We start from the raw sequence: 144,179 nt of genomic DNA on the forward strand, positions 1-144,179 counted from the left end.
TATATATATATATATATATATATATATATATATATATATATATATATATATATATATCCATACTAATATAATAAAGAGAGAGCCCAAACCTTTGAGGCAGGTAATGTCAGGAGCCACAGCACCAATCACAACACCCAATACAGCGTCTGATTTAAATATGTTCCTGGCCAAAATACAGAAAAACAGTTTAAACTTGAAATTCACCAGTACTATAAGCACAGAGTCTGTCAACTTTTTAGACCTTACAGTCTACATTAAGGACAATAAATTACAGAGTAATTATATAGGAAGGAGACCTCTGGAAATACTGTGCTTCATGTCAGTAGTTTCCACCCTACTAACTTGGTGAATAGTATCCCCTATGGGGAAGGTCTAAGGGTTTTGAGAAATTGCAGTGACCCTAATGACAGAGATTGTGCATTACCTGACCTTCAAGTACGATTTAAACAGAGGGGGTACAGTGATAACTGTCTTAATATATCTTTCAGTAAAGTCAAGCATAAAACCAGAGAAGAAGTCCTCTTCAAAAACAGTAGGAAGATGAAGAATCAAGCAGAAAATGAGTGTAGGTTGATCACTAACTATAACAAACTGCATGGATCGGTGAGGAAAATCTTGACACGCCATTGGCATATTATCAAAAATGACCCAATCCTCTGTCCTTTACTCACCAATAGACCCCTTATAACTTTTCGTAAGGCAAAATCATTCAAGCAAATGTTAGTGAAAACCACGTTGACTAAAGCTAAGAAAAAGACAAAAAGTAAAAAGAACAATTGGTTGTCCAGAAAGGATGGGTTCTTAAAGTGTAATAAATGTAAAGCGTGTGAGCATGGAAAGAATGCTAGTACATACCAACCTGGCCTTTCTAACAGAACTAAAAATATCAGAGGACAATATGACTGCAAGGCAGACTTTGCGATTTATGTTTTGCGATGTAAATGCAACCTACAGTATGTAGGGAGCACGATTAAGCCCGTTCATCAACGGGTGTTACAACATCTGAGGGCGATCAAAAATGCAGATAGATCTTATCCGGTCACCCGGCATTTCGAAAAGTTTCATGAAAAAAATCCAAGCAGTTTGTCCTATTTTGTTATGGATCCGTACCCTTGAATGAAAGAGGGGGGGATAGGGTTAAAAGGCTCCGCAAGCTTGAATCGTGGTACATAGTGGAATTAAATACAAAAAGCCCATAAAGATTAAATATTGAAGAGGATCTGTACACACACCTATGAATTTTGATTAAATTGTAATAATGATGAATCTTTGGTAAATTTAGCTTCCTGGTTAGTGTAATTCATTTCTATTAGTTTAGAGTTCTTTTGTGTATTATTATTTGTTTTTAATTTTGTTTTGACACTTAAATGATTGAACTGATTGGATTTGCCCACTGGGGCTAGATTTGTAAACCTTTTGGTTTCTCGTTTCTGAGGTTAATTCGCCATTAAAACTTTGGGGCTTTGATGCAAATGCAATTTACCGAATATAAACCATTGATTACAGGTTGTTTGAAGGTGGTTAATTTAAGCCCACTTGGGCTGTATTATGTGCAATAATTGTCGAGTATATTTTTTTCTCGATTGAAATATGGGGCCATATTAATGGGCGCGAGTATTTTGCGCTTTTTGGAACAAACACGCCTTAAATACCAATTACTGCTTCTTGGTTTTTATAATAATATTTTGTATAATCATGTTTGGAAATCAACCCCGCAATGAATGTATTATTTATATATATATTTTTTGACGGAAACAAGAACTACAGAAGCCAGCGTGAATCTGTCTTTCAGTTCTATGATTTTACCTGTCACGTGATGCATCACGTGACATCTATGCACTTTAAATGTTTGTATGTGTATTGTAAACTTTAATCGTGACCAAGCCTGCTGGGTCAGGCGAAACGCGTTGATAAGCGACAAGAGAATAAAAAGAAGTTTTTCACCACGTTGTTGTCGTCTCCTCTTCAGATCGATTGTTGAGGTTTGAGCTCGTAATATATATATATATGTATGTATATATCCATACTAATAAAATAAAGAGGGAGCAAAAACCTTTGAGGCAGGTAATCTCAGGAACCACAGCACCAATCACAACACCCAATACAGCGTTGGAAAGGGCAGTTGGAGTAGAAGGACATAGGCTATGCAGACGCCCACCATATACATTTAAAAGGTAAAAGAACCGTGCCAGCAAAGTAGTCCCTTGTGGGCGTGTCTACGTTGTGCTGTGGGCGTGTGCTGTGGGGCGTGACAAACGCTGGGGTTGTGTGGTATGTTCCGCCCTTCATGCCATGTCTCATATTGTGTGTTAATCCCACCCTGCTCCCTTTAAATACCCCTGCACCCCATAATCATAACCCACCCTTACTCCTTAAAATACTCCAACACCCTTAAACACTAACCCATCTTAACCCTATAAATATACCCTGTACCCCAAAACCCAAACCTATCCCTAAACCCTAAAAATACCCCTGTACCCCAAAACCCAAATCTAGCCCTGAACCCTATAAATACCCCTGTACCTCAAAACCCAAACCTACCCCTGAACCCTAAAAAATACCCCTGTACCCCAAAACCAAAACCTACACCTGAACCCGAAAATACCCCTGTACCCCAAAACCCAAACCTAGCCCTGAACCCTTAAAATACCCCTGAACTCCAAAACACAAACCTACCCCTGAACCCTAAAATATCGCTGTACCGCAAAAACCAAACCTAGCCCTGAACCCTAAAAATACCCCTGTACCCCAAAACCCAAACCTAGCCCTGAACCCTTAAAATACCCCTGTTCCCCAAAACCCAAACCTACCCCTAAACCCTAAAAATACCCCTTTACCCCAAAACCCAAACCTAGCCCTGAACCCTAAAAATAACCCTGTACCCCAATACCCAAACCTACCCCTAAACCCTAAAAATACCCCTATACCCAAAAACCCAAACCTAGCCCTGAACTTTAAAGATACCCCTGTACCCTAAAACCCATACCTATCCCTAAACCCTAAAACTACCCCTGTACTCCATAACCCAAAACTATATCTGAACCCTTAAAATACACAAACACCCCAAAACATATACCTCAGTACCCTAAAACATATACCCCTATACCCATACTTACCTTATCCAAATATTTTTAAAAAAACATGCTTTTACCATTCATGCATTTACAACGAATTGCGTTGTAAATGTATGCGTGGTAAAAGCATATAAAATGTAATGCCATGCGTTATAATGGCATTGCGGAGACATGGTACTTTCGTAATGAAAGTATGCGGAGTGATGGTATGTGGAACAAAAGTTGTGGAATAATGGGTGTTTACCCTCCGGAAAATAAATAATATATAAAAAAATTGTCACACTATTATGAAATTTTATTATGGCTACAGCCCAATGACCTATGAACCGAGTTATGTTATAGCTTTAATGTGGTTAAATTTGCATGACATCAAGGACAAGGATACAATCCTAACATGTATAAAATGGGAATGCAAATTGTTTGTGTATAATAACTATCATACATAGCATCACAGCATTATGATATAAATGGCTAGTATGTTCATCCATGTATACTCAATTATTTTCGAGTGTATCATGTGAAAACCAGCACTAACCTATGTAACATACAGACAATGTATAGTGTTAAAATGGCGCCCACAGAAATATTTCAGCATGACCTGCATGAGAAAATGGTCCGTCATTGATGTTTACACTTTCGAAATGAATTGGCGCGTTTTGGTGTGTGGGAACCTTTGTTAAACAGCTGTTACTCAAATCACTCCCCATCAGTGAGCAAGGACGTGAAGTCCGAAACGCGTCTGATGGCTTGCACCACAATTTAATAAATATTGAAGAAAATATCTCAAAGACTGACTCGGGCTTATTTTTGAAGTCTGCGTACCTGTCGGTGTGGGGAAGCACATTTGGGACAAGTTGGATTTGCAGATATATATATATATATATTCACTGAAAAAACCATAGGTTTGACACCAGTTATAGTTAGCTGTAAAATTTACTGACATAAAACCATTGAAATTCCCACGTTATTGTTAGTTGGACTCACTATAACTTGCGCGCCTGCAATGCACTGCTGATGACGTCACATATTACATCACTCATGACATGGCCAGTGACATCACTCATGACATCACTGATGGCACCATCCAGTGAATGTGTGTCTTTCTGAAAAATAAATATCTTTTACATATGTATTTGTAAAGGTCGATGGAACAATACATTTTTAAATAAGTGTCTAAATGGATGTTTTTTTAAAAAAAGTTGATTGGTTAACTGGCTTATTAAGTGTATCTTAGTGAATACATATATTAGCGAGTAATGTTTAAATATTTTAATATATGTATCAGTGTTTCACTATGCGTATAAGTGGCTGCATGGGTTGGTGAGTAGCTACATGTGTGTGTATAAGGGTTATTAGATTTTTTTTAGTATGAGTATGAGGGTCTGTATGGTTTGGTGGGGGTATTACTTAGCACATAGATGCATCAATGACTGACTCACTGTTTGTATGTGTTTTGAAGACGGCATATGTGCAGGACTGTATGGGTGGATGAGTGTGTATATGTGTGTGTTAGTGAGTGAATGACTGAGTTTTGATGTATATAAGTGAGTATATGTGAGAGTAAGAGATTGTAAGAGTTCCTGTTTAATTAAGTATATGTTTATATAAATGATTGTTTAACCCCTTCACTGCTGGCCCGTTTCCGCCCCCGTGCGGTAAACAAACGAACAGGGGCGGGCCATGACGAACCCCAGCCGTCATCAGCACACGAGCACCGTAGTGCATGACGGCTGGGGTTCGTCACCAGCATGGAAGGGGTTAAGAGAGTAAGTATGTGTAGGTTTCCTTAGAAGTAAAGAGGTAGTGTGTGCATCGTTTTGTATGCAAATAAATGAATGTTCAATAATTTATTTGCATGTGTGAGTATGTGTGTGAGTAACTTTTGGATGACTGTCGGTGTATAACAGGATGTTTAGATGTATCACTACATATGATGAGTGAGTATATGTATGAGTGACTATATGGAACTGCTGGTAAATGAGTGGATGTGTATATAGATGGTGGAATTACTGAATTGGTTGTTGTAACTGGTATGGGTATCTCAATTTTTTTGAAAATGTTAGTTTCTATTTTTGAATATCTATTTCAAGGGTTACATTACACTAAAAGGAGGTCTGTCACTCTGTCACAAGGATGGTGTCATAAGTGATGTCATGAGTGATGTCACTGACGATGTCATGAGTGATTTAATATGTGACGTCATCAGCAGTGCATTGCAGGCGCGCTTGTTATAGTGAGTCCAACTAACTATAACGTTGGAATTTCTATGGTTTTATGTCGTAAAATTTCCAGCTAACTATAACTGGTGTGAAACCTATGTTTTTTCAGTGAATTTAACAGGTTTTTTAAATGCTAATTCCTAACTTTAACTAGTGTGAAACCTATGGTTTTTTCATTGAATATATATATATATATATATATATATATATATATATATATATATATATATATATATATATATATATATATATCCATACTAATATAATAAAGAGAGAGCCCAAACCTTTGAGGCAGGTAATCTCAGGAACCACAGCACCAATCACAACACCCAATACAGCTTTGGAAAGGGCAGTTGCAGTAGAAGGACATAGACTATGCAGACGCCCACCATATACATTTAAAAGGTAAAAGAACCGTGCCAGCAAAGTAGTCCCTTGTGGGCGTGTTTACGTTGTGCTGTGGGCGTGTGCTGTGTGCGTGACAAACGCTGGGGGCGTGTGGTACGTTCCGCCCTCCGTGCCATGCCTCATATTGTGTGCTAATCCCACCCTGCTCCCTTTAAATACCCCTGCACCCCATAATCATAACCCACCCTTACTCCTTAAAATACTCCAACACCCTTACACACTAACCCATCTTAACCCTATAAATATACCCTGTACCCCAAAACCCAAACCTATCCCTAAACCCTAAAAATACCCCTGTACCCCAAAACCCAAATCTAGCCCTGAACCCTATAAATACCCCTGTACCTCAAAACCCAAACCGACCCCTGAACCGTAAAAAATACCCCTGTACCCCAAACCCCAAACCTACCCCTGAACCCTAAAATGCCCCTGTACCCCAAAACCCAAATCTAGCCCTGAAACCTTAAAATACCCCTGAACCCCAAAACCCAAACCTACCCCTGATCCCTAAAAATACCCCTGTATCCCAAAAGCCAAACCCAGCTCTGAACTCTAAAAATAACCCTGTACCCCAAAACCCAAACCTACCCCTGAACCCTAAATCTACCTCTGTACCCCATAACCCAAAACTATATCTGAGCCCTTACTCCTTAAAATACTCCAACACCCTTACACACTAACCCATCTTAACCCTATAAATATACCCTGTACCCCAAAACCCAAACCTATCCCTAAACCCTAAAAATACCCCTGTACCCCAAAACCCAAATCTAGCCCTGAACCCTATAAATACCCCTGTACCTGAAAACCCAAACCTACCCCTGAACCCTTAAAATACCCCTGTACCCCAAAACCCAAACCTACCCCTAAACCCTAAAAATACCCCTTTACACCCTTAAACACTAACCCATCTTAACCCTATAAATATACCCTGTACCCCAAAACCCAAACCTATCCCTAAACCCTATAAATACCCCTGTACCTCAAAACCCAAACCTACCCCTGAACCCTAAAAAATACCCCTGTACCCCAAAACCAAAACCTACCCCTGAACCCTAAAATACCCCTGTACCCCAAAACCCAAACCTAGCCCTGAACCCTTAAAATACCCCTGAACTCCAAAACCCAAACCTACCCCTGAACCCTAAAATATCCCTGTACCGCAAAAACCAAACCTAGCCCTGAACCCTAAAAATACCCCTTTACCCCAAAACCCAAACCTAGCCCTGAACCCTAAAATAACCCTGTACCCCAAACCCCAAACCTACCCCTAAACCCTAAAAATACCCCTATACCCGAAAACCAAAACCTAGCCCTGAACCCTAAAGATACCCCTGTACCCCAAAACCCATACCTATCCCTAAACCCTAAATCTACCCCTGTACCCCATAACCCAAAACTATATCTGAACCCTTAAAATACACAAGCACCCCAAAACATATACCTCCGTACCCCAACATATATCCCTATACCCATACTTACCTTATCCAAACATTTTTAAAAAACATGCTTTTACCATTCATGCATTTACAACGAATTTCGTTGTAAATGTATGCGTGGTAAAAGCATATAAAATGTAATGCCATGCGTTATAATGGCATTGCGGAGACATGGTACTTTCGTAATCAAAGTATGCGGAGTGATGGTATGCGGAACGAAAGTTGCGGAATAATGGGTGTTTACCCTCTGGTAAGTACATTGGTGGCACGGCGGCCCACATCTCCAGCACCATACTCAGAGCGGTGTATATTTGCTCACTAGAGCTGCATTACAAACAGACTATATTGAAAGCCAAGACTGATATAATGTCGAAACGCATTATTTGTATGTTATGAATTTTCTTTGATTTGTTATCAACAATGTTATGATACCATCCCACGTGGGCTAGATTTATTTAAAAATCACGGCTAATGAATGGCTACAATGTATTCAAGGGCAACAAGGGAAACTAAGTATGTTTACTCTGCTTGAAACTAAAAACGGAAGTATTTTTACTATGTTTATTAAGTTTGAACCCTGCACCTTTAAATGTGTGTATTGCACTTTATTGAATCACCCTTGACAAAGCAGTGAGGTAACTGCGAAACGCGTCGGGATATATATATATATATATATATATATATATGTATATATATATTGTCACAAGAACTCCTCCCCGACAAGGAAGAGTAGAGACCCAAGGGGAACAGTTGGAGGCCCTTTAATAAAAAGAAGTGGCGGATGCATTTCTGGCCATTGTTAGCCGTCGTCAGCACCCAAAGCCTCCACAGATGAGATGCACTTTGCTGGTAAGTTCTGCCTCTTAAGAACTCGTTGTAGTGAGTTCGCACCGCCCTCTGACAATCCCGCACACCTGTGTAGCATCCCAGCATGAAGGGAAACCACAGGTCCCAGAGTCCCATGTGGTAGGTCCTTGGGAGGTGTTGCTCGGGGGAAGGAATGATGAAAGACTCCAATGTGCATGCGGCGAAGTCGTCAGCAAAAGTGTGCCCAAAACGAAAAAAAACAAAATGACATGTTTTTAATTCTCCAGCTTTGCAGTTTATCACACGACCTCCTCAGCTCCCCTGTACTGCCTCAGCCTCAGATGCTGCGGGGTCCATATGGCGGGGACTGCACTGACAATGCAGGTAGCCCAGCGCGAGGTCTGGATGGCCTCGCTACCACAAACTAATCTCCCCCTGCTCCAAGGCGGACGAGGACCATTCAAATAACTTTGAAGAAACAACAACAGAGAGCTTGCGCAGTCCGTGCCAGTGATATATATATATATATATATATATATATATATATATACATCCAATCCCGCTTTTAGAGAAAAACGGGTCTGACACATGCTGAAGTTGCATTTCGGTAACTTTATTGTCACCATGCAGCACTGCTCATGTTCACGATGTCCTCCTTCTCAGCTCCTGGCAGACCGGTTTCAGCGTGGTGCCTTTATCAATGCCGGATACATGCTGGAAAGGTGAAGTTTACTCGGGCTTTCGTGGGCGGTTCTTTAAAAGGCCAGGTGAGTCATTCCATTGTCGTCACTGAGAGAGGACTCGGAAAGCTCCAAGAGATAGTGTTCTTCCCCTCTCTTAGTCCAGGGTGACTCCAGTGCGCCGGCCACACTTAAAGGAACAGCAGACGCTAGATTCGTGAGCCAGGTGCAGTGACCCGCCCAAACATACAATTGTGCCCTGACGTAGACAGCCCTCTGCACGTCCCGTTCCTTTTATGATGTGTGAGTCATGGCGAATTCCATCGCCCAAATGCAACTCCTCAACAGCCCAACTGTTGCTCTTTCCCCAATTGCCTACACCAAGATCCAGGCTGGGAGGGCGCCGCATTTGTGCAGTTCATGCACAAAATCCACAAGGTTGTCGGCAAAATGCGGAGCACCAGACCAAGAGGCGTGTCAGTAAAGCAGGGCCGACCTGCCACCACTTAAATACATCCAATCCCGCTTTTAGAGAAAAACGGGTCTGACACATGCTGAAGTTGCATTTCAGTAATGTTATTGTCACCATGCAGCACTGCTCATGTTCACGATGTCCTCCTTCTCAGCTCCTGGCTTACCGGTTTCGGCATGGTGCCTTTATCAATGCCGGATACATGCTGGAAAGGTGAAGTTTACTCGGGCTTTCGTGGGCGGTCCTTTAAAAGGCCAGGTGAGTCATTTCATTGGACGTCAATGTCGTCACTGAGAGAGGACTCGGAAAGCTCCAAGAGATAGTGTTCTTCCCCTCTCTTAGTCCAGGGTGACTCCAGTGCGCTGACCACACTTAAAGGAACAGCAGACGCTAGATTTGTGAGCCAGGTACAGTGACCTGCCCAAACAAACAATTGTGCCCTGACGTAGTCAGCCCTCTGCACGTCCCGTTCCTTTTATGATGTGTGAGTCATGGCGAATTCCATCGCCCAAATGCAACTCCTCAACAGCCCAACTGTTGCTCTTTCCCCAATTGCCTACACCAAGATCCAGACTGGGGGGCGCCGCATTTGTGCAGTTGCATTGTTATAATTTTACTTACATAGATTCATTTTAGGTGAACAGTAAAGATTTAGTTGATATAATATATATTGTAATTTGTATTGTGTAAATCGATATTATATTTGTATTAATACGAAACAATTTTTTTTCTGATATTTTTGTTTCCTACATAGGATAAAATCAATATATTTAGTAATGATATCTGTGTTTCCAATATTTGTGATTTTACTAGTTAACTATAGGAAGTGGATGTCTTTGTTATCGATATTTAATTTCTGATATTTTTGTGTGTCGATACTATATGTCTCAATATTATATCAGTGATTCAAAAGTGACACAACCCCAACACAAAAGCTTGGTACATTTGGATCTAAATATATTTAAGTTCTTCATCTAAACAATGAACAAGCTAAAACCTCTTAGTGAAATCAGGACTAGAAAAACTGGCATAGACATTGTAGACCCAACGCAGGGCCTCCTGGTTCCAATTACAAAGCCAAGAATGTCTTTATTTGGGGGGTGTCATACTCCAAACACCGGCTTTCTGAAGTTATGCTACTGACCTTTGAACTCGCAATTCCAAATGCCTTCCCCTTAGTCCGAGTTATTATGCTTTCTTCATGTGCCAGACTTTGTAAACTCTTGCCATGCTGCTGGGAAGTCTGCTTCTTGAGAGGACAGCCACCACACAAGGCAGTGAAGAGCCTCCTGCTCTATACAAAGGAACTTGGGGACATATTTACAAGGAAGTGTCTCAGTGCAGGTTAGTTGCAAAATTGCTGACGATGCGCTTTGTCACTTTAGAAATGTAGGGATGTGCCGTATTTACTATATTATGGCTCACCCCGCGTTTCTCCCTGTGCAGGCGCTAATATCAGCTGCCTGTGTTGAGGGAATGATTGTCTATGTGCAGGAAGGTATCCCTGACTGCACATAAACAATCCAGAATGACTATTTGTAACTCCTATGTGTGCTGCATTGTGTAGCACACATAGACGTTGCAAATCATAATTTTTTTTATTATTCTTAAAGCGCAGGAAGGGACATCTTCCTGCCCATAAACTATCATTCACAGCGTTTTGCTATTTCTATGTGTGCTGCAAAATGCAGCACACAAAGAAGCAGCAAAAGTGAGGAGAAATTAAGCATTTCACCATGTTAAGACCAGGTTTTCCTTGGTCCTAATTTTGGCGCTGCCTCCTATTTACGCCACCCTTGTAAATAATTACAAAAAAGGAGGGATAGGCCCAAAAGACAGGAACCAAGTAGGGCCTTCTTATGAAGTTCAAACAATAAAAAACTTGGTATCCTAGTCACTTATATATTACTTTTTGAAGCAACCACGCTATATTCTTTCCATGACTGGGTTATTTATTCACCCTATTTTTCACTAACTCTAATTTTTTTGGAAGGACTTTAACCTTCGCACAAAAACACATACATATATTAAATATATTTACATATATCACAATTTACACTTATACTTTCAACGATATACAAGACCAACATCTGATCACAACATACACTATACTTTTTCAGGACTTTGTACAATCAAGACTACATAAAAACAAACCAATGCGTAACAAATACTTAAATATTTGCTCAATTCTAATGTCATTAATCATTTTATAGCCTTCAATTTCTTCCCTATATCAATTATATTCCTTTTTTTATCCTTTATCCCATTCAGCTAAACTAATAGCTAATTGCTGACGCGTTTCAAGCCTCACAGGTTCTCTATGGGCTCTCATCAGTGCATCTTATTTTCCACACATTGGACTCATCTACAACATAAATAAACAAACTATAACTTTTTGCACTGCACATTTATCAATAATTATTTTACCCTTTAATGGCTTTTAAGCACATACCTGCCAATGTAGTGAATTCTTCTAACCTTATCTTTTACTCATGCCAGGCAAGATTACAAAGTTTAATCTTCATAGGTATCTGTGGACAATAAAGTTCTATTTTAAATGAACCGGTCATGTTTCATTAAAATGGCGTGGCTCTGCTATGCGTGAGAAACAAACATACCTGAGGTCCTGATACACTATGTCTGTTCTTAATTGCACGTTTAGTGGCACTCTGTTAGGAGAAAATTGAGACCCCATAAGCTAATGGCCTGTATATGGCGGGCATTCGATGTGGGAAAGAAAGTGTTTACACATACCTCTAGGCGAGCACAACTCAGTTTCGCCTATTGCCTTATAATTGCCCGCAATACCGCACTCTTTTCATCTTCTCTCCTACAACGCGAGAAGCGGAACGCTTGTCTTAGTAATGCCGCCTAGCTTCTGCTACCAACGTGTCTCTATGCACAATGCACGCCGCTCACCTTGTCTGGGGGAACTCCTATGCTCACGTCTTTCCTCGCTCTACCGCGTCCGTTCACTACCGGAAATCTGCTTGAGCCGCGTAGACGCGGGGCCATATTAGTTAACGCTGGTGTTGCTGGAAGATGTAGTCTTATTGTTCGACCGGCATATTTCATTTCCCAAATCGAAATTCTTTATTGCGCTCAGCTTATTATGTATTAAAAGGTGGTTCATACTTTAGAATGGTTGAGACTGGATTAAGAGGGGAGAAGATCCTGATTTACTTACCCTGCCACAGCCTAATCGAAACCTATGCCACTACATCACCCTACACTTCTTCTAACTTGTGCCATCTAGCATATTAGTTTGTCACGAAGAGCAAAACGCCATCAGCCAATTAAATTAGTACCAGTTAATATGATCATTGTCCTCATAGCCCCCTGCATGAGTACTTTGTGTAAGAGATTTATTGGTGAAGATCTTACATAATGAATGAAAACACAACACATTGTGAATTCTAGCACTGGGCAGGTTATTTGCATGACATTATATGATATTACAAGGAACTTATGTTAGATCCTCGAAATTTCTGACATCTTGTTTAATCCTAAATGGACGCTATTGAATCGCATAATCATATATGCTTCTTTTTTCAGCAGCGGAGACTCCACATCTGCCACCTTGTTGGATATACATAATGTGGTCAGCAAAGTCCATTTAAAGTCCCTTTCTGAATGTTCAGCTTTTATAAAATGCTCGACCATTGGAGCAGTTAACACTTTTTTTTTATCCTGGACCTATGTTGTGTTATCCTCTGATTAATCTGTTGGTTTGTCTTGCCTATATACAATTTTGCACAAGAGCATACTATCACATACACGACGTTCTTGGTTTTACAATTAGTGAGCATAGTGTGCTTCCATTTGACTTCTCTGTAAACAAATTCAGTGCCCTCAATAGTGGAGTCACACGCGACACAATTACCTCACTTGTGGTGACCCTCCACTGGTTTTAGTCCCCATTGACAGCGCAAATCCTTTTTCACTTCTTTTAGGAAAATGTCAGACCTGACTATCTTTTGGCCTATGCTTCAGTTTCTTTTCATGGCAAATAAAGGTCTGGGGAAAGAAAATTCCAGATTCTCTAATAAATGCCACTATTTGTTTAAATTTATTTGTGTCTGGTCCAAATGTTGAGACACATACTAACCTCTCTAATGGTGGTTTTGTCTTTTTTTCAAGTAATGTTTCCCGTGGTGTAAACCACGCACACTTTTTTGTATGTTTTGGCATTTTTTTGGGATAGCCTCTGACTGTCATCTGATCGCAAAAATCTTTAGCATGTTGGTCAAAATCCTCTTTTACAGAATAATTCCTATGAATCCGTAGCAATTGGCCGTAAGGCAAATTATCTTTTAGGCTCTTGGGATGTGCACTATTATAGTGCAAACTTGAGTTTTTATCAGTCGCTTTTTGGTGTAGTGATACTGTTAGAATCTTCAATCTAGGGACAACTTCCACGTCCAGGAATGTTATTCTGGTTATACTTTTAGTGTAACTGAATTTGATGTCTGGATCCCTGCAGTTTAGCCATCCGAAGAAACTCTCAAGAGCCTCCACTGGGCCGGACCACAGGCACTAGACATCATCAATATAGCGGAGCCACTGCTTCACATTACTCGAGAAGGGATTATTATTGAAAATGAATTTGGCCTCATATTGGGCCATGAAGAGGACCGCCATCTCTGGTGCAAAAGGACATCCCATGGCGGTCCGCTTCGTTTGCAGGTACAAGTCATTGTCAAATTTGAAATAGTTCTTTCTATGGGCCACCTCTGCTACATTGAGGATGAATTCCATAGAGACTCTATGTGGTCTTGGTCTTTTATCTAAATACAACTCAATCACTTCAAGTGCTTCATCTTGTGGTATCTGTGTATACAGGGAGGTGACATCAAAGGTCACCATCCACTGCTCAGACTCATCAAACTCGACACCCTCCACTTTTCATATAAAATTAGTTGTGTCTCTCAAGTAAAACTCTACTTCCACAAAAATGGCTTCAGAAATACGTCTACGTACTTTGATATAGGCTCTAGGACGGAATCGCAACGGAGACAATTGGAGGTCCCGGTGGTTCCGTCAACCTCTTATGAATCTTCGGAAGGAAGTACATTACTGGAACCAAGGATATTTCTTAGCCAAAAAATCTAATTCTCGTGGGCCCAGCATCCCCTGTTATAAACCTTCCTTCAGAATTTGTGCAATTTGGCCTTGTATGGCAACAGTCGGATCGGTCTCTATCTTTCTGTAGCATTCTTGGTTCATTACTTGTGATGTACCTTCCTTCATATACATCTCTCGAGGCACGATCACAAGGGTTCTCCCTTTGTCTGCCTGTTTAAAAATTACGGAGGTGTCATTTTTTAAATTGCTGAGAGCCTTCTGTTGATTGAGCCTGATGTTTCTTTTCCAGTATTTTTTTCTTTTCTCAAGCTGTGTGAATGAAGACATTATGGCTTGTTCATAAGCATATTCTCTGGGATACCAAATGTGGAGGGAATGAATTTCGATTTATTGGCCAAGCCTGTTACTTCTGTGTTGCCCTTATATTCCTTATTAGCAAAAAATTCTTTCAGGCGTATTTTTCTGCAAAATTCAATTGCTTCCATTTTCAATTTGGTGAAATCAGTCATTCTGTTTGGAACAAACTTTAAACCCAACTCCAATACTGATTCCTCAGTTTTATATAATACTGTTTGGGACAAGTTCACTATGGAGCTCTTTCTTATGACTTGTAGTATTATCTCCTCGTTCTCATCTCCCAAGGTTGCTGTTTGAATCTTACCTTTCCCTTTTGCTCACCTTTGTCTAAAAAAGTGCTCTGTCTATTTTGTGGTCCAGGTCGTGAATCTGAATCACTTGAAGATCCAGAGGAAGAGGTTTCAGAAAAGGTAGTAAGTTTATTCCATGAGCGTCCTTGGTAATTAGTCAATGCCTGACGTGATTCAGCAGAGGAATAATTATCTTCCTTCAGATAAGGATAGGCTTGTTCCAAACTGAATGATTTGCTGTCTTTCTCAAACTTTTCTGTCTTATAACTGATTGTGTTATCTTTAAAAATCAGGATCTCCTTCTCGATTTTGTCAAGCAGTGGATTCGCCTCACTTTCAGAATGGTTATCCTTTAATTCCTGTGTGAGTTTCTCTTACTCTTCTAACTCTTTTCTGCATAGTCTCTGTGCCTTCTCAATTGTGTGGACCATTAGGTCTCTACTGCATTTCGTGCTTATGCAGCTGAAGCCTTTCTTATAATCTGGGTCATCCACAAAGATGACTGGAGGATTCTTAACTTGTAACCCCCACTGGATTGTGCCTCCTTTCAAATGTAACAGGAGAAAATGCCCATGCAATTCTGTCCTAATGTGCTCTTTGCTCAACCTTGTTAAACTGTCTACTTCACTTTGCTGTTTGGCTTGGGTACTTAAGGTGACTGTTGCAAAGGGTGACGGTGCTGAAACTAAACTCTGTATGTGTTCTTCTGTGAAAGACAAAGTGTCCTTCTCTGACATATTAACTTGTAGTGGTTCACGCACCACCTACACCAGATCTCTGTGCTTTCAAATTCTGTGTCACTCACAGTCTGTGTACCCTCGCGAGTCAAAACCCGCTCTATAACTAGTTACAAAAAAGGGGGGATAGATCCAAAAGACAGGAACCAAGTAGGCCCTTCTTATAAAGTTTAAACAAGAAAAAAAAATGGTATCCTAGTCACTTATATATTACTATTTGAAGCAACCATACTATATTCTTTCCGTGATTGTGTTATTTATTCACCCTATTTTTCACTAACTCTCATTTATTTGGAAGGACTTTAACCTTCACACAAAAACACAAAAATATCATACATATATTACATATATCACAATTTACACTTATACTTTCAACAATATGCAAGACCAACATCTGATCACAACATACACTATACTTTTTCAGGACTTTGTACAATCAGGACTACATAAAAACAAACCAATGTGTAACAAATACTCAAATATTTGCTCAATTCTAATGTCATTAAGCGTTTTATAGCCTACAAATGTTTTCCCTATATTGCAAAGCACCAATTATACTCCTTTTTTTTAATCCTTTATCCCATTCAGCTAAATAAATAGCTAATTGCAGACGCGTTTCAAGCCTCACGGGTTCACTATGGGCTCTCATCAGGGCATCTTATTTTCCGCACATTGGTCTCATCTACAACACAAATAAACAAACTATAACTTTTTGCACCGCAACTTTACCAATAATTCTTTTTTAATGGCTTTTAAGCACATACCTGCTAATGTAGTGAATTCTTCTATCCCTATCTTTTAATCATTCAAGGCAAGATTACAAAGTTTAATCTTCCTAGGTATCTGTGGACAATAAAGTTCTATTTTAAATGAACTGGTCAAGTTTCATTAAAATGGCGTGGCTCTGCTCTGCGTGAGAAACAAACATACCTGAGGTCCTGATACACAATGTCTGGTCTTATTTGCACGTTTAGTGGCACTCTGTTAGGAAAGAATTGAGACCCCCCATAATCTAATGGCCTGTATTTGGTGGGCATTCGATGTGGGAAACCCTTGTAAATAGGGCGCAATGTCAAAAGCAATGGGTAATGCGGCAAAACACCCACTGCAAGACCCATTACACACCCCTTCCAAGCTAAGGGGCTCATTAGGATGATGGGCGGACTTTGTCCGCCCGCCATCCTGTCGTATGTAGGGACCGCCCTCCATAAGGGCGGGGGTCCCGATGGGGGTATTAGGATGCACCCGCCACAGTGGCGGGCGCATCCTGTATCTTTAGCAATGCGGCAGGCGGTGCTGACAGCACCGCCCGACGCAATGCTAAAGATACATGTTGTGTATTACAAAGCACAACGTGGCAGGCACCGCGCGGTGCCTGCCATGTTGTACTTTGAAATGCCGGGGGGTTTCATAGATACCCCCCATGTGAACCCCCACCCCCCGGAGTCCCTGGGGGCCCGCAACGGGCCTCCGCCGGGTGTCTCTGCATGCTTTTCTGTGGCGGCATTGGAAAATGCACATGCTAATATAGCTGGCAGTGTCTGTAAGACACCGCCACCATATTAAACCTTTTCCGCCCCGGTCGCCGGGGCGGAAAAGCGGCGGACAGTCTTTCTGTCTGCCGTGGACCCCCGGCCATCTTAATATGGCGGGTTGTCATTCCGGAGCGGATGGCGGGCGGATTGCCCCCGCCAGGCCTGCGGTGGCTACCACCAGCCTGGGGGGGCAATCCGCCCGCCATCCTAATGAGGGCCTAAGTGTAGCGTGAAAGTGGGCGTTATTTACAAGGTGGGGTTAAGCCACGTTAAGTGGCTTAACGCTGACTTGTAAATAATGCACAGCCCCTAACGCCTCAGGAACGCCGTTAAAAGTGACGTTCCTGTGGCGATACGGTCTTGTAAATATGCCCCTTGATGTCAACCTTTCAACAATTATTTTACCTCAAATTGCAATTTGCTATTTATTTAAAGTGAAGTTATGAGTAGGTGTCAACTATTTATTGTTTATTGTGGTGATGCTGTTTCACTTGGACTTTCTGTTCCAACTGTTTTTTTGTTTTTTTATTAGTTAGATAGTTTATCCTGATTTGTTGCTTACTTTTTCTTGTTCCTACAATTATGTTGCATTTTGTAAACTAGATATTATTGCTGCGGCTTAGTTCAGTGTGAGTGGTATACTTTCTATGTCATCCATATAGTGTTCCCTGCATCATCCACATTCTGTGGTTTGAATTACACACAGTTATTAACTGACGAGTGCTGTCTAAAAGAGGTGGTGGTTTATTGCTGGATCCCGAGAATACATTGTTGGAGAAACCTACAATGGACTGTGCGCATTTACTGGCAACTTAAAAATGATACTATCTATTGAAACCCTTACCATCTGCTGATCCGATATTGTAGCAGCAGTGTCTCCTCCTCTAACACAGAGGAGCATCACCCCACAGGGAAAATAAAATGATAAAACAATGTTATTATCATTATTTTTTTCTATACTTACCCAGTTTTGTTTTAGGTGCATGGTGGGCTGGGCTGACTGCCAGCAGAGGGAAGAGTGGTGGGCACATTCTAAGTGTGCATGCTCACTTAGCATGTTCTCCACTCGGCTGTATTGCAAATGGAGAACATGCACAGTCTCCCACTCCCTGTCTGAGTGATGAACCACGGGGCTCAGACCAATCACGACGCTGCTGTCACCAGGACCTGAACCCTGATCCCTCATCAGGGTCAAGACTAATTTACATATGGCTGGGTCCAAACTGGGGTGGTGTGGTGAGCAAAGGAATTATGGATTTAACCCAGATCCTTGTGACTGGGGGTGAATGTTTGCATTGTACAGCATTCTGTCCATCAATTGTTTCTTTTGTACATGTTGCCCTAAGTGGGAGGGGTATGCCCAGACATGGGTCCCGTGCTCACTAAACCACTGGATTCAAGCTAGCCTGGCTGATGAAGGGTGACACCCTGAAACCGGTCCCAGGATGCTTGTTTCCGGCCCAGGGAGGACCTGGCTTGGCAGTTCGGGCTGGAATGTTCCTACAAGGAACATGGTCAAGACTGATTTGCATATGGCTGGGTCCAAACTGGGGTGGTGTGGTGAACAAAAGAATGATGGATTTAAACCATATCCTTGTGACTGGGGGTGAATGTTTGCATTGTGCAGCATTCCGTCCATTAATTGTTTCTTTTGCATATGTCGCCCTAAGCCAGAAGGGTATGCCCAGATGAGGGTCCCGTGCTCACTACACCACTAGATTCAAGCTTGCCTGGCTGATAAAGGGTGATGCCCTGAAACTTGTACCAGGATGCTTGTTTCCGGTCCAGGGAGGACCTGGCTTGTCAGTTTGGGCTGGACTGTTCCCACAAGGAACAAGGTCAAGAGGATTTGCACATGGCTGGGTCCAAACTGGGTTGGTGTGGTGAGCAAAAGAATAATGGATTTAACCCAGATCCCTGTGACTCGGAAAGAATGATTGCATTGTCCAGCATTCCGTTCATCAATTGTTTCTTTTGCATATGTCGTCGTAAGTGGGAATGGTATGCCCAGACGTGGGTCCAATGCTCACTACACCACTGGATTCAAGCTAGCCTGGCTGATGAAAGGTGATGCTTGTTTCCGGTCCAGACAGGACCTGGCTTGGCAGTTTGGCTGGACTGTTCCTATAAGAAGCAGGATCAAGACTGATTTGCATATGGCAGGGTCCAAACTGAGGTGGTGTGGTGAGTAAAAGAATGATGGATTTAACCCAGAACCTTGTGACTGGGGGTGAATGCCCTAAACCGGTCCCAGGATGCTTGTTTCCGGTCCAGGGAGGACCTGGCTTGGCAGTTCCGCTGGGCTGTTCCCACAAGGAACAGGGTCAAGACTGATTTGTATATGGCTGGGTCCAAACTGGGGTGGTGTGGTGAGTAAGCATGGGCGGAAAATCCGTTCCGCTCGCGGATTTTGCGGATTTTCGGTAAATTCGCGATCCGCAAATACTCGCTAATTTACCGAAAATCCGCAAATTTGCACGCAGCGGATTTTTTTTTCTTGGTGATACAATTTTGCGGCGTAAGTTCGCAATTGCGAACATGTAGGTGCGGCGGGCAGCAACAATCTCGCACTCACGAAATTACAAAATTTGCAATTCTGCACAAGAAATCCACTAGCAAGCAGGATAGACCTTCTGAAAATGATCATTTTTATCAGAATAACTCCTCAGGTTGACATTTGCCTGCCCTTTTTTGGATTTGAGGCCTTTTGACTTTCTTTGGATCACTTTTGGATTAGAAATCAACTTTAACAAGTAAGTTTGTTTAGGGCATTACATTTGCTGTTCCGCAGAAAAACGAGTTTTGCTAGACTGAAAGCCCTCAGCAGGTGCAAAAGTTCAAATTCATCATTAGTAACCATTCCCTGTAGTGCTTCCTGACTGGGGCCCCTCCAGAGTTCAGTTGCTAGTTGCAAAAATTGTATGACCCTGCTCTGACCCTCACAACGGGATCATAGAATAGCTACAAGTAGGCCACAAAGGTCCTGGAAAAAAAAATTGCACTGCAACAGAAAGCAAATTACAGATAAGGAAGCAGGTGCCAGACTGGAATTTTAAAACAGTGACACATTAATAAATCAACCCCAAATTAATTCATGTCAGTTGAAGCAGGGCAGGTGTGCTTGCTTTTTCCCCCCATAATCTACAGTGATGATGATGAACCAGAGGGTGGCATTGATGTACCAGAGGGTGGCATGGGTGAAACAGAGGGTGGCAGTGTTGAAACAGAGGGTGCTGTGAACCTGTGATGATGAACCAGACGTAGAAACAACATAGTCGCAACCGTTGCGTGCCGACAAGTAAGTTCGCAATTGCGAACTGGTACAAAATCCTCGCGAACAGGCAGAAACCCTTGCGAACACTATAAAAACAAAAAAATCCGCAAATTCGCGAGAATTCGTGGATTTTGCGGATTGCGAGTTCGCAAATACGCAAATTCGCAAACGCCAGATTCGCAAAATTCGCCCATGCTTAGTAGTGAGCAAAAGAATGATGGATTTAACCCAGACCCTTGTGACTGGGAGTGAATGTTTGCATTGTCCAGCCTTCCGTCCAACAATTATTTCTTTTGCATATGTCACCAGCATGACAGGAGCATCCTGATTGGCTAGGAGAGTCTAGGAGCCTGTGTGCTTCCTGCTTCCTTGTACCGTGTGCAGCGACAGAAGAACAGAAGAAAAACACAGGTGGTAGCTGGCAGGTAAGTATAATTTTCTTTTCTTTTACCCCCCCTCCCGCTGCACCACTACTTTCCCCTAGCACCCATCACTGTATTGTGGTTTGGTGATAATGGCAGCTTCCTGCGTGTTATGCAGGGTGCCCAATGCCTGCATGATATATTCGTGTTGGCAGCTGTGCTCCTCCACCAATACAAGGCTTCTGTAATTCCAGTGACAAGCCTGAAATAATAATTGAGGTCATGATTGAGAACAGCAAATGCTGAAACCTCTGTTTTCGGATCATTAATTCGTCAATCAGGTAACTAGGAGTGGGAGTTTCTATACCTGTAAATCCCTCCACTGTCTGATGCACACAAGTAGGCCTAAAATGAGAAAGGCAGAGCCCCGGCAGCATGTGCTCAGTCTCTTGGTACACTGGTTTCATTCAGGCTTCCCGTTTGGATGACAGAGAGAGGCCGCAGACCATTGTCTGTCAGCCGAGGTTACTCAGAGGTCATTGCCATGTTTAGATATCTGATCATCAGTGCTTTCCAGGGATGGCTCTTCAGTTTACAATCTGAACGGCTGCCTCTCCTCGTAAAACAGGACAAAAACAAAAAAAGGAAACCGCAAAAGCCAACATTTACAATAAACACAGATATGGACACCTCTGTTAATAGTCAGCATCGCACAGAGCATAAGGCCCACCAACACAAATCTGCTGGAGCCCACCAACATGCATATCAATCATTTATAACGATAATCTAAGGCTGGGTCCAAATCTCATTAAAGTATATGAATCCTTAATCTATTCTGGCAAAAAAAGGCCAATACACATTTTTTCTTTTCATCATAAATTACAGTTCTGTGGCACTGTGCAAATATTACCAAGCTGTAAGACAGCTGTGCTCCATTAAAATGTGTGATGGTCGCTGATTTCTTACAGCACATGGTCATCAGGCCGAATCTACAGCCAGTAATTAGGAAGATGAAATGTTTAATTGTGCCTTAATTTTGATAAAATTTATCTGTCACACGTCCCGTAGTCAGGCATTATGCTCACAAATCACTGTCGCCACGCAGTGGCAGGAGCTGCGGCGCCAGGCGCCTTCCTTGCAGATTCATTTCAATGTCAAACTGCTCTTCGTGAAAAAGCGGGGTAACATATCAGTGATTACTTCCTGGCGATTGCACGCATTGTTTACATATTTTTAGTCACGCACAGGATGCAACATTTAAAGCAAAATGTTTGCTCCTTGTGTATATATTTTCAATCATTTGCCATTGCACTTCACTTCATGATTAAGCGAAGTTAAAATATTGATCGAAATGGTAAATAGTGAATCCCGCTCAGTGTTTTTATTCACCAGTAATATCGTCTCAGTAAAGGAAATTGAGGATTTTGGACCAAACCACAGAAATTCTCTGGGCCTCATTTATGAAAAGTGACGCATCGCTGCGTGAAAACAGCGATGCGTCACTTTTCACTGCACACTCCTTACGACATTCCTGATGCGTCATATTTAATGTATGACGCATCATGTCGCAAGGAGTTACAGATACGTCAGTATTTCTGACGTATCTGTAAGCGCAAAAGTGACACATTGCTGGAGTGTGTCACAAAAGTGACGCAACTCCAGCAATACGTCCTTTCACATGGGGAAAGCCCCATGTGAAGTGGCTTGCGTCAGTCTTACGCCTGCTGTGAGGCAGGCGCAAGATTTTGACGCAACAGCGTCCTAAAAGTGACGCAGTGAAATCGCATAGATTTCACTGCGTCACTATTACGAGGCTTTTTGCGGGGGAACGCCCCTCTGCATACATTATACCTGACGCAGGTATAATGTGGCGCAGTGGTTTAAAAAGTGACGCATCTACCTAGATGCGTCACTTTTTAAATATGGCGTAACGAGGCGCATTTTTTACACCGCTGGTGAGTCACAAAAAGTGACGCACCGGCGGCGCAAAACTGACGCAAGGCCCTCATAAATAAGGCCCTCTGTATTTGGGCTCTTTGGACCTCACTGGACTGCAACATGTTGCATTTTAGTGTTATTCCAGCCGTCAGATTGGTCTCTTTTTCAACAAATCAGAATAAAGCCATGTTTTAGTACTTCTCACAGCCAATAAGATTAGCTTCCAACCGCCCTGACAAATTGCCTGCAACTGTCATTTGGGCAACTAATGTCACAAAGGTTGCGGAAACTTTGGGTTGAGCCTGAGGCAAATAGAAGCGGATCCTCTGAAAAAGGCACATTTTCACTAGGCTGCACAACCCTTACCATGGACTAAAAAAAAGATCCCAATCCTATTTCTAAACACCACGAAGGTAATCATAGTGATATTAGAAAATGTTACATGTCTGATCAGTATCGTTGAATATCCATACTACATAGAACATTATAAAGTTTGTAGTATTTGACCAGAGGTGCTTATGTCATTAAATAGTGTATGAAGGAAATGTAGTCATAAGGGTGGATGCAGAGAGATGTGAGGGTGAGGATGAGTGACGCCTATGACAATGCAATACTTTTAGGGCCTATTTATATGTTTGCATACGAGTGATAGGGAATTAATTTGGGAGTAAGTACGTCTTGACTGATGCCTCTAGCCATGGTGCCACCCTGCAGTTAAATACACACATGAATTGTGTCACGTGTCTCTTTAAGAGGGCCGGAGTTAGGAGCAAAAAGCCAGCTGGGCAAAAAACCTACTTCACAATATTATTGGTTCTTGAGTGCAGGCGAGGGGCGAGACTAAGGTAAATAATAAGCAAGACAATGAAAGAACCCTGGATCAGCATTCAGGAGCAGCTAATCATAATTCTTCATGAAGGCCAATCCATTCAAAAAACCTGATGGAAAAAGGGCAAAACTTAATGGTGTGCAAAAGTTGCAGAATTTGATTTGCATAATTAAGCACAATTTCAGGAAAATTATGCATAATTATGTGAAATGCAAGCCAATCATTTTGCATTACATTTAAGGACGCGTTTCCTGCTAGAAACTAGCACAAAAAAACCTGGTGTGAACAACACCTGCTCACAGTCTGGTTTGTGTTGTTCCCACACTCCAGCACTATAATTCTGCAGTGAACAGTGGCATAATTGCAGTATGTGAGATATATCTCCAAATACTGAGAAATCTACATAACCAGTGTAAAATTCCTGAAATTAAGTAAATTAGACGACCATAATTTAAATTTCGCCCTGGACTTGAACAATATCAGTAAAAAAGAAGACAGCAGCAATTGATGAATGGGAGAAAAATCAGGGTAAAGAACGCATTGGAAGGCAGCCTTCTCAGTACCAACCCTGCTTCTATATCCTTAAAACAGCAAATGATATCACAGGATGAAGGGTAAAGGCCATCTTGGATAAGCGTGGATATAATTTTAGATATGACTGATCCTCCATGAGAAACTAACCTGTGGAGGACCTGGATGTTAGTACTGTGCAGTCCCATGATTAAGATTCTTCAGTGCTCTGAAGGGAACACTTCTCTCCCAATATTTGCTGAGGGCCTTCTCGGTCTCTAGGTTGCCTGGAGAGCTGAAGGGAGTTGATGCCAAGTGGGACCGTGGCCCGAGGAGGTAATCAGGTGGTCTATAAAAACGAAAAGTGTCTAAGGGTCAGAAAAAACTCAACTGCGTAAATCATCCAAGACACAACTAATAAATAACCAGGGGGTGATAGGGAAACTAGGTGTATCACTGTGTCATAGTTACAGTGCGACTTCATGTTCATAGCGCCCTATCCATCAGGGCTGCCATCCTACAGTTCCTAAAGGAGCCTCGCAAAAGCAAGATTGAAGTTTTAAATTGAGAAATAGTCGATTTCATCTTAAGAATTCCTTTGTACACAAGCACTGCTGGCTTTTCACTGTGTGTTTTAATGGTTCTGAGTAAATTTTGACCAGTGTGCTCTTTGTCCTCAGACAATATTTTTTTTATTCTTGCCATTTTTTGAGTTCTTTAGATTTTTTCCTTATATTTTTTTTTGCAGCTGTTATGGCATGTCCTAATTACCAGCTGGGAGCTTCCTGCTGCACCCAATGTTTTGCCTTAGGCATACCTTTGACGGCTTAGGTGTTTCTTCAGCTACATTGTGTGCTGTTTCCATATGCAAGATCTATTTGAAGGTGCTTTGCTGCTCACTTTCTCCTCCTGTTTGCAAGTAACTTTAAGGGGGCACTCTCCAGCTTTGTGCTTGCTACCCACTGGCTAGAAGGTGGCTACCGGGGAAGATCTCTCCTGATTCAAGACAAATTGACTAAGTGAACAATTGTTGCGTTTCGCATGAGAAATGTCCATGTTTGACACTCCTCACGTGTCTCCATCTTACCATTATCTCCATCATTTAGCACTCCACGTAGCCTGCCTAGTTGTCCATGAGGAGGAAATTGACATTTACAATGTATATAGAAGGAAACTCTCCCACTATTCACCAAGCTTGTATGCTCTGTACCTCTACGCACCGTACCCCGATGCACCATAGACCTACGCACCGTACACCCATGCACCATTCACCCATGCACCATACCCCGATGCACCGTACCCCTACGCACAGTATGCCTACGCACTGTACCCCTATGCACCGTACCCCTCAAAATCATTGGGTGCACTCGCGTACCCAGGGGGGTCCGTGTCGCACACGGTTTGAGTCAAAATATGCTTTCACGGATGTTTTAAACTTCCGTAGGACAAGAGTTGTATGGAGTGTTGTCGTAACGAATCGTACTTGCTGGTTCGTGAAAAGCTGCATCAATCCATACGGACGTCGCATACCGCGTGTTCGGAATGCGATTTGTACGTATTTTTAAGTTGCATGGCCTTTCGTACGATTTGTACGGAGATCTTCTATGGGTTCAGATCTTACTTCATCGTACGTAAGGGGACGTTGAAGATGTACAATTCGTACAGGAACAATGCTCCGTACGGCGATTCGTAGGGGATTTTACTGAATCGGAATCGACCCCTAAATGTTTCCATGCAGTATTAGGCATCATCATGGAACATAATTCACTTTCTAGAACAGAATAATTCTGTTCAATTACTGAAAGATCTGGGATAAATAGGATTCATATTTTTGTCCATCACTTTCCTGCAATTTGGACAATGAAGCCCCAGAGCTCTATCATAATCATCATTCTCAACAGTGAAGTTCTTAAAAGTATCAAGATGGCATCACACTCAAAGACTTTTCAGCTTGAGCACTCTGATGAAAAACGTCATTCAGATTTATTTCTTCAGAACTCAAGTAATATCACTGATCAAATCTTCAAATCTGCAAAATTCTTAATTACATTTATAATAAAGGTTTGCAGGCCGCAGGAAGCATTGTGCTTTCTTAAAACTGGTTGGAGAACACCATTTCAAAATAGCTGCTACTTTGTTTGATAAATAAGATAATTTAATCTAAATCCAAAATACTCAATCGCCTCTGTTTTAATTCACATTTTATTGTTTAAAAGTCAACTAGTCGAAACCTGCACAACATTACAGATACATGCTCTTCCTGTTCAATCAAAGTATTTAAAATAATGAGAATCACATCCAAGTACATCAGTACAAAATGATTAAGACATAAAAGAATGAATCCTATGTATCCTTAAATTGTTGAAAAATAACAGGGGCATTGCATACTCTGAATGGTACTACTCCATATTCACAACGCACAAGCAATGTGCAGAAAGCCTTTTTCCACTCTTCATCATCTTTTAATCATAAAAGATGATAAGTACCTTCTAAATCACGTTTAGTGATTATTTGTGCCCTCCATACTGATTCCAAGATATCTTTAATAAGAGGGACATGTTACTGCAATTTGATTGTTATTTGATATAATCCTCTATAATTCATACAGGGCCTAAGGTCTTTTTACTTCTCCAAAATGAATAACAAAGCTGCCCTGGGTAGACAGGATGATCAAACAATCAACTCATTTTACAAATTCAGTTGTCAATAGGCCTACCTCTTACACATTCTCCAACAGGAAAAAAATCCTCCAAAACTGTACCACAGCACCATGTTAAATTATTATGGTGTAATCTTATTCTTTAAGGGAAGGGCCAGCGCAGATCTCGGTTTTACATCATGAGCACGATCCTGAAAAATGAACAGGTGAAATATTAACCGTAATTAAATTTGAAGTTGTAATAGAAACTTTGGCCTCCTCAATCAAATCAATGAAACAATCAGCAATTGTAGAGATTGGCACTGTAACCCCTCGGGGCATCTGGGCACTGGGGTCTGGAGAAAACAGCAGGACAAAGGATGAAACAAGCAGAAAAAGCAAAACAAAAGGCAGAAAAATGAGCAAGCAAAAAAAGATTGACTAGGACTTCACAAGCCAAGATTTTGTTTTGGGAGAACCAAAAGATCCATGTTTGCATGACAGAATCTCACATCGGGGTAAACTTGAACATTTTTAGCCACTGTTTTCTGCTAGTTGCCAGTCAAAGTATGTCACCTTCACCCACTCATGCTTTCTTCTGGGGGAACACTCACACTTTCTTCAGTTTGGAAGCCTCTTGCATGACAATTTTGAAATCGAAAGTCAGGAATGGCTGAAAGATGTTGGATACATGGATTCCATGGTCCCACTAAACTTTGCAGTAGAATTCTTCAAGCAAGGGAAACCAGTAAATCTGGTCAGATGAGGTGACAACTTTCAGGATTGTGAGAAATACAAAACGTCCTAAAGTACTACACTGAGAAGTAGGGGATTATTGAGAACAGAAGGATTTTTGCTTGGTCAATTGGTTAGTGGTCTAGTGTTCCAACATCTTAGTAAAAGTTTCCTGCTTCTAGTTCCTTCTTTCAGGTCAGCATTGGTAACAGCCTACAACTGTGCACTTTGCTGTGGCTTTCCCCTTCCACTCATGTTTGTCACCCAGTAATATCATCCATTAACATCCCTCACATTTCCAATGTTTTTCCTTTCTCCCTTTCTCATCCCTTTTACCATCTGAATAGGTTTGGAAGGGTTTTGCCCTTTGCTGCATTTGCTTCCTACCTCTGCATGTAGTGGCTCTCTCATACCATCCACAATATTTTGGAATTTATATTTTACTACCTCACTCATTATAAATGATGGCACTGTTAGTGTTGAGAAAGTATTTGTAGATTGGCAGCAAAAGCTTTGTTGACTTCCCCTTTCAATATCTCTGCTCAATTGACAAGGACAATCTTCAGATGCTCCTTGCTAACTGCTCTTTTCCAAACCAATCATGTACTTAGATGTGAGTTTAGTACTTACAAACTAATATATTGTATTGCAATTGCATTTATACTGGCTTACTATCCCTGAAAAGGCATTGAAGTACTTAAAGGTGAGTAGCTTGCTATTCCTGAACTCAAGGCGAGGGGTTAATTTACTGTTTTTTGAATAGTGGGTTTAGTCTTGTGTTCCCAGACAAATCTTTCCATGCACTACCTCAGTTTGCTTGTTATGGAATTAGAGGGAATTAGATGTGAATGCCAGCAGGGGTGTTGGAAGAAGGTATGCTAGTTTGTGCAAATTATTGGTGAGGATACACACGAATTAGGGTACAGATAGATTTGCAAGTGTTTACCTGTTTTTGAGAAAGAAGTTATAGGTTATTGGTGGGATGTGGACAATTCACACAAGTACAGAAAAATTGGACAGAATGCATGCAATTTTGTGTACAAGTACAGTGCTGGTTGGAGTTGGTATCTTGGTCAGGAATTAGAGAAATTACCAGCTGAGTGTTGTCCTCATAAGAAACCAATAGGGAGAATATAGGTATTAAAAAGTGTTGGTCTTAAAGAAGATCTATGTGGAACCCCGTAGGCAAGTGGGAAGCTTTTGAAATAGTGGAGATTCTCAATTTTGAATAGGAGTCAAACTAGGGGAGCAGAGCATGAAGAGGATGGGAAGTATTTGATTTTTCACAGGGTTTATGCAATATAGTGGTTTGGAAATGTATATAATTTCATGCAAAACTGTGTAGGCAGTGAAAGAAAAACAAGGGTATTTCTGTGAATCGTGCTGTTTGTGAATGAAAAATATCTTAGTACAGCTAGCCTGTGCCTACAATCAAGTTATGTGCTTTTGATAATGAGACATTATGCCAAGAATCAATTATTGTGCGTTTGCACACTGACATTTTGAGGGCATTGAGAAAAATCGCTTCCAGTTAACCCTGAGAATCATCAAGATTTTAACAGGGCTGAGTGTTTATTAATGTATCATGTGTCATCATCATAGTATATTGTTCCAAAATTGATTTACACATTTGGTGACTCAGTCTCTGAAGTTTTGCCCCCTTCATGCAGTGGCTCAGCTATTTCTGGTGCGACAGATTCACACTGATCGATGTGCTCTACCTTGCCTGCTACACATAGTTTTGCTTTTCAACTGTCAAGTCTTATCGAATCTATAGTTGTACTCTGATTTATACTAATAGGTCCTCACCTACTGAAAGCATTGGAGTGTATAGAGATGGATGTGGTAGAGTGGCCATTGACGGGAAACAACCGTTACAACGCAGCTATTACAACGGACTACTTTTACAATGCAACTACTACAACGCAGGATCCTTTACAATGAATGCCTTTACAACGCATGACATTACATAGCAGATGCTATTACAACGCATGCCATTACAACGTATATCATTTTATTAAAACTTTTATTTATTTTTAATTTTTTTTTAAATTAATTAACATTTAATAATTTAATAAATATAAACAATAAAAATAATTATTAATAAAAAAGTACTTTAAATAAATTAAATAAATTAATTTAAGTAATTTTAATATTAATTAAAAAAAAAGTTCTATAAATAAAAAAATATAAGTAATGTTTACTCCTACACTATCCTGCACTTACCCTACTATTACACCGCTCTGGAGTTAGAATAGTAATTTTTATCCCTACACTATCCAGCACTTACCCTACTATTACACCCCCCTGGAGTTAGAATAGTAATTTTTACCCCTACACTATCCAGCACTTACCCTACTATTACACCCCCCTGGAGTAAGAATAGTAATTTTACCCCAACACTATCCAGCACTTACCCTACTATTACACCCCCCTGGAGTTAGAATAATATTTTTTACCCCTACATTATCCAGCACTTACCCTACTATTACTCCCCCCTGGAGTTAGACTATTATTTTTATACACCTACACTATTTAAAAAAATATATATATATATATTTACAAATACATTAATAAAAAATTTACTTAAATAAAATAAATTAATTAAATATTTATTAATTACATTTTTATTTAAAATTATATACTTACCTATATTTACGTTGTAATGGCATGCGTTGTAACAGCAACTGCTATGTAATGTCATGCGTTGTAAAGGCATTCGTTGTAAAAGATCCCGCGTTGTAAAAATTGCGTTGTAGTGGTATGCGTTGTTAAAGTATGCGTTGTAACGTCATACATCCGTCATTGACCTATGGTTCCATGTTCATGCAGGTCAACCAAAAGAGAAGAATCTGGCGAAGATCTTAAAGCACTTTATACTTTATACCATGATTTGACAGAAGAAGAGACATATATTTCTTTTCCTCTTCCCCAGATCAACTATATGTGAAGTCAGGAGGCGTGTCCACGCCAGTATCCAAGATGGCTGACAGACTATGAAGCTTCAGTAGCTGATCTTCCCCAAAATGAAGATTTCAGCCTCCAAACTGAATCTGAGGCCATCAGGAGAGTGATGCTCACTGCCCAATAAGAGTTAGACATGGTCGGACAGTTTTGGTGATTGCGCTGTGGTTGGGGAAGGAAAGTGGCAGAAGTGACTAGGGGCCTGGACTGCGTCTTGGATACCCCGTGGTGACAGGGACCGCAGGTGAGCCTGAGACAGAGCGATACCGAGCCGATTGTGCCCCCGTTCCTATTGGGCCACCTTCGACCCATCCATAGACCTCCTGTTGCTGGCCAGGGCCATTAGCAGCAGCCCTGCAATCTACAAGGCACTGTGGCTAACCTGTTGTGGCCACAAGGGACGCATTATAATATTGGTGGTTGTGTTATTTCATGGTGCATAATTCCCAGCCATGATTTCCTCCTGCAGACCTCGGCAGGTGCACTCAGGAAAAAACAGCCCTTCCAACTCAGCCCCTCGGACCCCTGAGTGTTGCTGTGCCTGCATGCAACTGGAGAGTGACACGGATGCAACCTTTCCTTGAACGCCTGGCTCTGTGGCACCCTCTGTGGCACCCTGCAGAGGATACCTTGTCCAGTGCTGTACGTTGCTGCTTGCTGGTCCATGCTTTACTGCTGATCCTGGGGTCAGTGGCCTGTACAGCCGGTTCTTTTGTTGGGCACCGCCCATTGGCACCTACCTGCTTGAGCTGATCCTTTGGTGATGTACATGAACTGAGTGTCGCATTGGCTTCCCCCCACGTGTGCACTCACAGGAGGCGACCTGCTGAAGCTTTTCCTGTTTGTATGGAGCTCACTCTCATTCTGGTCCTGTTCTGGTGGCTTCCCCTCTTGAAATCTGTCATCCTCATTGTGCTACTGGGGATCAGCATCTGAGGGCCCGCTCCTGCCACATCCCCTTACCACAGTGTTGGTAAGGGTCCTCTAACTTTGCCCCTGCTAGGTCCCCATCCACCTGACCTGCCTGGGGCAGGGGAATGTGCCTGTATAGGGCACAGAGGGATGCCTGTACACCGTTTTGCCTGCACATGCTGATTCTAGGGCCACAATCACTAGCCACATAACAGGTGATATGTTCCCATAGAGAACTCTGAATAGCATGGGGTGGGGGACTCCAAACAATGAAAGCTGCCGTGCAAGCGTACTAGGGAGGTGGACAAATTGGAGGGCCCAGCTGGCATGGAGGATGGGGCGGCTGAACTGTCTTGCCCTGAGCAACTGACGGGCACAGATGCCATTATTTTGTAAACTCAGGTGTGTTTCCGCACCTTAGTTGCTTGACTTGACAGCATTACTGGTTGGCTGGATAAGAAGGAGGAGTACCTTGACTGTCAGCACACCTCACTCAAGGTGCTGAGAAGTGTATCTCAACCCTGGAGGATGACGTTGTAATGGCAACTAAGTTATTGGAAACACTGGAGCAACTCCTTAAGACTGTAGCCATCAAGAATGAAGATTTGGAGGCTAGATCCTACCACATCAACTTGCTGATCGTAGGTGTTGCAGACTCTACAGACACAGGTAAAATGAACTTGTTCATTGAATGTCTACTGACTGAGCTTTTTGTCCACCAGCCCTTCACGTCCACCTTTGTGGTGGATGGAATGAACCGCTCGCTCTGCCCATGGTCATCCACAGGGGCTCCCCCGCACCCTATAGTCGTCTGTCTTCAGAATTTCACTGATCACAACACTGCGTTCTTCCTGGCATGTCAGATGGACAGCAGGAACACTGTCCGGGTGCTCGGCTCTCCTTCTTCCCAGACTTCACCTTGGTGGTGCAGGACTCCCACTACAAGTTTACCAAGGCCAAGAACATGTTGAGAAACCATGGATTAAAATATGGAATGTTTTACCTGGCCCACTTGTAAGTAGACATCAATGGTAAGGTACATTTCTTTGAAACATCAGCGGATGCTCAGGGCTTCTGTAAGCAATATGCCAAGGAGGACCAGAACTGCTGCCGGAGCCCCCCAGAACATTTCCCGCCAGACCTACATACTTCTTCCAGCTTGGAACTCTTCCTACTGGACTGCATAGCTACCATTGATCCACCCTGTGTCAGTCCCAATCTTTTCCCTCCCGATACAACACTGTTGTATTGCTCCTCCATTACTTACTGTCATATCCCGATGGAGGATCATTCACATCATGGCTGCTGGTCCAAATCTTAGCCACACTGCTACACTCCCAAAATGCATCTGAGGAATAATTGCCATGGCGTTGCTCACCCCCTGAGGTGAACGCAATACAAGAAAAGTCTCCACCCGAAGTAAATCAAAAGGCGCTAATAAAGTCGCCGAAAATTAGATCTCCCTCCCAGCAAGGAACGACCAATGGACAAAGTTAGAACATATTCATAAATTAATTTTGATCAAGATTTATTTAAAAATACAATCGGTTAATGTTCATTAATGTAATATCACAAAAAGAGAAAATTGAAAAAATTGAAAAAAGATACACATCCCCACAACACTATCATTCAAACATTCAACTCAACACATACTCTTCCTACACTCAATCTCATTCGTCCTGATCCTAAGGGATCCAATCATTTAAGCAAAGTTTAAAACTAATCTGAAAAAGGGAGAAACCACAATAATAAATGGCAGGTGTGAAAAACAAATAGAATTCCTACATGTATAACATTTTATCAGAAAATTTACAGAAAAGGACATGGCTAGGGTTCAATCAATAGAGCTTGTAAGATCCAAATGTCTGACCAAGATTTAGGATAATGTACAGACAAAAGTAATTAATACAAGATATAACAATATATGGTCACTCCGCTGGTTTTCTTTTGTAGTGGTACCAACGTAGTTTTCGGTGTATGACCTATTACAGGTCTCACCTTCCTCAGGGCACGTGTCTCCGTGGAGACAGAAGTGGGGGGTCCCTTCTTTAGAACAAGTACAGATAATACAAGATAGTAGGTACAAGACACAATAAGTTTTCAATACAATAAATCGCTAAACGACGATCAAGGAACTGCGAAAGAGGGACACAAGGTGAGGAGAAAGTCCAAAGAAGTCAGGCACAAGATAGATAGAATTCAACGGAGGCAAAATAGCAGGAGGGATCCCAGTAGAAGATGAAACAGTGTCAACCCTAGGGTGAACTTACACTATGAGGTTGGCCACAAGGGCCGGATGGGAGCCGGAACGTGTCTTACGATGGGCGAGAGTAGCGATGAAACCAATCTAAAAAACCTTGTCGAGAAAGGGACCCGAGGCTCTTACAGAATACTACGGTCCCGGGTGCTGGAGGGCATCCAATCAAATGATGAAAGGTTTCAGCGTGTGCGGGAGTCCGAGGTCCAAAAACGAGATGCAGCACCCCTGAGGTGTACACCACTTTACTTATTGTTTGAATATTTGTTGTTTGTTTGATGACCAAGTTTATTGGGATTTGCTGGGCATGAGTAGGCCTGGTGTGGGTTGGGGCTGGGGGGAAGGGAGTTTGTTAAAGATTGTTTTTGTCTGTTTGGTTGGTTGGTAGGGAGGACCCAATCCTTAGTTTTCACGTCACCACATTTGCTATGTTTGACTATGTCACGTAAAACCGGAGCCCATTGATCGAATTACCGTCCCTTTTCCAGAGCATCAGAGGCATCATTAGCCCCTGTAAACACAAGCAGGTACTAAAATACCTTACCCAACACAGCACCAAGGTAGCATTTATCCAGGAGATACATACCTCACTCTCACATCTATGCTTCCGGCCTGGGGCCCACACAGACCTTTCCAGCTATAGCACCTACTCCCGTGGGATGTGTATACTAATACATAGATCGATTCCCTTCAACCCTGAGGGTAGCTTCACTGATAATGATGAATACTATTTTGCGGTCTGGGGTCTCCTGGCAGGCCGTAGCATGATACTGATTAATGTCTATGCCCCAAACATAGATGTCCCAGACTTTTTACAGGAAGTACTTTCCCTGCTGGGGAGGGTGGATGCCGATCATGTCATAATGGGCGGCAACCGCAATATGATACTTGACCCACTCTTGGATACCACTGCTTTGTCACCCAGCAGCAAGCCGTGTTCACTGAGAGTCCATCACCACATTTGTGATACTTACTGTCTTAGAGATGCGTGGTGCCACGTCCACACAAACCCCCCCACCCTTTCCAGGTTACACATTCTTTTCTGCACCACATTATACTTGGACCGGTATAGACTATTGGCTACTTTCAGAACTTACCTGTCATGGCTGAGTAATGTGTCCTGTTTCCCATGTACATTATCTGCTCACTCCCCAATTCAGACAGTATTGACAATACCCTTTATGAGTGGTGTTGAATGCCACTTGCGATTCCCATGCAATGCTTTGCCTGGCGAGGTGTTCGGAGATGAAATGCACACATCCATTGTGGTGTACTTTGAGCTTAAAACAGAGACTGTCTCTACACAGGCTACCCTCTGCGGGGCCTTTAAGGCCTACATTCATGTGATGTGTATCTTTAAAAACAAGGGGGTGTTGAGCGATATGCGCATTTCACTTGTGCGGGGCAAAAATGAACTATGTAATATAGACTATGATGATGCCCAACAGTGCCCCAATAAGTTCCATGAGCTGAACGAGTGAGAGGAGGCACATCTGGTGAAACATGCTAGGGCCAGACACTATGGGAGGGTGATTGACTGGGGATGCAGCCTAGTGCGATTTCTTCACCCACCGAGGTAGTCATTATGTCTCTGAATAACTTCCTAGTGATGGGTTCCACACATCTGATAATGCTGCGATTCTGGCAGAGCTTCAACAGACCTACAGGCATCTTTATACCACCCTTATTTCCGATAAAGTGGAAGACATGGCACATTATCTCTCAGAGATTGCCATGGTCTGGCTGTCAGGTGCCCAGAGGAAATTCTTCAGCGAGCCTATCACCAGTGAGGAATTGGTGTGAGCAATTGACTTTCTGGATAGGTCCAAGTCCCCCAGCCTCATGGACGTTTTTTATAAATCCTACAAACATCTTGCACCGCATCTGTTCATGGTGATGTACGCTGAGTCCCTGGATGCTGGTATTTTCCCCCTACCCTTGACGAGGCAGTTATAACTCTGTTACTGAAGCCTGGCAATGACCGACTGAGCTGTACGTCATATGCCCTTATACTCAATTTCAATAATAAAATGCTGGCTAAAATCCTTGTTTACCTTATGAGCAAGGTGGTTCAGTTTGACACATTTTCATCTCTATTATTTGGTGTTGCAATGTCAATTTGCGTACAACTGGTACCTCAGGGATGCAGGAATACTGTATGACAAACCTGAGCATGACCAGGCGGGAGCGGTGCCCCTCTATGCCATACTACCACTAGAAATTTTACTTGACCCTGCTGACATTCAGACACTGTCCAACACCAGTTGAACTTGATGCAAACTCCCTTAGTTACTTGGTGGTACTCCCTTTTCTTGCCCCTTGCGAATAATCAATAGCTATCCCCTGCACAAGAACCACTAGCCAAGTGCACACTGTCCCATCATGCAATATGCACATTCGGGGATCTCTTTCCACACGGGCATGTCCTTTCACATGCCATCAATTTCAGGTTTCCCAATGCAACTCCTGTGGATCAATTTCTTTTGCAGCGCCCAGGTACCCTCTTACTCTTTGGCTCCCAATGAGTTTACCCCATTGACCGCATTGATCACTGACCTTGATGGGGGGGTACTTTGTTGCAAAACTATATCATATCAGTGTGATGTTGCTGCCGACACAAGATGGGAAGTTTAGGTAGACATAGAAGTGTGAGTTGCAGCATCCACACGCTGTCGCAGGGTGATCTTTTCACCCTATAAATGTGCTATCTATAATCATAAAACAAATGTGTGAAACGCAGGAACTGAGTGAGAGTGGCACTTTATCCGAAGAACAAGTTTAAATAATAAATGTCAAAAACACATTATTAACCAAAAATAGCATCATGTAGTCTAGAAGATAACAAGATTCAGAGACACCTTCCTTGATGAAAAAGTAAATCATGCAATTTTGTAAGTTTAAAAATTGCGGCAATGCAAAGAGAAAAAGAGACAATTTCTAAATATAATAAGCCTTATAGCCTCAGCCATAGATGCTAGAGAAGATGCTAGAGTAGGTGGCTGAGGGGGCACACATGTCGTGACTCAAGGGTTCCTTTGTGTGAGGTAGTCCGTCGAATGGACTGAAGAGAAGATCATTTATACTCTTTTAATGAGGAACTATTGACCACAGATGTTTGGCCACATCCTGTAAAAATTAGCAACACAGAAGTGACACTACATTACAACAGTTTACCAAAAGGTCACTTGAACATTAATCGAAAAGGATTTGCATCACTTCTGGGAACATTTTTAAGAAAGCAGAAGAATATAAAATGTTAGAGGTCACTTGTAATTTCTAAACCTGTGGTAAGTCCCAGTTGCCCCCCACTCCTACTCTTGACCAATTTTGTTCTCCTAAATGACAGATGCATCCTGACACAGATGCAGTGTGGACAATTTTAACACGACCATGTCTGTGAGCTGGCAGGGACAATTGAGAGTCTTATGCTGCAGATGTGGACGGAATGGGCCTGGGGCACTATATGGTAAAAACTAGACCCTGCTTCAACACTGACAAAACCTGGTACTACTGTTGCCAGAATACTAAACTTTTATCTCAAAATCACAGACATAATCTTGTGTATTCTTAGTTCTTATGATGTGCATACACTACACCTTATGCTTTTGCCAAAATTACTCCTCCAGATCCTCACATTGTCCTAAGTGCCACGTAGAGGGAGCAGACATTGCACATATGAAATGGACTTGCACTCACGTGGTTAGTTTTTGGAGCGACGTCTTCTCCCATATATCCTTAATGATAGGAACTGCTTTGGATCCTGACCCTATTATCATTCTGCTGCGGTATGTATGAGATGTGCCATGGGGTTCAACAGGTTTACTGCAATGGCATTGTTATTGAGCAAGGGTAAAATCCAACTGTCCCCGCCTGGCTTATAGATAGTATAGATGGTATGAGATGTGCCATGGGGTTCAACAGGTTTACTGCAATGGCATTGTTATTGAGCAAGGGTAAAATCCAACTGTCCCCGCCTGGCTTAAAAACCTGACTTTCACCAATGGTGAGATATATGCAACCCTGATACCACCCATGGCCAGACAAAGGGACATCTGGCAATTAGTTTGGAACTATCTGCTGCAACATGAATCACAAGATTCAGATTAAGTTGCAGTGTTTACAAAGGTCAATAGACTTCCTGCCCTCTTTATTGTCTGATGTTAGGTGTCTAAGTATCTACTGCTGTGCCTGAAACTGTGCTCCCTACTTTTATCTTTGCCTACATGTTTTACTATGCATCAAGATGTGGATCAAGCACTGTATGTTTTATCTTATTTACTTAATGTATAACAAAGGAGGGAGGGAGAGGGAAAGTGGATTAGATCTCGCCTGACGGATTACATAAACAAAATGGAATCCACTCTGGCAGTGGTAGTGGTCCCTACATTGGTGGGGAGCACACAGTGTTGTTTTGAATACCCCTCACACACCAACAGGCCCCTTAGTGTCATGCTTCATCATTGGGGTCTTTGCACCCCTCTACTGGATGCCGCGTGCTGCGACTCACAACTGTGTAGGAGCACTTGAAGTTTACTATGTGTTGGTGTGTAGACGGTGATTGAATGTGAGTGGTGAGGTGGTGAAATGTGATAGTTAAAAAATACCTGGCTCGTAGGATGAAAAATAAAATTTATTAAGCCCTCGGCTGGTATCGTTAAAAGGGGTGCAGAGTGAGGTTGCTACTGTGTATTAAGGTACATCAACCTGAGAAAGTTAATAGAGAAGATGTAGGTTGGATTACTGGATATGGAGTACAAAGACCAATGTTTTAAAATGGTTGTGGCAAAGGTGGTTTGTTTTGCTTGCACTGAGGACTGCACACGACCATCTGTGTAGGTTAGGTTAAGGTTAAGCATTATTAGAGGATATGTGTATGTATTGGAGGAGATAGGGGAGTATTTGGGGTGAATGTGCTGTGATAAGAGATGTAAAGGAGGAAGACAGGAGCAGTAGGATTAGACTGCAAAGTTGGGTGAATGTTTAGTATGGCAAGGCGACAGAAGGATAGATTAATACACGAGTCCACCACTACTCCCCACAGAACAATGCCCTATGTGTTCCCCCATCACCCACCTCCTTTTCCCGCTGAGTTCCTTGGCACCATTATTATAGACTGCATACACTTATCTACTCCAGTATGAGCTCATTGACGCTGATTACAACCATGTCACTCCTTTTCCCCCCTGCCACTTACCCAAACTTCCACATATACATTTAGACACGTCTCTCTCCCTTGTCTACGTAGATGCACGCAAATCAACTTTCTTGCCCTGGCAAACTGCAACACACACGCTCTAACTGTAAATAAGGAAGCAAAATGTAATATTTATTAGTTGCAGAATACCATCGCAGTCTAATACTTCTCCAGGGTGTCCTTTTCATAAAGAGGATTGAAGGGTGTTTGCCTTTGTCAGGTGTGATTGCATGTGTGTTCCTACATGTAGAATGTATAACGAAAATGTTCTACTTCATATTTTTATTTCTATATTTAATAATTTTATGACTGTTCTCTGAAACTCTATCAGGCATGTGTCACACTGTAATAAAAGTAAACAAATAAACCAAATATTGAAACTAATATATATATATTAGTGTGAATGAATATCCTTATTACATAGTGCAATCGGTTAATACTCTTGTTGCAGAAAACATGCTAGCAATAGGTTCGAGGCCAGGCACTGTGGGCTCAAATTTTCATAATTCCAGAAAACAATTTAAAAAAGCATCTTATTCGGCTACAGTAGCGAGTTGTACCTCAAAGATGACGGCTTTGTTTCGGTCGAGAAATTGAGCTTGCTTCTGCAAACTGTACATACTGCACAATTTTACACCAGGTACACAGGCTTTGCAAACATGAAACCGTACATATGTCATCACGTCCCTTTCGCAGGAAACTTATTTCACACTACAACAGCTTGGGGAGTTGGTGTTCTCAACTGCGGAGAAGCAACTAGATGTGAGAATAAATACCTTAACAGCTTTGTGATGTCCCCTGGGGAATCCATCTTGACGCCGCTGAAATCAGCACGTTCTCATCCTGACCTTTTACACAAGGGACTACGAGGAGGTGGGCAACATCCTATACAGTGACAAGAAAGAGCAGCTCTCCAGGCAATCCAGCTGCGTCTAGGCTTTCACGCAGCAGAAACCAAAATAAAGGAAAAATATGTTCACCCTTGGGAATTATTAAAACCTAATAATATAAATATACACGATTTTTAAATTCTATCGTTTTATGTTTCCAGCCGTCATTTCCTTCTCAAACGGCTATTCTAGCTTCTAAAAACCTGTATGATCCTGTGGTTTGTTTAATTTGTGCGCCTGTGTGTTACTGCTTGCTGTCGTTTTGTTCTCTATTTCAGTGGATATTTTGAACAACTTATTAGTGATTTCCAAGGTAAAGGAGTGGTTCATTCCACCTCTTTAAAAATAATAAATTTTACCATACAGGGCTTGTTCTTTGGATAGTGTTGTTATCAGCAGCGGTTCCTCAGCACCCACCTCTACCCCTCACGCCGCCCCCCTCCGCCGGCAGCCAAAAACAAGAAAAAGAAAATGATAATAAACACTTGTTTATTATCATTTGATATTGGCTGCCAGAGCTGAGGCTTGGAAGCGGGGCCAGAGATGACAGGCTCGTGGAGGAGTTTTTTTACACTGTGATCAGTGCGCATGGCGGTTTGGCTGTAGGGTGACCAATTGGCATGGGTACAATTTCAGGACGGTAAGTTTAAAAATTCAGGACAGAGAGTCAAAATTCAGGACAAAAATTCAGGACAGAAGGTCAAAATTCAGGACAAAACTTTGTGAAAAAAGGTACGTTTTACAGACATATCAGAGGAAGTTGCGCAATAGTATAAAAGTAAGTAAATAGAAAACCACTTAAGTACAAGTCAAAATAAGTTTATATTAGGTTGAGAAAATTGTGCACTTAACGTTTATTTGGTATGCGTGCAGCTTTGAGCAACTGTGCAGGTCTTTTTGTGGTATTTCATATGAAAATTTACATTCTGTCATCCATTAATTCTTTCATCCATCATTTAGACCTTCACCATGCATTCTGTCCTTCCATCTGTGTGCCCATCCATATCCAAACCTTTTCAATCATTTGCAAATCTATCCATCATCTATACTTCCAACCATCATTTTGCTCATCCATCCCTTCATCCACCAATTAATGAATCCATCCATCATCCATCCATCCACCCTTTCACCCAATCCATCCTTTCACTCATCCATCCACTCTTCCACCTAGCCATCCATTCACTCCTCCATCCAACCATTTACCCTTTCACCCAAGCCATCCTTTCACTCATCCATCCAGTCTTCCACCCATCCATCCATTCACTAATCTATCTAAACATTTACCCTTTTACCCATCCAGTCATCCTTTCACTTACTCATCCATCCAGTCACTCATCCGTCCACCCATTCACTCATCAATCCATCCTTCCAGCTTGCCACCCTCCCTTTCACTCATTATGCATTCTTTCACTCATCCATCTTTACATTCTTCTTTTCACACATTAATGCACCCATTCGCCCATCCATTCTGCTAATGATTCCTTCATGCTTTCACTCATCCATCCATCCTCCCTTTCTCTCACCATTCCCCTTTCACTTAGTCACCCATCCATCCAGCCACACTTTACCCATACACACACCCATCCAGTTGTGGACAGAAGAGGTCCATCAAGAACTTCAACCTTGCTGTAGTTCCTAAAGCAAGTAGAGGGGTGGGGGAGGGCTCACTATGCACCTGCACATAGGCAATCTGAAACCTTGGAAGTCATGAGTCATGCATGATGCACAGTGCCAGGACGTGAGGTGACTGTGATATGGTGTTGTTTCCAGTGCTTCACGTGGGGTCTCTCCAAGGGGGGTGTCTGATTTAATTAGGGGCTTGGCTTAAAACACCTAAGCTAAAAATATATGCTGAACATAGGGTGCTTCCCGACTGGTATTTTACTGTTTCTATCATTGCATCCAGTAACATTAGACCTACAACAAACCATGACTATTGCCTTTGTCAATGGATGTTAGTTGCATAAAATAAATAAAAAAGCAGCATCTATGGCTTTGTTGTATATAATATTAACAATGCTTCAGCTCTGAAATGATGAGACTGTGAAAGAACTATAAGATCTTCTTTTTAACTTTTTACTTTGTACACTGTAATCGCTGTACTTCTCTTCTACATACTTTTTGTTTGCCTGCTTGGTGAATCTTTTCCTTCTAATGCCAAAAACTAGGGTTTTGGTGTATAGGACCAGCATTGATTGTATTGCTGTCCTTAAACATATTCCTGCAGTTGGGAGGATTGTTCTCATTTTGAGAGTGTATTGGCGGTTGAGCTTTGTCATACTTACCAGAGTGACCAGCACCTATTATCCTACTCGACCTCCTCAGCGTGGGTGCCGGTTTGGAAGTATCACCGCCATCCCGCTTATACAATCCGGAGCATCTACTGACAGCCTATTTTACTCTATTAGGATTAATCTTCATACCCAAACCTTTTTTCTGAAACCCGACCAGGTTGGAATTGTGCCTGGTTCGGGATTCCACATACCGTCGACTCTACCTTTAGCCCTGGAGAGTCAGAGTACACTGTTTCACTGACGAAACACGTGTCGGCTGGTTGTTTTTGTAATGTCAAGGACAGTTGTGGTGAGATGGACACCTTACTTTCAATGATCTATTTGTTCATCTCCAACTTTTTCATGTTTATTCATTTCCATTCGTATTTAGCCTTTGTTCGGCGTGCAAGCCTTCTCCGCGCTCCGCCCAAATTGCGCTGCAATTGTGAAACCAAACTGAAGTGAAGCCTGTTTAGACCCCGTTAAGCTGCACTGTTTTTGTAATCTGACATATTAAAGAAACCAAGGAACCTACGTGGAATATTGTCCTGAAAGTTGTTTGAATTACCTCTACACAGTGTAATTTTACTCTGTACATGTGCACAGGACTGTTGCTATCTTTTCCTTCTGTTGCAATAGTGCTTTGGAAGAATGTCTGGTAAAGAAAAGGGTGTGGGTCACGGTAAGTAATGGGATTCCTACAGTTTGTGTGCTGTGGTCCCCTTAAGTGCACCAGTCACCCATTTGAAACAAGATCTAATCTCAATTTATCCGCCAACTCCCACCTGCAGCAGATTTGGAAATTTGAGTAAGGCATTGAATGTGCACCCCACAGGTATTTGTTTGCCTGCCTGATTTTCACCAGTGAAATCCAGGCTCAAATCATACACAGAAATCTGCAAAATCTGAGTTTCTGCACCTAGGAATCTGAAAAAATGCACAGTTATTCCTCATTCGGGGGGTCAAAACATCCACACTGAATGAAGTGAAAAATGTCACCTGAAAAATGCTGTACCCCATGTCACTAGTGTTTACTAAATGCTCAGCTCACACCAAGATTTGTGTGAGAATCAAAATGGGGTTCAAAGTTATGAAATTTCAAGCCCGCCTTGCACTGCTGTAGGCTATCTAGACTAGTGTTCAATGTCACGCTCCATACCACCGCATAGGAGGAGTCTTAAATTTAAATGTTGTCTATCTAACCCTAAGAGAATGCCCTGTCCTAGACCAAGACTGGAGGAGGCCACCACATGCTTTCACAGCTCAGACTGGCCCTTTTGTCATTCTGTATCCGACAATCAGCCACATACAGAACGACAATGGGCAGGTGCGGGTGCTCTTGTGCTTAGCAGATTAATATGTGAGGTGGCCCCATCAGGGAGGTGAGGCCTCTCAAAGGGAACAGCTCTGTTCCCTGCAAGGCCCAAAATTAAGGACAAAAGGTATCCATAAAAGGGATCCTCTCGGACAATGGACGTGAGGTCCAATTTGCAGACGGTCCGTGAAATTTACGGACGGTTGGTCACCCTATTTGGCCGGCCTTCTCAGGACAGCCAAATCGTCATATGCACTGAAGCTCTTTCCAACCGCAGCTGCATTGGAAAGAGCAGACACAGGCTTCCAGTCTACCTGGGAGTGCAAATCCACGGCACTCAGGCCAATGCTGATGCTGCTTTCATGCAGTGTTAGCATTGGCCGCAGGGATTTCTGGGAGACTGCGCCTGCAGTGCACAGAGCCAGATCGGTGCATCAGAGCCTGATCGGAGTGTGGATACAGGTAGGTTACTTTTCAATTTCTTTTTATTTTGTTGTCTGTCCTCTGTTTCCACCCCCCGCACCGCCTCTTTGCCCAGATATTAGCCGCTTCTGGCTGTTATGTTGTGTTTTAAAAGCCGGTTCCTGTGTCATAATGTTTACAGTTATGTCTTGTAGTTTTAATTAGTCAGCCTTAGGAGCCTGCAACGATATTTCCACTTGTAAAATGTTTTGTTATTAAATGCCACTGACAACAATACAAATACATTTTAGGACTCATTGCTGTAGCACCCAACCAGAACAGTACAGTCCTAGTGTTTCGGACAAAAAGGGAGAATGACACTTGGATGTAGAATTATCGCACCTATATCTGCATGTTTTCCTTCATTACTGAGCCTTTCACCAGGCACAAGTATTACCTGCTTTTATTTTTTTTGTTTTTTTTAGGTTTATATAGCATGAACTAGACCCAAACATATAACAGCACTTTACATGAGTACCAGATGAGTTTCAGACAGACACATTAACCTCTTTAGTTTTGTTATTGTTAGGCAAGGGGAGATTAAGTGATTTGCCCAGATCACAGGATGCTGAGCGTCCCTCTCGAGACTCAAACACAGTTCCCCAGCTTCGAGGTGTACCACCCTAGCCATTAGGCTACATCCTCTCCCCTTAGGTTCTTTACCTTACAAAGTAATACAGGCTGCAGTAAAGGTGCACTATTTCTAGTCCTGTTTTGACAGTGTGTTCATATGAAAGGATTATCGATCATTTTGTTATCTACCCAATAAGGTGTTAACATTGTCGGAGCAGGACATTTACATATAAAATTCATTAACAATATTGTTAACTTGCCTAACGACAAATGTATTTTAAATTGACCCGTAGAGAAATTGTGCAAATAAACCAACAGGCATTACTTTTCACAGATAGGCCTTAACTAGACTTTTCCATTAAACAATAAATGTTCTTAAGGAAATGCTGAGCCATGCACAAGTGTATTCAATAGCTTGATCTTAATGTAACTGGCTTAGACTCTGTCATAACTACAGAATGTGCAGAGTTTATATAAAATGTATTTCTTTCTTAAGCTACATATTCTTGATGAACTAAAAAATAAACATCCTTTTTATCATATGTTCATATAATATTGAGTAGAGAATTATGTCTTAACAGTAAACGTATGCTTATAAAAAATGCGAATGTCATTACCTAACAGGAGATCGGCAAGTAAATGTTTCATGTCTTTTGTGTAGTTCATTGTTCCTCAGTGAAACACTGAATAAGTAATAAAATAGACACTGCAATAAACTTCCATGAGAACCAAGGATGAACATTTACTGTTAAACAAATGTTTAGCATCAATAGAAAAAATTGATTATGAATCGTAAACTTCATGTGTTTGCCATGGGAAAGGAAGAACGAAGCTGCTTGCTGTCGGAAGATGACTTGTCATTGGAGGAGAACGAGCAGACCAGCAACTTGGTTGCCAGCATGTCCTCATGTTTTTTATTAGTCTGTGTTTCTAGCTAGCTAGGACCATTTTCACTTGCATTTTTACTTGATGATGCTTGTAAACTGATTATCTGATTTACTAATTGAATTAAAATACAGATACATAGAGTTTACTAATCTCCTAATGAGAAATAAAGGTTTTTAAAACTTTCTTAAAACTCTCATCATTGACTCAACTTAAAATGTACATTTTGTTGAAGATTGATTAGATTTGAGTTGGTTTCATTAATAGATGGGGGCAAAGTTTTCTAACCTCGAAGAAGAAATTATAGAGTGGAGTTGGAATCCATTCTTGTAAGTAAAAAGTTGAATTCATGCTGGAGAATACATTAGGACTCTTTCTGTCCTATCAGTTTTCTGGTAGCAGAGTATGGTTCACACCTTGAATGGACCCATAAATCATTTCCCAAGTTAGATTAAAATATCTCCGTCCCAAAATCCAATGCCCAGAATGTAAAGCTTTGACAAGGTGGTATTTGAAGGCAGTTGCTGTTTGGAGGTGTGAGTAATGAAAGGGTGATGTGTAGTATATTGTAGTTTTGTCTTAGTCATCAGTGTGGTGATGTATTATGATATGGTTTGAGGTAATTTGTTAAAGGTGAAGTAGTTAAAGAGTTTCAGACTCATTTTAGTCTAAGATCCCGGGATATACATAATTCAGATAAAAAGATAATTTCTTGTTTGCAGGTGTTTTAGAAGTAGGGTGTGAGGTGCCATCATTTCTACATGAGACAAGGATACTAAAATATTGTTGTGATTGTTTAACATTTTGATGGTAGCAGAACCTAATTGCACAAAAAGGGGATGCAGCATTAATTAGAATGTTTTTTCGGTGGTCGAGATTTCATTTGTGTTTATGTTTTCTTGAATGATTGAAATACTGTTATTTATGGAGCAGAGCTAACAAGATTTGAGATGTTTATTGTATTAATTGTAAGTTTGAGAAAGTTTGTGTAAGTACAAAGAAATTGTTAAGGAGGGTGAACTGCTGCAAGGAGCAAAGACCTCTGTCATAGTGAATGGGATTGGTTGGTGACGTAAATGTGCAATGCTGAGATTGGTCAGAAGCTTAGTTAATATCGAATTGAGATTTATTAACTGGATTTTGGAAAAAAATAGCTGACACAGGATTGGTTAAAAGAATGTGACGCATCAGGAACAAAATAAAAACTTTGAATTGAAGTTGTTTTGTGTTCCAATTTCTGACGATCATGAAATGTTTTAAAGAAATTAAGAGTTTGGCAAAAAGGGATGTTACTAATCTATTATGGGAAGAAGAGGCACCTCCGGAGGGTATGCCTGCACACACTCTGACAGTAGATCGTGGATTATACACATGTTTTTGTCTTCATCAATGGTTCAAGATCACAGAGAAGGTAGGTCCATTCAGTTTTCTGAGATATGGAACTTTTGAAATTAGAATTTTGACAATTTGATAGGGTTAGTTATTCGAGATGAAGCCACCTCCTAGAGCTGTACAATATGAGACTTCAAAATTATGTAGAAAGATGCCCAAGGTAGAGAGAAGGAAAAATATCAGAGAAGGACAAAGAGAGCAGTGTGTAATTATGTAGATGCTAAATGGAATGAAGGACCGTGAAGATGGAAGAGAGCTATAATTGAGAAAACTGGACTGTATCTAGTCATTACAACTGAAGCTTTAGGAAAATGAAATAATAAAAAGAAAGAAAGAGAAAGAAAAGAAAGAGATAGAAGAGGAGACAGAGAGCAATTCAGGTAATAACATTTCAGAAGAAATGTTGGTTACAAGGCCTCCACCTTATGTAACTCCAATTGAACAAGGAGAATCGAGTGCCAGTACGAGTAGTACAGTCAGGCATGGCCGGCACAGGCAAGACGGGTAGGACAGTGAAGCAGGGCAAGGGTGGGGCAGGGTGGTGATGTGGAAGTGGATAGACGACAGAATGGGTAAAATAAGTTTGTTTTTTTAATGCACTTAGATTGCACTCGCAGCATTGCCGAAGCAGCGATGCGGCCAATGCAAGATAAGTGGTTTGATTTTTGTATTTCAGTTTACCTATCCTATCATCTGGCGACTCCCACCCCACTGCCCAGCTCCACTGCCCCACTGCTCTTACCAGTGCCAATCATACCTGTGTACAGTAGCTTCTGCACTTCTAGAAATTAGTACAGTACAAACCTATGCAGATACTTCAAATTATTCCACCAGTTCTGGCTCAACTACAAGTAGCAGTTTCTACTGTGACTAGTACACCTGTAGTGTGTAATTCAGTGCCAGTACTACCAGTAAATGTCCAGACTTTACCAAGGCCAGTTCCCAATTTCTCACAAAATGTAAATTTGATGCCAGATTTTCAGGGAGCAGTAGGTGATACGCTTGTAAATGGATTTTTTCCTACTTCACAGAATTCACAAATTGTTCTGTGGAGACCACCACAGACAGTGCTAGCACTTATGAGGAATGCTAGTTTTCATACCTCCTGTGAACCCGTAGACATACATCCTACTGGAGAGGGAGGAATACCAACTGGATTGGAAGAAGCAGCAGGGTTTTGAAAGATAGACAGTGGAGAGGTACAAGAAAATCTAGACTCTGAAACAGAAAGACCTTTGAACATTACCCAATTGAAAATGGAATTGGAGGAGATAACAAGAGGGTGTTTAGAGACAGAACATTTAGAGATATCCAAAAGAAAGAATTACTTTACCTGTGTAAAGAAATTACTAGACAAACAGCTGTCATTCTTTATAAACTGACAGAATTTCCCCAGAAATATGAGATTCATCTTCCTAAAAATGTGCATTTACAGAAACGCTACAGGGTGCAATTGGATGATGTAATGCATTGGTACATGGGGCGAAACTGAAAAATTGGAAATTAAATGGGCAAAGAAACACAAAAAGAAAAGGAAGGAAGCTGAAGTGCCAGGGAAGAAAGATATGGATAATGAGGAAGAAACTATAGCCTATCATTCAGAGGTGGCCAGTAAGTTTAGGAGTGAGGGGGACAGATGGGACACCCACACACACATACACATATACAGTCACAACCATCCATTCACACGTGCGCACACACAAACAATCACATCCATTCACAACACTCATTACCAAATATTCATACATACATGCATGCACCAAACATTAACTTAAAAAAACACACACTCATACCTGCAGGTCTGCCTCGGAGGTCCTAGGAGGCTTGGTCTCAACATCATCACAGAGTGGGGTGGGGTCAACAGTCTCACTGACCCCACCCCACTCTGTGATGAAGTGTCACTGATTGACACTCAACCATGGGTGCTTCAGGGCTTAAAACTGAAGCTCCCAGGTGCGAGGCAATAAGTAGTGCTACCCCTCGTCAATGAGGGGAGGGCCACCAGGACATATGCTGAGCTGAGGAGGTCACGTCCACAGGAGCTGTGACTTCGTTTGGCCAGCAAAGTTCAGCTCAAGCAACCAGGAGCCTGCACATTTAGTGCATGTCTGGCTCCTGGCTTCCTGACTTGAAAATGAAGTGTCTGTCAGGCTGACCTTTGTTCAGCCTGACAGACACTGTCCATGAAGTGCAAAAGGTGGGGGGGGTGGCCCCTCAGCCCCAGTGGACCTGCCATTGCTACTATCACTGCTACTAAGGGAAATAGCAGGAGGGATGTATGTACATGTGCCCTGGAAACAAGGTGATGTCACAGCCTTTACAAAATCCAAAATTGAGGGGCAAACCAGTGCAGTGGTACTCACAGGTAGAACGTTTTATAAAGATTTTGAATGTGTTCTGGGCTGATCTGGATACATTCTTTGATATTGTGGTGCCTTCTGATTTTTAGGCAGAGTGTAAGACTGCTGTACAATGGCACCAAGAGGAACCAGTGAGAAATACTAGGACTAACGCACCGTCTCCAGTGGTTATGGAGAAGCATGAAGCTGTGATTACTTTTCTGAAAGGCAGAGTACCTCCAAAAGATTTGTTTTGGGTTAATATTAATCAAATGTCCCAGGAGCTAGAATAATCTGTTCATGAGTTCTATGGATGGTTGTTACCAGTGTTTCAGCAGCATAGTGGACAAAAATGCCCTTGTTTAGGGCTGAAACCAGGAATCAGTTCGAACATAACACAAAGTGTGATCTGCTGGCAGAATAAATCACTTGATGAAGTTCTAAGATATGCAAAGTACTGCAGTGAAGAGCCGGACATGATGCAGAAAAAGATCAAAGAGAAAGTTATGCTGGCACAAACAAGGTTGGATCGGAAAGGTTTTCAGAATCCTTCTTTTATAGGGAATCAAGAAAATATGCAAGGTCTTGTTATTCCACAGGTTGGTTCCCAGGGTAATCAAGGAGGATTAAATGTGCCACAGGGTAGAGGTAGAGGTGTTCCAGTTAATAAAAATTCGGGAACAGATGTTGCTGCTATGAAAAAGAATACTCCATGTCATATCTGTCATAGGGACGGTCATCGGAAGGAGTGTAGATATAATCCTGATAATGCAAATGGAAATGTGCATATGCAAAACGGAGTACAAATGTAAAGTCTGCTCGCACAACAAATGCAAGTGCCTATGCAGGGACAAGTTCCAATGATGCTAGACCCGCCAGCTCAAATGATTCAACAAAACGTGGAGAATCCTGGATCTAAAATAAATCAAATGCCAAAAATAAATGCCAGTTTGCTTCATAATGCAATGCAACAAATTCCTAAATAAAATCCAAATGCCTTGCAAACGTACCCATTTCAAAAAATTAAGATTCTGGTTCTGATGTTTCCCAGTAAAGGTCCCTGAGAGGGGAGGAAGGCTGCATATTTGGCGCAGTCTTAGAGGTTGATCAGAGTGGTCCATATGTAGCTGCTGAAGGAGATGGCAAGTTTGTATAGTTTCTCATCAATACAGTAGTTACCCGATCTACTGTTAGAGCAATGGAAATTCTAGACCTACCTCTCTCGGGGAAAAGTATCCAAGTTGTGAGAGTGACAAATAAGCTGTTTACCAATCAAAGTCCCAGGAAAAATAGGTTTGTTTGAAGAAAAACATTAGTTTGTAGTTTGTGATTCAAGTCCTGTAAATTTGTCAGGGGGAGATTTATTGTGCAAGTCAAATTTGTCAATATATTGCACACCAGACGGTGTAGCATTTCAAACACATGATGAGGAGGTAGAATTTAAGATGCTTCAACAACAAACAGCTAAAGGAATGTTTTCATTATTGACAGTTGAGGAATTGCCTGCAGGTTTAAGATTCAGAAAAGGGGGTGGTGATGGACAGAGTATCTGAATTAAACAGAACACTCATACCCAGTCAACAGATCAGGGCTTGATCCATCACCGTTTTTTAGCTCACTGCACCACCCCAGCTCAGAACCTGGCTATATGCAAATTAGTCTGTCCCTGGCCCAGTGCATCATGGGAACAGGGCAGACCAAACTACCAAGCCAATTCTTATACTGGGAAGGAAACAAGCTTCCGGGGACCGGTTTCTGGCATTACAGCCGTCTTCGGCCCGGCTTGCTTGAATCCTGATGGTGCAATGAGCAAGGGACTCACATCTGAGTATACCCTTCCACGCTTATGGTGGACAAAACGATTCAGAAAAGGGGGTGGTGATGGACAGAGTATCTGAATTAAACAGAACACTCATACCCAGTCAACAGATCAGGGCTTTCTCACTGCACCATCAGGATTCAAGCAAGCCGGGCCGAAGACGGCTGAAATGCAAGAAACCGGTCCCCGGTAGCTTGTCTCCTTTCTGGTGAAGAATTGGCTTGGTAGTTTAGTCTGCCCTGTTCCCATGATGCACTGGGCCAGGGACAGACTGATTTGCATATAGCCAGGTTCTGAGCTGGGATGGTGCAGTGAGATAAATAACGGTGATGGATCAAGCCCTGATCTTTGGACTGGGTAAGAGTGGTCTGCTTAATTCAGACACTCTGTTCATCACCACCCCCTTTTCTGAATCGTTTTTGGCCACTATAGGTATGGCAGGGTATACTCAGACATGAGTCCCTTTCTCACAGCAACATCAGGATTCAATCAAGCCGGGCCGAAGACGGCTGAAATGCCAGAAACCAGTCTCCGGTAGCTTGTCTCCTTTCTGGTGAAGAATTGACTTGGTAGTTTAGTCTGCCCTGTTCCCATGATGCACTGGGCCAGGGACAGACTGATTTGCATATAGCCAGGTTCTGAGCTGGGATGGTGCAGTGAGATAAATAACGGTGATGGATCAAGCCCTGATCTTTGGACTGGGTAAGAGTGCTCTGCTTAATTCAGACACTCTGTTCATCACCACCCCCTTTTCTGAATTGCAGGTTTAAGAAGCACTGTGATTGAAGAAGTTTGTGATCTCACAGGAAAGGATATTGGACTAATTACAGGTGTAGAACCAGTCTGAATTACATTAAAGGCAAATGTAGTGTATCCTAGAACACATTCATATCATTTGAATGCTGAGACAATAACTCCTGTAATATTGGATATGTTTCAGAAAGGGATTTTGATTTGGTTTACGGAAGCCCAATGAAAAATATAGGATAGTGCAGGAACCGAGAAAAATAAATGAAATAGTGGTCCTGTTTTTGTCCTGTGGTACCAAATCCAGCCACAATGTTGTTCCAAATTCCATGTACTGCAGAATGGTTTACAGTGTTTGACCAGTGCCAGACTTTCTTCTCAGTGCAATTGCATGAAGAGGGTCCATTTTTATTTTCGTTTTCCTTTGTGTTCCAGCAGAGGGTATTAGCATGATGTTGTCTCCCACAAGGGTGTACAGAAAGTCCTTCTATTTTTAATCAGATCCCGAAAAAGAATTTGGAGTCATTACAGATGTCATTCAAGTCAGTACTTGTACTGTATATAGATGATTTGTTTGTGAGGTCAGAGACATGAGAAACTTGCAAACAAGCCTTATTGAATCACCTGGCTGAGAATGGACAGAAAGTGTCTCCAGGTAAATTGCAGTTCTGCCTAAAAAGTTCATTATCTGATATACATAATTGAGAAAGAAGCAAGGAAGGTGTCACCAAAGAGAGTGGAAGCCATTCTTAAATGGAATCCACCTCTAACTCAAAAGGAAGTGAGGATGTTTTTGGGAAAGGTTGCTTACTGTAGACAATGGACACAAACATTTTCCCTGGTGGAAAAGTCTCTACTGAGGTTGACACATCAAGATGTGTCTGATCAGATTAATTGGGATAGTGATTGCATGAAAGCCTTCCTAGATCTCAAACAAAGATTGTGTCTCACCCCAGCACTAGAAATGATAGATTATGCAAAAGAGTTTACATTATTTTGCAGTGAGAGAGAAGACTGTACTCTCTCAGTGCTGACTTAAATGCACAGAGACGCCCGAAAACCAGTGGCATATTTTTCTACTACACTTGACCCTGTAGCAGCCGGTCTTACTGGTTGCCTTTTAGTGGTTGCCAGAGTAAGCACTAGCTTGGAAAAGAGTAAGAACATAATGATAGGATGCCCTTTAACAGTTCCACACTCTGTGGAGCTTCTATTGAAAAAGAACGAAAACTCAGTACATGACCCATAATCGTTTGACCAGATATGAACAGACAACTTTGTCTGCTGATAATGTCATTTTAAAAATATGCCATTTAATCCAATAACTATGTTCTCAAGTAATAATACTCTTTATGAGATTGAACATGATTATCTAGCTTTCTCGGATTTACACACTAAGCCAAGACATGTCATTAATGATTAACCCCTGATTGAACCCGACCATGTGTTATTTGTTGATGGCTCATATCTCAAAAGTAATGAAGGCACACTGATAGCTACATTTGCAGTGTGCACAATAAATTTTGTTGCTCAAGCTTCATGACTTAAAGGGGTTGCATCAGCACAAATGGCAGAATTGATTGCCCTTTCATGAGCATACAGTTTAACTGCACACATGAGAGTGACAATGTATTCACAGATAGTCAGTATGGCTTTGGTGTTGTCCATGATTTAGGACAATTGTGGTTACAGCAGGATTTTCTTACTTACTCGGGTACACCATACTCAATGGAATTCATGTTAAAAATGTACTGGAAGCTTTAAAATTACTGGAAGAAATTGCAGTAGTGAAATGTGAGGCTCATCAAAGTGCCAATGGGTATACCACCATGTGAAATTGATATACTGATTCAGTGGCACAGTATTGTTGAAAGTAACTGATTCCTAGGATGAATTGAAAAGAGTACATGAAAATGTGCTAGAAACAGATGAAAATGGCTGGATTAAAGCAGGTTGTGAGAAAAAAGCCAATGAAATTTGGATGTCAGCAGATGGGAAACCTGTGTTTCCAGACAGGTTGTTGTTCCCAATGACAAGGTACTATCAAGGATACACACATTTAGGGAGATATGCTATGATCCTAATGTTCCATCAGAACTGGTTTAATCCCAGATCCAGAATGCTGGCAGAGGAAGTTTGTCACAGATGTATAGTTTGTCAACAGACAAATGCAGCACAGTAAACACATGTTACACTGAGTCACATAGGGAGATCGGGTAGTCCTTACAATGAGATGCAAATGGTTTTTGTCAAGATGCCTGCTTACAATGTACTGAGAATGATCCTGGTAATAGTGTGTGTCTTCTCAAGATGAGTTGAGGCCTACCCTACCAGAAGAAATGACAGTCTTACTGTAGCGAAACTGTTATTCCGAGAATTGATTCCATGTTACGGGATGCCAGTTTCTCTTGAATCAGATAGGGCCACTCATTTCAATAATGAAGCTCTGAAGTTGATTTGTAAAGCATTGCAGATCGAGCAAAGATTAAATTGCAGTTCCAGATCTGAAGCTTCTGGAATTGTGGTGAGAGTCAATGAGACTCCTAAGTCTTGATTACCTGAAGTGTGTGCTTCAACGTCACTAAAAAAGCCAGTTGCATTGCCTTAGGTATTGATGAGTATGTGAAGCATCCCAGATAAAAAGACAGGTTTATTGACTCCTGAAATATTGATAGGCAGGGCAATTTGACTGCCTGCTGTACTTGCAAATGCACTTTTAAAAATCACAAATGATAAGATACTCAATTAATGCACGGGGTTAGCTGATGTTGTCTGTTCTGTTTCGTATCAAGTTACAGCTACCACAATCCACACAAAGAACAGCGTCATGACCGCAATCCAGGTAACTGGATCATGATCAAGAGGCATGTTCAGAAGACTTGCTTGTAATTGAGATGGCAAATCCCCTACCAGTTAATCCTCCTAACAAATACTGCTGTCAAATGTGCTGACATTCTAAATTGGATTCATGCTTCTCAGCACAAAAAAAGGGAGATATCCAGAAGAAGCAGTTGTGATCCTTCATCGTGTGCAAAGAGCATTGGTGACTACATTAATAGTTGAGAGACAACTCAGACCAGTTGCTCCACCTGCACAAGAACAGCAAGAGGAAGAGAGGAGCAAAGATTTGCAAGTCAAAAGACAGATTCAAGTACCTGAAGTTACACAAAGTGGCATCCAAGTTTCTAACAAAATAGAAGCAGAGACTGTTCATCAAAATGGAGACATTACTGATAATTCATCAGTACTACTGGAAGATCTAGGTAAAGGAACAAGCACTGTGATAAGGAAAGTCACCCGCATAACTGAATAGACACAATACTATGAATAGGAATGACTGGGAAATAGTAGATCAGTTGATCGTATTCCAGCAACTATACCTGAAGAGGTCAAATGATGAAAGTGGTATAGAGAAAAAGAAACAATCATTCAGAAGATCAAGAAGACAAAGAGTTCCTTGTTGAAGGCATTTAGCACCTGAGTGGACTTACTATGTTGATCAAGTGCTGACTGTCATAGTAGAAGATCTGTATGATGTGAGATCTGAACTGACTATGAACCACCTTGATCTCAAGATTTAAAAGAGAGTTGGGAAAACTAAATAAATAAATTGGAAATCCTTGAGAAGCTGAAAGCAAACAAAACCTGATCAATGAAAAAAACTGTCTTGTTAGTCTTTCAATATTTTAATTTATTTTTTTACAGAAGATCAACTTAGGGCTGAGTCTGAAGTAGAATAGTAGGAATAACAGAATAGAACACAGATAGAGTTAGGGATTGTCCAATTAGAAACTGAAGTGAAAATACTGAGTTGCCTTGAAAACACTACTAACAAAAAACTGCGGAACTGCTTAACATTTGAACTGCTGGATTGCTGAGCTGCTGATTTCAAGACATACTCAGCTTGATTTGAGACAAATGTGTTGTATTAGAAACAAGTTTAAATATACTATGTGCCCAATGTCTGTAATAACAGTAATAATGATTACTATAGTACTAACAGGGTTTTATTTATCCCCAGAAGTAGAACATAGAAACAGTAATATAACTAAGCCACATGCATACCTTAGTGATGACAACCAAGTGAGAGCTTCTTTTGTTAATTACAAGAGAGTTGATTCTCCTAGAAAGATCTATTCTAGATTAGTACAAGACTACGCTCAAGCTATAGATGCAAAGCACTGGTATGTCTGTACTTCTTTACCTTCATATGCCTCAGAAGAAGTTACTTACTATTGCAAGCCACTCTCTTATGCTATTTTTGTAGTATCTTACTTTCATTTGTATATAGATGAGAACACATTGAATAATTTTATTCTATCTATAATCTAATTCCTTCAAAACTACCCCTGATAGAACACATGCATTTATACCTGCAAGCAAAAGAAATGTACACTGATTGGTATTATTTCAACTCTTATAGACCCAAAGATAGTGTTAAGGCCTGCAAAACAAATGTGCCCTGTTTGAAGAAACCTTAAGAGAAAACTTGCATAATGGCATCAGAAAAAAGATACATGAACATAACACGTACCAAAGATAAACATAGTGATGTTTTGAAAAATGTTTGTAGGAAAGAAGATGAATTTAGGAAGAAAAGTGATTTGCACAAATTTAAGACAGCCAATACAGAAGAAGAACACCAAAATGAAATAGACATGTAGGGATTTAAAGTTGTGAAAACAACTTTAAATTAGCAGGGATGACATGGAAAATCTTAAAGGGAGAAGAAGCTGTGATTCCCGGAGTTTATTTTATTTGCGGACAAAATGCTTATTTCCTGCTACCGGCTGATTGGGAGGATATTTACTATTTACTCGTTTTGATTCCTAAAATGTACCATTTACAAAGCTTAGATGCATTAACAATGACACCTGTGAATTGCTGAAACTGTAGCTGAATTAGTAGGAGATATCTTTGGTACAATGATTCCACCTGTAGGTGTTATACAAAATGGTTAAAAGATTAGAAAGCTATCAACAGTTGTTGATAAAATGGCAACAAGCATTCCGGAGTTTTGCTAGTAGTTAACACTGAATTAATTGCTACACGGTCCATGTATTGCATTAGACATCCTACTCACAGAAAAGAGCGGAGTCTGCAACATTTTTAAATTAACACATTGTTGTATGGCGTTTTAGATTCTGAATGAATTTTCCGGATCCATGCCCTTATATAGATATAATTTGTGTTGCCCTTACATAGGCATAGAAATCAGGCTCTTATTTAGGCATATCCCATGCTACCCAAAAACAGGCATGGCTACTTCCATCCGTTCATCAAACGTCACAACGATTTCTTGGAACACCAGATTCTTAAGCAGAAGGGACTTCCCCTAGCCTGGATATTGATTTCTCCAAGAAACTCATTATTATGCATGAACAACTATTCCTTAGGGGTTCATCCATAACGTTCATATGCCCGGCTTTACATCAAATCTGGCATTCATAAACGCCTTCAAGGTATAAATATACCTTCACTTGCTATAGCAAAGCACGGTGTGGTTCGGTGCAGTTTGAGTACCTACTTGCCCGACGCAGCTCACTACATCAAGTGCCAAAGGAAGCTGACTCTCCAGCTGAGGCACTGACAAGAAGCTGTCCTCCTCTGCTGAGAAACAAGCTCCAGTGTTTCTGACTCCCCTTGCGGGGTCTTGGGAAATCGAGTCTGAGACAGAGATACCAGACCTCCTTCCTTCAAAGGTATGGAGCTGATTAGAACCTTGAGAAACTTTTGGCAATTCTTGTCAGAACTAAAACCTATGCTAAACAGCACTTACTTTTTCCCTCTACCAAGACTTAGGTTAGGTACATTGGGGTAGGCATATTTTAGAAGCACCAGTTGAGTATTTTAATCTATGTTATTTATGTGTGTATTTTAATATGCCTTAGCACTAGACAATGCTATTACAGTATTATTTCATTATACTATTCTCGCTGTACGCATTATACTTTGCATTCTGTCAAACGATTGAGCAGTTCACCTCTCTTGCATGAGAAAGAAGACTGTTCAATAAACCTTTTATTGAAAACGCCCATCTCACTATTTCTCTGCAACTCTGTAGAAATGAAGCATGCACAATTGACCGAGTAAAATAGTTATCTATTGTTTCCACGACTCTGAAGCTATTTGTTCCAGTCCTAGAGAAACAAAGTTGTCATGTTTATGCGGTTGTCAGAAAATAAGCCCTTCTTGTGTATTTGAGAAAGTTTCTAGTGACCTCTGAGCTATCTGGCACTCACAATTAAGTTTAGTAAATTCGATAGAGACATACTGACCTCAGTCGTATGTCACATCTATAGGATATATTATTCCAATGTGCGGAGCCTATTGGGAATATAGGAACTACACTACATGGCGCCCACCGTTTGGTAAGGCACTAATTTAACGCTAGATACTAAAGTAAATCAGTCGTGCTTTTCTCAGAGACCCCTTTTTCTGTAAATACTCCAAGAGACGTCTTGAGTGGGTAAAGGGATGATATCCGCCATAGCTGAGTAGGATGAAATATACTATGTATTAGCTTTTTTGGTTTGTTCACCATTGAAGGATACAGTGTTACAAAATATTGAGCCTTATCTTTATTTCCGTGAAGCTTGCTCTGCAAACTTCCAGTCAACAAAATGGGCGACAAAGATAATCCCAGGGCCAGTGAAGCCACAGGCGACAACGCAGTACTAGCTTTTAACCCAACAGGTTTTAATGAAACCGACGAGGATGCTACATCATTTCTTCCAAATTTAGGGAAAGCCATCACTATAAAACTTATAAGAAATGGCCTAACATCGAGAGGTGGTAGGATAGTTTTTGTGATAGAGGCACATGAATATCACCAGACAGAGGTATTCTACTCATGGATAATCTTCCCGAAGCAAATCCAGTAACACAGATGAATATATCCTTTCGAGGATATTGAAATTCCATTAACTTGCCAAAAGCATGAGCTCTAGTTTAAATGTGCCCTAAATTATTTAAATCACATTACCAGGCTCGGTCCACTAGGTAGACCAGGAGCAACATGGCCAGTATTGGCCATCTATACCCCACATCCTGACATTAATAAAATGACAGATGGGGAATTACAAACTCAGCTAAAAGAGTTACGCGGATGATATAGTAGTGACGTCAACAGATATTCAAGGGGCAATGCCAATAATTGAAGATTTGGCAATACAGTTTGGTGCCTTTTCAGGGTTTAAATTAAATATATCAAAATCCCAAGTATTGTATGTAGGTCAGAATCCCCCTGCACAATTAAAAATAGTGGATGAAGCGACCTACTTGGGTATTAAAATTACTACCCCAATCTCTGCCATTCCAGAACTCAACCTAAATACAGCTCTGAAAAAAGCAAACTCTTTGCTAGAACGGATTGACCACTTTCATCTGTCTCTATTTGGCCGCTGCAACGTCCTAAAAATGATGATTCTGCCTACATTTTTATATATGTTTAAAACAATTCCTCTAGAATTCCCGCTTAGCTGTTTCAAACAATTAGAAAGGATGGCAGCCAGATTCTTATGGAGTTATAAGCGCCAGCACAGATCCTATAAAGAAATTCTGCTTCCAAAGGATAGGGGGGAATGGGGCATCCCGAGTTTTTTGTATTAGTATCTTGCGTCTGTTCTACAGTTTATTACACCATTGATAATTGGTGTAAAAGCGCGAATACCCTTCGGCCATTCACCTTCAATTTACGAATTTACAATGGGAGTGGAGTGTCGTGGCTGCCTGCTCAGAATTATAAAACCCAGCTACTTCCAAAAAACAAAATTTAAGACTTTAAAAGCTGCATATGGGGTATGGAAGATAATTGAACGACAAATGGGGTTTCAACATTTTTTGCTATGTACTCTCCTTTCATCCTCTAGTATTTTTCCCCCAGTTTTTCAAGACCACGTAATGACCAGGTGGCGCAGTCGTGGAATTGTTTTTCTAGGTGACCTCTGGCAGAATGACCAGCTAATTCCTTTCATGGAGTTAGTGAATAAGATAAGTATAATTTAACACCCAACGACTATTTTGAGTATATGCAGATATATAGCTTTTTTAATACCTTCTCCGCGCAGGATTGCTCTGGGTTCCGGAGGATTCCGCTTATTGATAGCATGTTCAGTAAAAAAACGATTGGATTTTACTATAAACTATTGGTTGCTTCATGCCCAGACGATATAGAGGTTCATCAAGGGAGGTGGAATGAAACGCTGGGCTGTGATGACACCCAGCTTCAGGAATCCATTATACTGGCTAATACTATCCTGATCACTGGAAGAGCACGTACACAGCATTATATGGCCCTATTCGACCTATATTATACACCATTAAAAATTTCTAAATGGGGGACCACTGTGGGTACATCATGTAGCAGATGCGGACACTTTGCAGCTGATACTCTTCATATGTTTTTTTCGTGCCCCCGCCTTTCATCGTTCTTATCCTCAATTCAAATGTTTCTAATTTTAGGATGCCTAAATGCCTTCTGTGAATACCGAAAGTCTTAAAATTAGGATTTTTCTCAATTTAGTAGTAGTAAAGTTAGGAGTCCTAACTTTACTAATACTAAATTGAGAAAAATCCTAATTTTAAGACTTTCGGTATTCACAGAAGGCATTTAGGAGTCCTAAAGTTAGTAGTCCTAACTTTACTACTACTAAATTGAGAAAAATCGTAATTTTAGGACTTTCGGTATTCACAAAAGGCATTTAGGAGTCCTAAAGTTAGGAGTCCTAACTTCTGTGAATACCGAAATGAGTAAGTTCATTCTGTGAATGCCAAAAGTAGTAAGTTCATTCTGTGAATACCAAAAGTAGTAAGTGCAATCTGTGAATACCAAAACAGTAGTAAGTTTAGGATTGAGTCTTAAGTTCATTCTGTGAATTGGGCCCATAGTGCTTAGATACCAACCTGCTGCCCGAGCCGGATTCATAATGTATAGAGCTCCATACTACTGCACTGACCAGTTACATACTGCCTAGATGCTCAGCCCATAGCTACCTTACTGCTTAGAGCCCCTTAACACTTTCAGACTAGGCTACATATTTCCTAGAGCACCCAAGAAGCTCCCTGAAGGGGATACTTACGAGCCAAAGCCCTACACCACTCATCGGGCAGATATTATTCAGAAGAGGGCCCCATGGTACCTCCTTATTACCCAGAGCCCTATAACTCTCTCCGAGCCGGTTACATTGTGCACAGATTCCAGAAACGGTCACAAAGTCCTTACACCGCTCCCCAGGCAAGTAACAACCTAACAGATCCCCACACTGCCTCCCTGGGACAGTGACAGGCTGCGTGGACGCCCCAAACACGTCTCACCGGAGCCGTGCTGGGATGCGCAACTCCCTTCGCGCCCCCTCGTGTGAACATATTGGGTGCGCGATTCTCAGCGCGGCCCCCTGGTGTGAACGCGTTGGGTGCATGGCTCCCAGCGTGGCCCCCTGATGTGAATGCATTGGGTGCGCAGCTCCCAGCGTGACCCTTGGTATGAACACATTGGGTGCACGACTCCAAAATGCACTGGGTGTGCGACTCCAAACAAAAAAAAACGAATATTTTTTAAGTATACATCAATTTTATATGTTTAGATATTGGGTGGCTCTAAAAAGATCCCTTATGTTTATTGGAAGATGTTGGTACCTACAAATAAGTACCTATGCAGAGGCTAAAGTTGTTGAGAAAGACTGTTACCCTCATATATGAAATGTACACCATCTCTCCTATAGATGCCATCCATATTAAAACACAGATTGTTGTTGTAAATGGACCCTATCTTATAATCTCTGAGATAAGCAGAACAGCTTTATTGACATGTTTCCTAGCTTTCTCAATTTGTGGTCAAAATTGATTGGACCAGGTTCATTTCTGTCTTTGGCATATGTTCGAATAGACAAAGGCAGTTTGGGGGAAAAGTAACATCAATTCTGCAAAGGTGTCCTTCATAGGCATTTCCGGACCTACCCCAGTCAAAGTGCCTAGGTCATTGCCACAACAGTGCACAATTATGAGGTCAGGGTGTTGGCGGTGCAAAACGGATTTAACCAATGGCATCAATTGTTGCCACTTTAATCCTCTCTGTCCAATCCATTTAATGTCTACAATTGGCAAAGCTAAATCTTTGTCAATACCTCTGATTCCAGCATACCTTTTGCTACAGAAAATATAGCTGTGCCCACAATCCACACTCTAGGCATCTTGAAGGGAGGTCTGAATGTACTCAAAAGATGTCTGTAGGTGAAATAGGCAGTTTAAAAACTAAGATTTTTCTAAAATGTTGGATAAGATGCAGTTTTATAAAAAGAAGAGAAATGATTGGCTGAGTTTTCCGCACCCTATTTCACAGCTCGCCGCTCCTGCTTCGTGGGAGCCGCTTTGTGTTTGGAGGAGGTTGCTGTGTCCGAGAGAAGGACTGCAAGTCCCAGGGGGCCTGCTGCTGATTGCCTGCACCTGTCACACCCTTGCCGCTCCTGCTTCGCGGGACCCGCGGGACGAAAACCAGGCAAAGCCCGGGCCAAGGGCAGGCCCGTTAGAGACCAGATGAGGCCAGACCAGGCCCACCCTCTGAGAGAGCTCATCTCATAAGGTTAGTCCTCGTCAGCGAACTGGTGTTAATTAGTGGAGTACACAGAGGAAGTCTGCTGTGTTTTTTTTCTTTAATTCCCCCCCCCTATTCCATCTAAATTTTCACCAAAGGATGAACCTGCGAGAGGGTATGGGGAGATTTGGGCCACCCTCAGGAAGTGTGGTGGGGACTTTGGACCAGTTCTTAATTAGAGCCAGCCCGGTCCTTGCCCATGAGATAGCGCTGACCGAGCGCCATCTACCTCTTGATCCCCAACTGTCTAAACGATCATCTTTGGGCAATATAGCGTATGCACGTACTCCTGATCATTCTTTGGTTGTAGATGCTGACTCCCCTGATAAGGCAAGTAATGCTGGTGAGCCATTGGAAACCTCTGCACCGCTGGTCACAGATAATATATCTCATCACTCCAAGTCGGTCCAGACGGATGCGGCACCCACCCAAAGCAGCCCACCTTTACGGATTGCTACAAGGTCAGCACCCCAACGTAAAAGCAAAGTTCCTGTTCTAATCGCAGATCCACCTCTTAAAAGAAAGCGGGAAGAGGGGCCTCAGAGACAGAGACCGGTGAACACCCAAAGGACAAACACTAATGGTGGAAGAACTGCTTCATCAATGGTAGCGACGGGGGATTCGGCCTTCTGTATGTCTGGAATCCTGACCTCAGAGATTACGAGTGGCTCCTCTGCTGAAGCAAATGAGGCTATGTGGAACAAATTGGGGAATTTAATTGTAACATCCTTAACTCCTATTATCCACAGATTGACTAAGATCGAAGAGAGACTAAATAATTCTGAACAGAAGGTCATGACAAGTCACAGTACTGTAGAGGGTTTACTGACTCAAAGCCAACTGATTATCCACATCGTCAGAGCTGAGAAATGCGGTAGTAACCAATTCCAAATCGTCAAATCCACCGGCAACTAAGTTGATGTCATTGCCACCGGGGAACAGTGGTACTGTGCTCATTAACCATGAAGCTGGGGTAATGAATGTGGGAAGTGAAGTGGGTAAAATAGGGAATGTGCTAAGTTGTTTTGGTCTAGCTAACCAGGGTCCTCGGAGAGGGGGGGGGGGAAGTAGACCATGTATAGGGCCAGTAGGTGAAATTGTACAACAGCCAACTACCCGTGCACCAGTAAATTGGGCTAGCTCTATACCAGGGCCACATGGCCAAGAGTACCCCCAGATGCATGAGGGACTAGACAATAGCCCAGCGTTATCTGTAACCAGGTGATTATGGCCAGACGATCATCATGGATAGGTTATTCTACAAAGGACGGGAGAGGGGACTGTATAGTTGCTAATTTTAATAACGAGATTGTTGTAAGATTTCTTTTTAACCACCTAGGTAGCACTAATTTAGAGTATCAACCAAGAAAAATCTCTGCACCTAGGGTTCTTTTATAGACCTCGCAACACCCCCTTGATGGGTTGGGCGATTCCACATGCAATGAACCACCCAAGGGCACCCCACAAAATCCTACATGGATCAGTTGACTTAAATTTAGTTATTAGATTTGCTCCTCTTTCTGGTTAAGATGCCTGTGATTGACTACCAACCACAAACTTGCCCCTGTTAGAGAATACTGCTGCTCGACCTGTCCCCTCCCCTGTGAATGATATGAGTCCCCAACGAGCTTTATCCCCTTCCCCAGAGAGCAATGTGATTAGGTCTTTTTCAGATAGGGGGTTAGCATTGCTCCCCCCCTATAAAATATAATATCATGAAACATTGCTGGTCTTCAACCAAAAACTATCTCTAGTGAGTGGTCGTGCTTTGTAGAGAAGCAAGACATCATTATGTTCCAGGGGACTTGGTCATTGAACACGATCTTTCGTCCTGGGTATTTGGCTTTTGGTAAATCGGATATTCCCAGTCATAAAGGGACACCATCTGTGGGTTTGCTCATCTGGGTTAGACAGCAGGCATGCTGCCAGGTGGAAGAGCTATTAATAGATGACCCTGGCATCCTGGCTATCAAGATTTGTGTTGAACATGGGCAAGATCTCATATTTGTGAATGTCCACGCAAGAGGCCTAGTGGGAGGGAAAGCCTCTCCTACTGTCTCTAAACTGGATCTACTCATCAAACCACTGAAGGGGGCAAACTACCTAGTAGTAACGGGTGAATAACTGTACTTTTGAGGCCCTGGCCATAGTAGATGGAAGCCTGTCCTAGGATGAGGATGCGACCTGGAATATACCAATGCTGAAGCTCACTCAGATTGACAAATGGTCAGAGGTAGTCCTCCAGCTAAAAAGTTTATCTCAGGAATTAGGCCTGAGGGCTGGAAACGGAAGGTCGAAATCGGACTGTGAGGGTACTCATACTTTTAATAATGGGATAAGAAGTAGCAGAATTGACTACTTCCTTATCACTTTGAAACTGTGGGTAAGTTTAGAGGATATAAATGTCCAGAATAGACCGGAGAGTGATCATGACCCCTTAATTTTAACTCTCAAAACTATCGGTCAATCTACGGCAAGGGCAGGCATTGAAATAGTCACAGCTGACATGACTATGTCCAATGATTGCTGTAGATTAAAGTGGGCATTGGTCTCAGAGGATGAGGGCACTATGGACCTGATAAAGTTAACCCTTGAAGATACCCTATTAGTTATCTCACAGCTTGATTTGCACAAGGCTTCTCTTCCTGCCCTTACAAAGGTTCACGAGGAGCTATTCATAAAGTTGAAAAGCTTTTTTACAAGAAATAAAAGGAGCTCCAAGCAGGTCATACAGTAATCTGCAAAATGGTATGATGGGTCATGCAGGGCTGCTTTTAGTCACCTCTCCCAAGCTATTAGGTTCGGTTTGCCGCAAGAAGTTAGGGAAGCTAGGGTTGCATATAAGGAAACCCAGCGAAGGACAAAGAAGACCTTTGATGAGAAAAGATGGCAGGATTTACTAAATGCAAGTAATGGGAAAAATTGGGTGCGGTTCTGGCAAACAGTGAAATGGGGCAGTGGTGAGACAGAGCCCTTACCAACTAATAATATCCCACCTGAAGCATGGGGCATGCACTATCATACTCAGTTTGCCTCAACGAATAGTAGTCCAAGCCATTACCCACAAGTAATGTGTGACACTTTGTTAGCCTTTGATATAGGGGAAATTGATAGAGCACTGGATAGCGTGGCCGCAGGTAGGGCCCCGGACATTTTTTAAATTTGACAAGAAAAACTGGCTTAAATATATACACCATATGGTCAATGGACTAGCAAGAGGTGCTCCCTTGCTAGAATCTTGGTGCGGGGCAGAGATTATCCCTATCTACAAAAAAGGGATTGTGCCAGCCCAAGTAACTCCAGGCCTATAAGTCTTATAGATACCATGCAAAAGATTGTGGACAGACTTGTGCTGAGTAGGGTAAATACTTGGATAGATGACGAAGAAATTCTATCCACTTTTCAAGCTGGCTTCTGCCCTCATGTCAGCACTATCAACCAAGTTTTTAGATTCATGATGAAATATTGGAATACTGTGGTTTTAACAGGGGGGACTTTCACGCTGCATTTATAGATCTAAAGTCAGCATTTGATCTGGTGCCCTGCTCTAAGTTGTGGGACTCACTTAAGGAAGTAGGGATGCCCCCGGAGATTTTAAATTTCATCATTAAACTTCATGAGTCTAATTATGCTCGGGTTCAATGGGGTCAACAGGGAGAGATAACAGATCGGTTTCCTGTGACCAAGGGGGTACGGCAGGGTTGTGTTTGGCCCCCACCCTCTTCTCTCTGTTTATAAATAATGTCATCTCGTACTACTCTGAATATTCAACTGATGCTCCTACCCTCGCTGGCGTGAGGGTTCCACTTTTAATGTTTGCAGACAACATCCTAATTTTATCCAAAACACAATCAGGTCTGCAACGAGCCCTCGATAAATTCACCTTATTTTGAAATGACCATGAGCTTATAGTTAATGTAGATAAGACAAACACAAAAAAGTGAAAGGCAGAGTTGTAATGAATAATGCATCGTTGAAGCAAACTGACACCTTTACGTACCTGGGTGTAACGATAGGCAAGATGATGAACTGGAAGCCTCAGATAGATTTACTAGCCTCCAGGCATAATCAATTAGGAGGGGCCCTTTTAAAAGAGTACTGGCTGTCCTATACTAAACAGGTAGGCCCAGCACTTGCCATATACAATGGGAAAATCAGGGTCTCCATAATATATGGTGCAGAACTCTGAGGTTTCGATAACCGAGGCCCCTTAGTCCTGGCCCAAAATAAGTTTCTGAGATCCCCGACTGGCCTCCCCCAATTGTCCCCCCTCAAACCTCTACTTTTAGATCTGGGTTGTATTGCCATTGAGGAGGCAGTGGGCTTCAGACCCCTTGCGTATTGGAACGGCTTCGACAACCAGAGTTAGTACCATATGCCAAAGTAGTTAAAAATTACTTAGTTGAACAAAATTAAGGGCACACTGTTCGACATGGGGCTTAGGCACTTGTGGGAAGACCCAGAAGGGAATCAGTTCCCATCTAATAACGATTTAAAACTCTTTATTGGGACATGGTTTGTCTTAAGTCTCTGTCACTGGTGGATAGTGCGTCCCTGACAGGCCTCTTTTCAGATTAAAAGTATGAATGTAGGTTGGAGGCCTATTGGGATGTCATTACGAGACCTGGTGACTGGAAACTGTATCACCAATTTAGAGTGGGTACCCTCTCCTTGAAAACCTTTACGACAAAATGGAAAGATGGCGATACAAAATGCTCTGTGTGTACATCTCAGGATGAGTCCGTACTCCATGTATTGTTTGTGTACCCTCTGTATAAGGGTCCCCGTAATCAATGGATTAAGCCGATCTGCCACGATATTGGTACAAGATCATCCAAAACAGCTTTGTGTATTTTAAAGACACTCACAAGGGAACCTGTAGTTATAGCTATGTCAAAATTTTTGAGCTGGTCATGGGCCCTTAGAAGGAGTAGTTTGAAAGATAATGCAGGCTTCATTTTGAATAATGAAGAGGATTTTGCTTGATGTTTTTCCTCTGATGGCTATGTGGGAATATTTTTTCTTCTTTTTATGTGGCTCCCTCTTGATATAATTATGCTTTGTAATGAATGTACATTTTTTATTTGTCTTTTGTAATGATTAAAAAAAAAACAATTGTATTCTATAAAGTGTGACACACTTGGTTTTATATAATGTTTATATATGTGTCTTTAATGATAGAAAAATTATCGAACAAAGACAAATTGAAATTGAAGATTCAGACATTCAGACAAGCAGTGTTGTAGTGAAATGTTTAGATTGTATGCAGTCACCTAACCCCTTCCAGACTAGTGAGTCTCTTCTGCTAAAGTCCAGGGAATAGTCTTGCTTGTCTAGAATCACACTGTGAGTCTGTGTCCACTTGTGCAACCATTGTGACAGAAGCAAGTGGTTACTTCATCTCTTTCCTGACACATAACTGCTTAACCCCTTCCATGCTGATGACGAACCCCAGCCGTCATGCACTACGGTGCTCGTGTGCTGATGACGGCTGGGGTTCGTCATGGCCCGCCCCTGTTCTTTTGTTTACCGCACAGCGGCGGAAACGGGCCAGCAGGGAAGGGGTTAAAAACCTATCCTGTTGTCAAGTTTTAATAGTATTAGAAACCAGTCACTGCTTATGCATTCGCAGAATGATTCAGGCATTCACACTAGCAGTGCTGTAGTGAAATGTGTAGTATGTAGAAAGCTACTATTGCAGCTGACATTGCAGTTCTCAAGACAAAGTTATGCTCCACTGAGTCAAAATCCACTAGGACAACCAATTCTTGAAAATGAAGTGGCAATCGCAATGAATGAAGTGGAAACAGCAATGCATCAAGCTCAAAAATATATTATAGACTTAGGAAACTTGGAAGAACAACTAAATGTTGAACGGAAAGAAATATATCAGCAAGTGAGACACAGATTGACCATGGATTTCTTCATGAAAGGAAAAAATGCACATGCACATCATTTCAACCTATCCGAATGTATGTTAGTGGTCAAGCTGGAACAGGAAAAAGTTTCTTAATTATCTACAGAAAACAACTGACTCACATTTGTCTTGTGTTGTAACTGCTCCAACTGGGTTGACAATGACATCACACAATATTAAAGGAATTACATTACATTGTTTACTTATGCCACCTGTAGAGAATAAAAATAAATTGGAATATAACAAACTATCTGGAGAAGCTTGCTATGAAGTTTCAAGCGTGCTAAAGAAAATGAAACTTCTGATTATTGATGAGGAAAGCATGGTCTCATAATTATTGCTGACTTTTGTGCATTTAAGAATGCAGCAAATTCTTAAAACAGAGTATGATGTCTTATTTGGAGGAAAACATGTGATAGTTTTTGGAGATCTACTGCAACTTACTCCCGTAAAAGGACAACCAGTATTTAAAACACTTGTGCATGAAGACAACAGAAAGTCTTTGGGAAGTGTTGGAAACGTTAACATTTGGTCATATTTTGAATACAAAGAACTCATTAAAAATATGCGACAGGCAAATGATGTTGATTATGGAACTATTCTTCAAGATATAAGAATTGGAGTACTGACAGAACAAGGCAAACAAGCTTTGCAAAGTCGACTATTTACAAACTTGTTTCCAAATGAAAAAGTAGTTCCTGAAAATATATATATGAACATTTCAGAAAATAAATCTATAATCTACTTAATGCCAACACTGCACGAGTGTTCTATATTCAATGAAGAACTTTTAAAGATAGAAAATGAAGAAATAATACAAATGGAAGCCATTTATAAAATAGAGGATGAACGAATCACTCTTATTATGATGGAAAAGTTAAAAACTAAATTGGATTCTTTAGAAAAATCATATCCAAAACTGCTGGTTTAGAAAAGAATTTGCATGTATGTGTAAACTGTTGGGTAATTTTACGCCATAATTTGGATGTGGAAAAAGGATTAGTAAATGGAGCAATGGGTAAAGTTGTTGATTTTGTTAATTATCAAAATAGAGATGGAATTGAATTTTAAGAAATCAAATTTGATCAGATTGAAGAAGTGAAACAAATTGGTCGATGCTCAGTTCATTTTTTGCTTGTTAATGATTTATATGGTCGCAGAAAACAGTTTCCTCTTTCTTTGGCATATGCGGTGACTATTCATAAATCTCAAGTTTTAAGTGTAAACGGTGCTTTGGTAAACATAGGAAGTACCATATTTAAAGAGGGTATGGCATATGTTGCTTTGTCCCGAGTCAGAACTTTATCTGGATTGCATTTGATTGATTTTGATGAGAGAAAGATTAGTGCAGATGCAAACTGTGTAAAAGAGTATAATCAGTTAAAAAGAACGTATGCTCCCAATTTAGGTGAATATCCTGTATTTGAAAAGCATGTAGTAGGTCAAAAAAGAACATATGAGAATATCTGTAGTGAAGTTATAGAGAAGGAAAAAAATCAGGATAAAGTTGAGATTGCAAGCTAAAAGAAAAAGGACACTATTGAAGAGATTGTCGGGTATCAGTTAGAAAAAAGTTCAGGTGCCACTTGCTATGCTAATGTAGTGGTCAATGTTGGTTTTTTTCTAGAAAGTTTGCAACAGCAAATTATGGAGAATCATGAAAAAATATGTTGTTCCTTGTTGCATTGTATTTATGAAAAATTGAGAACTGATAAAAGGAAAATACAAAGTGTTTCTGATATTCGCAATATTTTGGATATATATTCTGGTTCTATACAATTTATGCAAAATATTCAACAAGACGCTCAGGAATTTCTAATGTATAGGCTTGCAATATTGGAAAATGAAGGAATAGAAATTGAAAATCTTTTTGGCCTTCGTTATAAATGGGAACATGAATGTGAAAATTATATGTTTACATGTAACACTAACATAGATACTGAAAGATTTATATATTTGACATTACCAGACTCTAAAACAGTGTCTTTCAACAAACTAGTTAAAGCAGTAAATCAAAACATGGAGTGCTATCTACAATATTTATACAAAGATTTGGAAAATATATATTTTTAATGATACAACGTTTTAGAGCTGATGGAAGAAAATTGGAAACTTTAATTAAACATATTGTAGCAAGTCAATTATCAATATCAGGAGGAACTTTTGAAGCAGTAGCACTTATTTTCCATGATGGTCCTTCTACAACATCTGGACATTACACTGTCTATTTAAATTGCAATAAAGGATGGACATATTGTAATGATGCTCAATTGGTTTTTAAATAATGTTTGCCTAACAAATTACCAAATTCCTACCTAATATTTTTAAAGCCAAAGTTTTAAGAACATAATTCGCCCTATTAGGAATATGTTAAAATGTATTAATACGATTACTATTGAACAATTTCAGTATAAAGGATTTCAGGAATACCATTTAGCCTAGAGGAAAGGTATACATTTGAATTAAGGACTTTTTCTTGGACATTCACACAGCATATATTTTTAAAGAACTTAATTTAAAGTATAAGAAAATTATAAAGAATTGCTCAATGAATTATTCAGTTCTTTGAAATTGAAGTAAGAAAATTCTCTTAGAAAGAAGCATTGTATATATATGTCATTTGTATTATATGGTATATTATTGAGGATGTTGTTTTTATAGAATGTTGAGAAATAGTTGAGTATACTGAAAATATTTTTGACACCGATTTGTTTTTTTAAACATTCTTATTGATTGTTTGGTTTTTTTGCCCGCTGTTATGTGATGAGTAACATAGAAATCACTATTTGTAGTGAAATTCAATAGATTCTGAGAATAGCAAAAAAGGCAAATAAAATAATTCATATAATGGTAAAATTATGTTGTGTTATAAAAAATATAATATTATATATTATAACTGTAGTTTTTCTTCACTTTTACGGAGCCTAATTCTAAAATTTGACATTTTCAGAAATTGTAATTATGAAAAACAATTGAAAAAAATGTTTACCATTTTTTATATCTACAACTGTCAAGGTACGATTAACTAAGTATTAAAACGCACAATGGGCTGGGTTTGCACACTGGTGAAGAAAGGAGGGATTGAGATGACATGTGTGCAAACACGCTCTGTGGGCGTTTTAAGTTAGGGGATTAAGTCCCCTTGAATCCTGAGGGTACCTGGGGGCCAACTAACCCACCAGGTATGTGCAGTAAGTGCCACAGAGCTGCATTGCAGAGAGGTGTAAAATGGGGCATGGCCTCGGACCACCTATCTGCAACACAGCTCTATGATGTTTAATAGAAAGACATGGTGGGCTAGTAGGACCCAGGAACTTTCCGGATTAAAAGGGACTTAGTTCCTCAACTTAAAACACGCCACAGGGTGTGTTTGCACATGTCACACCAGGCCCCATCCTCTCCATTCATCACTGTGTAAACACGCCCTATAACCTTTTTATGTTGGGAGATTAAGTCACCTTGAATCCTGAGGAATGCTTACTGGACATATGTCCAGTAAGCACCAAAGAACTGCAATGCAGAGAGATGTAAAAAGGGGCATGACCTAAACTACCTGTCTGCAAGGCAGCACAGTGGTGCTTACTGGAAACTTGTATTCTACTAAGAACAATGCAATTATTTTATTAACTAGGCAAGTATCAAAGGAATGGCCTAAACAGAAAAACTAGTACAGCTACAATATTCTGTGCAGTATTTATGCAAACTTCTAATCACCTACATAGAATTGATACACTCTTTTAAATACTCAGTTAGTAACTAAGCAGTCTAGTGTCCCAACCACTTGTCCATTCATCCATCCAGCACTTTGTATGTATCACTTACCAAAACCTAAGTACTTATAAATTTATCTTGCACTCTCTTTGCAGTACTGAAATTACTCTAGTTATTAGTCATATACTTAAGGATTGGCCTAGCCATTAACCCTAGTACAAGTCAATGTCTTTATATACTATGCATGCAGACCTGCAACAAGCTACAAAGTATTAATACACTCTTCAAAATAACCAGTTAATACCTATGTAGTGTTGGAATCCCTCTATCATAGCATCCCATGTGACCTGGAAATAAAGATTTGATTGGTTCATAACATTTCCCATTGTACCTATTGAAGGACCTCAACCATTTCAATCATTCTTTTTTGAGCACCTTTGGAGAGATATCTCTGTGCTAACCTCCTGTCACTCTCATGCAATTCTTCAATCAACCAACTAGCAATATGTTCTTATTGTTACAGTCTGCCAAAACCTAAGCACTTATGGGGCAGATTTAGAAGCATCCTGTACCAACAATATGTCACTTTTTGTAACATAGTGATCGCGCCATCATATTTACAAGGAGAGGAACAGGCACCCTGTGTAGCTTTTCTTCTCCTTGTAAATACGCCCTCTTCATACACACCAATTTGCATTGAAAGGGCGTTCCATAGGTGTTGCTGTGGGTGTTTCCACACAACACTCATAGAACAAGACACATCTCCAGATTTATCAGAAATCATAAATCTGGAAATGTGTGTGAATGCTGCACCATCCTCCAGTTGGTGTAGTAAGGCACAACAAGGATAATTATTTTCCTTTCTCCTCATTTTTTCTCTTTCAATATATGCTGCATTACACAGCATACATTGAAAGAGGAAAATGCCTTTACTGATTGTTTTTGTGCAGGAAGATGTCCCTTCCAGCACAAAAACAATCTCTCCACGACACATACATGCTTGCTCTGCAGTTTGTGCAGCAGTGTGGAGGGAAGCATAGAGTTGGAACATATTTATGTACATATTTCGCATCCCTGTGCTTCGGAAGTACCACTGCACAGTGCAGCTGAAGAGCTTACAGTGTCACGCTGCAGCACTTCCTTATAGTTCTGCACTTATACATTCACCATACACTACTAATGCATTCTTTCAGCCAATTATGCTCTACACATACTTTCAACCAAACTTTCACACATTATCATACAAATATATTTCTTTCTTTAACCAGAGAAGTTAGTTCTGAAAATAACCTTTTTCTTTCTTCTTTTTTCTTTTATATGTATTTTGTATTTTTCTGAACAATGTTGTAATTTTTGGGGTGTTTTTTAAAAAATAAATTAAAAAAAAGAATGAAAAGAACAGGAAACTTCAGGAATTATGTGACATTCCCAAAAAATAAGTAAACAAACAACTAGCAACGATGATTCCGTTGTGCAGTACAAACTGCTTCGGCAGACTGCTCCCCAAAATAAATACGTTTTTTGCACTTGACGCAGTGCTGTTGAAGAAAAGCAAATTCAGGGCGTATGTCGAGTGCTGATGCAGCTGTAGATGTTCTAGAAGTACTATATCGGCAGGTTGAGGGTTCCTTTCTGCTCTTCTACACTCCTCCCGAGCCAGATTGACCGGATGTAGGGTCTTTAGATGTTTGTACATGGAAGCAGTTCCACAAGAATATTTCTTTTAGGCACGACCTCTAGACAAGACTCGCTGACAAATCCGGCAGGTGACCTTAGTGGCATTTTCTTTCTTTTGCCGTTCCGGAAACTAAAGAATTTCCACACCACCGGCTCAGGCCTTTGAGGACGTGGAGCTTTTGGCAAAAATTCTTCCTCTGAAGAATGTTCCTCATCCTGTAGCTGCTGTCTTGAAGCCATGTTCTTTTTGTTTTGAAAAACAACCCCCAAAAAATGATGATATTAGGGTTCTTCCAAGCACAGAGATGACTCTCCAAAGATGCTCAAAGAAGAATGAATGAATGGGTGGGGTCCTTCAATAGTTACAATGGTAAATGTTATGAACCAATCAAATCTTTTTTTTTTCAGGTCACATGAGATCCGCATGTGGTAAATTTTAATTACCTATACGGAATTTATGCGGTACAGTTCATTAAGAATAACTCAGTCAAAATGAAGAGGCAAAATCCGTGGTATCTGAGGTTTAAAAGGGGTTTTATTCCTTAAAAAGGAATTGGTTCGAACCAGGTAGCATGACTCATCGCCACGAGGGTTCAGAGTGGGAATTGCAATGGACATGTACAATGATTTATTAACAGGTAATCATATATATAGTCATTTCATACAGTAACATTGAATGCAGAAGGCGTAACAGCTGAGAGAAACAAGATAAGAACAGAAATACGTAACAGAAGGCGTGCATTAGGGCGTACACGGAGGTGTGTGCAAGAAACGTCACATAAAGGTGTCATAAGTGGGTGGATCCCTAGAAGGATCCTGCAGAGTCAGCAAAAACATGTGGCAGAGATGCGCGCGCAGCAGCATGACGTATGAGTGACGTGTAACTGGAGGGTGAAGGGGACTTGACATTTAGCCCTACATGTGGAGACAGAAGTCTGGAGTGTCAGAACAACCTAATCCCAAATCATATCTAATATCTTGTGTTTGAGGAACTGTATTATCTAGAAGGAAAGGTCTCTCGGGCAGAGGCTATTCTATACTGACTGCTAATGCGTGCATATGCGACTGCGTGTCTACAGGAGATATGAGGGGCCATGGGCCTACCATGGTAACGGAAGCTATGAATTACTTGCATGGAGACAGAAAGGCCAGGCCCTTTGCTCTGCAGCTGGGAAGGATGTTTACCTAAACTACTAGACAGGAATGTATTTTTTCGAGGAGCGGAGCAGATAACTTGAAGGCTGAATACAGTCTTGGCAGGCCGGCAGGCTGAGCCAGGCACCGCTAGCCGCGCAGGGAGTGAGTGAAAGGTCATGGATACAGATGCAGGTCCAGGCTGCAGCTTCCAGAGGCAGAAGGCAGGAGAAAGCTTGAATGGCAGAAAACAAGGCCCAACTCGCCAGGGCCAGAAAAACGTGAAAGTGCACCATGTAAAGACGTTGGCAAGGCACACTTAGGAACTGAATATCGGACCCATTCATGGTGGATCTGAAAGAGGACATGTTAACGTTGGACGCAAATGTATTTGCGTCTTCATAGCTGGTTGTGGAGGGAACTTACATGTACTAGGAGCATGTACATGGAGCCGTTGGGGTCTACGATAGGGGACACAATTGACCATAAAAATTCATATTACCTCATTCCCTCCTTGTCCCCTACGGACCCTTCATGATATATCAATCCTCATTAATCTATCAATCTGTTCATCTAACATCATTTGCTCTTCTTTCTTCTTATGGCGTTTTGAATGAGAACTTGAATGAGGAATACATGATGTGGCGCACAAGCCGCAAATCGCTGGCCCACATTGCAGACATAGGCAACAACTGAATACCATGAGAAGGCTAATACCTAGGAAGGATAGGACTTTCCATCCCCAGGCTGACAACGTTGTCCAGAACCAACCGGACCAAGTCCAGGTGCCTGGATTCTGGTGTATCAGACTTGCAATCTTATGAAGGCGAGTTATGGCTCTATATACTGATGGCGCGTTTTCTGGAATGAAAACACAGCAGCTCGACTCGATGACCTTACAGGCTCCGCCCCTATCGGCCAGGATGACGTCAAGGACGAGACGATTTTGAAGAACAACAATCCGCATAGCAGACTGCTCCTCTGTTAAGTTACCTAGAGCGGAAGTAGTTTCATTCACTACAGCTTCAAGGGTTCTAGTTAATTTTCGTATCAGTTTACTATTAAAGACAGCACCTAGGTAGGGAAAAAAACCTTTATTGAAATCTGTGTATTGTTCCCATGCCGTTTCAGTGTAGTCGACAATCGGGAGATCTCTCTGGGGTCTATTATGTACTAGATGGGTGTTTCTATGATAATCAGGAGGGGCTAGGAAAACAGGTGGCAAAAGGAATGCAATGTAACAGGTGCCATCCCAATCTAGAGGTAAGCGTATATAGGCGGTATGACCACAAATGAAGTAGGAATGACGTGAAGCTTTAAAGGTAGACTTGCCCTTATCACTGAATTCGATCACAGTAGTACATCTACTATGACCCAGGTGTACTGAACCATTCTTTCTGACACATAGTTCACCCTTGACTGGAAGTACGGACATGGCGGGCAAGACTGGTTCTGTTTCGGATTCAACACTGTGGATCATGAGGTTAAGTGTAAAGTTACCTAATCCATATACTTCATTTTCCAGATCAGTTCCTGTCCTTTTGGGGAGACCCTCCTTGTCAGGGAAACAGACTTTATGCAAAACGATGTTCAGGTTTCCCCATACCCAGTTACCCTGGTAGACTACGGAGTCTGAATTCAAGGAATTAATCAAACTAAACCATGCACCACAGGACCCATTATGTGTGAACGGGTACGGAAAAAGAGGCAGAACTCCTTTGTATTTCTGATAGGGAGGGAGTCGGCCACATATCCAACAATTAGTAGCATTGCTGGTCAGATGGGAATGATGTAACATACTAATGAATGTATTGTTGCGCAGCGCAAGTCTGTAAGATAGTTCATGTGGGGGCAGTTCACTAAAAGAATGCTCGGCAGTGACGTTGAAGGGAGAATTTACACGCTTGAATATAGGATAGTATATGTGTAGAAGCACACTTGCAGCAATAATCATAAGGCTCAGAAAAAACATAATCAATAAAGTCACAATGCAGTGGCTGCGAAGAGATTTGCAATATTCACGTTTCTTGAGCTGTTTCTGTCTATCTCTCTCTCTGTTGGGGTCTAGGGGATACATGTCAGAAAACACGTCTAACCGATTCACCTAGGGGAGGACTTAAACAATTAAACTGTCTGACTTGCTAGACCTCAATTTTTCTTTATACTCCTGCTGTGGAGTTTTCTCTATCAGGGGAAGTTTAGAGTCACTAGAATCTGGACAGTCCTTAGAGGGGGAGGGTGAGTCAGTTTCTGGAAATGCACGGAATTTCTTCACATGACTCGAGTGGAGCCACCCTTTGCGGCCCTCGACCTTGATTGCAGTCCTCGTGGTGAGAAGTACCAACTTCGGCGCCTGCCACCGGGGCTCCAGTGGACTTTTCCTGTCGAAATTTCTTACAAGTACGATGTCTCCTGGAACAACGTCATGTGGTTTCACCTCGGTGTTGTCGGGAAAGGCTGCAGCGACCAGTGAACGACATGATTGTAGTGCAGACATCAAGGAAGCAAGGTAATCTGTCAACATATTACAATCGACATCAGTAATTTTTCTAGGCAAAGGCGTCCCCCACATATTCGGTGGTCTACCAAAGACCACCTCATACGGGGATAGCCCTGTTCTGGAGTGGGCGACCATTCTCATGTAAAAAAGGGCGACCGGCAAAGCTACGATCCAGTCGACACCCTTCTCCTTACAGATTTTTGCAAGACGAGTTTTCAGGGTCTGATTGTGTCTCTCTACGAGACCTGCTGCTTCAGGATGTTGGACACAGTGGAACTTCCATTGGTAGCCTAGCAGGAGTGATACCTGCTGCATAAGCTCGGACGAGAATGGCTGACCGTTGTCTGAGTATACGACACGGGGCAAACCATATCGAGGGAAGAATTTACGAACCAGCTGCTTGCCAGTGGTCGGAGCAGTGTACTCTGGGACTGGATATGCTTCTGTCCAACGGGAAAGTGCACATACAACTACGAGGACATATTTGAAACCTCGACAACGTTCCATCTGAATATAATCCATCTGGAGGACTTCAAAAGGGTGATCGGGAGGATGAAAACCACCTTGTTCTACGGGAACTCCTTTACCTGGGTTGAACTGACAACAAATCATGCAAGTACGCACTTTCTGTTTGGCTGCTGCTCGTAAGTGTTTATTGAACCAGAGATGTTGAATACTGTCTAACATGGCTTTTTCTCCTAAATGTGCTGGACTGTGTACGGTATTAATGATAACTTGAACCATAGAGTCGGGGAGAAACCATGTGGATTTTCCCTTCGTCATCCATCCTTGATCTGTCTGGGTCCCTCCTAGTTCAATCCATTTCTTGATTTCATCTGGTGTAGAATGTGTCTGTATGTCAATTACATCTAGGGCGGGATCCTTAACTGTCATGCAATGTGTCGGTGTCGCGACTATTGTCTTTGTAAGGTCAGTGGCGTGAATCTGATTCTGAGCTGTATGTTTTGCGGTTCGGTCTGCCAGGTTATTACCCTGGGAAATAGTATCTGTAACCTTTGTATGTGCCTTGCACTTCATAATGGATATTACTGTAGGCATATGTATTGCATCTAATAGAGTTTGAATGAGGGGACCGTGTTGAATTTTGGCACCGTGAGAAGTCAAAAAACCTCTCTCTCGCCAGAGGACACCGAAGTCGTGGACAACTCCGAATGCATAACGGGAATCTGTGTATATGTTAACTCTCTTGTTCTTGGCTTGAATACAGGCTTGTGTCAGAGCAATGAGCTCTGCTGCTTGTGCTGACAGGATGTCAATACAATTTGTTTCTATGACTTCAGTTTCTGTTGTGACTGCGTAGGCGGCCACTAATTCTCCTGTACTTGTTCTCATGCATGAACCATCCACGTAAAGTGTCAGGTCTGGATCTGGTAATGGAGTGTCTGTCAAGTCTTGTCTGGGTTTTGTCGTGATAGTAATGACTTCAATGCAATCATGTGCCAATGGGTCTGTTTCAGTTAATGGCAAAAGTGTAGCAGGATTCAATGTATTACAACGTCTAATTTCTATGTGTGGCTGAAATAATGTCAATTCGTAACCTGTCAATCTTGCTATAGTCAAGTGTTGAGTCTGTGTTCGATTTAAAAGAACTTCCACGGAGTGTGGAACTTGTACTGTCAATGGATGTCCTAACACTATTGAATCGCTTTGCCTGATTGCTAGAGCTGTTGCTGCAACTGATTTCAAGCACGCAGGCAGAGCCTGGGCTACTGGATCCAATGTACTAGAGAAGTAAGCACACGGTTTGTGTGAACCTGCTTGATCCTGCGTGAGTACCGACAATGCAGTACCTTCACGTTCTGTGACAAAAAGTGTAAAAGGCTTACTGTAGCATGGTGTCGCTAAAACTGGTGCTTGACATAAGGCTTTCTTTAAGTCGTCAAAAGCTTGTGTATGTTCCTGGGTCCAAGGGAGGACAGTCGAAGACGCTGCCTCCTAAGTTGTTAACTGATGCGAGCATCATTCTGTCGTCTTTACCGGGTACTGGATCATATCTACAGTCTGAGAGACGTTCCTTAAATATGTCATAATCGGCTAATTGAGGTGTACGTTGTTGCGCTAAATCCCTATAAGTCAATTGGTGTGCTGGTGGCGGGGTTTGGAAACCTATCGCACCTCCCGAGGTGCCTGGACCAAAAGGATTTGCTGGGTGTATGATCGGAAGAATAGGTGCAGGAAGGGTTGGGGGAACAGGTGCAGGGGGTGGAACGGGAGAAGGAGTTTGTTGCGGAGGTGGGAGTAGATGATTTCGGGGTGGAGTACCATCAGCGGGTAGTGGTTGAGCATGTGGATTTGTATATGCGGGAGCTACGTCGTCTAGATAGGAAGAAAGGAATATGTCCTTTGTGGTCTTGTGATGTACTTTAGTCGGGAGCAAGGGAGTAAGCATGAGCGAATTTTGCGGATCTCGCGTTCGCGAATTTTGCGGATTTGCGGATTCGCAATCCGCAAAATCCGCGAATTCCCGCGAATTTGCGGATTTTTTTTTTTTTGTGTTCGCCCGTGTTTCTGCCAGTTCGCGAGGGTTTTGTACACTTTCGCAAATTGCGAACTTACCTGTCGGGTCGCAAGTTTCGCGAACTCTTTGTTTCTACGTGTCCAGCCTGTTTGGGACACTCTTCTTCATCACTGCCACTCTCTGTCACCACTGCCACTCTCTGACTACTCATGCCACCCTCTGGCCCACCCATGCCACCCTCTGTTTCATCACCACACCCTCTGGTTGTCCAGTGTACATTATTTTCGGCAAAGCAAAGCACACCTTCCCTGCCTCAAGTGACCTGAATTAATTTGGGGCTGATTCATGTGTCACAGAATATTTTTTTAGCTGGCACCTGCTTCCTTAGTGCGCCCTGATTAGTGATCTTTTGCACTTGCTAAGTGCTTTCATTGTTGCAAAATTAGTTACAACACCTGCCCTGCCCCAACTGACAATAATGAATTAGGGGCTGATTAATGGATTTTAACTTCCAGCCTGGCTCCTGCTTGTCTCCCTTAGCTGTAATTCAGGACCTTTGTGGCATATGTGTAACTATTCTGAGGTTCAGAGCAGGGTCACATACTAGTTTCAACTGGCAACTGAACTCTGGAGGGGCCCCTCAGGAAGCACTCCAGGAAATGGCTACTAATGATGAGCCTGAACTTTTGAACCTGGTAAGTAGTTACTTTCAGTTTTGCTAAGATCGTATTTCTGCAATTTTGCACTTATTCGCGGGGCGCGAACTCACGCGAACAGTGCGAGCAGTGCGAGCAAAATCCGCTGCTCGCGGATTTGCGGATTTTGCGGGAAATTCGCAAATCTCGCGGATTGCGGATTTCCCGAAAATCCGCAAAATCCGCGAGCGGAACGGATTTTCCGCCCACGCCTACAAGGGAGGGGGCAGATCCTTCGGTATTTCCGGAGTGGCCTTAGGTAAACCCTCGGCCAGCAAAGGATACATACCATTCATAAGAGTGTTTCGTTGTCGGTCTACTTGTTCTGCTTTTACTCGTATCCCCTCCTCAACTAATACGTTTTCTTGGGCTTTGTCTGAATCCTCTTTATGTTTCTCTGCTTTTCTGAGTGCTTTCTCTGTGCGTCTGTGCGATTCTTTACGCCATAGTTCAATGGCGTCTTTCTGTGACTGTCTGGCTTTCTTTTTCCATAACGCTTCCTCTACTCTCATGATGCATTCGGCATCCCATGTCCCTGTGGCGGGCCATCTTCGATTCTCTGCTAAATCTTTAGTATAGTCTACCCACAAATTAAGATATAATACAGCATCTAGGCCGTGCTTGTGGTACATAAAGTGCCCTGGAGTGTCCCTAGGTGGAACAGGCACTGCTTCTTCTAGAATCCCTTTTCTAGTTCCTATCTGTCTTAGTTTGGAGAACAGCGGCATATTTCAGTCGTGCTACTCTGGGCTTGATACTTACTCGAACTTGGACACAACTAATACAGTAAACACAATAATGCAGATCGAACAATCACTCATACCACGACATTAAAACATACTAAAACATTTCAGAGTGAACAATAATGATTAGAATAAAACTAGCTAATTTCATACTGGATATACTGCTAAACAGTACAGATACACCGCTAAACAGTGCAGACCGGGTCTGCGTACCCAAACCCGTCTTGACCGGCACAAATCAATGCGCTCATCTAGATGCGTCCCCAGCAACGGTACTCACCGGGAAGCACAGAACAGAAGGCCTCAGAAACTCGACACTGGACTGGACTCGACTGGACTCGACTCGTGACGTAAGCACTTCGGAACTTCGGAACTGGTGGGCCTCCGGATACCTCGGACTTTGCTCTCTCAGCTAGGCTCTGGTCGGGATCCTCTGCACTCCTCACCGCCTCGTCTGGGTGTCGATCGCAGCCTCAGTCACCTCCGTTGGCCTGAGAGAGATACAGGAAATCCTGCGGGTACGCGTAGTTGTCCGTCAGCGCTGTGGCAGGGGACCGGGCCTGCAACGCACCGCCGGCGCGTGCGGTGGGGGAGGGGTCCCTATTCGGGCGCCAAATTATGTGGTAAATTTTAATTACCTATACGGAATTTATGCGGTACAGTTCAATAAGAATAACTCAGTCAAAATGAAGAGGCAGAATCCGTGGTATCTGAGGTTTAAAAGGGGTTTTATTCCTTAAAAAGGAATTGGTTCGAACCAGGTAGCATGACTCATCGCCACGAGGGTTCAGAGTGGGAATTGCAATGGACATGTACAATGATTTATTAACAGGTAATCATATATATAGTCATTTCATACAGTAACATTGAATGCAGAAGGCGTAACAGCTGAGAGAAACGAGATAAGAACAGAAATACGTAACAGAAGGCGTGCATTAGGGCGTACACGGAGGTGTGTGCAAAAAACGTCACATAAAGGTGTCATAAGTGGGTGGATCCCTAGAAGGATCCTGCAGAGTCAGCAAAAACATGTGGCAGAGATGCGCGCGCAGCAGCATGACGTATGAGTGACGTGTAAGTGGAGGGTGAAGGGGACTTGACATTTAGCCCTACATGTGGAGACAGAAGTCTGGAGTGTCAGAACAACCTAATCCCAAATCATATCTAATATCTTGTGTTTGAGGAACTGTATTATCTAGAAGGAAAGGTCTCTCGGGCAGAGGCTATTCTATACTGACTGCTAATGCGTGCATATGCGACTGCGTGTCTACAGGAGATATGAGGGGCCATGGGCCTACCATGGTAACGGAAGCTATGAATTACTTGCAAGTAGACAGAAAGGCCGGGCCCTTTGCTCTGCAGCTGGGAAGGATGTTTACCTAAACTACTAGACAGGAATGTATTTTTTCGAGGAGCGGAGCAGATAACTTGAAGGCTGAATACAGTCTTGGCAGGCCGGCAGGCTGAGCCAGGCACCGCTAGCCGCGCAGGGAGTGAGTGAAAGGTCATGGATACAGATGCAGGTCCAGGCTGCAGCTTCCAGAGGCAGAAGGCAGGAGAAAGCTTGAATGGCAGAAAACAAGGCCCAACTCGCCAGGGCCAGAAAAACGTGAAAGTGCACCATGTAAAGACGTTGGCAAGGCACACTTAGGAACTGAATATCGGACCCATTCATGGTGGATCTGAAAGAGGACATGTTAACGTTGGACGCAAATGTATTTGCGTCTTCATAGCTGGTTGTGGAGGGAACTTACATGTACTAGGAGCATGTACATGGAGCCGTTGGGGTCTACGATAGGGGACACAATTGACCATAAAAATTCATTACCTCACGCAGACCGTGCGCACATGCACATGCAGCACACACCCTACGCGACTTCGAGAAATTGCATTTAAAAGTAATATAAGTTCATTACAAGTAAAAATAGTGCATTGCGGGAAGCTGAGTTATAGTTAGTAGAACTAACTATAACGGAGGAATTTCAATGGTTCTGTACGAGTGAAATGCCCAGCTAACTATAACATCCCTGAAACCTATGTTTTTTCTGTGAATTTATATATAAATAGATGTGTGTATATATATATATATATATATATACATACATATATTACCTACTGGCGGTCGCCAGTAGGTATATATAGTTAGGATTTTTTCTCTATGGAACTTTTCAAAATTCGATGTCTAATAACTTTGGCGTTTGTGGACGGAATCGGCTGAAATTTTCAGGAAAATGGCACATTTTGTTTCTGAGCAGCCCCTTAAAATTTGGGGGGGTTCCGTCAAGGGGGGGAGAAAAAAGGGGGTCCCAAAACGCGTTTTTCCCATTCATTTTTCCATAGGGCCTTTGGCCTCACTTTTAGCTCGAACGGCTGAATGGATTTACACGAAACTTGGCAAAATTATAGGGACTGTTAGCCCGATGTGCCTTTGCTGTGTCTCAATATATGTGCTCCAGTGGATTTTGAGAAATTAACGTTTTAAAAAACAGATATATCTGTGACAGCGTCCTAGATAGCGCACCAGATCGCGTACTTTTCGCGTAACGGAGCTTTGCGTAGCGAAGCTGATTGGCTCTCCGGTGTCTGTCAACATTCTAAACAGTCCGGTGCGGCCGCCATCTTGTCTCTCTGTAGTATCGAGAGACAAGAGGAGGAGAAAAACGAAGGGGGAATTTTAATGAAAGGGGGCAAGGTAGACTCCTCTTGACCCCCTAGGAATGATGTTGGGGTTATTAAAGGGTCCCGTGGGGCAAATAATTAAAATTTGATTTTTCACGGTAGAAGCGCTTCTCGGTTCGCGAACCGGGCCGCAAACTGGTAGCGAAACGGGAATTCGCCATTTTGTGTTTCGATTTAATTAAATTACTAGGTATAAGGGGGTACGGGAGACGTATCCTGACCCCTTATGTTTTCTGAGGGTGGCTGAGGAGGCTCATATATGTTGATACATGTCTTCCAGCGGCTGTGCGTGAGCGTTTTTTTTTTTTTTGCTGCGTGACGTCTGTTAACGTTCGATTCGATGGAAATCAGGAACTGTTGACCGCAATTTTGTCACTGCGAGTAAATATTTTGTTAAAAATAATTGTTATAACTTAATCCTTATTGATAAACATTGTCTGCGCCATCTTGCCTTTTTTGCAATGCCACACTTTTGTTGAGCACGGCAGCCATTTTAGATGCCTTGACCAGACCCACTCTCTGCATGCCGCCGATCCTCAGCATGTCTCCCCACCCTCGCAAGCATCTCCCCCACGCACTGGTCACCCGCGCTCTCTCTCTCATGCATGGGCCATAAACCTCCCCCCATCTGCGCTGCTCTTCCCTGAAGAATCACACCCTGTGCCCGCCCGACACCTCCCTTTCACCCTATTCACTACCGCACCCTCTGACACTCCTCTTCCTCTGTGTCTGATTGTGCAGGCCGGTCTCAGGCTATCACTTAGCCCTGCAGATGTAGTTTATGGCTCCAGCTGTAGAGAATCACCCCTGTTCAAAGGAGTTACAGTAGATCAAGGCCCCCACCCGATGAGATCCGTCACACCACACGCATTCCTACTATCTGATAACCATCCTGTATTGTGCTTGGGGAGGGGATTCTCACTGTGAGGGTGTGTGGGTCCGAGCCTGAAGCGGAAGATTCCAGGGATGCCTTTTTGTACATCCAAGTCTTCACAATTATGTGTCACATTAAAAATATATAGCACTCCAACAAAGTTGTAGGATTATAACACTTTAATAACTTATAAATATATACAACGCTCCAACAAAGTAAACACGTTAAAAAAAACTTTTTAAACAACTATTTACATGACATTGCTTTAAGCAGGATAGACAAAGAAATGACACAGTGATGTAAAAGTTTCTGAAAGAAATGCCAAGAACGTCCTATGTGAAAGTGAATTTTATCTGGCAATTTTTTTCTTTTCCTTCTCATGAAAAGAAAGTTAATGCCAGGTTCGTTACCTGCCTCATCTGCCAAAAAAAAACTCTCGAGAGGGACCAAAAAAAAATATAGCTATGGTAATCATATCATGCATTGGTACATGGAGAGGTGGCACCCTTTTAATTATTCTAAAGCACAACTTCGAGATTTGGTGGATAATCCCCGACCGGCAAAGACATCCACCAATGACTTAGCAATAAGTGAGTCAGAGGCAAGGGAAACGGTCCCAAATCTGTAAAAGAACTTTAGGCAGATGAGATTGACTTGTAAAGCATGTGGAAAATTAATTTCATGCGGAGAGATGAGCATTACTTTAATAAATAGATCATATGAAAATCATCAATGTCCAAAACGTTCTAGAAAGTAATTTTTGTCATTTTTGAGGAAGAGAGATAACCTACAGTGGTACGGGGTTGTTTTCGTTCGTACTAGGGGGGCCAGGTTACATTCGTTCGGGGTGGCTTAGGGGCATTTAAAACAACTTCCCTGATACAGGTAGCATATAAAGTAGAGGCTAAATACCAGGATCTTTATCGATTGCTTTATACTGTAGAAAAATGAAAAACACACAACAAACCTGGACCATTCATATTTTCAATGTTTCTGCGTACTATACTTTTTAACCCTTAACTAATTGAGCTGCTTCATTTCACCTGCTTTTTTTTAACAAAAAAAAAAATCGGAAACAGTGGCCATTTCTTCGAAACTTACCAATCTACGCATTACAACTACGTTTGCTTTTTCAAAAACCTTTAATAAAAATGTTGGTGCCCAAATACGGGCTTACAACCCCGTGGGCCGGCCGCGGAGCAGGCTGGAACTGTAAATGGGGGGGGGGGTATTTATTTGTGGAAAACATAACAGAGAGTCAGTGGTCGTTGATTTCATAGTAAAAAGTGCGACAAGTGCAACAAAATCATATCGATAATTCATTGTGAGCAAGTACCAAAAGTGTCGACAATTCGAACCTTCAATAATAAATACAGTAATCAATGATGCATTAGAACTTAATATCAATTCATTGTTCGAACGTGTAATCAGTCTTATCCCATATCAATTCATGTGCTAAAAACTGCATACATATCTCATGATATCAAGGCTGAGCAATCGGGGCACAACAAGGAGTTGAGAGTTTCATTTGTACCGGCGCCATTTTGGGTGAGGTCAGGAAGGTCGAAGTATAGTCAAAATGTCTCCACCAACTCGTGGTTGGACCGGGACCTCTTTCGGCAGTCCAAAAGTTTTCATTGAAGGGTAGCAGAGGGGACTGCTGACATGAACCATCAGTCAAAGTGGGGTGGGAGGCAACAATCTCTCCTACCGGGTCATACTGGTGTCCCACCGGAACTGATCAAGTTGGTAGTCTTGCAGGATTTTGGTGATTTCAAGACTGAGGCCGGCGCCGGCATGAGCGCGCCGACGTCCCGCAGCTACGTCGTGGTCGTTCCGTGGGTGATCATGGCAGTCATTCCCCATTGGGGGTTGGGGTCCCCCGTGGCTCTTATAGAATCTTCAAAGTTGAGGAGAAGGTTTCTGGACGCAGGAAACTAGAAGCGTCGTTGCACCGCAACAGTGAACGAGACCCCCGCTGGGTGAGCGGAGCATCATTGCCTCGCAATAGTGGACGAGACCTTTTGTCGGGTGAGTGCAGCGCCGCTGCATCGCAAGAGTGGAGGAACCCTTGTCGGGTGAGTGGAGCATTGGGGGTGCAGCTGAGGGGCCCCCACCTGGGGGGGGGTGGGAGAGGCTCGTTCGCGCCGCCTCTCCCTCCCAGGGCACCCCACGCCGACACCTGGCGTTGGTGTCCGTGATGTCCGGACCAGGCGATAAGAGGGGGGGGGTCGGAGGCAGAGGCAAGACATCCCCCCCCCCCGTGGCCTGCAAGGCGGCAGACGAAGGGAATCGGGAGACCAGTACATTTTGGGCCTTCCACCCCACGGCTGATGGCGATTAGCCGGGCCCCGCCCTGCACGTGTCGAGGCCTCATCTTCCGGATGGGCGTAACCGTGGTCCTGTTGCACTTCGGGAGTTTCCGGAATGGGGGTAGGTATCTGCTGATTTGTATCTATTTCATGTTACCGTTAATGGGCGTGGTGGGCGGTGGGACAGACATGCTTGGAGCAGTGGGGGGGTGGCAGAGCCTAGCTACCTCGTGGCTGCCGTAACGTCAAGCTTGGCTTTTTTCACCACTTCCATGTTTCTTAAGGTAGTGGTGAAATTGTTTTTGATGGTAAAATGATGTGACTCCTGCAATGTGTCGCTTTTGCGGAACAGATATATGATCTAATTGTGTTGTTAATGTTACGGTGTACATGTAAAAAATGATGCATAAGTGTTGCACGGGCATTGTAGATACTCTCCTATGTGTGCTTAGCAATTTCAAGTCACTTCCTCCGGGTTCATGTGCCTTGTAAATACGTCCCCATGTGTGTCTGGTCACTTGAAGTCATTTTCCTTGTAGTGTAAGGCCCTTGTAAATACGCCCCCATGTGTAAAATTAATTACTTTGCGCTTAAATGTTGCGTTTTCGGTAATTTTACCGAATCGGTAATTTTACCGATTCGGTAATTTTACCGAAAATGCAAGATTGAAATGTGGGTAGCCAATTTTCCATTGGCACATGGCTTTCAGAATCGGTATTTTACCATGGAATACAAATCCATGGTAAAATACCGATTCCTGTGTACATGCACATCTGTGCATGTACACATATGCTATGTGACAGATAGACGTGTCCTTAGGGCATGTCTGTGTGCCACATTGCACACATGCCCGTTTTGGGGGTGCTAGATGGTGTCAAAGTGATACCCCCTGCACCCTTGACAAATTCGGTATTTACCGATTCGGTAAATACTGAATCGGTATTTGAATTGAATCCTATGGGCTTCAAGGCCCATAGGATTCAATAGTAAATACCGATTCAGTATTTACCGAATCGGTAAATACCGAATTTTTAAGGAATCGGTAATAAATCAGATGTTGGTACTTACATCCCATTTACCGATTTTGAAATACCGAATCGGTAAAATTCGGTAATATTCGGTATTTCAAAATCGGTAACTGTGATTTACCTACATCTGGTCCTAGGTGTATTATTGTTTTACATAAAATGTTTTAAAACTTTGTTTGAAATCAAATGCATGCACACTTAGGGCCCGATGTAGGTGGTCGTTTAGGCCATTTACCGACCGGTTACGGCCGATTTCGGTCGTTTCCGACCTGTCAATGGCGAAAAGGTATGTAGGCGCCTAAATCCAGGGCCACATGTAGGTAAATCTACATTTACAGAATCGGTGAAATTGTTTTTGATGGTAAAATGATGTGACTCCTGCAATGCGTCGCTTTTGCGGAACAGATATATGATGCAATTGTGTGTTACGGTGTACATGTAAAAAATTATGCATAAGTGTTGCACGGGCATTGTAGATACTCCCCTATGTGTGCTTAGCAATTTCAAGTCACTTCCCTCGGGTTCAAGGGCCTTGTAAATCCGTCCCCATGTGTGTCTGGTCATTTGAAGTCACTTTCCTCGTAGTGCAAGGCCCTTGTAAATACGCCCCCATGTGGGCCTGGCAAATTTTCATTTTGATTGTTTGAGTTACATAGCCATGTTAAAAGTTATTGAAAAAAAGGTGCAAGTTCCTTAAAAAAACGTTTTCATGTGTATTAGGGCATTTTAAGTCTGTTCCCCATGAATGTAGGTGTATTATTGTTTTACATAAAAGGTTTAAAAACTTTTTTTGAAATCAAATGCATGCACACTTAGGGCCCGATGTAGGTGCTCGTTCTATGTCATTTACCGACCGGTTACGGCCGATTCTGTAAATTCCATATGTAGTTGGGACTCTTCTGAGTCCCAACGGCCTTAACGAATCGGTATTTTAGCATGAAATCCAACTTCATGGTAAAATACCGATTCCGGTGTGCATGCACATGTGTGCATGCACACCTATGTCATGTGACAGGGAGACCTGCCCTTAGGGCATGTATGCCTGCCACATGGCACCTGTGCCTGTTTTGGGGGTGCCAGAGGGTGTCAAAGTGACACCCCTTGCACCCTTGTGAATTCTTTAATTACCGATTCGGTAAATACCGAATCGGTAATGCCTAATCATTCCTATGGGCTTCAAAGTCCATAGGAATGATTGATTGTTTGAGTTACATAGCCATGTTAAAAGTTATTGAAAAAAAGGTGCAAGTACCTTAAAAAAACGTTTTCATGTGTATTAGGGCATTTTAAGTCAGTTTCCCATGAATGTAGGTGTATAATTGTTTTACATAAAAGGTTTAAAAACTTTTTTTGAAATCAAATGCATGCACACTTAGGGCCCGATGTAGGTGGTTGTTTCAGGCCATTTACCGACCGGTTACGGCCAATTTCGGCCGTTTCCGACCAGTAAATGGCCAATCGGTATGTAGGGGCTTAAATCCAAGGCCACATGTAGGTAAATCTACATTTACAGAATCGGAAAAAGTATTTGTTTGGTAAAATACCGAATCGGTAATTTTACCTATTCTGTTAATTTGTTATGTAGGGGGGAGTCTTCTGACTCCCAAAGGCCTTAACGAATCGGTATTTTAGCATGAAATCAAACTTCATGGTAAAATACCGATTCCGGTGTGCATGCACATGTGTGCTCGCACATCTATGTCATGTGAAAGGCAGACCTGCCCTTAGGGCTGGTTTGCTTGCTACATGGCACTTGTGCCTGTTTTGAGGGTGTCAGAGGGTGTCAAAGTGATACCCCCTGCATCCTTGTGCATACTTTTTTTTTTTATATAGCATTGTCGAATCTAGTTCTTACTGTTATTGATTTACTGTTTGGTAATAGTGGTTAATAACATTTTTTATTATATTTCACCACAGATTCAACTGCAGATTATTTGGAAATTAGACAATGCCATCTAAGGATAGAATTCGAAAGGCTACAAAACGTCAAAGACAGCTTGACCCCGGGAGCCGGCCGCTTATGTCGGGTGCGATCTCAGGCTATACCAGTGCTATAAGGCTTGGGGAAGGGGTCGGAGCAAAGCGTCTTCTCCGAGTCCGTGCCATCACACCGCCCCTCGGGGGCCTCCGTCAAGCGGTTTAGGGAGGTACCATATCACATTGTTTTCAAATGCAGTCAGGTCCACAAACGGCCCCCACTTACTTTGAGAATAGTGAAGCTGCAGCAGGTGCAAATAAGGTTTAGACAGTGTTACAAGCGCTGCTCAGAACTCTGAAGTATGGCACCCAACATCCAGGACTTATGCCATTTGTGCAAGGCAGTGACATCGAAGCAACTCAGGGACCAAAACCATGAACGAACACTCGTGTATTAAAATTTTAGTATTGATGCTTGACTGAGGCCAAGGAGATTAGAGTGCATGAGTCTCATGCTCGATCAATTGAGCTAGCCGGATCGGGCAACAAAAAGTATAAAATAGTTATGTAAATAGTTATTTAATAAAATGTTTTACCCTGTTACTTTGCTGGTGTGTTGTATATATTTATAATATTTGCATAGGGTTTGTCGTTGTTTTGGGTGGGGTGGGTGGCGGAGCCGAGCTGTCTTGCAGCCATCATCGTGTGGAGCTCAGTTCATCTCACTAGTTTCGTATTTCTCATGAAGGGTTGTTCTTAATGTTTCTATTTTAGCTAGGTCAAAAAGAGACCCCATTAGTGGCCTACTGATTTTGCTCGATTCCTTTTGTTTTTTTACACAATTTTTCACTATCTGCAAAGACTAAACAGAGTATTGCGACTCTGTGCTTGTTTGTAAATAGAGAATGAACCAAAGAGAACTAATTCTCAAACAGTAAATGCTTGGATAACAATCAATCAAATGGAGAGAGAAGCAGACACGATGGATTAGAACGGGGGTAAAGGCCTGCGTTAACTACCCTTCACTATATGCAAAGAGAGAGTACTACTAAGAGAAAAGAGGGGGGTGGGGGGGGCAGCGTTCAAAGCACATCAGCGTGCATAAACACGAAAAAGTTTTGACCTATCACGTACTTGACATTTGACAGTTTTTGATATTTGCTATTAAAAAACCATTGAAATTCACAGAAAAAACCATAGGTTTTAGGCCATATATAGTTAGGGATTAGCATTTACAAAACCTTAATATACTCGCACAAAACCATAGAAATTCGCATATATAGTTAGATGCAATAACTATATATCGCACACCCGCAACCCACTGCTGATGATGTCACATATTACATAATTCATGACATGGTCAGTGACATCACTGATGACATCACTGATGACATCATTCATGACATGGTCAGTGACATCACTGATGACATCACTGATGACATCTCAAATGACATCACTGATAACATCTCATTTGTCATTACTGATCACATCATTGATGATATCATTCATGTGATAATACGATCAACCTCTTCAGACTCTAATATAACCTTAGATACAATCAGTGTAAACAGACTCTCACAGACTGTCACTCATCCATGGAGTTACTCACACACCTAGTCAGTCATGCAAAGAATCAATCACACCTCCATTTCCTCAACTATACAGTTATACACACCTTACTTAATCAAACATATACTAACACATATTTACTCTCTTATACAATCCCTGATACAAGTTCAGAATGATCCATACAGCCACTCACACATTCACTGGCTCTTATGCACAGTTTTTTATATATGTCAACTCTTACATGTACTGTGTTTTACATATGTACTTACTTTGACATATAGCACTGATAAATCCAATTACTCACCAATGCACTCATGCTGATAGTCAACCGCCCATACAGCTGTTTTCACATGCACTTTTGAACCCATACATCTACTGAATCAACTGCTCACACATCTATGCACAGAGTCACAGGCCTCCCAGCCACCCCCACTCACACACTCACTCTCCCATACAAATATTTGGGCAACCAATCAATAACCCATATAGTTACTCATATAGCTACTGATCAACACATGCAGCAGTTTGCAGAACTACAGTAATAATGATGCACAAATTGAGACAGTTTAGTCACTAGCCCATGCACTCAGTGAGACACATTTAATCACTCACTCATACAGTCAGTCATGCACCTACTAAATCCTTCATCCAAACACTTATACATCCACTCATTCTTCAATATCTAAGACAAATTTTATTTTACAGAAACATACAGTCACTGGATGTTGTCATTTGAGATGTCATCAGTGATGTCATCAGTGATGTCACTGACCATGTCATGAATGATGTAATATGTGACATCATCAGCAGTGGGTTGCGGGTGCGCGATATATAGTTATTGCATCTAACTATATATGCGAATTTCTATGGTTTTGTGCGAGTATATTAAGGTTTTGTAAATGCTAATCCCTAACTATATATGGCCTAAAACCTATGTTTTTTTCTGTGAATATATATATATATATATATATATATATATATATATATATATACATATGTATATATATATATATATATATATATGTGTGTGTGTGTGTGTGTATATATATATATATATATATATATACATACATATATATATATATTACCTAGTTAGGATCTTGTTTTTATTCAAAAAGCGTTTTTTGTTTTACCAATAACTTTGGTGCCGGTTGACGAATCTTTGCAAAATTTTCAAACTAGTGGCCTGCTCAGGTTCACTCCTGTCTTGAAAGATTCAACAAGCGAGGTCAGAGAAAAAAGGAGTGGTCCCAAAATGAGTTATCCCCATGTTAATTTCCATAGGCAACTTTAGACAAAGCTACGGCCCGAACTGCTAAATGGAATTACACCAAATTTGGCAAAAGGTAGCCCTTGGTTCAGAAAGAGACCTTTTTTTTTAAATGGTGTGAACCCGTTCAGTAGTTCCTGAGAAATTAGAAAAAGAAAAAGTTTCGATATCTGGGGCAGCGGTTGGTTCGCGAACCCTCCCAGGCACAAGCTTCATTCTGATTGGCTGCCAACACTCCAAACCAGGAAGTGTTGGCAGCCATCTTGTGAATCGGTAGAACTGAGTCACAAAACAACAGAGTGTAAAATGAAGGAAAGAGGGCAGGGTAGGAACACCCTGAACCCCTAGGCCTGCTCAGGTCATCACACAAGGACCCCCAGGGCCCAAATAAGCATTATGTTTTTTTTATATGGCAGAATTCGTGCTGAGTGCACAAATCCAGCAGAGAAAATTAAAAAAATGAAGTTTGCGCTTCGCGCTTCGTTGTATTGAAGCCCCAGAGTATGCCAGGTCGGGGGCATAAGTAAATATGTTGCAAGGGCCCGGGGACGTCACCTACCCGGGGCTTAATTTATGAGTTGTGGTGCGGCACGCAGCCCTCCCCACACACCCCCGGGGACCACCACCTCGCCAGGGCTTTTCCAAATTTAACACGAGGGGAAGTGGCTCCCCGCAGCCCCGGGAACTGGCACCTCCCCAGGGTTCAGTTTAAAAAAAGTAAACAAATGTGCGGGGAGGGCATGAGCTCCCCCACCTGCCCCGGGGACCACCACACCTCCCAGGGGCACTGTATATTTAAATAATGGACCCCGACGCCCTAGGGACCACCACCTGCCCGGGGCTTCAAACACGCGGGGAGGGGGGCCATATGGCCCCCTCCATGAGCCCTCAATTGCACTGAGGGCCACCACCCCCCAAGGGATGTATGATGTTACAACGCATACTTTTAGCACGCATACCATTACCACAGATTTTTTACAACGCAGGTCATTTTACAACGGATACCTTTACAACGCAATACACTACAACGCAGATACTATTACAACGCATACCATAACACGCGGTCCCCCTCCCTAAGGAAAAATACAAATAAAAAAACGGCAGGCCGGCCCCGGGGGATGGGGCCCCCGGGGCCATAATTGGCCTAAGGGGGGGGCTAAGTGGCACCCTCCCAAAAATAAAAATAAAAAGGATGGCCAGGCGCCGGGGATGGGTCCCCGGGGCCATATTTGGCCTCTGGAGGGGGGGCCATGCGGTCCCCCTCTGCATAATTTAAACAAAAAACAAGGCTGCCAGACCTCGGGGATGGGGTCCACAGGGCCAAAAGTGGCCCAGGAAAGGGGGGCCATGCAGCCCCCCCTCCCATTTTTTTTTAAAAAAAGCAAAAAGAGGAACCGCAAAATCGCTGGAGGCCCTGCCCCCTCCCTATACCACTGTGCAAAGGCTCCCGTGGCACGTTGTAAGGTGGGGAATTAATCCTGAGAGTCCCTAGGGGCTATCTTGCCCACCAGGTACCACCAGTAAGCGCCACAGGGAGGTAATACAAGGCCACGGCCCTTTATACACCTCTCTGCATTGCAGCTCTGTGGCGCATACTGGAGGTACCTGGTGGGCTAGTTGGACCCCAGGGTTCAAGGGGACTTAATCCCCCAACTTAAAACGAGGCACAGGTGTGTTTGCACAGTGGTGAAGGGAGGAGGCGGGCCTGATGTGACAAGTGTGCAAAGGTGCTCTGTGGTGCATTTTAAGTTGAGGGATTGAGTATCCTTGAATCCTGATGGTCTCTGGGGACCAACTAGCTGACCACTTACCTCCAGTAAGAACCACAGGGTTGCATTGCAGTGAGGTGTGAAAAGGGGCAGACTCACAAACACACCCATACACACACTCACTCACCCATACAGCTGTTTCCACATACACTTTCGAACCCACAGGCCCATTGAATCAACCACTCACACATCTATGCACAGTCACACACCACCCACGCACCCACCCACACACACACTCAGTCTCCTATACAAATATTCAGGCAACCAATCAATAACCTATATAGACACTCATGTACCTACTAACCAACCCATGCAGCAGATTACTCAACAACAGACACACTGGTACAGACATTCACTCAGTTTAGTATCTAATCCATGCATTCAGTAAGACACATTTAATAACTCACTTATACAGTCAGTCATGCGCCTATTAAATCCTCCATCCACTCATTCTTCAATACACCTTGGCATATATATAAAACATATTTAAACTTTACAGAAGCACATCAGTCATCAGTAATGTCATCAGTGATGTCATTTGAGATGTCATCAGGGATGTCATCAGTGATGTCACTGACCATGTCATGAATGATGTAATATGTGACATCATCAGCAGTGCATTGCAGGGGCTGAGCTATAGTTAGCTGAACTGACTCAAACAGTGAAATGTCCAACTAAGTGTAAGGTGCCTGGCCTGAAACCTATGGTTTATGGTGTATTCAGTGAATCCATATATGTATATATATATATGTATATTACCTACTGGCGGTCGCCAGTAGGTATATATAGTTAGGATTTTTTTCCTATGGTATTTCTGAAAATTCTATGTCGAATAACTTTGGCGTTTGTGGACGGAATTGGCTGAAATTTTCAGGAAAATGGCACATTTGGGGGGGGGGTTTCGTCAAGGGGGGGCCGAGAAAAAAGGGGGGTCCCAAAACGCGTTTTTCCCATTCATTTTTCCATAGGGCGTTTGGAATCACTTTTAGCTCGAACGGCTGAATGGATTTACACGAAACTTGGCAAAATTGTAGATATGGTTTGCCCGACGTGCCTTTGCTATGTCTCAATATATGTGCTCCAGTGAATTTTGAGAAATTAACGTTTTATCTGTGACAGCGCTCCGGTTAGCGCCCCGGTTCGCGTACCTGACGCGTAACGGAACTTCGTGAAGCGAAGTTGATCGGCTCTCCGGTGTCTGTCAACATTCTAAACAGTCCGGACCGGCCGCCATCTTGTCTCTCGGTAGGATCGAGAGACAAGAGGTGGAGAAAAACGAAGGGGCAAATTATTGAAAGGGGGTAAGGTAGACCCCTCCTGACCCCCTAGGATTGATGAGGGGGCTATTAAAGCGTCCCGCGGGGCAAAAAAAAAAATAACATTTTGCGATTTTTCGCGGTAGAGGCGCTACCTGGTACGCGAACCGGGTAGCTAACCGGTAGCGTAACGGGAGTCCGTCATGCACTGCTGATGACATCACATATTACATCACTCATGACATGGTCAGTGACATCACTCATGACATCACTGATGACACCATCCAGTGAATGTGTGCCTTTCTGAATAAACATGTTTTATATATGTATATGTAAAGGTCAATGGAAGAATAAATGTTTAAATAAGTGTCTTAATGGATGTTTTAAAAAAAAAAAATGATTGGTTAACTGGCTTATTAAGTGTATCATAGTGAATACATATATTAGCGAGTATTGTTTCAATATTTAAATGTTTGTATCAGTGTTTCACTTTGTGTATAAGTGGGTGCATGGGTTGGTGAGTAGCTACATGTGTGTTTCTATGGCTTATTAGATGTTTTTTTTAGTATCAGTATAAATGTCTGTATGATTTGGTGGGGGTGTTACTTAGCACACAGAGGCATCAATGACTGACTCACTGTTTGTATGTGTTTTGAAGACAGCATATGTGCCGGACTGTACGGGTGAGTGAGTGTGTATATGTATGTGTTAGTAAGTGAATGACTGTCTTACTAGTGTCTTTATCAGTAACTACATATTTTTTAATCTAGTATATGTGAGTATTGGTGTATATAAGTGAGTATATGTGAGAGTCAGACATTGAAAGAGTTCTTGTTTAAATAAGTATGTGTTTCTATAAGTGATTGTTTAAGAGAGTAAGTATGTGTAAGTTTCCTTAGAAGTAAGGTGGTAGTGTGTGTATAGCTGTATATGCAAAAAAATGGATGTTCAATATTTTATTTGCATGTGTGAAAATGTGTGTGAGCAACTTATGGAAGATTGTCGGTGTGTTAACGGATGTATAGGTGTCTCCCTACATATGATGAGTGAGTATATGTATGACTGACTATATAGAACTGTTGGTGAATGAGTGGATGTGTATGTAAATGGTGGAATTACTGAATTAGTTGTTGTAACTGGTATAGGTATCTCCACTTTTTTGAAAATGTTAGTTTCTATTTTTTAATATTTGTTTCAAGGGTTACTTTACAGTGGAAGGAGGTCAGTCTCTCTGTCACAAGGATGGTGTCATCAATGATGTCATGAGTGATGTCACTGACCATGTCATGAGTGATGTAATATGTGATGTCATCAGCAGTGCATTTCACACGCAAGTTATAGTGAGTCCAACTAACTATAACGTGGGAATTTCAATGGTTTTATGCCAGAGTTAACTATAACTGGTGTGAAACCTATGTTTTTTTCAGTGAATTTAAAAGGTTTTTTTAATGCTAATTCCTAACTAAAAGTCTCACTTTATAAGTAAGACTGTTACCGCTCTAGTTGTTCTTTAGAACACTCTGGTACATACTATCATTGGGCTATAGTTGCGCTACATCTGGCTGATATTTGGGCTACATTTGTATTTTTTTGTCTCTGGTGGCCATCTTTGGGCTACATTGGGCTACATTGGGCTACATTTGGGCTACATTTGGGCTACATTTGGGCTACATTTGGGCTCTAACATATATAAAGCCCAAATATAGGCCAATATATATTTTTTTAAAGTTAATTTTCTTAAAAACAACTGGAGCATATATCTTGAGACATAGCTATCAGTCCTTACAATTTTTCATTTTTAAACATTTTTTTTTTGTCCTGGAGCGCTTCCGGTTCGCGCCCCGGTTCGCGCCCCAGAAAGCTTACTATTTTGAAGCGCCCCGGTGCGCGAACCGGGAAGCGTCCCGTTAGCGCCAATGTCGCGATCGAAAACAACATCGTGTCGCGTCGCGTAAGCGTGACGTATCGCGTAGCCGCGTGATGCGTTTTATGACGCGCTGCGTAAACGCACCCGGATGCGCTCCACGGCGGGGCCCGGAGCGCGTAACGTAAGCGCGCCGGAGCACGTAACGTAAGCGCATCGGGTCATGTGACCTGAAAATAACACTTTTTATTGGTTTAGAATTTTTTTTTCCCAAATGATGAAAGCCCCCACCTTTTTTCCTCACTCTGACTTTCATCTTTGTGAGAGGAAGACCTGTTTCTGCTTGTTCAGTCATGGCATCTGTAGTAGCTGCAGCTGGTGGACCCCCACCACCACCACAACCACCTAGGAAGGAAGGACCACCTGCACAGTTCCTTCCAAACCCAGAGGAAGAGGAAGAAGAAGAGGAAGAGGAGGTAGAGCCGAGGCAGTTCTTGCGTGAAGAGCCCCGTCAATCCCACTGCTTAGACCATTTTATATGGCAATTTTTTTCTTACCCTCGAGGGCAAAAAAAGGTCAATGCCCGGCTGGTGACATGCCTCATTTGCGATGCAGTTCTGTCCCGAGGCACAGACAAAAAGTATAGTTTTGGAAACTATACTATGCACCGCCACATGCAGAGGTGGCATCCAATCAATTATAGCGTTGCTGAGGTGCGTCACCTCCAGGATAACCCACCAACTCCTGTGGCCAGTACATCGTCACAGGAAACTCTATCGGGACCAGAAGCGAGGGAGACGGTCCCAAGTATTCAAAACAATTTTGCGCACCTGAAGCTAGTGTGCATTTATTGTGGTGCACTAATTTGTTATGGGGAGAGGACTATCATTTTAATTAATAGAGCATTTGAAAACCACAAGTGCTCGAAACGCCCCAAGAAGTAATTATTTTTTTTTTGCTCCTGTTGAGCCCTTTCTAATGCCTGTTTTTCGTTGTTCCCCCCCCAAAAAAACAAAAAAATATAAAATTGTTCAAAAAATACAAAAAAATAAAAATTGTTCAGAAAAGTAATAAAAAAAATATAAAACAACAAAAACAATTAAAAAAAAGTTCTTTTCAGAACTACCTCCCATTTATAAAAAATTGCTAAAATGTTTAGCACTCTGGCAATCTCTTTTTTTTTTTATTCGCTTCCCGGTTCGCTCCCCTCCGCGGGGCCCTTTTAAAGCCCCCACATCAAACCTAGGGGGTCAGGGAGGGTCTACTCTGCCCCCTTATGGTCAATTCCCCCTTTGTTTTGGCCACCTCTTGTGTCTCCATCCTACCGAGACACAAGATGGCGGCCGCTCCGGACTGTTTCGAATGTTTACAGACAACCAAGAACCAATCAGCTTTCTGCGCGCAAGTCGCGTGGCGCGCCCGGTGCGCTCCCCGGTGCGCGTACCGAGGCGCTGTCATAGATATATATATTTTTTTGAACCTAAATTACTCAAAATCCACTGGAGCTCATATCTTGAGATATAGCAAAGGCACATCGGGCTACCCGTTCCTACAATTTTGCCAAATTTGGTGTAAATCCATTCAGCCGTTCGGGCTAAAAGTGAGGTCGACCGCCCTATGGAAATTAACATGGGGAAAACGCGTTTTGGGACCCCCCTTTTATCTCAGCCCCCGCTTGACACATCCCCCCCAAACTTTCAGGGAAGGACCGGAGCTCAACGAGGCCATTTTGAGGAAATGTTCAGGCAAATTCGTCAACGGGCGCCAAAGTTATTCCAAATAGAATTTTGAGATTTAACATTGAAAAAAATCCTAACTATAACTACCTACTGGCGACCGCAGTAGGTAATATATATATACATACATATGTATACATACGTATATATATACATATATATATATATATATATTTATATATACACGAAATACTCCACGGCCACCTCCAACCCACTCGGACTGGCGAAGCAGGAGAAGGACCACAGGATCTGTTCGAGGTTCTTTATTCAGTCAGGTCCTGATTTTTCAAAACAGCATTGACGCGTTTCGGGCTCGGGAGCCCTTGTTCACAGATATATATATACCCAGTGGAAGGTCATCTTTTTCTGGTTGTATGCACTATTGTACCTTGCTTCTGATGGCCCCGTGAGTAATGGAGGTCATTTGAAAACTTCAAAAAATAAATAAAAAACGAGTTACCTCAATTACACAGAAGTTGGTGGTGCTGTTCCTCTACTCGCCCTCAAGATGCACTGGATACTAGAGGGCAGTGTGCACAAAGGTGAAAATGGAAATATATATATATATATATATATATATATATTACCTACTGGCGGTCGCCAGTAGGTAGTTATAGTTAGGATTGGCTACCATAGGAAATCTGCAACATTCTATTGGGAATAACTCTGGAGCCGAATGAGAAATTTGTGTGTAATTTTCCAAAATTTTGGCCAGCTCCGCTGCGCTCCTTCCCTGAAAGTTTCGGGGGGATTCGAGAAGTGGGGGCTGATAAAAAAGGGGGGTCCCAAAACGTGTTTTCTCCATGTTAATTTCCATAGGACGGTCTGACAAGTCTACAGCCCGAACCGCTGAAAGGAATTACGCCAAACTTGGCAAAATTGTAGGGACTGGTATGCAGATGTGCCTTTGCTATGTTTGGTGAAAATTGCTCCAGTGTTTTTTTTAGAAAATTAACTTAAAAAACACATATATATCTATAGGCGCGCTGCGGGCGCTCACCGGTGCGCGTACCGGGGAGCGCACCCGGCGCGCTACGGGAGTGCGCGAGCGGAAAGCTGATTGGCTGTCGGGTGTCTGTCAACATTCTAAACAGTCCGGAGAGTCCGCCATCTTGTGTCTCTGTAGACTCGAGACACAAGAGGTGAAAAAGAAAGGGGGAAATAATTAAAAGGGGGCAGAGTAGACACCCCCTGACCCCCTAGGTTTTCTGAGGGGGGCCTAGAAGGACCCTGAAGGGCAAAAAAAACCTTTTTTTTTTCGCGGGGTAAGCGCTGGGTGGGTTCCCGGGTACGCTCTCCGGTTCACGCACCCTGAGCGCACCATGGGGAAAAACAGTGTGAAAAAAAAGAGAAAAAAATAAAGTAGAGTGTTTAGAGGAAAGTGATGCATTGCTGGAGTGTGTCAAAAAAATGATGCAACTCCAGCAATGTATCCTTTCAAATGGGGCTAGTCCCATGTGAAAGGGCCTGCGTCAGTTTTACGCCTGCTGTGAGGCAGGCGCAAAAAAAGTGACGCAGTGAAATCTCATAGATTTCACTGCGTCACTTCTACGACCCTTTCTTGCGTCAATACGCCCCCTTTGCATACATTACACCTGGCGCAGGTATAATGTGGCGCAGGGGTTTACAAAGTGACGCATTTACCTAGATGCGTCAATTTGTAAATAGGACTCAACAAGGTGTATTTTTTACACCACTGGTGCATCACAAAAAGTGACGCACCGGTGGCGTAAAAGTGACGCATGACTTCATAAATGAGGCCTTCAGTCTTCTACTCATGCGTCATATTTAATGTATGACGCATTATGTCGCAAGGATTTACAGATACGTCAGTATTTCTGACGTATCTGTAAGCGCAAAAGTGATGCATTGCTGGAGTGTGTTACAAAAGTGACGCAACTCCAGCAATGCATCCTTTCACATGGGGCCAGCCCCATGTGAAAGGGCTTGCGTCAGTCTTACGCCTGCTGTAAGGCAGGCGCAAGATTTTGACGCAACGGTGTCGTAAAAGTGACGCAGTGAAATCTCATAGATTTCACTGCGTCACTTCTACGACCCTTTCTTGCGTCAATACGCCCCCTTTGCATACATTACACCTGGCGCAGGTATAATGTGGCGCAGGGGTTTACAAAGTGACGCATCTACCTAGATGCGTCACTTTGTAAATATGACTCAACAAGGTGCATTTTTTACACCACTGGTGGGTCACAAAAAGTGACGCACCGGTGGCGTAAAAGTGACGGATGGCCTCATAAATGAGGCCTTCAGTCTTCTACTCATGCGTCATATTTAATGTATGACGCATTATGTCGCAAGGAGTTACAGAAACGTCAGTATTTCTGACGTATCTGTAAGCACAAAAGTGATGCATTGCTGGAGTGTGTCACAAAAGTGACGCAACTCCAGCAATGCATCCTTTCACATGGGGCCAGCCCCATGTGAAAGGGCTTGCGTCAGTCTTACGCCTGCTGTGAGGCAGGCGCAAGATTTTGACGCAACAGTGTCGTAAAAGTGACGCAGTGAAATCTCATAGATTTCAATGCGTCACTTCTACGACTCTTTCTTGCGTCAATAAGCCCCCTTTGCATACATTACACCTGGCGCAGGTATAATGTGGCGCAGGGGTTTACAAAGTGACGCATCTACCTAGATGCGTCACTTTGTATATATGACTCAACAAGGTGCATTTTTTACACCACTAGTACGTCACAAAAAGTGACGCACCGGCGGCGTAAAAGTGGCGCATGGCCTCATAAATGTGGCCTTCAGTCTTCTACTCTAACTTTTTTTTTTCACTTTCTCTGTTTCTTCACTGCCTTACCCACCTTGTCTCACACTCAATTGACACATTCCCCATGTTCACTCTCCTTCTCCTCACTCTCGTTCCACCACACCTCACCTTCTTTCAGTCCCCCTTCTTCACTTCCCTTCCCCTCTCGGCCCTTTCTTTGCTTTCTCACTCATTTTCCTCTCTTCTCTCACTGCACTCCATTTCAGTTACTCTTTTTCATTTTTTTAAGAATACAGCTCTTTGATGAGAATTGGAGGTAGTTCTGAAAAGAACTTTTTTTTTCTTCTTTTTTCCTTTTTTTTCAACAGAATCAAAAACAGGGAATTGGAAACTGCTCAACAGGAGCAAACAAAAATAATCAAAATTAGGACTGGGGTTGGCAGCGGTGGTTGTCTATTGCTCGAACCATGAGCATTACACTTTGTTCCCCATAACAAAGTAGCTGATCACATTTTTTTAATTTAAATGCAGGCTGAATGTTAGGGATCAGCTCTTCTGGTCGCCCCCTCACCGATGTAATTGGTTCTCCGGTTGAAGTAGAGGCACCATCCCTGGGAGCCTCTTGTGCCAGAGCTCTGACACTCTCCCGGGCAAAGTTCTTGGGGTGCCTCCTCCCGACGTGGCGAATCATAGTGGAGTTCCCAAATTAATATTTTCTGGTGGGGTCACCCTGTGAGAGGACGGTATGACAAATCCGGCACTCCACCTTTGGAGCATTTACTTTTTTTTTGATCATGTGGAATGGAAAAAAACTTCCATATGAAGTGTTCTTTCACCCGGGGTGGAGGAACCTCTTCACCAATAAATGTCTCTCTGTCATCATCACTGCTGGATGTTCTGGCAGCCATGGTAATCCAAGAAAGATCCAAGAGCAAAAAACAGGTCTTTCAGTCACAAAAGTGAAAGAAGAAGTGAAGGAAATGGGTAGGGATTTCATTCTTTGTAAAAAAAAACTGTTAGCAACCAATGAAAAGAGTTATTTTAAGGTCACATGATTTGACGCGCTTACGCTGCATGCACCGGAGCGCTTCCGGGAGCGCTTACGCGGCGCGAACGTAGGCGCTTCCGGGGGCGCTTGCGCGGCGCGCCTGAGTGAAATTTTGATAGCTTTACGGAAATGTAAATTCATTTTCATTTCGTAAATTAAAAATATTGCTTTCATAAGCATGGTACTAAATGTCTTGCATTATTATTTACTTTTCATACATTTTTTTTTAACGAACGCAAAAATAGCGCTCTCGATGCACTCTCGGGGGAGCTTACTGGTGCGCGCACCCTGAGCGCCCCAGGAAAAAATGATTAAAAAAAATAAAAAAACATTAGAAAAATAATATTTAAAAAGTAAATTATTAATACTTACACAAAACAGCAAATAAAAAAATCGTAGGTACAAACTCGATATAGAAAGGAATTAGCTTTTTAAAAACCTTTGAAATTCAGTGAAAAAACAGAGGTTTCACAATCATTATAGTTTGGAATTAGCATTTAAAAAACCATTGAAATTCACTAAAAAAAACCATAGGTTTCACATTTGTTATAGATAGGAATTAGCATTTAAAAAACCTTTGAAATTCACTGAAAAAACCATAGGTTTAACACCAGTTATAGTTAGCTGGACATTTTACTCATACAAAACCATTGAAATTCCCACGTTATAGTTAGTTGGACTCACTATAATTCGCGCACCCGCAATCCACTGCTGATGATGTCACATATTACATCATTCATGACATGGTCAGTGACATCACTGATGACATCACTGATGACATCTCAAATGACATCACTGATGACATCATCCAGTGTCTGTGTGTTTCTGAAAAGTAAAAATACAATTAAGTTAAAGTTAATAATTTACATATTGAAGAATGAGTGGATGTATGAGTGTCTGGATGAAGGATTTAGTAGGTCCGTGACTGACTGTATGAGTGAGTGAATATTATTATATGTGAGCAGTTGATTCTCTTGGTATATGGGTTCAAGAGTGCATGTGGAAAGAGCTGTATGGGGTTGACTGTCTGCATGGATGTTTGGTGAGTGAAAGGCTATCTCAGTGCTACATGTCAAAGTAGGTACATATGTAAAACACAGTGCATGTGAGAGTTGCCATATATAAATGACTATACATGAGAGCCTGTGATTGCGTAAGTGACTGTATGGTTCAATGTGTACTTGTTTCAGTGATTGTAAAAGAGAGTAAGTATGTGTTACTATATATTTGAATAAGTAAGGTTTAGTGTGTATAACTTTGTAGTTGAGGAAATGGGAGTGTGATTGATTCTCTGCAAAACTGACTATGTGTTTGAGTAAGTCTGTGAATGAGTGTCAGTGTGTAAGTGTCTGTATAGGTATATGACTGGATATGATAGTGTTCTATTGATGAGTGACCGTATGTATGAGTGATTGTATGGGTGAATGAGTGGATGTGTGTGTAGACCTAGAAATCAGTGAGTGCGTATGTAGTTACTGGTATTGGTGTGTCAATAATTTCAGGAATGGTAGTTTGTATTTAACACTGGGTGTATCAAAGGTTAGATTAGAGTGTGAGGAGGTGCATCGTATTATCACATGGATGATGTCATCAGTGATGTCATTTAAAATGTCATCAGTGATGTCATCAGTGATGTCATTTGAGATGTCATCAGTGATGTCATCAGTGATGTCACTGACCATGTCATGAAAGATGTAATATTTGACATCTTCAGCAGTGGATTGCGGGTGCGCGAGTTATAGTGAGTCCAACTAACTATAACGTGGGAATTTCAATGGTTTTGTTTGAGTAAAATGTCCAGCTAACTATAACTGGTGTTAAACCTATGGTTTTTTCAGTGAATTTCAAAGGTTTTTTAAATGCTAATTCCTAACTATAACAAATGTGAAACCTATGTTTTTTTTGTGAATATAGATATATATATACACAAATATGCAGTGAAAGGCATTTGGACAAATATGTGTGTGGAAAGGTGAAGTTCCTGTAATGGTGGGGCCAAAGTGGGGTGAAAGGGACAAGGCAAACAGAGCTGGAGCACAGGCTGCATGTGACCTTCCTCTAGAGACGTCAGTGTACTACAACTGACAAATTGAAATACCACTGCTACAAATCCGTTTTTATGATTCCCTGGTCATATGTTATTATGAAGCAGAAATCTGCTACTTTGTATTTTGATTGTCGAACATCTTTGAGAGATGCCTGCTTCTGAGTGACAATGTACCTTTAAAGGGAGACTCCATTTAGATTATGACGTTTTTGTGACATTTACAAGGTACATATATATGAATGCATATGGCATTTGTCGCACAAATTGTGCCAAATAGCTAGCCATGATGTCACTATCGGCAGACTTCCCTCATTCTACTTATGTGTTCTCTCTCCTTCTGCATGTGCCTTAATTCTGTGGTGAAATTCCCCAGTAAAGGACTGCTTCAGATGTGAGGCTGGGATCCCCATAGAAGCATAGATCCCTCCATGTTACACTGGATGGTTTTTCATACCATGGAGGTTATTTTGTTGTAAGATTTGCATACAGTACTACCTAACACTTTGGGGCTTATTCACAAGGAGCTATTGCTGAATTAACAGCACTTTATCGCAGCCAAAGTCATGATAAATTTACCCCCCATTCACAAGCTGGTGCTAACAGCCCACAGCACCAGATTTACCCACGATAGCAGCCACTAAAAACATCACCATACAGGACCCCCACAGCTATCGCTAATGAGATGCAGAGTAAGCAATCCCGTGAAAAAAGTCACGACAACACGACACCTCAACATTCTCAACAACCAGCCAGATCGGTGATAAGAACACAAAACACACGATAAGGCGGTTTAGCAGCAGGAAAATAACACCTGCTCTGACCTGGTGTGAAGTTGGTCCATGACCTACACCATAAAAGGGAGCCCAGCCCACAGCCACACCTGAAGACAAACAGATGCCATGGAACAACTGAACATGCAGCACGGACCCCCAAGAGGGCCACAACACCCACTGACACCACACCCAGGGCTGCCCCTCCCTGGCACCCCGACCAAAGACATGCCACATTAGATATACCTAAACATGTACGAAATAATACACCTAATGTCGTACAATCACAACTGGTGACATGCATGTGTCATCACAGAAATGAGCATCATACATTCACTTTCGAAGCAACCAATGACATTTTATTGAAATTAACACAGAAATTAAATGAAGACACCTGGTGGCTCCCCTTGGGACATTCCGTAGGTCACAGCCTGCAAGATAAAAAACATGATGAGAAGGTGTGTCCTGCACACACCAAAGGATAGAGAGAGCGTGAAGGAGAGAGAGAGAAGAGAGGGGGAGAGAGAGAGAAAAAGAGAGGGGAGAGAGTGAGAGAGAGAAGAGAAGAGAAGAGAAGAGGCGAGAGAGAGAAGAAGAGAGGGGAAGAGAGTGAAAGAGAGTGAGAGAGAGAAGAAGAGAGGGAGAGAAAGAGAGTGTGTTGGCCCTGCGCACCAAGGCCACACTGTTCATCTGCTGCTATTGGTGTGTCTCCAACCACTTGCCGGTTTGTATAGCAGTACACCAGGTCACACATCAGAGTCACAGCTGTCAACTGAAAAAGAGTCCAGATACATGACTGGCACAGTACACACACTTGCACAAGACAACTATGTCTTCCTGCCCATGCACACCCAGGCAGAGGCATCCCAGCCCCTCCCTCCGCCCATCGGAGCATGCCCGCCCATGCACATCCGGTCCTCACTGCTCACCTTCAGCCACCGGCATGTAGACAGTAGGTCCCACTAAGTGCTTCTGCAAGCCACAAGCCTGGGGCCTGCAGACATGGCACCCTCCACACCATGCAGCCACGCTGTGCAGGCCACCAGGTCTCGTGTCTGGTGCTGGGTCTTGATTACACCATGGCATAGGAAATACCAGGGCACCTGGCAATATCGCAGCCTGCACAGCCGCTCAGCCCAATGGGGGCCACTAACTCTGTGATCCCAGAAGCGAGGCCACATGGTAGTAGGCCCGCGGCCTGCAGTGCGGTACAGCAAGGCACACAAATCCAGAGCAGTCCGGACCGCCGGGACGGGACATCATCGCAGGCTGCACACCCGCTCAGCAGCTTCAGGTGCCAATGACTCAGAGCACCCAAAGTCACCCTCCCGTGGTGAGGTGCCTGTGCCGGCTGCAAGGCAGCATGTGCCACAAACCCTGTTCAACCCCAGTCAGCGCCACGTGGTGGTAGGCCCGTGCCGACCTCAAGGCCTTGGGTCCTTCATACAGTCATCACCGGCAGAGGGGAATGTGACGTTGTCGGCCCCTTATACTTACGGGGACACATGGCCTATAACTCCTGTGCCGGATTGGTGTGGTGTAGGTGCAAACCTGCCCTCAGGGAGTGGCTGTGGAAAGCTGACAACAAGACCATTGACCTGCACACCACCAGCGAGTACGCCTGCGATGGGTAGCAATGAGGCCCCCCCTCGGAGCGTAAGTGGAGTGGTCTGGCAAGGCGTACGCCGTACCAGTGCAGGGCCTGCAAAAATGACTCAGGGGCTCTGGGCGCGGTTCAGTCCATGTCCGGACAAGAAAGTGGCTGAGGCGTGTGTCCCTGTTGTGGTGTCCATGGGACCCATAACACAAATTGCTATGTAGCAAGCCTCTGACTGGCATCACACATGATGAGAATCATTGATGCAAGGGAAATCACTGCCCCTACATTCATCCACACATACATACATGAATGATGAAAGACATGACACAGCAGTGCGTCACTTGATGTTTATTGCACATCCAATGCATCTCTGCAGCTGGAGCTGTACAGGGCAATGGCAAACACACTACACAATATGGCTCTTGAAGGGCCAGGCAGAGTCTATCTGGGGATGACAAGTACTGCGTAAGAGGAGGGGTGTAGTCCGCAGTCTGGTAGGCATGTCATTGGTCATCAAACAGGACATGGCAGTCCATGTCGTACATCTGTGTGAATCTGAGGTCCATTGAAGGTCATACGGGACCAAGCAGAAATAGGCAAGGTGGCAGAAATTAATGCTACTGAGTCCTTCTGATCACAGGCACATCCACGTCCTCATCCTCGAATGTGTGCTCTGCCCCACCTGGGGGTGTTGCAGTGGCTGCTGGGGCACTGTGTGCCACTGACACATCAGGGGCCAGAGGTGGATTGTCGGCCGCACTGTGTGCTACTGACACATCAGGTGCCGGAGCGGAAAGGCCTGCCGCACTGGGAGGCACACCAAGGGGCGGATATATGGATGGTGTTGGGGCAGCAGCATTCATAATCGCCACGCCTTGTGGCAGCAGTGCCATGATGAGGATCTGCAGGGCATGGTAGATCCCAGCTACATTCCTCTGATGTGCAGCAGTGGCTGCCATCCTTTCCGCCTCCATCCGCACCATGTTCTCCATGAGCCTCTGCATCTGTGCCAGCTCATGGCTGGTTTAGCTGGAGCCACTCTGAGCAGACAGGTGTTCTTCTCTCCGCGTTATGTCTCCAGCAATGTCAGTCAGGGCTCGTTGGAGGCCTACACACCCAAGGATGGCATCAAATTTGGTTGCCATGATGCCGAAGCCCAACCGCACCTGCTCTGCGGTCTCCCTCTGGCACTCCAGCACATGGCGTTGGAAGGCCATGTATTGTTCCTAGGGGTCTTGGGCGAGTGCCGGGCTGTGGGTGCTTCCTGCTGGGTGCTTTTGGTAGGGGGGGGGTCTCCTCAGTGCAGCTGGGCTGCCCTGATCCTGGGGGAGACTGGCGGATGAGGTCAATGATGTCTTGGATGGTTTGGGTGTTGATGCTGGTGTTGTCCTCCTCTTCATCAGTGAAGAGTGGCTGGGACTGCTCTGCAGGAGGTGTTGACGGTGCCCCTACAATGTGAAGAGGAGATGGTGTATTACAATGCGTCCACATGTATGTAGCCGCATGGTACATGTTGATATTCATACAGCATGGCATTGTAAATTGTGACAGTCTGTAGATCTGGGCGAGGACCCAGAGTCATTTTGGGTGTGCTCTGCTTGATTGTGCATGTGTGCATTGTGCCCATCTCTACCCGTCCCCCCAGTACCTGGTGATCAGTCACCCTGTTGCTGTTGTGTTGTGTCCTGTTGAGCAGTGTCTGATCCCCTGACTCCGGCCCGAGTCTCCACACTGATGACTGTCAACACCAGCTCCTCCACGTCATCCAGCTTGAGCTGTGGCGCTCGGCCCCACCTCCAGTCTGCATTCCTGCCTTCTGGTTGGTGGAAAGTTTCTCCTTGGTCCTCCGCTTGATGTCATTCCATCACCTTTTGACCTTGTCAATTGTTCTCTTGTGCTCCCCAACGGCATTCACCTTGTTCAGGATGTCCCACCATACTCAATTTTTGGTGCCCAATGACACATTGGAGGTGACGAACAGTTGTTGATGGTGTTCCATCACCTCCGTGACTATGATCCTGTTCGCCTGCGGACTGAACTTCGTCTTCCTCTTCCTCTTGTCCTTGCCCTTTCCTGTCACCAAGGTCCTGGGCTGGTCGTCCGGGGTGCTTGTGGGATTGCACTCGTCGCCTGCACCTGCTACGGCTGCCTCCATGGTGCGTGGGTGTTGGTCATTTTGTGTTTGGGTGTTTTTTCTACTTTTATGGTGATTTTACCCGCCTGCCAGGTGTGTGTTGCAGGCCTGGCACTGCTTATCGCTGATTTCCTCATCATACTTTGGCTCATGGCAGGTTTTTTGGTGATGTGGTTTGTGTTTTTGTCTCCATCAAGGTCTTTGTATCACGGACATTGTCTGTGGTTTCGGTGGACTATTGCATACTACAGCCGTTTTGTGAATTCCACGTTGCCACAGGGTTATTTGCCCGCGATAGGCTGCAATGTTTAAAGTTGCGTTACGCTATTCTTGCGGTAGTTATCACACGTTATTGTGAATATACCCCATTGTTTTTGCTAAAATCCAGATTGTCATGTATGAGCTGCAGCAGATGTCTTTTTTCCTAAAGTTTTACGTAGACCCTTGTTAAGTAAAATAATGAGCTGAGGAAGATATATTGGTGGCATCATGTTAAAGTTCAAGAAATACATTTATACCACATTAGAAACCACTAAAAACAAACATGAACTAGATTGGTTGTGACCAAATATAGCATTCAAAATGACGGAATCAAATGTAAGGACAGCTTGAACAAACTTTTTTAGTTAGTAAATAGTAGTCCACTTCTCTCATTTTGAGGAACAGCACATCGGACAATTTCTGATGGAGAGTTCACATGCTCAGTCTACGTTTTGTAGTTTATAGGATTCAAAATTGTTAGATCTGGGGGTCTCTAGTTAGCAGAGGTAGGTACCAATGTCCAAATAGAGACCCTTGCTTCTAGTCAGGGTAAGGGGGATACACTCTTACTAACCCCTGCTCACCCCCTTGGTAGCTGGGCAAGAACAGACAGGCTTATCAAAAGCAATGTGTAAAGTATTTGTACCAACACTCACAGTAATATAGTGAAAACACCACAAATGGACTCCACACCAGTTTAGAAAAATAAAGTATTTTTATCTAAACTACACAAGACCAAAACAACAAAAATCCAACATACACAGTTCAAGAATAGGCTTTTCAAAGAGATCAAGGGTTTGCGTCAAAATAAACCACAGTTGCATCACTTTTAGCCCAAAGTACCTGTAGATGTGACAAAAGTTCCAAGCGGCAACTGAAGCATCAAAAACTAAGCGATGCATCACTTTTGAGACCCTGGAGAGTCGATGCGACAACCCCGCTGCACGCAGAAGCGATGCAATACCTTGTGTGGATTCAGGCGCACAGGTTCTCCGGTAGGATGCATCTCGCACAGGCATGATGCGACGATCTTCGGGGCGGCGACAATCTTCGGTGCAGCGGCGATGCACACGCAGCGTTGTTCCTCTTCTGCCACGGCCCCTCTGTGCGCTTGCTCTGGATTCTGCGATGATGTTCGCAGCGACATGACGCGGTCTGCAAGCAAGCGGTGCGACAATTTCTCACAGCGACAACAGGCTCTGCGACGATACTCGCAGCAACAGGAATCTTCCCGTACCATGGCGATGTGCTGCACAAGCAAACAATGCGTTGGTTCATGCAGAGGCAACAGGTACTGCGACGATCTTTGCCGCGACGGGAATTCTCTTGCACTGTCGATGATGCGCTCCGCAAGCGAGCGATGCGTGAAAATTGTAGATCTTCTTCTTTTCCAGCTCCCCAAACTACAGGAAACAACCTCCAGAGGCCCCACAAATGGATCAAGCTCTCCAGGCAGGTCAGAACTCACACAGTAGAGTTCAGGGGGGAAGCTGGGGGTGAAGTCCTTTTGTTCCTGGGACTTCTTAACAGGAGGCCAGCTCTCTTCGGGCCCTTGGAGATCTCTTCAAGCAAGGCGACATATCACCAGCAAAGTCCTTCCCCTCTCTTTGGCAGCAAAGCAACTGTAGGTCAGCCTTACAGCAGGTCAGTCCTTCTTCTTCAGTCTTCCAGCTTTCTCCTTGGCAGAGGTTCCTTCTTGATTCCAGTATGATCTCAAGTTCTAGGACCTGGGTATCCCTTTTTATACCAATATTTCCTTTGTCCTCTGAAGGCAGAGAGGACTTTGCCTTGTCCTAACCAGTTCTGGTCAGTCCTGGAGCACTCTGTTTACATGACTCCTTCTTTCCTTTGAGAGAGAGGGGCACGGTCGTCAGCCACCCGGCAGGAGGCAGAGCCAGCATTGTGGAAGGCAGGCACAGCCCTATTCAGGCCCAAGTGCTATCCCCTCCCACCACTCAAGATGCAGATGGAGCTATTCAGCCCTGGGCTGACCCAGCCAGCCTCCTGAAGCCACCCCAGCCCATATTACTCACAAACCAGACAGTAAATTCACAAACAGGCAAAGGCACACAGAACAGCCACTTTCTAAAAGTGCTATTTTCAAACACAGGATTTAAAAACCATCCTTCCGAAAAGATGTGTTATTAAATTCTGAGTTCAGGGATTCCAAACTTCAATTTTCTATCTTGCTCCTTTGGTAAGATATGCAGGTAAACATTATACACAGCATTCCCCATTCTAGCCTCTGGGCAAGATAGCCTTTCAATAGTGAAAAACGAAATTGGCAGTATTTCACTATCAGAGCATGTCACCCACACTAGTACATGCTCTACCTTTCACATACACTGCACCCTGCCCAGGGGGGTACCTTAGGCTTTCCATAAGAGTGTCCAATGTGTACGGGAAGGGTTAGGCCTGGCCAGTGTGGACACTGGTCAGGTCAGCATGGCAGTTAGCAACCGCACAAAGGCACTGCGGTGGCAGGCCGGAGACACCATTTAGGGCTACTCATGTGGGTGGCACAATCAGTGCTGCAGGGCTACTAGTAGCATTTGAATCACCAGCCCTGGCACACTCAGTGCACTTTACTAGTGACCTACTGATGAAAAAAATCTGCCAATCATGGATAACCAATCACAATAACAATTTAAACAGAGAGCATATACACTATAGCACTGATCAGCAGTGGTAAAGTGCCCAGAGTCCTATTGCCAACAACAACAGGTCAGGAAAAATAAAGGAGGAAGAAGCAAAAAGTTTGGGGGTAACCCTGCAAAAAGGGTGATTCCCAACAAACATTAAAGAGAATTAATTAGGGGGTGGGCTCTGGGTTTAATGTGTGGCAAAAAGTCAAAGGGAAATCCCTGGGGTGGAGAGAAAAAGGCCATAACGAGAAAGATCTCAGGTGGATCATCATAGAACGGATAAAGGAGCTAACCAGGCTAGGTGATAGTACCACCAGACGTAAACAGCAAGAACAGTGGTATATGATCAAGTTTAACACCATTAAAAAAGGCCTCAACTCGAGGGAAGAATGGGAAACCCTTATCTGATGCGAAAAAGTATACCCCCTCTGTAAATGGTCAATGACTAATATGAAATCCGTTCAAATATAATAATGAAGACAAATACATAATAATGATAATAAATGTGGAGGGTACACAACCATTTGCACTAAACTTTTGGAACCCTTCGCCAACGAAATTATGAAAGAATGGTTGTTTTATCACCACATAAGAAACAGTCTAACTAATGTAGAACAACATCACAAATGCCATCAGCATAAGATCAGACCAGTAGCAATTATGATTGCCAAATGTAGGGAAAGATGTTCTTCCGCCAGCAATCTGTCAAAGTAGGCTAGACAACAGTGTTACTGTCACTACCAAAACACCAGATCAGTGGCGAATACCATTAGTGGCAAATACTATTGCCTAACATAGGGAGAAAATCCAGTCTGCTAGCTTTCAGTTTAAAGTTGGCTATACAAAATCCGGAACCTTATGATTTAAAACACCCAACACACTAATATAATATTAGGATTAAGATTCACAATAACGAACGCGGTAGAACTAAATTACGATAATGTAAACCAAACACGATAAAAATAGGGGTCGGATAAAAGACAATACAATCCATCTAAATAAAGAGGGCCCATACTTGGTTGCATTAAAATAATATGTAGACCAATTGATCTATCGATCAAAAAAACGTAGGGAAATCATTTATCTAACACAATAGACATATAGCAAAAGCGGGCACCACTCAAAGATGGCGACACCGCTCACACAAATCACGCCCTGCTCACGAGTCAAACAACCAGCTGTGAGTAATTTCCTGAAATCAACCTAACATAAATAGCCGAACGTTCAGCACACTCGCTAGAGTGCAGATTGAACGAGGCAGAAACGAGGCGCCACACGCACAAAGGTAAGAACGAGAAACCCTGATGTAATGGGAATACGAAAGAGGGATAAGGGTCCGTGTACAGTGCGTGTAACTGGCGCCTGTCAAACGGGAATATACAACATCATTTCAGTCGGAGCGAGCGCTCGTATTAGCAGCCTACTAAGAGTTGAAAGAACACTATGGTAAAACTCATGCAGGCGCCCTTTGCTTCCGTTTCTTTTTCTTCCGTTTTAGTCTAATGGGAATGCAAAGGAGTGAGAAGGGTTTCTTTATAGCACGTGTAACTAGCGTCTGTCAAACGGGTTTCTTTATAGCACGTGTAACTAGCGTCTGTCAAACGGGTATGGCTAACGCATAACATCTTTCCACTTTTGGCAAGCAGCCTTATATGCAGTGCATTAAAGATCTAGAAAACTAGGGGAAAATGCAAACAGGCGCTTTGTTCTTTCTTTGGTGCATCAAAAAGGAGGGTGAACTGGGGCAGGTATAGGAAACCCATGGTTAAAGTGTGCCTGATAACAATCTTTGAATTCTACTGTAATTAGGTAGCAGGTGCATTAATCTTTTCAAATAAATAATACTACCACCTACAACCCAGAACGACTCTAAATAATTAAATAATTAATCTAATAATAGTGATTTTTTCACTCTACCAATCTTATGCTTTTTTTGATCCTATCAGAACATATCCAGTTTCAGCGAGGCCCCTAAAATATGCCCGTTCAAAGCGAGTTTTAAAATCATTGAAGGTAAGAATAAGTGTTAAACAACCATAAAAAAATGTCAATTATTTGCACCATAGAGGCATAGAAATATATCATCTCTCTCCAATCAGATAACGGGTTTTAAAACAAAAAGAATAAAGAAAAAGACAAGACCAAATCTGAGGATAAAGGAACATCACCAATAGAAGCTTGAAAGATCACATAGAGGTAATGAGTGAATATTGGATACTACCCTAGAGTGCAGAACACATTTTGAGCCCTGTTTTTGAATATCTGTCATATCTACCCTTAGGCCAAATACAGCCAGTGATCCCAAAGTGATTACCCTGGAACGACCTAATTGGCGCCTAGGACCCACCGATAAAGGAACGGTGTTTTATCCTTTCACCTATATTTAGGTGAGGTTGCTGGTATTTCCCAACATATATATAACTTTCACTCCTCACTCCTTATTTTGGAGTCCCCTCTCTTCTAGCAATGATTTCCACATGTGAATAATATTTGAAGGAAACGAAATGTTGCATATGACTTCTAATTAGTTTAATGGAAATATCAACTGTACACCACTGGTATATTTATTAATTGTGGAGTTTCCTAATGTTAAGAACAATTGTAGATGGTACCCACATTAAGGAAAATTGAAGAGGCTCATACAATTGGTTATTGAGGAGGGCTAATATAAATATATCCTGAGTATCAGTATGACACAGAAGATAAAAGTCTATAGAGAATATGAATATGAATTTAGGGCTAATAGACTCTGACATGATATTATTTTGCCCCATATACAGGGAAAGTGAAGTCTTTCTTGTACGGAAAACCCCTACTAAGAAGTCCTGAGGAAGGTGCCACATTACCAAGTGCAAAGCACCGAAACGCGTCGACGCATTTCTATATGAGAGAATCCACTTTTAGCCCAAACGCACTGGATGTACATATATTATTGTCACATGTGTGTTATAATACATAGGCCATTTCCTGTTAGTGGATCTAGGAATCAATTGTGGTAGAAACATCAAAGTGCCACCGTTTTAAAGGGGTCTCTTTTCTTCTTTTTACTTCATTATATGTGTTGTCCATAATAACCAATGTTTGTGTTTATGATATGCAATGTAATGTGAATATACTTATATGCTTTACAGTTTTTTATCATTCAATGACATCTTGCTGATTAACTTTTACTTTTCAGGGAAAGGTTCCTTTGAAATTTTAAATGTGTACATTTTTATTGTAAATTTCTGTTTCATTTTAATAAAAAATCTAGATTGTTAACAAATATTTTTCGTTGTGGGAATCATTATAAAATTCTCTGTTCTTCTGACGGTGATCTACAGCAACCTGCTAACTAGGGGCTATAGTGCAACCGTGTGAGCATTGACACCAGTAACGTATTGATACACCCCAGGGATTTCCCTTTGACTTTTTGTCCTTTGTGCCCTGTTCCCTGGCGACAGTGGGGTAACCTCTCTTTTGAAATCTGTTAAGTACGGCCTTGTGCTGGAGAGTCTAGGTTTTTCATGGTGACTATTTCAGTTTTTCCTATCCAAATAAAACCCAATAGTCTCTATCCAATCATAAAATGGATACACTAAAGACCTTCGGCTTTAGTGAAGAACAACTAAATAAAATATTACGCTCTAATAGAGGCAATAGTAACATCACAGTTATTCCCAATGGGGGTGAAAAATGGAATCAGCTTATCAACCTGAAAAAGAAAATCATCAGGACTGAGTTACATGCAGACTTCATGACTCAGTATGTTAGGGCAGGTAAAATACCAATAGGGTTGCAAATTCGGAATGAACCCGGTCTGTTCGTGGATAATCCAAAATTTTTGGAAACATGGACATTTATTTGCAACCGTTGTAGCAGAGACCTTATGCTACTTATTATTGAAACAGCACAGGCCACTGTCCTAATAGAAATAAAAGAAATGGAGGAATTAGAGAAAGCACTATTAGATAATAATGTAGTTGAGGATGTCAAAAAGAGACTAGAGGAAATAAATAAGGACATGAGAGGGTATTGCGAGTATTTAACCAACCGTAAAACGCAAAAATTAAGGAAAGATATCGCTAAATTTAGCCAAGAAGTAGTCTACCCCTTTTTACAAAAAGATTACTACACCGAAAAACCTGACAATTCCAGGAATTAAAATATTAAACCTAGATTCCAAACTAGATTCCAACCCAGAAGACCTAGACATGTACACTTCTCAGGTACATCCGAGAGTAGCCTAGAGGAGGAGGAACACTGCAGAGAAGAGGAGGAATATGCAGGACCAAATAGAGAATATGATACTCCTTTTTTAGACCAGCGCCCACAGAGGGGCCGTGGGAACTTCCGTGGCAGAGGGAGGGGCCAATATTCCAAGAGACCTGCTCAGAGAGAACAGGAGCAAGACTATCAACAGAACCCGGCCCCTCAGGAATACAAGCGGACCAGAAACAAAATATACTGGCGATAGAAAAAACACCCATAATTAATCTATCCCAGAGAACCCTTACCAACACAGAAAAACAGGTGTTAGGTATGGGTTTCAATTTTGTCCCAACTGCAGGCATAAATAGGTTCCAACTAGAGAAAGACCTTAGAGCGTTCTTCCGGAAAATTAGATTACGCAGGTTCTTCGAAAACAGACCCACTAGAGAGACACCAACAGACTCAGGTCTGCGAGCAAAGTCCACATTTACTCCCAGCCTCGGTATGGTGGACAAAAACCTTGAGATCTTCGAATCCATGGTAAAACTGGAAATAGGCATCCTACTGGAGAAAAAACATTACCAGGAGCAAAATATTAACAAGGAACAAAGGGAAGCCATTAATTCCCTGTCCGCAGACTTGAGTATCACAATAAAGCCCGCGGACAAGGGTGGAGGGGTCGTGGTATTTGACACCATTGACTACGAACGTAGAGTAGGGTACCTCCTAGCAAACGAAGAGCACTACAACAGGGTCCATCAGTCTAGACTGTACAAACTTAAAAAAGATGTTGAAACTTTGCTCCAAACCACCCTAGAGGAAGGCGGGATCACTGAAGACGAATGGAAATTTTTAAATAATCCAAATCCAAAAATTCCCGCCATATATGGACTACCAAAAGTTCACAAAAGCCTCACTGATCCGCCTCTAAGACCAATAGTAGCCTCGATAGACTCGCTACTGGAACCATTAAGCCAGTATGCGGATAGATTTTTAAAGCCTCTAGTTGAAAAACAGAAGTCCTATATCCGCGATACCGCAGATATGATATCAAAGATTGAAGGGATCGATTTTGACGGGGACAATGAATATATGGTGACTCTCGATGTAGAGTCACTCTATACAAATATACCCCAACAAGATACTATCACAGCAGTTAGCAGTCTTTTAGAAGAAACTGAGATCATAGGAGGGAATAAACAGTTTATCGTTGAATGTGTTTCAATGGTACTCCTCAATAACATTTTCCTCTTCAAGAAAGACCTGTATATTCAGAAGAAAGGGACCAGTATGGGCGCTACCTGCGCGCCGAGCTTGGCCTGTATATATGTCAGCTTGTTTGAAAACAAGCACATATACAATGAAGTGAGTCCATTCTTTGAGAACATCCGAAACTGGGCTCGCTTCATTGACGACATATTTTTTATTTGGCTGGGAAACACAGAGTCACTAGAAGAATTTCTGTCATGGCTGAATTTGGGAGATCCAAATCTCAAATTTACAGCAACATACAGTAAAACAAAGGTAAACTTCCTGGATATTTGCATTAAAAGTGAGGATAAACAACTCAAAGTAGAGCTTTACAAAAAGGAATCGGACCGTAACACCATCCTGCACTACCGCAGCTACCACCCTAAGAGTCAAAAAGACTCAATACCATTTGGAGAATTTCTTCGCTTGAGAAGAAATTGTACAGATCTGGCAGATTTCCACAAACACGCCGGTGATATGAAAAAGAAGTTCAGGGAACGAGGATATCCAAGGAAACTGATTGAGCATTCTTTCAAGAGGGCTCGCTATTATGATAGGGATAGCCTACTAACTAAAAAAGAGAAAAAGAACGTACGAGATAAAATAGTAATGGTCAGTCAACATTCCTCCATAACCAACCAAGTAAAGAATATAATCAACCATAATTGGAAAATTCTTAACAACGGACCAGATACTAGTACCTTAGAACGCCCACTGTTTGCATATAGGAAAAACAAAAACCTGCGATCCAACCTGGTACATACGTACAGGGATGACGTGGTAGAAAACCAGACAACACTCACTGGCAACAGAGCAGTGGGAAATAACAAATGTGGTAACTGCAGCATATGTGACCTTTGTGTAGTCACTAAAAAAGTGGTACATAACGGTGCCACACATGATATCACCACACTAAATAATTGCCGAACAAAAAATGCGATATATATGATCCTATGCCCATGTGGGGAAGCCTACATTGGGGAAACAGGCAGGGAGGTACGAGTAAGGATTGGCGAACATAAATCGGCGATCAAAAACAATAAGGAAAATGCCCCCCTGGTGGCGCATTGGAGAGAAAAAGGCCATAACGAGAAAGATCTCAGGTGGATCATCATACAACGGATAAAGGAGCTAACCAGGCTAGGTGATAGTACCACCAGACGTAAACAGCAAGAACAGTGGTATATGATCAAGTTTAACACCATTAAAAAAGGCCTCAACTCGAGGGAAGAATGGGAAACCCTTATCTGATGCGAAAAAGTATACCCCCTCTGTAAATGGTCAATGACTAATATGAAATCCGTTCAAATATAATAATGAAGACAAATACATAATAATGATAATAAATGTGGAGGGTACACAACCATTTGCACTAAACTTTTGGAACCCTTCGCCAACGAAATTATGAAAGAATGGTTGTTTTATCACCACATAAGAAACAGTCTAACTAATGTAGAACAACATCACAAATGCCATCAGCATAAGATCAGACCAGTAGCAATTATGATTGCCAAATGTAGGGAAAGATGTTCTTCCGCCAGCAATCTGTCAAAGTAGGCTAGACAACAGTGTTACTGTCACTACCAAAACACCAGATCAGTGGCGAATACCATTAGTGGCAAATACTATTGCCTAACATAGGGAGAAAATCCAGTCTGCTAGCTTTCAGTTTAAAGTTGGCTATACAAAATCCGGAACCTTATGATTTAAAACACCCAACACACTAATATAATATTAGGATTAAGATTCACAATAACGAACGCGGTAGAACTAAATTAGGATAATGTAAACCAAACACGATAAAAATAGGGGTCGGATAAAAGACAATACAATCCATCTAAATAAAGAGGGCCCATACTTGGTTACATTAAAATAATATGTAGACCAATTGATCTATCGATCAAAAAAACGTAGGGAAATCATTTATCTAACACAATAGACATATAGCAAAAGCGGGCACCACTCAAAGATGGCGACACCGCTCACACAAATCACGCCCTGCTCACGAGTCAAACGACCAGCTGTGAGTAATTTCCTGAAATCAACCTAACATAAATAGCCGAACGTTCAGCACACTCGCTAGAGTGCAGATTGAACGAGGCAGAAACGAGGCGCCACACGCACAAAGGTAAGAACGAGAAACCCTGATGTAATGGGAATACGAAAGAGGGATAAGGGTCCGTGTACAGTGCGTGTAACTGGCGCCTGTCAAACGGGAATATACAACATCATTTCAGTCGGAGCGAGCGCTCGTATTAGCAGCCTACTAAGAGTTGAAAGAACACTATGGTAAAACTCATGCAGGCGCCCTTTGCTTCCGTTTCTTTTTCTTCCGTTTTAGTCTAATGGGAATGCAAAGGAGTGAGAAGGGTTTCTTTATAGCACGTGTAACTAGCGTCTGTCAAACGGGTTTCTTTATAGCACGTGTAACTAGCGTCTGTCAAACGGGTATGGCTAACGCATAACATCTTTCCACTTTTGGCAAGCAGCCTTATATGCAGTGCATTAAAGATCTAGAAAACTAGGGGAAAATGCAAACAGGCGCTTTGTTCTTTCTTTGGTGCATCAAAAAGGAGGGTGAACTGGGGCAGGTATAGGAAACCCATGGTTAAAGTGTGCCTGATAACAATCTTTGAATTCTACTGTAATTAGGTAGCAGGTGCATTAATCTTTTCAAATAAATAATACTACCACCTACAACCCAGAACGACTCTAAATAATTAAATAATTAATCTAATAATAGTGATTTTTTCACTCTACCAATCTTATGCTTTTTTTGATCCTATCAGAACATATCCAGTTTCAGCGAGGCCCCTAAAATATGCCCGTTCAAAGCGAGTTTTAAAATCATTGAAGGTAAGAATAAGTGTTAAACAACCATAAAAAAATGTCAATTATTTGCACCATAGAGGCATAGAAATATATCATCTCTCTCCAATCAGATAACGGGTTTTAAAACAAAAAGAATAAAGAAAAAGACAAGACCAAATCTGAGGATAAAGGAACATCACCAATAGAAGCTTGAAAGATCACATAGAGGTAATGAGTGAATATTGGATACTACCCTAGAGTGCAGAACAAATTTTGAGCCCTGTTTTTGAATATCTGTCATATCTACCCTTAGGCCAAATACAGCCAGTGATCCTAAAGTGATTGCCCTGGAACGACCTAATTGGCGCCTAGGACCCACCGATAAAGGAACGGTGTTTTATCCTTTCACCTATATTTAGGTGAGGTTGCTGGTATTTCCCAACATATATATAACTTTCACTCCTCACTCCTTATTTTGGAGTCCCCTCTCTTCTAGCAATGATTTCCACATGTGAATAATATTTGAAGGAAACGAAATGTTGCATATGACTTCTAATTAGTTTAATGGAAATATCAACTGTACACCACTGGTATATTTATTAATTGTGGAGTTTCCTAATGTTAAGAACAATTGTAAATGGTACCCACATTAAGGAAAATTGAAGAGGCTCATACAATTGGTTATTGAGGAGGGCTAATATAAATATATCCTGAGTATCAGTATGACACAGAAGATAAAAGTCTATAGAGAATATGAATATGAATTTAGGGCTAATAGACTCTGACATGATATTATTTTGCCCCATATACAGGGAAAGTGAAGTCTTTCTTGTACGGAAAACCCCTACTAAGAAGTCCTGAGGAAGGTGCCACATTACCAAGTGCAAAGCACCGAAACGCGTCGACGCATTTCTATATGAGAGAATCCACTTTTAGCCCAAACGCACTGGATGTACATATATTATTGTCACATGTGTGTTATAATACATAGGCCATTTCCTGTTAGTGGATCTAGGAATCAATTGTGGTAGAAACATCAAAGTGCCACCGTTTTAAAGGGGTCTCTTTTCTTCTTTTTACTTCATTATATGTGTTGTCCATAATAACCAATGTTTGTGTTTATGATATGCAATGTAATGTGAATATACTTATATGCTTTACAGTTTTTTATCATTCAATGACATCTTGCTGATTAACTTTTACTTTTCAGGGAAAGGTTCCTTTGAAATTTTAAATGTGTACATTTTTATTGTAAATTTCTGTTTCATTTTAATAAAAAATCTAGATTGTTAACAAATATTTTTCGTTGTGGGAATCATTATAAAATTCTCTGTTCTTCTGACGGTGATCTACAGCAACCTGCTAACTAGGGGCTATAGTGCAACCGTGTGAGCATTGACACCAGTAACGTATTGATACACCCCAGGGATTTCCCTTTGACTTTTTGTCCTTTGTGCCCTGTTCCCTGGCGACAGTGGGGTAACCTCTCTTTTGAAATCTTTAATGTGTGGCATGCATTACAGAGACTGTCAGGATAACTTTTGTCTTCAGTTTTAAACACCTAGCCTAAATTGTAATCTCTTTATAGACTCGGGAAAGATGAAATCGCGGGCTTTTAGAGAAAATTATCGAACAAACCTTTTATTGAAAACTAGGATAATTTATGCAAATGTCCTTTGACTTGAGAAGAGTGGTTAGGCTTATGATAATGATGATGAAGATGCCTTGGTGTGGAGGTGCAGCCTCACCAACGAAGACATAGAGAATGATTCAGAATAAGGTAAACACACACTTGAGGCATATAAAGGGAACCTTGCCACTGCTCGACTTAAATATCCTTCATTTGGAGCGCCGCACATCCCATAATGATATGACTATGTTTAGATTGTGTGGCTCAATATATATGAGGTCCTTATCTATCTGCACTAATTCAACTGTGTCCTGTATTGGTGCAATTTTCTAAGGTTGGATTAGCATAAAATCTATATTTTAGCAGCTCTTTCTAATCAAATTAAATAGCTTTGGTAGCACTCTATCTAGTAAGATGCTATGTGGCAAGGCACGGTTAATTTATTACCCTTTTCCCTTTCATTAATATTTGGTACTCAGAACGTCTGTGATTAGTACTGTACATAGATAATGCATAAACTACCTGCGAAAAAGGCATGAATATTTAGTGAATACAATAAATTACCCGGACCCAAGAAAATAAAATGGGACATGATGTGATCATTTTGGATAGCTTGAGCGCTGCCACTGACATGACTGATGGACCCCACCATTGATTGATGAATGAAAGTCATATGAAAAAGGACATCCGCCCATTTACAATCACATGAAATTAATGATGTAGCTTTGCCGGGTGGCGTGAAGCATCCTATCAGGAATGCTTTTGTTACCATTGTAAGCCCAGGCAAACGTTGTGCTTGGATTGTTTTCACTGAGCGCTTCTCTTCTTCGGCTGCGGGTGATGGAAAGGCGGGCGGCCATGTTGTGGCAGATCTCACTCGAGGAAATATACAGGTGCTCGTGGCAGCGCCCAAAGTACAAGGACGAGTCAATCAGAAGCAAGATGGGGTGGCAATCATTTCTACAAAGGGATAAAAAAGCAGACATCTCACGTATGCCAGTGACGTATGTCATTCAAAACCTTGCAAACACTTTATTGATTTGTGTGTGCAAGAACATGAGTGGATTTAAAAGCAATGTTGGTAGCTCATAGACAAACGGAAATATCGAATGGAACATTAGTCTCTTTTTATGCGCAATCACTGCTCCGACCTGGGAAACATTAGTGCCCAATACAACAAACGCAATAAACCTGCAAAACATATCCAGGAGGTAAAACCTTCTGACAAATGAAATTGAGGTAACAAACAGGTTCAGCTAGTCAAATTAATTAATCTGGGATTTTTCTCATTAATGTTTCTTTCTAAAATAACGAATTCGTATTGCTGGATGAGGACTCCACGCGTTAGTATTACTGGATCACTAATTGAGAGATGTGTAGAGATTTTTGGACATGTATGAGTTAATCGTTATAAGCTAAACATCTTTAAATAGCAATTAGCACGCTACAAATCTTTAATTGCAGTTAAAGCGCCTTACTCTCCCATATGAACAGAAAAAAACAGTTCAGGAGACCTTTTAAGAGAGGATAGGTTGCCAGGAGTTGACATATTTTGCACCAACAAATCCCAATATCGCCAAAGAAAACTTTTTATGTTGTTCAATCAGCCCTCTGACAAATTCAAACGCCTCTAATACAAGACTATTCAATGGGAGACAACACCAAAGGTTGTATTACTCATTCTTTTACCAACCCATTTTTTTCCTCAAACCATGAGGTTTCGCCGATGCAAATGGAGGAGCAAGGACATTATATTTTAAGGGATGGCAAAAATGTGTACAATGCTAAATTATACTAATGACACAAAATGGTGTTTGTTGGTATCTCGCTAGCATTTTTTAACTAGCATAAAACATCATGTGTGTTACTAACAGGTTATTGGTTGAAGCAGAAAATGCCTCTTTGCAAGACAATTTTTGCTTAAACCAACCATAAGCAACTATTCTGCAAATGTACATATTGCAATAGGTCTAAATTTCATAATTTTGCCTAACATAAAAGGGAAAAATTGTGAACTCTAAGTAAAATTTGCCAAGACATAGTTGTACTACGTAAGTCACAAAGTCACTGTTACATGCCATGAATTGTTTAAAGAAAATCTTTTCCCTCAATTGGCAACATGTTATATTACATTTACTCAATTAATTACAGTTGTCACACTTCAAACAACTAAAAGTACCAATCTTTGGTTTGTTGAAAGTCAGTTGTAATGCTCCAGATGGATCCAAGTCTACTGAGTCCAATATATGAAATTAATTTGCTGCTTGCATTCCACTAATGGAAATTCTTGGTAAGTAACTTTCAAACCCTGTGATGTGCTGTAAAATGTTCAATATATGATCATTTTTAGTTATGTATTTGTGGGTCAGGCATTTTCAAAAGTAACAGGCATCCCGAAGCTCTCTTTCCATGATTCGCATTCCGTCATTAATTTCTATTTTGGTTAGCAATTTTTGTTATTGCTTCATTAAAATGTTCATATTTTTATCCATGTAGGAAATTGCATTGATAACTAATCAGGAGATTCCTTAGTTTTGAAGTAAGCTCAGGCTGAGCTGGAGCATAGTAAAACAATTTAGAAACTAAGGCCTGATTTAGACATTTTCAACACAGCGCAGGATCCACATTTGCTGCACTGTGTTGCACAATGGGGGAAAACACAGTGCTACTAAGATTGTCTGCTGCTGCTGTTGTCCCCTGGGCTGGAGTTCTAAGAATGCTGCCTTGCGCCAGGGACAGAGATAAGGGTGCGCTGTCAAGCATGGGATTTGTATTGGAAGCATATTTTTCAAGAACAATTTCCTATGCAGAGACAAACACCCACACAGTCAATGTGTGGTGTGCACTGCAACACAAATATATTGATTTCTTCAGCGAAATCAACGCATTCCATCTTGTTAACACTTAGGTGTTTATTTTTAAAACAAAGTACTCTCTGGAAATTTTAGTGGATCAGTTTTTGAGTCAAAAGCTATGAGTGTTTGTGCTGATTCATCTCAGCATTGCCTTCTGGATGCAAAGTTATGCAAGTCAGTAAATGCGATGCCCCACTTTGCGTCACTTTGCAGTGGCTCAAACGCTTGGAAAATCTGGTCCTAAAAATCAAAGCAGGTCTCTGTGAGAAAGCCTGAACCAATCCAGAGCAGTTTGACAAAAATGAACAGTTATGTCTCAGAGAAAATGCGTGTATTGAATTGACAGCATCTAAACCCCATTCAGTTTAGTAAAATAAAATTATATAAATTAACTTTTAAACTGACAACAAAACATGGAACAACTTCTAGTGGAACCATGAGTTAAGAATGTTTAAAGAAAAAGCATCTATAGAACTCAATAGGAAATTTAACAATCCATCACATCTAATGGGTCATGGTACACCAGAACATAGGCACCTTTTAAGGGTGCCCATGATTGAGCATGAGTGAGTAAAGTCTATTGGATTTTCTCTGTCAAAAGGTTTACCTTCTAACTTAAAAACTTATTTAGAACTCAAAGTACATTGGAGGAGCTTAGCTGAATTTTCTTTTTGTGGTCCTGTAGATGATTTGGACTTTGAGCAAAAAAATTCTAAGTTCCAATTTTAATATAAAAATAAGACAGGCTTCTCAACCACTCTTTTCAGAACCTCTGCCAAAAATCCAGTCCCAACTGATACTGCTGGTTTTCATCAAGGCAGTGCAGTGGGCTCTTTTCCTGGGACTCTTGTCTTACTTTTCAGCCTTCTGAAGAGATGGAGCACACCAGTGGTACGCCTGGATTCGTTGTGAGTCCTTCTTCTCCTTATTGGATCAGCAAGAGAATAGTTAATCTTCTAGTCCTAACAAAAGCCTTATATGTCAGTTATTTAAGAGAATTCTCTGATTTCTTACTCAGATAATAGCTCTGGCAGCAATCGCAATCGCCTTGTCTTCCCAGATAGCAGCAGCATTCCAATTTCTAGGTGGCGGAAGCAGTACTTGTGAGAAAGTGGTTTATCAGTAGGGGTTGATTTGTGTCCACCACAAGTATTGAAATCACAGTCATACTAGGTCCAGTAAAACTTTTCAGTAGTTTAAATGCAAGCTCCACCACTGCTATCTATGGCACAGAGCGGATAGGCCTAATTTAATGAACATTTGTAAAGCAATCAGATGCAGCAAAACTGATAAAAAATGTCGACAACACAACATAATAAAAATACAACTCCCATTTATAAAAATAAAGAAAAATGCAATAAGCAAAATTACACCAAAAAGCCAAATATATAATGGGGGAACTGGAACAATGAATGTTTAAAGATTTAACTGAAGATTTCACCAAAGAGCACAGCATTAATGGTAGTTAATGGTCGCTGTATACCATGAAGTAGTTGCAGTTTTTGGCCAATGTAGCGCTCATCAAACACACCAAGTAGATCAGCCTGCTAAGACCTGAAAGTAGGGAAGTTTGAAAAAGGTCCAAGTCCCAATCTGAAAAGGGACGCGCGCGGGTGCTCGCCGGGCTGAGCCCGGGCAGAGGGCGGGCCGTCCTAGGCCGTCACAGGCCGAAGGAGGCCGGGCTGTGCCCATTCTCTTTGAGGTACATCAAGGTAGATTTAAGGTACCGTCCTTTCACTTGAAGTTCGCTCGCTTGTTGCCTCGTCACCGTGTTGGGTGTTGACTATTTGTCCCATTTCATTCTCCCTTATCATCTTGCAAAGTGGTTACTAATAAATAACTATGTCTAGACCAACACTGAGTAAAAGGTCTGCGACAAAACGTAACGGGACTCTGGATGACTTTATCTCTAGAGCTGAGGCATTTGTAGACCGTAAGATTGACCTAGTCCAGAGAAGATTTTCCCTGGACCCTTCTAAACTACCGACCTATGTAAAACATATGGACAAGTCAACATCGGAACATCTGTTATCACAAACAGTCCAAGTCATGCACAGTTCAAACGCTGGAAGCCCTTCTGCTGATTCCCCTGTGAGCATAAATCAGGTTACAGACAATTTAGCGTCAAGCCCAGGCATTTCAAGCAGATTACGGACTGCTAGGACCCAAGGGGCTAGGGGCCAAACCAATATTGAGAAGAGTGTCAACCCGGTTAAGTGAAAGAAAACCAGCCGGAAAACAAAATCTACTATGGAAGGGGGGGTCTTACGCAAGGAAACTGTAACTGTAACTCCTGGGCCCATACTTAGGTCCTTGGGTACACAAACTGAAGGAATTTATGCTAAAAGCAGCTCTATCTTCAATCCACAAACAAATAGATGAGACTCTGAATAGTAAACTTCGGGAGTTGAATGCTGAAAATGTACAACTTAACATCGCTTTTACTCACTTGGGGAAGAGTATAGATGAAGGGAAAACACTAATAACAAATGGTCAAGAGCTGATTGCTACATTAAAAGCTCCTCTAACAAAGATTGGGGGGGAAATTGATGTACAAGCACCAGTGGGTACCACAAAGGATATAGGTGGGTCTAATTTAGATAGACCATGCCCTAATAACATTAAGGAGTCAGTTGATCCTTCTCCGTCTAAGAGGAAGATATTATCAACTCCAGTTATAGCTAAGGCTACACAGGGTGCCGTGTATAAATCAGGTAATGATATTCAATATAGCCCCAAAGGTACAGATTTGGTCCCCCATAAGGATGTATTGGACCTCCCCCCCACTTCATGCCCCTATGTCATAGTATTGACGGGTGTGCCGGTACTAAAAAGAAACCAATTGGAATCATGGGACAACTTAAAAAACAAAACTGTTGATTGGCTAGTGAACCATAAAAAATTCAACCCGAGAGGAGCTAGCGATATCCTAATGGTTCGAAGGGTAGGGTGAGTGGAAGTTTCACCGAAATGACATCTCTGGGGACTGCATAGTTATCAACTTTAGACACCCACATCTGGCTTGATCGCTCTTAAGATCCAACGAAGAGACTTCTCTAAGTCAAACAAACATTCATGCTCTTCCACTAGGTTATTTCTATAAACCCCACTACACCAAAAGAGCAGCCTTTCCTAATAATATAGGTTCAATTGCATTATCCAATAGGTTCCAAGAGCTATCCCAGTTGGAAGCAGTGGACTGACTGCTTACTCCACATCCCGGGGAACCAGGCAAGGGTAGAACCTAAACAAACGTAGGTAATAAGTCCACTATAGGTGTAAATAATGGAAAAAGTGAATGGGACAATACCCATGTCAGAGATGTAGTCACTCCAATTGATACGAGCCTACGTTCTATTAACAATCCCATAGTAATTATTGACCCCACTGACACCTATTTAAAAATCTTGTCATGGAACATAGCTGGCCTGAGGAAGAATACAATAGACCCGGGATGGAACAAATATATCGATGAATTTGATATATGTCTATTGCAAGAGACGTGGGCCATTAAAGAGATACATCATGTGGTTTATAAAAGTTTTTTCATTGCAGCTACTCCTTCACGTAGAGGCAGGCCATCTGGAGGTTTAGTTATCTGGACCAAAATTACGATCAAAGGTATAGTGCAGCAGTTAGAGACGCATTCTCCTGACATTCTTGGTATTAAAATAATGACCAACGATAGAAGGACTTTTCATGTGTATAACGTCTATAGTCGACCCTGCTCGGCATCCAAAGAATCGTTAGTATTTACGCAATTGGAACAGGTTTTTAATAGGAACAGTACAGACAAAGGCGTAATACTAGGAGGTGATTTTAACTGTGAATATGAGCCAATAAATGGATTTGAACACATTTACAAGGAAGAAGACATGGTAAATGAGATACCCGCAATATCATGTTAAAAAATGGTCCCATGTACAACACTTGCACTCCAAATAACGAGCCTAATGTTGACCAATGGGTTAAGATCATGTAGTGGTTGTCTACCTTCTGATAAAATGATGGCCCCTACCTTTTACAGGAACAACTTCCACAGTAAGCTAGATTATATAATCTTGTCTCTCGATCGTTGGAAATATGCGATTGATTGTAGGGTAGAGCCAAGACTGGAGAGTGATCATAGGCCAATCGAAGCAGTATTAAAAAGTACGATAATATCCAGTACTGTAGATTATATCACTCCACACCCTGCAACAACCGATAATGTAATTGTTTCCAATAACCGTCGAGCAGTCAAATGGGCGCAGATTTTGGACTTAGTAACCATCCACTATTTACTAGTTTCTACTTTTTCTCCCCTTATACATATTGACGCACCAATAGATGGGGACTTGTTCTTGGAATTACATAAGGGATTTTTTAGAGCAATAGCACGAATCTTAACAAAACCAGCTAAGGCAGACTCGGTAAATGGAAGTAGGAGGCCCACGGGAAAACCATGGTACAATAAAGCTTGCCGAAGGGCTAAATCTGAATTAATAAACTCAATCAAAAATAAGGATAATAGCTCAAAGGATAGGGAAGCGAGACAAAGTTACAAGAAAGTACTCGCGAACACCAAATCGGCATGGGACAATCTAATTTGGTCAGACATGCTAATGGCAGCTAGGAACAAAGATTCCTGCTTATTTTGGAAATTAGAAGCAAACAAAAATCATAAAGAAAGGAGTTCGGGAGAAGTATATTTGGAGGAAAAGACGTGGAGTGATCACTTCACTTCCTTATACGCAGCCCCGGATTCTGAGGTCGAGAGGGATTGCCCCCCAGTGTCTAACCAGGAAGAGAGTATTCTGGAGTATAATCTAGAGGAAACAATTCTAGCAATCAACATGGTGAAAAAAAGTAAGGCCTCCGGCTTAGACTCCGGCTTAGACTTAGACTTATACAAACATGACCCGAGTATCTGGGGGCCTTATCTAAATCACTTGTTTCATTTCATAGCTGCAGGAGCCGAAATACCTGTTTCATGGAGGGGGGCTGTGATTATTTGTATTTACAAAAAGGGAGATAGGAGAGATCCGGCTAATTACCGTCCTATCAGTTTGATAGATATACTGCAAAAAATATACGCCAGACACCTTTTAAATAGAATCAACTTATGGATAGAAGAAGGGAATGTACTTTCCAAATTCCAAGCGGGATTTAGAACCAAAATTAGCACTATAGACCAAGTGTTTTGTTGCTTAACCTGGAAATATATTAGTCTAAAGAAGGGCCATTTGTACGTGGCTTTTTTTGATCTAAGAGCTGCTTTCGATCTCATACCTAGGCACCTGTTATGGAAAGTACTTGAGAAACAGGGATTACCCACTAACATTATAGAGCAGTTGATAAGACTACACCGCGATAACTTTGCAAGGGTGAGGTGGGGCCCGGGGGTGAACTTACGAGTCCGATCCCTATAGAAAGAGGTGTGCGCCAGGGCTGCGTCCTGGCGCCTACCCTCTTTTCTCTCTTTGTTAATGATGTTCCCGTTTATTTAAGCAAATGTAGGAATGATTCACCTAAACTAGGGGGAGAGGTGGTATCGTCTCTATTATTTGCAGACGACACCATCCTAATATCCCAAACTGCAAATGGTCTACAGTGTCTTCTCAATTCCTTTGCCTCTTACTGTAGTGACAAGGGATTAGAGATAAACGCTAGTAAGACCAAATATATGGTCATAAACCCCCACAGCTCCTTTAGAGGGAATCTGGTTTTAGGCAGTGAAAAACTGGAATATGTCCAAAATTTTAATTATTTGGGAGTCTCACTTGATTCTAAAATGCAGTGGAAAACCCAAATTGATAAAAGTAAATTACTCTTGATCCAGAATAGTCGCCCCATATTAAAAAGGCACGGGGAAAGCCAGAATAAAGCTGTGCTCCCTGCACTTGAGGTGTACCGTGCTAAAGCTCAAGCGGCGGCCCTATATGGGGCAGAACTGTGGGGTCCTGCATGTAAAAAATCATTTGAGGTGAAAGAAAACATATTCTATAGATCCCTCTTAAAGATGCCTGTGCGTACTCCCACAATCCCGATGATGCTAGACCTCAAGATGAGGCGTACTGATCACTACGCAATTCTTAGACCACTAATGTTTTGGGTGCGGTTATGGACTACAACGGCACTCCTCCACTATAGAACAGAGTTAGAGGAGTTAAAAGATCTGGATACTTCAAATCGTATCACATGGTTCTCTCATATAAGAGTATGGTTTGAGAGGGTAGGACTGTTACACTTCTGGAATAACCCTAATGCATTAACCACTAACTCGAGAAGGACATTAAAAGCCATCTTTTGGGTCTATATGAACGATCACAGAACTAACGATATATCAAATGGCTCTCTAACAAGAGAATTTCTGTCGTTCAAAGTAGACCCTCACTATGAATCCTTCCTGAATGAAGTGAACCCTCCATTAGCTAAAACGCTATACCTTAAATTTAGGTATAAAATACTCTGGTTAAAAACTTGTTCTGCAAGGTGGAACAAAAACAATGATGATAAGTGCACTATGTGCAATGGAGGTGTGAGGGAGGACATCACGCATGTTTTGTTTTTCTGCCCTGCCTACAAGGCTCAAAGGACAAAGTGGATTAAACCTCTTTGTATAAATTTGGGAGTACCGAGGTGTAAAGATGCTGAAAGAATTTTATTAACAGATACACACCAGGTTCTTGTATTTGGCATTAGCCGGTATCTCCTCGCAGTGTATTATATAAGGAAAAAAGCGGGAGAAAAAATATGAACTGTAACAAGATCACTGATTAAAATTGGCTTCAATTATGTTACTGAAATGTTTATACAGTGTTTTTAATGAACTTTTAAATTTTAACTAAAAATCTTTTTAAATTAACAAACACATTTTAATCTGGTATTGTGGAAATTCAATTAACTAAGACATAAGCAAAACCTGTAACTAGGGACGTATTTATGTATATAATGGTTTATAGATATTTTATGATTGTATTTACTGTCTTTTTTATGAACTTTTATGATATTTTTATCGAAATAAAGTTAAATGAATTGAAATTGAAAAGGGACTCGATTGTTTTTGTGAGGAAGAACTCTTTTTCAAGTGAGATAAACCTGAAAGTCAATCTGATGTCGTAGAACAGCCAGTTTAATGCTTTTCACGGTTGGTCACCTTAAGGCACTGGAGTTCTGGAGCAAATGTTTTGGAAAACTTCCCAAGCATTCTTTGGTGCCCAAACAATCAAAGGATTATGCTTCTAATGCCCCCTGGATCTCAGGGGGAGCACTCAGAGACTCCCAGTGCTTCAGGCAGAGAGCAACAGCAAAGCCCAGTGCAGTTGCCACTGGTCAGCTGGAATTCTTTAAAGGAATGTCCTCTCTGTTTTCTAAATATTTCTGGAGCCACCAAGGGAATTAGCCTTATGGTCCTTGGAGAACTTTCTGCCCTTGGATTTCAAGTAGAAGAGGGTCCACCCTCCTCAGGTCTTTCTCACAAAGCACAGATTCCAAGTGCAGCAGGTTCAGTCCGCCTGGTTTCCTTTCCCAATTTCAGTAGCGTTACGAGGAAGGATGAGTTGGTTTTGTAGAGTTAACTAGCCTTCATTCCCCTCTTTTTTGTTACCGTGGCAGAAATATGTCCCTCAACCCTGTTTTACATATCTCCTTTCCATTCTTTTTTTTATTGCTTTCCTGATTTTTTCAATAGTAATTTCCATCCATTATTAAAAATGTGTTTGATAGTGCATAATAGAGCATTTTAACAACATTGCATCTACTATTAAAGAGAACCTGAAAGTGGTGTTAAGGAATGGGTCTAAGAATAGTACAAGATGGTTCGATAGGACATGCACCAAGGCCCTCACAGATCTTAAACACGCAATCCACCAGGTGCCCCGGGACCCTTCTCAAATAAGAAATCTAAGGAAATGTTATAATCGGGCATTGACAAATAGAAAGAATGCCATAAAAAGGGTGGCATGGGAAGAACTATGTGCAGCCTCACAATCTAAAGACACAACGGCTTTCTGGAGGGTGGTAAATGCACCCCTACTTTATGATAACACTAAAGCTCGCATGGAAATTGCGATCAATGAAGATGATTGGGTTGCACATTTTTCCACTCATTACATGTCCCTAGATGAAACCGCCGACACAGGATTGAGTTCAACACATGAGAAAGGGGACAAGGTACAAAAATTGGTGGTAACTTTACCCGAAGTCCTAACGAGTCTGGAAGCCACAAAGGGCGGAAAGGCGGCTGGCCCAGACGGGATTCCGGCAGACTTGTACAAAGCTAACAGTGAAATCTGGGGCCCAATGCTTGTACAGCTTTTCAACGCAGCCTTAGCAAAGGGACTGAGTCCATCATGGTTTACATCAATCATTGTTCCCATTTACAAGAAGGGAGACAGACAAAACTGTGCATGTTATAGGCCAATATCCCTTCTTGATTCATCTATAAAGATCCTCCGTAGAGTAATTTTAGCCAAATTACAAAACTGGGCAGAGGAGAATGGGGTAATAAGTGACCTACAATTCGGATTCCAAAAGGGCATAGGAACAATTGAGCAGGGCCTAAATGTATTTATTATCCAGCAGAAATATACAATGATAAAAATTGAGCGTTTATATTTTACGTTTGTTGATCTTACATCGGCTTTCAATTGTGTGTCTCATTTTAAACTATGGGATCTGATGTTAAGTTTGGGTGTGGAAGAGTCGATCATTCGATTCCTAAGGGAGTTGTATTCAGGGCCCACTGCTTCTGTTCGCTATGGAAAAGGGGGGAATGTAGTAGGTCTTTTGGGATAGGACGTGGTGTACGCCAGGGGTGCGTTTCGGCGCCCTTTTTAATCCTTATCTACATTAATGGCCTGGAGCGTTGTTTGCTGCAAGAGTGCGGGGATATGCCCAGGGTTGGAAAAAGAGCTATCCCTGCACTTTTGTATGCAGACGACGCTGTGTTAATGGCCCGTACCCCCATGGCCCTGCAAACATTGATAATATCCTTTAATAGGTTTATGCTCAGTTTGGATTTAAAAATTAACTGCAGCAAGACTTTTTCCATGAACTGTGGCACACGTACTAAGAAGCAAATGAAAACGATGCATATAAATAACGCTCCTTTAGAAAAAACATCTACCTTTCCTTATTTAGGAATTCTGTTCCACGAGACTGGTTCTTGGACAAGTGCGGTGAAGGCAAGAATGCTCTTGTTCTCTAAGACAATAATGGCCTTAAAGAGTTTTATAAAAAAACTGGTGAAAAAAACGATTAGGGAAATTTTAACTATTTACAATGCAACATGTGTTTTGGTGGCTTTGTATGGAGCAGGGTTCTGGGGATATAAAATCCGTTCAAACAGTGGAAAATAAATTTATACGGCATATCCTGTCCATACCGGAAAGTACAGCGACTTTTATTTGTCATGCCGAGCTGGGGCTGCCGTATATCTCTGATACAATTAGAATTCAGCCCGTTCTCTTGTGGCACAGGGTACGGACTATAAATGAGTGTGTACTAAACCGCGCCATACTCCAGGACGTGTTAAAACATGAAAATTTAAATGGTCTCAAATGGTTAAATTACGTCAGAACGTTCCTGTCGGTAATTGGCCGCTTACAATATTATGATGACCCATCTACAATGGTACATACCTCTAGAAAACTACTGAAAAAGCTGTGCATGGAGTACCTGAGTGAAAAAAAAATGTTAGAAGAAACTAAGAAAAAGACTGTTTCCTTACATCAGTTGATTCTAACCGGAGACAAATTACAGCCACATTTAAGCCTCCCTATGTCTAGCTATGATAGATTTCTTCTCACACGTTTCAGACTCAATATTGTTTTTAGATTATTTACCTTCCCTGAAATGAACACTTGGTCAAATGAACTGTCTTTGTGCCCTTGTGATGAATTATCCGTACAATCTGATATTCATGTTTTATTTTTTTGTAAATTTTATACTTTGCCCCGTAGGAAATTTATTGTCCCTATCCTAAAAGAGATGAATTTAAATAGATGTCGCCCAGCGTTTTTAGAACTGCAAAAAATGGACACTGTTTTTATTGTTGCTTCACTATCAGAGTTTTTTAGATATGTTTTTAAATACCGGAAAACAATTTGTTTGGATGAAATTTAAACTGTGTATTTTATGGAAACCAAGAAATGTGACAACTTCTCCTCTTACAAACAGCTGTTTTATCAATCACTGTAAATGTATTTTTTATTTTACTTGTTGCTTTTATGGTTATTGACTTTTTTAACCGAATAAAGTATCTTTTGACTTTTGACTTTGTGTTTCCAAGTAAACCTTTCAAAGCAATATTTTGGCTAGCAATAATTTCACATTTGCTATGTGCTGTGGTTACTAATTAGTGCAAATACTGTGCATGGTAGGGATTTTCTAAATAAGTGTGTTACATGTTTGTCTAACTAGATGCTCAATCACTCCAGGCTGTGGAAGAGGGCATCTTGTAGTAGGAGACCAAGCTGCTGGTGGGACGAGTGGTAAGTTGCTCTCCTTTATCAATGACAAATTCCACATTTGTTAAGGTACTCCTTACCACACAAATCCCTTTTGAATTATGCACCTTGCTATGTTTCTTTTGCAGCCTCTCTTCTATCAAAAGTAATTGGGAGACAAAGGTGTGTCGCACAGTGTGCCCAGTGCCCTCTACTATTTCCCCATCTCAGCATGTGTCCCATAGTTTCTGCCTTAGGGCCCAAATATGGGTCTGGCAGTCTATGGACTGGTAGACTTGTGGGGGCGCAGTGATGGCGGTCTCTCGGCTACCCTATTATAAGTCAGGCAGTCAGACCGCCACAGCTCTGCCGCAGCCGACAGAGAACTGCCATTTCCTGGTGGTGTTGCAACGTTGTAAATGCATCTATATGCTTGGCGGAACTACAGTGGTCCAAAACGTGCCCACTTGTGTGCATGCACTCCAGTTCCTGCACGACATGAACTTTTTATCCATGCCGTGCAGTAACAGTCTTTTGCCTTCCTATTGAGGTGTCTGTTTATAGAGGCACTGCCGTGGGAAAGCCAACATAAGCCCGCCAGACAGGAGGAAAGTCCTAATCTGGGGGGTGACCAAACCACAGCTATGGCGGTGTGGCAGACCCGGTGGTGCACCTCCAAAGTCCTAATCGGGCCCGAAGTGTCTGTTTCCTATTTGTCATTGCACTGTTCCATCTTTTACTTTCCATTTACAATGCAAATGTGCCTATTTTATATTTTGTGATGACCAAATCTTCCCGTAGCCTAAACTAGATCTAGCCCAAGCCATGATATGTTGTTTAACCTTGCATTACCCAAATCCGCTTGCCCTATATCTCAAGAATACAATATTTGTTGTAGAATTAAGGAATTTGAGATTACGATTGTAGAGTTTGACTTAGTTTAGACTTAAGGCAGGACTCAGGAGGAGATAGGGTAAGAGCAGGGCCATTGAAATCAATCAGAAATGTCATTAGTTGTACAAAAATAAAAAAATGCTGCCATGCCTGGCTGGCTGAATTAATGTTATTAGATTGTGCTGTATACATTTAATGCACCTTTTTATGGCAATATATATCTAATCATGTTCTAATAACACATTCAGGGCCTTATTTTGATGCGGTTAGGAAAGCTTCCTAACAGCATTTGCTCTGCCCATATCGGATCAGAAATGTGTCTTTCCAACCGGCTCGGTAAGGTTTCTAACTGACCAAGTATGATGCAGGTTACGCGTTAGGAATATCCCAACCCAAACGTGATGGCATTTAGAATGACCAAGCCGTACAGACCAGAATTGTACATCTCTATGGCCGTGTTTCCAAATGACCGAGTACGATGCTGGATTTGGACAGCCTTTCTGAATCGTGCCATCCGACGCACATCAGCAGTCGGAATCAGACTTTGGGGGGCGATAGTGGGCCCCCCTGCACCTGGAGCCTTCCCAATCGGGCCCCTGGGTGTACCTATGGGTCTTCCCTTACCATCATGCACAGTGTGGCAGGCACCAGGGGATGCCCGATTTTCCCCAGCCACCCCTTTCTTCAATGGGAGCCTATACATTCGGTCGGAACAAGGGCTCCCTTTGAAGTCAATGGGAGTCCAACCAAATTGTATCTCGAAGCATCCAGACGTATCGTACTCAGTCGGTTGAACTCTCCCAATCTGATTTGGTTGGAAACCATTCCCAAACCAATTCAGTTGGGAAGCTTTTCAAACCACATCAGAATCGGGCCCTAAGTGTGTAGTGAAAGTGTCACCCCCATAAATTAATTAAAACTTTTTATTCTTTTTAGAAAAAAAATCTATTTTTTATTATGGCGATGGTCATGGATTAATTCATGCCATGTACTGCATTATGAATACTGTGTGTGTGTGGAAAAAAGGCATTGTGATAAATAATCACAATAGGTGATCAGTTCTAGGATACAAACAATGTTGTGTTGCAATCCGTCTTTATAAACAAGTGCTTGTGGTGCTTACTCCAATTTCTGTTCTTTTCTTCTTCTCTTGGATCATCCAGCAGCTCCTGCTGGAGGCCAGTCCTAGAACATACCTGCTCCGATATGTCTATATAAAATGGAGGCCACCGTCTTGTGATCCTAGAGAAGAAGAAGGAGGAAACTGCTGTCAACGCCTTGACTTTCTCAGGTTGCCAGTCAGTTGCATCCTGGCCACCACCGCAGGTAGGTAAGGTCCTCTAGAGCAGCCACAGAGGCTCTCCTGTATCAAGTGATGAAAAGCCTGGAGGAGGTCAAGAAGACCCAGTGGGACCACTGTTCCCACCAAGCTGCGCGCATGCGCGGCCGCGCACCTATATCTCCTGGAGCGCGCATTGTAAATGACAAAGCGCACACAGGCAACTGAGGAGCGTCGCGCCGCCACTTTTAAAATGCGTGCTTCACAAAAACGGTTGGATTGTGTCCCTTTTTGCAAGTAATCATGTTCATCGCTGCCATCAAGCGCAGCAATTAACATGTTTATTTAAACAAAGACACACAATCTGCCATGCTGTTGTGCCCTATTTACAAATGAAAGGCAGCAAGTTTACAAGCACGCTGTGCTTGTGGACTTGCTGCATTTCATTAGTGAAAGGCAGACCAAGCAAGCAGGGACAGAGAGCCGGAATGGAAGCAGAGGGTTCTTAGGGTGAAAGAAGTGCGGTACCATAGTAGGTCTTTAGGTGGTGGCCTCAGTAAAGATGTTTTTTGTAGCTGCAAAGACTAAAGTGGCGGGGTCTGGAAGACGCGGAAGGGCCCTGTAGAATGGCAACACCTGAGAAGAGACTGGGAAGTTGGGAAACCGAGGGGAGGGGCCCTGGCGGGGGTCTGCCAACCTAGCGAAGCAGGGGACATAAATAGGTAAAATTGAATGTCCGTAGAAGATGAAGGAATTGTATTATAGTACTGAGGCTCTCCAGTCAGTTTGCATTGAAAGCCTGAAAGACAACCGAGAAGCAACTGGGTGCTATGGGAATCAACTGATCTCCAGCAAGAGTCTTTGCAAATTCAACTGAGGCCCTCGGTCTGTCCCACGGAGGATCCCAAGGTGTACAATTCATAGTCTTGTGGGCAGCCATTTCTGGAGCCCAGTGATGAGCACGGATGATACGTCACTGCACAACCTCTTTTTCTAGATACACAGCGCCGCGTTATGGACTTGGGAACTTTCAGTGGATCATTTTCACTCCGTGACTAGTGTGGCAACAACAAAAAACAAGAAGTTGGGGTTCATCTACTCGCGCACAGGTGACCTGCTGCGTCACAGGTGCATACATGCCAACGTTTTAGGACAGGGACGTGGATTCAAAGTAAAAAATCGGACAAAAGGGGGTGCTGGATTATTACAGGCAAGGAAGTCGATTTTTGTTTACACTATAATATTTTAATTGAAGGCAGACCTTTACATTGGAATTTAAGCTAACCTTGTCATAATGCCGTCATTCCAATTTTCATAGCACGATTTGGCTAACACATATTTACTTTATATAAACTAAATTAAGAATGTGCGTTCTGTATTTTTAATTGTTAGTGATTCCACGTTCAGCATCTCCCCATAATGAACTCTTGGGAGGTTGTAACTCAATGGGCCACGTCACTCACAACATAATGTTCTAAATGACAGTGAATACATCTGCAGTATGCCATTGCCCGGGACTGTCTGTATTAATGTAATTAGCCCCAGCTGTCTCTAAAAAGGACTAATCCGTGGGCTACGTAAGGAGTATGCAGGAAGTTGTTTTCCTTGACCACTAATACACCAGAGAGGACCTGGCATCGTGCATATTAAATATAGCTGTCACAGAATGAAACACATTCACTTACCTTCGGCAATGATTTTTCGGGTGGATACCCTTTTTACCTGCAGATTGCTCACCTTTGAATCTCCCAGGCGTGAGGCTGATTCTGGAAACATCTCACTTCACCAGTAGGAGGCACTCACTCTGTCTCAACATCAGAAGCAAAATCAGTTTTCAACGGTTTTTACGGGCGCCTCTCATTACTGAGACAGAAATAATGTCTACTAGGAAACTGGTGCAGTGCTGTAAACTAAACTGTCATTTATCTACGCATTTCTTCAGAAAAGTCGGTGGGAGGGTGGGTGGAAATCATTGAAGAATCTGCAGGTATGTAAAAGATCATTACCAAAGGTAAGTAGATTTTTTATTCTTAAGGATATTTCCGTCTGCAGATTCCTCAGCTTTACATAGATTGCCAAGCAATAACCTGGCAGGTGGGTCTGAAACAAATTTAAAAAAAGAAAGTCCAGTAGGATTGAGCAGGTGAAGTAGCCATCCCACCTAATCTCAGAATCCAAACTAGTGTTTGGCAAAGGTATGGAGGGAGTTCCATGTGGCTGCCATACAGATGTGTTCCAGTGGCACTCCTCGAGCTAAATCTGCACTGGAAGACTTTCCCCTGTGGAAAGGAGCACATTTTTCCTTTTGCACCACCTTGCCTTTATGTTGCCTGTGTACCTCTGTTCCGTTGGATGGTTTTTTGTGTGTGTGTGTGTGTTAGGCATGCCAGATGACAACAAAAGGAAGGCAGGCATGGTGGGATTTCATGCACATTTTCACCCAGATTGACCCTTCAAGGCGACCAGTGATTTCATCTTCACTTGTAAGATTGTATCTATGCACATGGGTCCTTCTTTCCAATTACCTACTCCACACCAAAGACAGCACCTACCAATTATCTGGTTACTACTCTACCCTAACTCACACTCTTAGTTCTTGCAAGAAAAGAGAGCAGTAGTCTCTTTGCTCCTACTCACCTCATTCATTGGTGCAGAACTCCGTGCTGCCGGGTTTCAATATCCGCTTCACAGGTCTGGGCCTCCCTGTCTTCACTCTCTGGGTATCTGAGGATCTCTGTAGTTCACTACAGCGAAGAACACCCCATTACGAGGCACCGATGACAATCAAGGTGAGCCCTTCAATAGACCTCTGTGCATCTTATTTTTCTTGGGTGTGATTTTGGCCACACTGCCAGTAACGTTCCAATTGAGGTTTATTAGATTAATCCGTGAGCCAGGCATGACGACCCCTACCTTGTTCAGTTGCAGTCACCTAAGATTCATTCAACCATCTATATTTGTAAGAAAGAAACACATATTGCTTTATTGGTTCTGTGAACTGTATACTTATGCAGCTACTTGTGTTGTTGGTGTGTGACTTGAAATTCATACTCTATCTGCCAATGATGTCACTGGAGAATACATTACCACTTAGAAGTGGGTTACTTAAGCAGAATTTCTCTGTGCTTTATATCTATGCTTCAATGATATATATTAGAACCGCATGTTTATTTGGACTACATAGTCACCCGTTACTTTATTTCAGTTAAAAGGCACGTACTTTGATAAAACAAAAGATTTATAGCTTACACATTATAGAATAGCTTCTTTGTACTCTTAAGGGAAAGAGGAACGTTAAACACACAGAGGCCTCCTAAATAAGCAATGACATTTTAAACCAACTGAAACACAGGCCTATTTAGTATTACATTCCTGCTGACTGAGGAGTCCACAGATTTTTGCTAACCATGCCAGTGCAGCCAGAAAAGTGCAGCACCCCTCTATCATTTCCACCCCTAATGCTTGACAAGCCCAAAGACTTTACATGTATTCCTGATAAATCTGAATAGATTATGAATTTCAGTATTCAGTAATTCAGCAAAGAAACCACAGATATGTGTCACAAAATCTTACCTTTGAGCTACATCAGAATCTGGACTGCAAGTTTGACCTTTACTCATCCCACCTACAGTGAGGTCACTGTTAGAGACAAGTGGCCCCCCTTTTTTCTATTTTTCACCCAAACTGAAACATCAATACTTCCTAACTCTAAGAAAGGATATTTTGAATAGACTGTTTCTACACAAACTCTGGACCATTGCTAACCTGAACACTGCAACAGCCCATAAACAGGCTTGATCTCTGCAGAGAAACCTTTTTTTTAGCCCACTCTATAGCTGTCATCCTCTCGTTCGTCGATGACATGCAGGAGGAGGTGGACAGAGGTATTACTTAAGCCCTCATCTTCCTTGACCCAGCAGGGGCCGGCATGATGCATGGGTAGGGGGATTGTGATTGCGGTAGAGAGGGAAAAAAATTAGATTAATAAATAATCTCTTTAGAGATGCTCTAAAGGGGCATATTGCCTCAAAATCCCAAGATACAAGAAAAAAACCAGGGGTGGCACATCCTTCTCTGTCCAAGCAGTCAAACTATGGAACTCTTTACCCCCAACATAAGATCCACCGACAACCACCTTATCTTCAGAAAACTACTCAAGATTTGGCTCTTCCCCACATAAGCACCATACACAAACAGAAATTTACAGCATATCCCTCTGTATACAAGCATTTATTTTCACTATAGATATGTACCTACCTTTGTGTATTGATTTGTTTAAACATGTAGAAGAATTATGTTGATTTAAAAACAAAACAAACAAAGAAAACACCTTGGTCTACATGTACTTGCTTCCATCGTGCATCTATGTACCTCCATGTACTTGGATCTTTGTGTCTGTTACTTTTCTCCTGAAAAAGCATATCCAATGCACTACCCTATTTCTCATCCTGTACCTCTATCAATATCTTAAATCTCAATATATTTACCTCCTTTATGCATCTATACACTTTCAATGTACTTATGGATCTATACATTTATCACTTTCTTCTAATTTGGCATTTCCAGTGCACTACCCTATTTTTCAGACTATACTTCTCACAATATATCTGTTAGCCCAACTTTCTGTCTCATCTCAAACTACTTTCTCCTACTCTTTCCAATGCACTACTATATCTCTCACCCTATACATCTATCAATATATCCTCTACATCCACTTTCTCATATATCCCAAACCCCAAAACCACTACTATGATCCCCAAAATAACCATTTCTAGGCTCTCTCCTACTCTTCCCCTCCTTGCATCATCTGACACCTCTTTTTTACTATACCGATTCCCCAAAACAAACCTCTCTAAACTCTTCCCTCTGACTCTTCCCCTCCAAAAACCCTTTTTACTCCTCCTACTGCTATGACCTAAAAATAACAGATTAACATGTTCACTTCTAAAATTCCATATTCAACTATACTAACTCACCACTAATCCTTTATGGGTTCCAGAGTAGCAGGCTACTCGCCAATAACTCAACACTCCACTCCACACTCCATCAGGGTTACAAGCGCTATGTAAATGCAAGCCTTATTTCCCTTTTCCACCCCTCCCCAACCCTTTTCAATCCAAATAACTGACTAACATATCCACCACTCAAATTAATTTCATGTTTCACCTCACCAATTCAACACTAATCCTTATGGCTTCCAGAGTAGATTGCTACTCAACAAAAAAGCGCTACAAAACCCCATCAGGGGTAGCAAGCGCTATATAAATACAAACCTCTTTTCCTCTTCTATCCCGACACCTTCCCTTCTCTATCCAAATAACTGAGTAACATATCCACCACTCAAATTAGTTCATATTTCACTATAACCGACATTTCTCTGCCCTATGAGCAGAGCTCTAGTTGAGAATCTTTAGTGAAATCTTATATTGGTATCACTGTTTGGTCCTGTGCGTTTCTAAAGCCGAAGTGTACCTGCCTGTGTAACCAATTCATGTCATGGTGTGTGAATGTAAATTGCAAACCTGCCTTAAGAGACACCAAGTGGCGCTGTATGTGTGGAATGTACTGTGTTTTCATTTTTTAAGCAAAAGTTTGGAGTGATGTTTGCACTGATATTTGTCACTGCACCCATATGCGCGTTCCAGTTCTTGGCGCACACAGAATTTGCTGCAGCTCACTGAGACCCAACAGTGCCGCACACAGAGGAAAATAATTAGAGGGAACATTGAGTGGGTCATTCAAAGCATGCAGCTGGACATTTTATGGAGACTTTTGTTTAGGGAGGTGGTGGACCTGTTGCAGAAGCTGAAGTTGTGGAGAACAATTGCAAATGGCTAGCTAGTTTGTGGATTTTTGGAGGGTTTATGGAGGGGGTGGGCATGTTGCAGGAGATGAGGATGGGAAGAACAGTTGCTGTTTGGATGGTTTATAGGTCAGTTTAGTGAGTTTTTGACATTTTAGGGAGAGGAGAAGAGGTAGAGACTACGCTCACATCCATCAAAAGCGGATCTCCTAGGGACCCCGCCCCGCTACGAACCCTTAAAGAAGTCGCTCCCATTATCATTCCCCCCCTCACTCAGTTGATTAACACCTCTTTTCAACAGGGAGTCGTCCCCCCTAGTTGGAAAGCGGCAGTCGTTAAGGCGCTGCTAAAAAAACCTTCCTTAGACCCAGCTGAACTGGCCAACTACCGACCTATTTCCCTCCTCCCCGGGACCAGCAAGGTTGCGGAGAAACTGGTGAATAAGAAACTTTCCCAGTTTCTTGAATCTAATAATCTGCTAAAAAACTCGCAGACAGGCTTTCGCCCAGGACAAGGCACCGACATCGCCCTCCTGGCTGCAGTGGAGGAGGCCAGAGCGCTCTTAGACGAGGGAGGATCAGTGGCAGTGATCCTTCTCGACCTGAGCGCGGCCTTCGACACCGTCAACCACCAACTTCTGGTTAAACGGCTTAAGAAGGTAGGAGTA

The sequence above is a fragment of the Lissotriton vulgaris genome, chromosome 4_1, assembly GCF_964263255.1.
Source record: "Lissotriton vulgaris chromosome 4_1, aLisVul1.2, whole genome shotgun sequence".
In the NCBI taxonomy this organism is placed as follows: domain Eukaryota; kingdom Metazoa; phylum Chordata; class Amphibia; order Caudata; family Salamandridae; genus Lissotriton; species Lissotriton vulgaris.